Source organism: Rosa chinensis, chromosome 4 (genome assembly GCF_002994745.2).
Source record: "Rosa chinensis cultivar Old Blush chromosome 4, RchiOBHm-V2, whole genome shotgun sequence".
NCBI lineage: Eukaryota > Viridiplantae > Streptophyta > Magnoliopsida > Rosales > Rosaceae > Rosa > Rosa chinensis.
In genome coordinates, this window is record NC_037091.1 from 4,991,837 (window position 1) to 5,118,301 (window position 126,465).

Sequence of the window (126,465 nt, forward strand, 5' to 3'; positions counted from 1 at the left end):
AGCCACAAGGGTTTGCTTGGTTGATCTCTAAGATATCGCCGTGTTCCCAATGGTGAGTACATAACCATTTTGGGAACGACCTTTATGTGGGTCATAGAGGTACCCAGTATCAGCAAAACCAACCAAAACTTCATTTGGTGTTTCAGTGGGGTGAGTGGCGCTTTCGCCATCAACATTTCCTTTAGGGATTGCAGTTCCATATGCGGTCCCTCTTGTCTCTCTGTAGGGAAAGAACAGTCCCAAGTTAATGGTTTCTTTTAGGTATCGAAGATGTTCTTGATACCATTCCAGTGACGCTGCGTTGGCGCTTAGCTAAATCTAGCTAACAAGTTCACTGAGAATGCAATGTCTGGTCGAGTAAATTGGGCTAAGTACAATAATGCGCCTATTGCACTTAGATAGGGAATTTTAGCTCCCAACACTTGTTCGTCATCATCCTTTGGACGAGATGGATCTTTCCTTGCATCCAAACTTCAACCGATCATGGGAGTGCTAGCAGGATGTGCTTTGTCCATGTTATATCGCCTGACTTTTGGACATATGCAGACTGGTGGATTAATATTCCACAAACTCGGTGTTCTAGTTCAAGGCCTAGATAGAATCGAGTTTTCCCAAGATCCTTCATCTCAAATTCGGATTTCAAGTAGCTCGCGGTTTCTCTTATTTCATCAGGAGTACCTGTTATGTTCATATCATCGACATATACGGCTACAATTGCCAATCCGGAACTTGTTTTCTTTATGAATACGCAGGGGCATAATTCATCGTTCTTATATCCCTTCCCAATCAAGTAGTCACTTAGACGGGTATACCACATCCGCCTGGATTGTTTTAATCCTTAAAGTGAGCGTTTCAACCTAGTTGCAAACGCACTCCGTGGTTTAGAGTCACTTGGCTTGGGTAATGTAAGGCCGTCAGGCACTTTCTTATATATCTCTGAATCTAGATCCCCATGGAGATATGCAGTAACCACATCTATGAGCTGCATTTCCAGTCCTTTGGAAACTACTAAGCTAACTAAGTAGCGGAACATTATAACGTCCATTTTGGGAGAGAATGTCTCCTCGTAGTCAATTCCAGGGCGTTGTGAGAAACCTTGCGCCACAAGGCGAGCCCTGTACCTTAGGACTTCATTCTTCTCATTACGCTTTCTGACAAAGACTCATTTATGTCCTACAGGCTTTACACTTGGTGGGGTTAGCACTACCAGACCAAATACCTGTCTCTTTGTCAGAGAATCTAATTCTACCTGGATTGATCCATTCCATTTAGGCCAATCTGCTATTTGTTGACATTTTTCAACAGAGCGTGGTTCGATATCATCGTGCTCTATGATTCCTTGAGCAACAGTATATATCATCAATGTGTATTGAAGATCTTTCTATCAACTCATACGTACTCTCGTAATCCTTTGAGATTTCTTTGTTCTCTGGAATCATTTCAAACATCGGAGCGTCCTCCAGTATTGATTCATGGACATAACTATAATCAGAGACAATCTCATGAGAGGGATTCTATACATTGATGATTGGTTTGTGCCTTACTCACCCTCTTCTTCCTTGGGTGAGTGTCAATCGAACCAAGTGACCTCCCCCTCTTCCTTGGGGAGCCACGGCCTCAACCACACCTCCACTAAGTGCGGTTGTAGTGCCTCTATCTGCGGCATCGTGCCCCTTGTTGGGGACTTCTAACCTTGCAGGCACATTTGCAGCTGGTATATGTGATCTCGTCACTTTTACGATATCAGTAAACGCATCAGGCATCGAATCTGCTACGTTCTGAAGATCGATTATTCTTTTCACTTCACTTTCACTTTATGAAGTGCGGGGATCAAGATGAGACAGAGTGGGGACAAAGCACGACAATTCCTGTCGTTCCCTTGGAAAAATCCCTTTTTCCTATCTCCCCCTAACGACGGGAAGACTGTCTCATCAAAGTGACAATCCGCAAATTTAGCGGTAGAGAGATCGCCTGTCAAGGTTTCCAAATAGCGTATAATTGTTGGGGATTCGTATCCAACATAAATACTTAATCGTCTCTGAGGACCCATTTTGGTGCGCAGTGGGGGCGCAATAGGCACATATACTGCTCAACCAAATATGCGTAAGTGTGAAATGTCAGGCTCATATCCAGTTACCAACTGGTACGCAGATAATGGTTGGCTAGCTATGGGTCTGAAACGAATAAGTAAAGCTGCGTGCAATATTGCATAACCCCATGCAGATATGGGCATGTTGGTGCGCATAACCAATGCCCTAGCCACCATCTGTAGCCTTTTAATGGTGGCTTCTGCGAGACCATTTTGTGTATGCATATGGGGTACAGGATGCTCTACATCAATCCCGATAGACATGCAATAATCATCAAATGCTTTTGATGTAAACTCTAGCGTTATCAAGCCTTATAGACTTGATAGGGTGATCAGGGTGGTGAGCCCTTAAACGTATAATCTGTGCTAGGAGTGTTGCAGCATTTCTTGTGGATAATAAAACGACATGTGACCAGATTGTCGAAGCATCCACCAGAACCATAAAATACTTGAATGGTCCGCATTCTGGATGGATAGGTCCACATACATTTCTTTGTATCCTTTGTAAGAATGGAATGTTTTGTTTTGTATCTTTAGCATAGGAAGATCTCGATCCTGTTTTTACTAAAGAGCAGGCTTTGCAAAACGAGTGATGTGCCTTTGAAATAGTCAATGAGGCATAATGGGAGGGAGGTAGTGCTTCTAGTACTTCAGAAGTCAATGACTGCATTTGAGCAATCCTAGAACCGACACCTTGCAGTGTGGCGGATTTTTCTCCCATTTTTCACTCGAAAGAAGGGATGTCCGTGTGAGTTCTTGAAAAATACGGATCATCATGTCACGACCTCGGTGCCATAGGCGGTCATGCAAAAAGCCTGTATGAGTCAGTGTCCCACATTTCATTGTTGGTGACAGTATGGGATTCAATGATCCGAATCGTAGTGAGGTACAGTCCACTAAATTGACTCATAAGTTTCTCTAAGATGTGTTTACTTCCACAGTCATTAGATGTAATATCAAGGTATTCAGTTCCATTCTCACGGTGTGTTTTTACATGATAACCGTTGGCACAAATTGCTTTGAAACATTAACAAGGTTCGATTAGCTCTTGGTGCATATAGAGCGTCTGTGACTTGAAATGTTGCGCCATTAGGCAGCAAAAATTTGGCAGTTCCTCGCCATTTTATTAGTTGTGATAATCCAATCATCGTAGTCACAGAGGAATTATAGGTTATTAGTTCAATGAATAATTACCTATTTCTTAATATTGTGTGGGTAGTCCCACTATCATCTAAGCACTCAAGTTCTCCTCCATTCATTCCTATAAATAAATGGGAGGTTTTTAGAAAATATAACTCATATTCTTTAGAGTATTTCTATTTGCATAGAATGGTATTCTTTTCATTCTAATAATTTTTTCTCAAGATGTATTGCTTTACATCTTCATAGTGCTATGTTGAACCATGTAAATATGTGTATAGTAAATAAATTTGAATAAATTCAGTGCTTCAGAATAAAATTCAAAATTTATTAATAAGCCAACGATAATCAAATCAAGGTCTTGTTCAGAAATCTTATTCATCAATCCATGAGTGAAAATAAACTTTAAGACTAAACAATAGTCTAATTAAAAATGAGGCATTATGCCTTCACAACGGTCTTTGGAAAATAAAATGAATAAAACAGATCAGTCAAGATTGAGAGCATCCATTGACTTAGCAAGTTCCTCTTTGCCATTGGAGTCTGCAACTGTAAGGTTGACGTCTAGGTCATGACCTCCTTCTTCCATATAGTGAGCCACTTGTTCTTTAGACTCTCTATACCTCTTGTAATTGGCTGCTACTCTGTTGTTTGCTTGGTAGTTCTTGTACCAATGCCCAATGAATCCACACCTATAGCATGGTTCATTGTCAACTCTTTCCGTTGGCATTTTGTTTCCATGATCCCCATGTCCCTTTCCACGTGGTGCATTGTTGCCACGTGGGTAGGGATCAGCACGTCTATACCCCCTTGCATTGGAGTTATTTCCACCTTTCATTTTGCCATAATTAGCCTCGGGAATTTTCTTTGTCCCAGTGGGCCTGGCATTGTTATTCAAGAGAATCTTATTTTGTCTCTCAGCCACTTGCAGTAGGCTTATTAACTTATTGAAGGTTGTGATTCTTTTGTTGTCATAATCCAACTGATACTGGTTCGCTAGTATAAAAGCTGAATTAGGAAAGGTGGTAAGAGTCTTGTAGATCATATCATCTTCTGTGATTTCCCTTCCACAGAAATTGAGACGTGCCTTTAAGCGCAACATGTCCTTGTTGAAGTCATTGACATTTTTATAGTCAAGCAAGCGGATTCCATTTCACTGAACAGCCAGTCCTGGGAGCAAAGTATCGTGAATGTTCCCAAAACGTCCTTTAAGGGCATCCCACAGTGCTTTGGGTGTCTTCAACTGAAGGTACTCCCAGTGTAGGCTAGGATCAATATGTCGCCTCAGAAAAATTAAGGCATCTGCTTTCACCTTATTAGATAGTTCATCATCTTTGGGATCAGTAATGGTGGCAGTGTAGTCTTTTGTCACAAAGGCAGTTTCCATATCGGAAACCCAACGATGGTACTCAAGTCCTTCTGAGTCCAAGATGTCAAACTCAGGTCGAGTTGGATCAGCCATCTACATCAACAAAAGAGAAGATATAAATTACGCAGTCACAAAAGACATCCACGTGTATTATTTTCCAAACAATATGAATTAGATTTCAAGACCAAGATTCGTAATGGTCACACATTTTTTTTCTCGATGCTATGTGAAAATACTTTATCACATTAATATTGTGTGTATAAATGCGCATGAATTTTCATTATCATGGCAAGCATAATTTTATATGTTGTATTACAAAAATAACTATAACACATTTAATAATAAAACATAGTATATATAAAAATAAATGACATGGCTTGTTCAAAATTTTACAAATATACAACAAATTATATACTACATATAACAATAGCAAAAATATATCATGCCTAACATAAAATACAAATGAGAGCATAATATAAAGGCATACTTAGGAATAATTTATATAAGGATAAATCATGCTTAAAAGGTAATTATATAAAACATAAAAACAAGGCATGCTGAAAATGATCAAAATTATCTAATTAAACATGCGTAATAACAAAATATAAAGGTATAAAAAATAAGGTATAAAGCATGTTTAAACATAGAAAATATAAATAAAATTCACATATTTTAGATTCCACGAATATATATATCACATATATAACAAGCAATAAAATAGCATGCTCAAAAAAAAAAAATTCTAATGATAAATAATTAAATATACCATAATATGAAAATAAAAGAGAACATACTTGGTTTCGAGAAAAACAATCCTCACGCACGCACGCGCGTGTTGATGCAGGCGTGCGATGTTTGTATGCTTGAGAAAAATTGGGCCGCTTCCTCTCTCTTTTGAGCCTCGTTTTTTTTTTTTTTTTTTTTTTTTTTTCTGGGCCGGTGGGCCTCTTTTGTTTTTTTTTTTTGGTCTGGGCCGGGTCTGCTCTCTGGGCTGGCCCTTTACTTTGGGTCAAGTTTTTTTTTTTTTTTTTTGTCTGTTTCTGTTTTTGTTTATTCTCTGGGCCTTCTGTTCTTTGGGCCCCCCTTTTTTTTTTTCGTTTCTGGGCCGGGTCCTTACTTCGGCCCGAGTTGGCCCCCTTTTTTTTTTTTTTTTTTTTTTCTTCTTCCTCCTCCGGCTTTCCTTCCTTCTGGTTTGGTCTTGAAGTGCAGGGGGTCTGGCCGACTGGGGGATGCGCGCTGGAGGCCGGTGGGCTGTAGGTGGAGGCGGAGGTGAGCAGCAACGCGGTGGCAGGGGCTGCGCTGGGCAGATCGAAGTCTCTGCCGGCTGGATGCGTCCGTGCTGGGATCGGTGGGCTGCTCGGAGGAGAGGGCGGTGCTGCAGGTGAGCGACTGGGATGAGTTGGGTGCCCTTAGCAGTTCGATGGAGATGGAGGCTGGACGGGGCGGGGCCGGGCCGATCCTGTGGTCGGGGAAGAAGTGCAGGTGGGTAGGTGGGTAGGTCTCGATCTGCAGGTGGGTAGGTCTCGATCTGCAGTTGGGTAGGCTTCTGTGTGAGCTCTGTGCAGGCCGAGCAGGTGGGGAAGGGAGGAGAAATCGGGATTTTGGAGGATGGAGGAGAAATCGGGTTTTCGATCTGCTTCTGCAGAGTTTTTTTTTTTTTTTTTTTTTTGGTGAAAAACGGCAGAAAAGAAAAATAACTTTTTCTTCTTTAGGGTTTGGATTTTTTTCTTTCTTGGTTATTTGCTCTGAGCGTGCTGATAACGTGTTGAAGTAAAATGACAATTGGAATGGTCTACTCATTTCATTTCATAGTCCCTTTATATAGGGATAGAGTTACAACGGAAATATTAATTACATTAAATACATTGAATGCTGATTGATCTATAATTGTGCTGATTGATGGTAATCACTGATTCCTTGATTCCCTCTCTGTCAGTTGCTTTGACGAAGGCACACAATATGTTTTTCCTTTAACATGTTCTAAATTATTTTGGCTTTCTTCTTAAAAAAATATATATTCTTTTAGATTCTTCCACTATTTTCTCTCTGCAATAATTATTTTATTTCATTTATTTTCTTAAAAAAAATCTATTACACATGCAGTAAGTTAGTGGGGATCTGAATGTGTAATAAATATTTTTTTTAACCTTAAAAGTATCATTTATATAATTTTATACGTATTAATTAATTCATGTGTTTATATGATTGTCCGGCGATAGACTTTTTGACTCGCAGTGACGCAACCCAAAAATTCTAGTGCTGTTATCATAACCTTTCATTGAAAAACCTAATTATACAACGCTCCTTTAAACCCACCCGCACCAAAAACGTGTTGTGTTTAGGGTAAAACCAATAATTCAGAGAGGACAAACTTGATTAATGTTTGTTGGCAACTTTGGTGAACCAAAGCTCATCTTTTGGTCCCCAATTTCTTGATTTTTACACGGAGTGGTCCATAACCAGACATTGTGCAACACGAGGGAACAAACATCTTTTGAACATTTGAACGTGTGTGGACCAAATCGACCTAGCAATCACATCATTTCTTTGCCCTTTTTTAGTGTACGTTCTAGATCACTCTCTGATTTTTTTTTTCCGGTTTAAGAAACAGAAATAGTGGGAGGAGAAATAAAGGAGTTCTTTCTTCTTTGTCCCACACGAATGAATTTGTATGTCATATGCATATGAAAGGTTAAATGCCCAAATTAAGTTTTCTGCGTTGTGGAAAAATAAAAAATATGACCTATCTTAGTTGTAAAATGTTTCGTACAACATATACATGATTAAAGGGCAAAAAGACAGAAAGGTTATAACCAGACTACAGTAAAATGTCAAATTTTGATAGAAGTCCATATTGGTCCTTCCAAAGTTTTATATGAATTCAATTATCTGTGCTACAGCTCACCTTGAATAATGTTTTCGTTATGAATAGTGTGCTTTCGGTTTCGCTCCTGCCATCATTCTGTCAATGTCTCATCCGTTTTTCCCCCAATTGATTTTTTGTCTCTTCTCACCGTTTAGTTAGGGAATTATCTAATTATGTTGGTCTGTACTAAACCTAGATTATGACTTTAAAAAAAGAAAAAAACTGCTTCTGCTATTTTGTGAGAATAATTTATTTTAAATTAAAACTGTTTTATGTTTGATAAATAATAGTACAATACTGTTTGATAAAACAATTTTCCTTATGAATAGTGTGCTTCTGTTTTTGCCCTTCCCATCGATCTGTCATGTCTTGTACTGTTTTGCCCCCAACTAATTTTTGTCTCTCTCACCTGCGCGTGCGCATACACACACACAGAAAGTGTGGGATTAAGTTGGTTTTTACTAAAACACTAAGGGCTAGTTTGATATTGCTAGACTTCAAAAAAAAAAAAAAAAAAAACTGTTTTTGCTGTGTTGTGAGAATAATCAATTGTGAATTAAAACAGTTTTATGTTTGGTAAACAATACTTTTAAATACTTTATGTTGTTTAGTAAATTTTAGACCACAGATGACATGATTTTGAACCTTTTCTTTTTTTTCCTTTCACTCTTTAACAGATCAATTATGTCTATTTTTCTTTTCTTTCACTACCATCAAATTTGACATGGACCCTATATTGGCAAAATAAAATCCATGAGTATTTCTCTATGATGATAATAGAGGTATATATTAGGATTGAGGCTGTTATTTTTAAAAATGAGTGTGCATGTTATTGAGATTTAAAAAAAATTCATTAAACCTACATGTGTTTTTTTTTTTTTTTTTGAAAAGACCTACGTGTGTCTTTATCCACAATAGCTTTTGAAAGTAACATTTGAGTTAATTTTATAATCTTTTGCTAATGATCTATAATTTTTAAGTAAAGCTATTTTTTTTTAATTCACCAAAGATCTTAAAACCTAACTTTAAAAAAAAAAAATTTGATTTATGTAAAAGTAAAGCAATTTCAAACTAGCCATAAATGTGAAAATGTTGAAAACTGTTGAGAATATATGTCATCCCACATGGGAAAAATAGGATCTAGCCTATGGATTTATAAGGATTTGGGCCACTCCATCCATTGCCAATTGGTTTTGGATATGAACCCCAGATTACTTTATCATGGTATCAAAGCCAAATTACCCACGTGTGTATGCATAACGGCCACATGGACTCCACGTCACCCAAAGTTGTCCACGTGTATGGTTTGAAAATTCGCCACACGTGCAGGGGCGTGTTGATAATATATGTCATCCCACATGAGAAAAATGGGACATTGCCTATGGGTTTATAAGGATTTAGGCCACTCCATTCATTGCTAATTGGTTTTGGATGTGAACCTCAGATTATTTTATCAAAAACTACGTACCTAGCTAGCTTCTGAACACATATGCTTGAATCAAATTTTTATCTGGCCCTTTCTAGTTCTTTATTGTTAAATATGATTTTTTTTTTGAATAAGTTAAATATGATTTTCTAATTGCAATGAGTATGAATATATAGAGTATTATTCACATTAATGAGTTTCTTTGTGTTTATTAGCAGGAAGTCGAAATAGACACAAACCTCTCATGAAAAGCTCCCTTATTCCTTCATGAGTTTGTCTACGATTTTACGCATCTCAATTCGAAATAAGTAATTATCTTCATAGAGTTTTCTAGCTTCTGCTGTTGTGTTTGGCTACTTAAGTTAAACAATGCTATTTTCAAATAAACACCGAATACTTTTTGTTTTAATTTTCTATAACACAGAGGTTTTTTTTTTTTATTTTATTTTTTTTTATAATTAAAATAAGGGATGAGACGATATTAGCTCATCGGAAGTAGACGATTTAGGGAGCAAGTCGTACCCTCAAATCCGAAGGTAAAAGGTCTACCACACTTTGAGAGCTCACCTCCCGTCCCCTTTTTTTTTTATTAATAATAAAAAATACAATGACAAAACCCCAACCGCCAAAAATACAGACCAGAGAAAGCAATAAAAGATAGAAAAGAAATAAATTTTCCATCTTTAGAACAGAGAAAAAGAAAAAAATAAACTCCAAAAGGCCCAAATCAGCACAGAGCACTCTTTGACTACTCTTGAAGCGTAACACAACTTCAACAAATTGGCCGAAGGCGGGCAAAATTTGCTAGATGCAAAATGTCACGCCCCCAAATCCAAGGCCAATATTGTACTGAAATATGGCTCGTGAATTTGTGACGTGAGTCAAACAAATAAAATTTTCTTCTTGAATAAATCAACAGGAAGTAAAAGAAATTATATACATGTTTGAATAGTACTTTTATTAGAAAACAAATATCGGTAATATATTTACAAAACCAAAGTTAAGCAAAATTCGAATCAGTACAGGTATTCACTAGAAATAGTAGTAGAAAAATATTATTTTATCTAGTACGTTCATCCCGTTTCCCCAAGTATCTACTCAATACCTGAAAACAAGAAGGTGTAGCATCATGAGCAACACAAGCCCAGTAAGTACACAACTTACATTCTTATATTAATGTGTCTTATAGGAAATCAAAACTGAACAACCAATTAAAATGTACCAAGAACCATTTATATGTTCATACGAATTCTTAAATATGTATATATATACACACAATACACACACACATATATACAAATATATTCATTCATGTGAATGGTTTGGTAATAAATCACAAAGTCACATCTTCTTATCAAACCAACAAATATTGTAGTATTAATATGTGAAATAACCTTAAAGCAATACATGCTTGATTCTCTTTTTACTAACACCTTCACATATTCAAAATATTGATCACAACCAACAAATATTGCATCATTAATATGTGAAATAACATTAAAGCAACACATGCTTAATCACAACCAACAAATATTGCAACATTAATATGTGAAATAACATTAAAGCAACACATGCTTGATTTTCTTTTCACAAACACCTTCACATAATCAAAATATATCATAGATAGATATTTGATCAAAATAACGTAAGTACATTTCTCTTTTTAGTGAATTTTCAGATTAACTGGTAACAAATCACAAATCCACGTGTTAGGGACCGACGTACTATTCTCAAAACACGGGACAACCAGGTTGACTGGTAACAAATCACAAATCCACATGCTAGGGACCGACGTACTATTCCCAAAGCATGGGACAACCAGGTTGACTGGTATCAAATCACAAATCCACGTACTAGGGACCGACGTACTATTCCCAAAGTACGGATAAGCCGCAGCATACCAAAGACACAACTAAGGTACGTATACTCAAAGTAGGCACACTTCCTAAGAGTATAATAGTGCACTATCTGAAGGGACTAGAGCCCACAGCTTAAACTCCACATAACACCAAAACAGTTTTACCAGTAATTCACTTAAGCACGGGGTTGTTGTAATCACCCGGCTTCACAATTGTACTTTTCAGACATAATCAATTTCACAACATACAATCTTTATAAATTATAGATCGTAATATATGTATATGTACACACACATATAGATACATATACTTAGGAATAATCTCATATGAAAACATGTATAACATAATTGTATAACACAAATAAGTAAATTCACTAGCAAACAACATAATTAAAAAGAAGCTTATACATAATTGAAATCAAGTAAAATAGGTAATAATAAAGCACAAGCATTAAATAAGTAACTATAAACAATTTAACAAAATTAAATTATAGTTAGTATAAACATTAAAAAGAACCTTATACATAATTGAAATCAAGTAAAATAGGTAATAATAAAGCACAAGCATTAAATAAGTAACTATAAACAATTTAACAAAATTAAATTATAGTTAGTATAAACATTAAAAAGAACCTTATACATAATTGAAATCAAGTAAAATAGGTAATAATAAAGCAAAAGCATTAAATAAGTAACTATAAACAATTTAACAAAATTATATTATAGTTAGTATTTCAGTCCTTATGTCCAAATCCATTGAAGTTCATCAACCATGTTCATACTTCATGTTTCTCCGATTAGAGTCATCAAACTTCAAAATATGTTATGTTGTCCATCACAAGTCCGAATTAGTCAAATGAGTACACCATTTCAAAGGGTTTTTCACAAGGAATGCAATGGTATAAGTCATGTAATCCAGTTCGAAGTCACATAGTCCAGAAATGGTGAAGAACCATAACAGTGCAGAAACCGATATTTTTAATACTGTCCTTTGATGTCTAAGTAATTACGTAATGTGTATTTTACCATTACTTCTCAAACTCTCCAGATCAGAAGTAGAGGTCCTAAGCTTCAAATTGATATAAAGTTTGTAGAAAATGGATAAGAAATGAGGGAGATATGAATTTTTGAAGTTGTGATGGCTGTATGAGATTTCCAGCAAGTTTAAAAGTTGAAAACTTTGATTAGCCATAACTTCTTCATTTCTTAACCTTTTTTAGTGATTCAAAAGCCTAAATTGAAGAACTTTTGATGAGGAATTTAATACTGTAATTATTTTTGACAAAACAGATTTTGTTATATACAAAAATACTGGTTTGCAGCAAAGCAGATCCTTTTCCATCTTATCATTGATTATGTAGTTTGATAAATCTTAAAGACAAAAGAATATAGAAATGTATTCATGTACTTACTTAAGAAACTCAGGGGTGAGGTGAAGATTTTGGTCTTGAATTCAAGCTTGGACTTCTTTAAGAAAAACAAAGGGAGCTTCTAAAGAGAAAAAGGATGAAGGATTTGTGTGGGAACTTGAGTTTTCTCTACAACTAAGGAGGCTTCAAATCAGTTTTGCACTTGATTTTTAAGCTTGTAGGAAATATGATAGAGATCATGTGTTTATATAGGCTAGAATTAAGCATAAAATAAGTAAGTGACTAATTATTATAAGGTGAGTGACTAATTACTATTTAGGTTAAATGATTAAAATGATAAGATAAAATAAAAAAAAAATAAAAAGAAAGAAAGCATAAATCCACTTGCTATATATATATATATGCATATATATATATATATATATATGTATGTTCACATACACATCCATATGCACATTTACCCAATTAATAAGTAAAGAACTTTAGTAAAAAAAAATTACAATAATTAGTACTAAAATGACATGCATCACAAAAATAACATAGATGAAAGTCTTGAGCTCAATAACAAAGATTTTTCAAATATAGTTAATAATATAGTGTTCTATAGTTGGCACTAATTTTCGGGTTATTACACAAAAAGCTACAAACAAGAGTCCCAAAACTTTATACAACCGATAGAAATAAAACAACCACCACTTAGAGCATCTCCAACCATTTAGCTATAAGTCATTTTGACTTTGGCTTTTTGGTAGAGAGATCTCCAACCATGCTCTTACTTTAGCTATTTTGACTCTTGAGCCATAACTGGAGTCATTTTTACTCAAGTTTGTAGAACGAAAGCCAAATTTCTTTGGCTGAAAAAATGGTGGGCCCCTCTGCATGTGCTGCAATTGTAGTTAATTAATTCTCGAAAATGATTAATTTATTAAATGACTTTGGCTTTTGACTAAAGATGGTTGGAGATACGAAAATTGAATGAATAGTAATGACATTAGGGGAGTCATATTTTGCATATGGCTTTAACTTTTGACTAAATGATTGGAGATGCTCTTATGAACACTGAATTTTCTGAAATTTTCAGTTTTAGAAAATCGTGACCTAAACTGCTAAAGGCCGTATTTTGTATAAAAAAGTCAAATTTTTTTATGTGTTGTTTTTATTATCGAGTTCTATCATCTCTGATCTCTGGCCTATCACGTTCAACAAATTATTGTCCTTTCTTATCTTCAAGATCATTTATTTGTGGAATCCGATTTGCTGGGAGATGCATTTGATTATTATGATTTAACGTTTTCGCTGGTGCGGGTATTCCCATTTGCCTTTAATTTGCATCGTGACTTTGTAACTGCAGACATCAAATCATGAACAATGTGAATCACTAAATAGGACAAGCCTCATCATCTATAGTCTATACTAGTCTCCTTTTATGTCAATAATTTTGGGCTTTTGGCCAAGCCGGAGAATTCTGGTAAAAGTGGTATAAATCTATAAATCTTCATAAATTTGTTTATCGAATTATTCACACTGCAAGTCTTTTACAGAGTTGAGCTAGAGTACCTAGTCATAACTTAATACTTCAGCTAAAACTAGATCTTTCCAACTTTCCAGAATTTCAATACAAGTCCTCAAATGTATATAATTTACACAATAAAGGTCTTAAGTAGTTGTACTATTCACGTGCATAAAATAAAAACCGCAACTCCCTTATCCAGAAATCTCTCAATCCAAATTCACCACATGGCAATGTGTTATTATTGAGCTGGACCCCACTTATCTGCTAGACCCCACTCATCTGCAAGCTCAACGTTGCTATAAATAGAGGCCCTCAGCTAGCACCAGACCGCAAGAACCACCGGTTCCCTTCAGCAAAGCCATATAAGCCACAATCTCAGCTCCTTAGTTTCCTTAATTTCCTTGAGTGTTAACTAAGCCATTTCCTTCACCATGCTAGGCATAGCACAGAATGCGGTGAGCAAGGTGACCTCGGCAGTCACCAACACTGTTCAGCACATTGAGGGTGAGCTCAGCTTGTTCACCATGTCTGACCACAAAATCTTGGAGCTCATCTACACCAGCCATGTCCATGAGGACGACTCCTTCGATGTCGACTCTCTTTTCTTGATCACCGAAAACATCATCAAGCGTTCTAACCAGATCGTTGATAACATCGTGCAGGTATGGTTTTGCTACTTGCTAGCAGATCGTGCGGACTATTTCACCAGAAAAAAATATACTAGTAATTAGTTCTACTTACTATTTTAAAAAATGTGTGAATTTGTATGGACTTCTTGTGGTTCGATCTATTCAGGAGTGTTTCTGTAGAAAGCGTTTTGGAATGGTAGTGCTGATCTGCTGGTAGCTGGTAGCTGGTAGCGTTTTTTCGATAACTAAGTCCATAACCTTATTTCACCACAGATATAAGTGCTTCAAAACCTAAAGAAGCATTAAACTAAAAAAAAAGCTTGTAACGTACAATTTTTGCCAAAACATGATACTGCCATTTTGTTTGTAAGGAAGATCAAAAAGCGAAAAAATGGAAGGAACTAAAATCTAGTATTCATCCTAAAGATAGATATATATATATTTTTTTTGTGAAAACTCGACCAAGCGAAATTTATTTAATGAAAAATGGAAGGAACTAAAATTTGGTATTCATCCTAAAGATGGTTGTAATGAAGTTTCTTTAAACACGTGACCACCCCAAAAGCAGCGCTATTAGTCACTGTTGCCGACCCCATTTTAGCGTTTGTTGTTGGGGTTCATGTTAATATTTGTGATGTACCTTAATTTTTTTTTTATTTTCATTATTTCTGGAAAGTCGATGCGGGACAGTTCATATGGCTTTTTTCCTGGTAAAATGGAAACAAGATGAGGTGTGGAGAATCGGACCTTTACTTTTGCTACAGATCGATTAAAACAGATTGGATGGGACGATTAAGTCGTTTTCAGTACGTTCGAAGCAGGTATCTTTAGGGACCCCAACACCACGACAGACGACATCAACTTCATGGAGTTGTCACATACCAAACAAACAAAAAAGAAAAATCCATTGAAGATAAAGGGCTTTACCATGAGTCTTGGACACTTGGACCAAGAAATGATTCTCTATACAATATTTTTTTCATTAAAATACTTTTCCATTTTGAACTTTAAATAGTTGATTTATAGTAATTTTAAGTTTCTTAATTAAGGTTTTATTGTGTAAAAGTTTATAACCAGAAAGTTCTTCATAGGATTTTTAGAATTTTAGCATGGTTATATTAAAACTTTATAACACTTGGTGATGACCTTAGCTTCATAGCACTTTCAAAATGTTTGGGAAAATATATCTTACTTGTTACAGTTAAACTGGTACATATCAGTGTTTTGATTTTGAGTGGTAGAACACTAAATTCAATTGATGAATATGGTTATATTAAAAATTTATAACACTTGGGGATGACTTTAGCTTCATAGCACTTTCAAAAATGTTTGGGAAAATATATCTTACTTGTTACTGTTAAACTAGTACATATTAGTGTTTTGATTTTGAGTAGTAGAACACTAAATTCAATTGATGAATACTTCTGACTTGTTGCAGGGCACCCAAGTTCATGTCGAAACCATAGATGAGAAGCCCCCAAAAGCCAGCTTCAGCTCCCCATTGTGTACCCTCAAGTCCATTGGTTGTGAGGTGACTAATTAGTACTTTACTCAATAATTTCCTAATTGTTTTCTGAGTTACCAAAATTAACCCCTTGTATGAAATTTCAGCTATGTTGCAAGGCTTCAGGTGAAGAGATTGCCCACAAATCAACACTTTCAATACTCAACAAGCTATCAACCTATTCGTGGGAAGCCAAGGCAGTCTTGGCCTTGGCTGCATTTGCTTTGGAATATGGTGAGTTCTGGCTCCTTGCCCAAATTCACCAATCTGACCTACTTGCCAAGTCTGTCGCAATCCTTAGGCGAGTGCCCATCCTTCTCAAGCCCGCTGACCTCCAGAAACGGCGCCAGGCAGTTGTGGAGCTTAACACTCTGATCAAGACCACATTGCAAGTGATTGAGTGCATCTTTGAGCTGGAGAAGCTTTCTGCTTATGATCCAAAGGATGTGCCTGCATTGGCTATTGCAATGGACCATATCCCAGTTGATGTCTATTGGTCTATCATAACCATTGTTGCTTGTGCTACTAAAGTCCACCTTCTCACCAGCGATGAGTTAGCTTTTTTGCCCACACCATTGATGATTTCTATAGTTGATGTGATTAACGCATGGTGAAAGAGCATTTATTTATCTAATGCTGATTTGATGTAGGGACAAGCCACATGATTTATCCCAATATTCTCAAAAGATCCACTACATCCTAAACAAGCTTAAGATCCAGCTGATAATCTGCAAAAAACAAATAGGTAGTTACTTTTTTAATTATTACTTTCTAGTAGTTCTGTATCTTGTACTAAAAAAATGCTGAAGAATTAGTATTGAAAACAGAGGAGGCAGAGACCTATAGGAAGCTGAGAAAACTTTTTCAGACCCCTGCCGAAGTTATGGAGGTGTTCAAGGCCCTGATTTTCAGCAAGGATAATGTGCAGCCAATAATTGATGGTTCCAGTAACAAAACGGTTTGCTCGATCCCCTAGCTAGTACCTTACTCTAGACTAAATTTACCACCATAATTTGTAGTTTTACACTTATATTTTACTAATCTATGAAATTGGTTATCCAAACAGGTTACCATTGATGTTCTGAGGAGGAAATATGTGTTATTGTTCATTTCAAACCTGGACATTTCTGATGATGACATTGCAATTCTCAGACCAGTTTATGAGGGAATAAAGAAAGAGGATAAGTACAAAATTGTGTGGATTCCCATTGTGGAGCAATGGACCGATGAGCTACGAAAGAAGTTCGAGATCTTGAGGAGTAAGATGCCATGGTACACAGTGCAGTACTTTTCACCAGTTGCTGGCATCAGGTTCATTAAGGAAGAGTGGCACTTCAAGGGTAAGCCTGCAGTTGTGGTGATGAACCCACAAGGGAAAGTGGAAAACACCAATGCTCTCCACTTGATTCGGGTTTATGGAATGAAGGCATTTCCTTTCCATAAGGACATAGAAGACACTATTCGAAATGACAAAGAGTGGATCACCCCCATTGTGAATGATATTCACCCATCCATTCAGACATGGGTAAGTAAACTCATGTTCACAATCGCTTACTTACATTTATCACAATGCATACCTTTTGACATGTTACGTTTGCAAGAATGTGAATGTGGGCCTCTATGTGAAATATTGTTTTAATACATGGTCCAAATGATAATCTAACAACATATCATGTTACACTACTAGAAACAAATTTCATTGTTTAATTTGTAACATGTTGACTCATCAACAGATCAAGGAGGAGAAGTATATTTTCTTCTACGGAGGCAAGGACAATGAATGGATTCAGCAATTCACAAAGAAAACGACTGCCATTGCAAATGATCCTTTTATTAAGGAACTTAAGATCAACATTGAGCTGTATTGTGTGGGAAAGAGTGCAAAAGGAGGAGAAGACCTTGGCATTCTCGGGCGTTTCTGGAACGGCATTGAGAGCCTGTTCTTCACCAATGTCAACAAGCAAACGGACACCGTCACCAAAGAAGTCCAGAAGCTGCTATCCTACAAAAATGAGAGTGGATGGGCTGTGCTTAGCAAAGGGTCTACTGTGGTGGTCACTGGCCACGGCTTCACAATCTTGAAGGTGCTTGAGGACTTTGAGAGATGGAAGGAGTTTATCAAGGAAAAGGGCTTTGAGTTCTCATTCAAAGCGTACCACGAGAAGGTGATTCAGACTATGAAGCACTGTTGCCGCCTTGACATTCCAAGTGTTGCAGGAAAGGTTCCGGAGACAATGAAGTGTCCCGAGTGTCCTCGCACCATGGAGACCTATGTGAGCTACAAGTGTTGCCACACTGATGGTCCCATTAACGCACATCATTAGATATATGGTGGTTGCTATTGAGAGACTAAGAGGGTGTCTAATGCCTCTGACGAGTGCCCGAGGGATAAGTGTTACGTTTTCTTATGTTTGTTCAGTGTCATCGTTTGTACAATAATAATGGGCAATATCATTACGTTGGCCGGTAATGTAATGCCCGCCTATGCGAGTCTGATGTGTATGTGTGTTCAGTACCAGAGTACTAAAATCTTATGATCATCTTCAAATGTAATCTTATGTAATGTTATGCTTCGGCAGAAGTTTTCTGTACCTCGGTTTCTTTTTGTGCCCTGTGGCTTGATACATATCTCGTACTGATGTAGCTTCCTTCAACTTTTTCTTCTTTTGGTTGAAAAAAATAGTTAAAAGGAACAAGGCCAAGCTACAGGCGGAAGGAAACATAGCCCAAGAGAATCACATGCGCCTTCACACCCCCAAGTCCCCAACAACCAGTTACAGTTGGACCGTTACACACATCTCGCTCATAAACCTACAGACACAGGAGGACATATCAACTAACAAAAGATGCGGCCAAGTTCTCAAGAAGAGGGGAGCGATCAAATGCCTTATTTTCTGCTCTTGGATCATATGTATGAGGGTAGTCTGTGCTCTAATTTCCAAGCTTCTTGGAATTGCTTGACATAATTACAGCTAGCTAAAAAAACAGTTTGGATTGCGAAGTTGAGAAAAATTGACCCTTAGACAAATTAGGACACAGGTACGTAGAACCTATCATGTGATGTAGTTGCTGGAATTCTAGGAATCAGTCTAAGGCAGACAAAAATGAAGAAAGGAGAAGAAGAAGAAGCAGAGACTGAAGAAAGGAAGACTACTGTATTTGTCTGTAATGGTTTTTCGTACAAGGCTTGCTTACATATCAAAGAGGAAAACATGAGGGTATCAAAGAGGAAAACATGGTTTTATACTAATACTACAGCTAAACCCTCTTAACCAACTCTTAAGAGCAAAGATTCACCGTGCTAAGAGCCTAAGATGCAGGATAGGACCACTACACCAAACTATAGGACCAGAATAGAGGATAGTAGCATTACATCAATCCTAACATCCCCACCTCAAGCTGATGGGAGTGATACGAACATCAGATTGCAGGTGAGAATGCATATTCCAACTAGGAAATGAGGGAAAGTGATCCCCATAGCTCCATAGGCCGAGGCCTGCCTACAATTCATCATATTTTTGTCCGGAGTAGAAGGAAATAGGCATGTGCCTGGTGTCGGCAACGCTTCAATTTTCTTGAGAAGAGCTTGCTGCAAATGAGGGTGAGTAGGAACTGATAATGGAGATGCATGTACAAATGGCAGAGGCTTGACTTGCGATTGAAAAGCATTGTTATTTGGTTGAGTAGCAATGGAGGGTGGCTTTGGTTGAGTGGGGATGGTAGCTGACAAAGCTTTAGGTGCTGCACAAGTTGGTGGTTGAATACCATAGTGATGCCTACGCAAACATTTGATTGCACTGTGACCCATTTCAAAGAAAATCTGACATTGCATAGACGATCCAGAAGCACAAACCTGCCTAGGAGAAGATTGCCGAGAGCAAATTTGAGCAGTGTGACCCGAATTGTAGACTTGTAGTAGAATTGACAAGCTTCAAGGTAACTGTTGAAAAGATTTGAAGGTCCAAAACCATTACGACCTCCAAAATTAGCATGATGATTGGGATTAGAACTGCCAAAATCATTTGAAGTGCCAACATTAGTCCCTGCTGCAGTTCTTAGAGAGTTAACTTGACTACTTGAGGTTGTCTGTAGACTCTGTAGTAACAACTTTTAGCAGAATGTCCTTTCCTCTTGTAAATTTGGCATTCAGTGTATGAATTAATATACCAACCTGTAAAGAAAATTTCCCCTTCCGAGATAGGCCATTATTTTGCTGTTGATTCTGCTGAGAGCTGTTGTTGAATGTACCAGGTTGCACATTTTGTTGAGAGAAGTATCCATATTGTTGTGCTCCGTTGTGATTAAGATTGGACTGTTGAACATATGAGGTGCTAGAATCATTTTGAGCAACATAACCAGTAAGGATAATGATACTGTGATAGCACTGAGCTAAAAATCCCTTCACTACCTATTGTGTTACTTATCACAGATGCATTGTTGGGTACAGAAGAAGTACCAACACTTGAATTAGGCATGAAACCTCCATTTGAAGGAGCAACAAAACCAGTACTTGGTATCATAGTATTCTGTGGAGCCACATAACCAAACTGTGGTGCGGTTGTCGGAGATGCAATATACCGCAACACAGTGATGCATGGTAGATATTCCAGATGATTCATGGTTAGATACACCATTTGACATAGCACAATTATTCACATTAGGGTGATGTGAATGCACCATGTGGCTGACCAAAACCAGGAGGTGACACCAAACCAGAGGACATTCCATACTGAGAGTTATGCATCATTCCATTTTGTGCCATCATTGCAGCTAATGGAGCTAATGGTGCAGATTTATTCTCTAGTTCGATCTCAGTTTCAGCTGCCAATAACAATGCTCTCACTTCTTCCAAATCTAAATGGCTCTTGCCTCTAATAATTTGCCTAGTGTGGCCATACTCACTAGGAAGCCCAGCTAGAATCAAACTCTTAACATCTTGATATGATATTCAAACACCAACCACAACTAAATGATCTCTAACAGTTTTGAAGTGCAATAAATACTCGTCTATAGAATCTGATCCTTTTCAGATATTTTGCAGAGTAGAGAGTAGACTTCAATCGCAAAATGTGAAATTTCGAATTTTCTGCATAATGTTGTTTGAGAGTGGTCCATACCTCCATTGAAGTTTGGCATCCAATCACTAGAGTAAGTGCTAAGTGCTTCAGCTGAGATTGAATTTGAGTAAACCATGCCCTCTAATATGATGTTGCATCAAATATAACCAAGTTGGGTAATTGGTTTCATCGAGACGAACAGGAACTGAGTGGCAAACTTGAGTCAGAGTAAACCAGAGTTGAATCTTGGATCTTGAATTTGATAGAGAAACTGCTACAGAATATGAAGAAACCCACGATTGCTTGGTAATTGTACCGGTATTTTGGAGAGGAATCTTTGAACAGCTTCGTGTACGAACAAGAGAAGAAGAACAACTACAGTAAACGAACAATGATCATATTCAATCTTGGACTTTTGACTGGTAATTGTACAAAACGTTGATTTCTTGGTGTTTTTGTGACGTAGGACGAGAATGAGCCTGGTTTAGCCAGAAAACTAGAATAATAAAGAAGCGGTGTGAAATTAAGAAGAGTGATTAGAAAATAGGTAATTCACGCATAATGAGGTTACTAGCCGCTGCAATATTCAAGAAAATTTGGTTTTGGACTTTTCGGGTTACTCGTGCAAAAAGTCAGGTCTTAATTGCGAAGCAGATTGTGATCAACTTTTGGCCAGAATGTCCGTTTGAGACGCATGATACATTTTTAGAATGGGAACGACGAGATCTTCAAGACTCACTTTAGTGAGCCCTACGGATTTTGGCCTAAATATGTCGTTTTAATCATCCGATTCGGGATTTAATATCTTTAGGCTAGTCCTACATTTGTTTTAGAATTATTTTATTTTAGGTTTTTAGTTTCTTTTTAAATTTGGATTCTTTAGGATTTCTTGTTAGATTATGATTTTAGGTCTTAGATTCCTATATAAGCACCATCATGTTTTGTATAGTTTATCATATCAAATTTAATAAAAATTACAGATTTTTCTCTCTTTCTCTGGTGGATTCCAGATTTATCTTTTTAGGGTTTATCGCTTGTAAACCCCGTTACTTCCGACTACGTCATTTTGATTTGGTAATTATACAAGTATTTAGTTTTGAAAGAAAATTGCAGCGGAAGAAGAATCATGTATGAGCAATGGTTAGTGTTAGCATGAGTCATGGCATAATATTAGGAATGGAATATATCGTAATTATATTGATTGTATTGTAGTTAGTACTTACCTGTTCTGTGTGTGGTAGAGAATAGAGACGTAAGTCGATTGTATTCCTGTAATCCTCTTTATATACCTCCATTGTGAGATGAATGTTATATCAAAAAATTCATTCTCTATATCTCATCTTATTTGACTTGGCATCAGAGCAAAGATCCGAGAGGACTTTGTCTCTTATTTTCTACTCTTATTTTTCTGAATTATTTCAAAAACCCCATTGTTAGGGTTATTGTTTCCTAAACGGCGTTACCCTCCTGTGGTCATCCTTTCCTGCGTTGACATTAGTCCAAGAATGACTAGATCATCTTCTTCTTGGACTTCGACGACATCAGACCAGCCGCCTTCATCACCTGTCCAGGTCGGCTTCGTCTTCCTCGTTCAGACCCAACGTTTTGATTGGACATCAGCACGAGAAAATCGAAACTTCCATCTGCTCCAGATTGGTTTTCTCCATCTATTCCGTCCGTACCTTCGTCAGACCCGCGTCGAGTTAGTAGTCCACCACCTCGGCCCAATCGTGCGCAGCCTGTTGTCGACCAGTCGTCGAGCTTCTCAGCCCGTCACGCGCATCCCATCAGCGACTCAATCTTCAGCCCGAACCTCCGGCTCCTTCGCCCAGCCTCGGTGGTCATTCTTTCCATTCAGCACCGTCAATCACTTCGTCCGGTCCTTCTCTCCAGTTCGGTTCTACTCTCCAGTTCAGAACCGTGACCCGTCCTTCTCTCCAGGTCACCAACCCGTGCAAAAAAAAAAAAAATTGTTGCACGGCCTGTTTTGGTTTATTATTTTTGGATTCTCTTATTCTTTTTATTTCGCTGCATATTGTGATTTTGCTACGATGGGTGGTGATGAAGGTGAAAATTCCAAGATCAATGAGGTCCAAAAAGTTGAGGTTTATGTTCGAAACTCAGACGGTGGTTCTTTTAGGGGTACGAAACTCAATGGTACCAATTTCTGAACATGGAAGAAGATTATGTCTGTCCATCTTTGTGGCAAAAACAAGATGGGGCATGTGACTGGAACAATTAAAGCTTCGAGTGAGGAGGATGTGGATGCCTATACTAAGTGGGAGGATGATGATGGATCTGTGATGGCAATCTTATTCAAAGTCATGATTGAGGATGTGCTACAGTTGGTGGAAGAGTGTGAGATTGCTGAAGCAATATGGAAGACATTGGGGGATCTGTATACAAATGAGTCTGATTTTATACAGGTTCATGAATTGATGTGTAAAGCTGCCAGTATGCAGCAGAATGGGCAACCAGCAGCTGTGTATTTCACCTAGCTGAAGAATGTATGGGCTGAAATTAACCAGAAGCGTCCTTGCAAGATCAAGAATCAGGAAGATCTTGTGTGGTACCAGAAGGAAAAGGAACTTGAAAGTGTTCATGCATTTTTGAGAGGACTTGATGAGAAGCATAGTAATGCCAAGGGAGAATTGCTCAGAATGACAGACCCTCCTAGTTTGAACACAGCATTTACATACATCCGTAAGGATGAGTCTCAGCAGGAAAGTGTCAAACATACATAGGTTGAAGTATCCAGCCTAGCCATTCAGGCCAAGTCACCAGCACCTCTCCTTCAGCAGCAGATTTCAGCCCCACTTCATCAGCAAGGTTTCCCACCAGGCTTCACCAATCGCCCTCGTCCTCAATGCTCTTATTGCAATGACCTTGGACATGTTCGAGAGACTTGTTGGAAGCTGAATGGGTACCCTAAAAAGAAGGGTTATCGTCCTAAGGCGAAGGCAGCTGCGGGTTAGTTGGTCCAAGAACCAGACTTCTCTGGTGTGGCCGGTCAGGATCATCGTATGGTAGGTGGGGCTACTCCTACAGCCTCTATAGCTAGTCATGGTAAGATTGGTTTGGCTTTAAAGGTTTCTAACTTTGTTGGTTTTGATACATGGATTATTGATTCTAGTGCCTCCGATCATATGACTTATGATAAATCGTATTTTACTGAATTGTCTTCCCCACCAGTGTCCTATGTAACAAATGCTAATGGTGAGGCCTTTCCTGTGTTAGGGTCAGGGTCAGTTTGTATTACTCCCACCTTAGAACTTCATAATGAATTATATGTGTCTGACTTGTCTCATCATTTGATATCTGTTCCACAGTTGAATACTGAGTCTAAATGCTCCGTAACCTTTTATCCTATGTATGTGATTTTTCAGGATCTTCTCACCAGGGAGATAATCGGTCGGGGGTATCTGAGGGGCAGGTTGTTCCATCTAGATCAGACATACGCAGGGGAGAAACTAGGAGCACAATCCCGCGCCGGTTTGACTTCGAGTTTTGATAAACTAAGTGAAATTTGGTTGTGGCATCGCCGTTTAGGGCATCCTTCTTTTAGTCTTATGAGAAAAATCATGCCTACTCTGTTTATTGGTGTGGATGAGTCTGTTTTACATTGTGAAACATGTGTTTTGGCCAAGAGTCATCGTGCTACTTATTCTCCTAGTATTTCTAATAAAAGTGTTATTCCTTTTGAGTTAATTCATTCTGATGTTTGGGGACCTTCTAGAGAGCCCACTGTATCGGGTATGAGATATTTTGTGTTGTTTATTGATGATTGTACGAGATTGTCATGGGTTGCTCTTCTTAAAACCAAATATGAAGTCTTTCCAGCTTTTCAAACTTTTCGTACTCTTGTTCAAACACAATACCATAGCACTATTAAAGTCCTTCGTTCTGACAATGGGGGAGAATATGTTAATCATGTTTTCCAAGAGTTCTTCAAAACCCATGGGATTGTCCACCAAACTACATGTCCACAAACACCAGAACAAAATGGAGTGTCTGAAAGGAAAAACCGTCATTTACTTAATATGGTTCGTGCGCTTCTCTTTAGTGCTCATATGCCTAAGTATCTTTGGGGTGATGTTGTACATGCTTCCTCCCATCTAGTGTCCTTCAGGGAAAAATTTCATTTGAGGTTCTTGCAACTCATGTCTCCTTACCTTCATTTCATAATCTTCCAGCTCGTGTCTTTGGTTGTGTTGCGTTTGTCCATGTCCCTAAAAATCAGAGGTCTAAGTTAGATGCCAGAGCACTTAAGTGTGTGTTTGTTGGCTACGGAGGTTATCAGAAAGAATACAAGTGCTATCATCCACCTACCTGAAAGTACTATGTCACTATGGATGTTACTTTCTTTGAGGACATGAGCTATTTTTCCTCTTCAGATACAGCTCTTCAGGGGGAGAATTCATATTTTGAAGAGCTGTATCATGGAGTGGGGGAGGAATCAGAAGGAGGAGGAGAAGTCACACAGGCAAGAGGTATTTTGACGGATCCAGTTGAGATCATCAACCCGTCACCTCTAGAAGCAGAAGCCCCAAACATCCAGGCACTAGTCTCAATCACAGAAAATGAAGTTGAAGACACAACTACCCCTTCGGTTGTAGCTCCTACCCCTGACCCACAGCTTCCTGGTACTGAAGATCACTCATCTAAGGTATGTCCACCCACTGGTACTAGTAGTAGTGAGTCTAATGTTGGGCAATATGTGTTACCAAATAGGACTACTAGGGGTCAACCAGCCAAAAGGTTTGAACCTACTCTTACTGCCAAATCAAAATACCCAGTAGCCAATTATTGATTACACGCATTTTTATGCACGTAATTACGTTCTAAACACTAGAATTAAGCTAATCTCTAAAGTAATTATTATGTAATTAATATTTTTTTTATTGTAGTAAATAAGCGGAGCTGTGGATTTCGGAAGAAGTTGTGCGAAATTGGAGCAAAATGGAGTTTCCGACAAAAGGACAAAATAGTCAATGTGGGTCAACCGTGGTCAACACCATTAAGGGAGCAGAATCCAATTGCCTCTGATATTATACGCGGAAGTGCATGGAGAAGAGAGAAGAAAGAAAAGAAAGAAAGAAAAGAAAAAAAATTGAATTGTGCTGACGTCAACAATGATGACATCATCAGCCTTCATCCTTTTGCCCCCCCCCCCCCCCCCACGTGCTGCCTCTCTTTTCCTTTTTTTTTCATTTGTTTTCTTTTTCTTTTTCCTCTCTTCCTCCTAATTTTGGATACGTCCTTATCTCTCTTCTTTTCTCTCACCACCACATACTCATATATCCCATCCCTTCCAATTATCCCATTCTCTCATATATCAGACCCCGTTGCCTATATCCTCTCTCGCTTCTTTTCAACTGTGCCGCAGCACACACCACCACCACCCCATTTTATTTATCCCTTCTCATTTCTCTCACCCATCACCAGTCACTCTCTTCTTTTCTCTAATTTTCATGTTTTTGGGACTCACTCAAGGCCTCAAGGGAATCATCATCAAGAGTACCACACTTTAATTTGGGTAGTTGGGTGAAGAAATTGCTTGATTCACACTAGCTCATAGCTAGAAGTGACCAAGCTAAATCTCCCCTCTTTTCCTTATTATCTATTTCATAATTTTTATATACTTTTGTTGATGGATTCTTGTATGAGTTGTGAGTAGTTCAATTTTGGGAGTTAGGGTTGTGAAACCCTAACTCATCTTGTATAAATATTGATGCTTTACTTTTAATAAATGCAATTTCTATTGCGTATGCTTTAGATCCGAATTTATTGGTCCTTAGAAGCATGTTTCTAGCCTTTGTCGCTCTTTGAAATTATGTTGTGGGCAATTATGATGAGTAGATTGATAAATTGACAACTTATTGGTCTTGTTGCATTTAGGATTTAAGTGTGGTTACCATTAGCTAGCTTAATTGTAGCTAAGCTTACCTGGGTTTCTATTATCTTACTCTCTAGGCCTCTAATTTTGAATATTGCGGCCTTAACCGGCGTAATGCCCAAATTAGAGAGTTGATTGTGGCCTTAACAGGCATAGTCAATACACCGAAAGGATAATTGTTTTAGTAGCCTTAACCAGTACTAGATACGAAACTCGACACATATAGGAAATCCATGCATTTGTGAAATTGGCATCGATGTTTACAAGATAGTTAGTGTGAATCACCCGACACTCCCATGCTCCCATTAATTTGAAATCCGAATCTAATTTCTTGCTTGATAATTAGTTGTTTGCTTTTATTTTAGTTTGCATTTAATTTAGTTAATTCCCAATTCAAAACTCTCAAACAAAATTCTACCTTCCATTGTGCATAACTCATTTGGGCTACAAGTTAGTGTCTTTGATTAGGTTTAGTGTGAGCTAAGCCGAGCATTGCCAAGGCTTTGTGCCTTGTGAATATTATTTTACTTTATTTTATTTTTATTTTTCATTGTATGCTTTTGAGTGATTCTAGCGCCAATTACCTCGGTTAGGTCCAACACATAATCCCCGAGGTACGATAATCAAGGTTTTAATACTTTCCTTACTTGACAACGATTCGTACGCTTGCGAAAGTTTAATGAACCAAGTCAATGGCGCCGTTGCCGGGGATTAGGGTCTTCGGATCTTAATTCCTTGGTAATTGGCATTTTGGGTCACTTTTAGCATACTTTTATTTTTATTTTTACTCATATATCTAGTTTCTTTATTTATTTTTCATTTTGATTTGGTTAGTTTAGTCAAATTTAGTACTACTTGTGTTTAATTCTCTCTTCACCCCTCTAATTACTTGTCAATTTTTTGTGAGTTGAATTGGTGCTTATCTTGCTTATATTTTGGTTATTGAGATACTCAATTTCTTATTGAACCTTCGTAGGTATATGAGCGACACTCAACTACCTATCAATTTGAGAAGTGGTTGTGTTTTGCAAAGACTACCTAGAGGAAGACCAACAAGGAGAGTTAGGAGACCAAGACATCGCTCACAAGCACCTTCTAGGTCTCCTATTCGAGTAGTAGATATGGGTGACGAACGTCAAGGACCACAAGATGAGGAGGAGATTCCATTGAGCCATTATTCATGTCCTAGCATTGTAAATGCTCCATCTTGCATTGTGCTTCCTCCGACAAATGCCAACTTTGAGATCAAGCCTAACATGTTGTCTATTCTCCCTACTTTCCATGGCATGGCTAGTGAGAGGCCCTATGATCATATAATTGAGTTTGATGCCATATGTTCCACTATGCACTTTGGAGGATTAACCTTGGAGGGTTTGAAGCTTCGATTGTTCCCATTTTCTTTGAAAGATCAAGCACGCACTTGGTTTCATAAGCTTAAGCCAAGATCCATTCTCTCTTGGGCCGATATGCAAAGAGTCTTCTTGAATGCTTATTATCCACATCATCGGACTACTTATATGCGGGATAGCTTGACCAAGTTCTTTCAAGAGGATAATGAGACTTTTTATGATGCATGGGAGCGCTTCAAGGATATTGAGTTAGGTTGCCCTCATCATGGACTCACCAAGTGGCTTCTTTGTGAATCTTTCTACAATGAGTTGATTATTGATGATAGAAGAAGATTGGATAATGCATCAGGTGGAAATTTTCTTAAGAAAGGTCCTAATGCCGCTTGGGATATTTGTGAGGAAGTGGCTACCCAATCCGGTCAATGGGATAATCATCAAAGGAGAAGAGGAGGTAGAGACGATCACACATCTAGAGGCCGAGATTCACAAGCATATGGTACTAGAAGCTGAGTTGATATGGAGCCTCGTGGTAGAGGTGTGTACGATGTTTCTCATGTTGATAAAGATGATGGAGTTATGAATTCCAAGCTTGAGAGGCTTGAAGCAAAGATTGACAAGAAATTTGAGATGCTTCTTCAAGTGCAAAAGGGTAGTGGTTCGCCTTCTTCACATGTCAAGAGTGTTACTTCTTCACATCTTTGCTTGATTTGTGAGTCCCCTAATCATTCTACTCATGATTGTCACTTGGCTTCACAATTTCCGGAATTTGTTTAGGAGCAAGTCAGAGCTATTAATTCTTATCAAAGGCCACCAAGAAATGATCCTTATTCTACTACATATAATCCGGGTTGGCGCAACCACCCAAATTTCTCATGGGGAGATGGTGGAGGGTCCTCTAATGCACACGAAGGTGGTTCTCATTCATATGGAGGGAATCAAGGCCTTAATTCTTTATCTTTTGGTCCTCACGGTCATGGAAACACACAATTTGGTGGACAAAATCATTATAGGCAGCAAGCATCTAGTTACAATTCTCAAGGCCAAGGGCCATCTTTTGGTGCTACACATGCTTATGGAGGAGCCCCACATGATACTCAAGGGTTTGGTCAAAGTTCTCAATCATTTGGAGGTGTCAATCCTACACAAAATCCTAGTTTAAATTGGCCACTCCGATAGTTTGATGTCAAGAACGCGTTCCTTCATGGAGAGTTAGCTGAGGAGGTGTACATGAGCCTTCCACCTGGGTATGTAGTTGCTTCTCCTGGTGATTTTGTATGCAAATTGAGAAAGTCTCTGTACAGTCTTAAACAGTCACCTTGTGCTTGGTTTGGAAGATTTTCACAGTTCATGTGGAAGGTTGGTTACAGACAGAGCAACTCAGACCATACCTTGTTTCTCAAGCATCAACAAGGGAAGGTAACCGCTCTAATTATTTATGTGGATGACATGGTAATCACTGGCAATGATACTATTGAGATGGATAGACTACAGAGACAACTAGCCTCTGAGTTTGAGATGAAGGACTTGGGTGAACTTAAGTACTTCTTAGGAATTGAGGTAGCCAGGGGGAGAGAAGGAATCTACCTGTGCTAGAGGAAGTATGTTCTTGACTTGCTGACAGAGACAGGTTTGTTGGATTGTAGACCTACTGATACTCCTATTGAGCAGAACCATTGTTTAGCTGAGTATCCAGATCAGGTGCCCACTGATCGAGCTTGCTATCAGAGGTTAGTTGGGCGTTTGATTTATTTGGCTCATACTAGACTAGATGTTGCATATGCAGTGAGTGTGGTAAGTCAGTTCATGCGTAACCCGAGTGAGAGTCACATGGATGCTGTTATGTGAATTTTGAAGTACTTGAAGTCAACTCCAAGAAGAGGAGTGTTGTTTTCTAAACACAACAACATTCTTGAGGTTTGTGGCTACACAAATGCAGATTGGGCTAGAAATATTACAGACAGGAGGTTAACATCGGGTTACTTTACCTTTGTGGGAGGTAATTTGGTTACATGGAAGAGCAAGAAACAGAAAGTTGTGGCACGATCTAGTGCTGAGGCCGATTATAGAGGTATGGCTCATGCAGTGTGTGAATTTCTGTGGCTGAGAAATTTGTTACGTGATCTGGGTTTCAAACTCAAAAGTACTATCCAGTTGTATTGTGACAACAAGGTAGCTATTGACATATCACAGAATCCAATACAACATGATCGTACTAAGCATATGGAGGTTGATCGTCACTTTATAAAGGAGAATGTAGATGCCAAAATTATTAGCTTTCATTTTGTCCCAACTAAAGAGCAACTTGCAGATATACTTACCAAAGGAGTTTCCAGGAAGGCGTTTTATGACTCATCACTAGTACAAATCTGTATATAGACATCACTTCATAGATATCGGATATGTTAAAAACCGAAGTTGTTAATTTTTTAACATCAGATTAAAAATTTTCTGATTTAAAAGAAGAATAAAGACAACAGTTCTTATAAGGACTAATATCTTTTATCTTGGAATTTTTTGTTTCTTTTGTTTCTTAAAATAGTGGGAATTTAAAACACAAAGGCGCTATCACTAAAACTTTTAAGTTATCTAAAATTTCTTTTTTGCCTCCAAGGCTAACACGTCTCTAAATATCATAAGGTAACTGATTAATGGCAGAAATTCTTGCCTCTTCCGTATCTCATCCTTCGTCGTGCCTTTGTGCTCTTCTTAGAGCTCTCTAACTCCTTTTTGAAATCTATCATCTGAACCAATTCGTCGACCACAAAAACAAAAACTGCAAGGCCATTAGGTGTAAGTGTTCTATGTCCTTATCTCTCTAAGATTTCTACTTTATGTTTGAATTATATTTAATTTTGTTGTTTTCTATGATCTGAAGTTTTGGGTAAATTTTCTATTAGGTCATATTGCACCTCTAGGCTGAGAGATACATCAATATCTTCTTTGTTAGTTTTGCGATGTAGTTTTTAATTATTACTTTTGTTTATGGTGGTTATATGGAATCTCAGAAGTGCTCCTATAATGGGTATAAATTTCCCCTCCTCAATCTCATGTTTACTATGGTTTCTGTCAAAGAACGAGCAATACAAAACCAGGTACGTATTGGGTATTGAGAAAATCTATGTTTAGATAAGACATTGCCCATCTTGAACAATGGTCTTAGATTTGCTTGTATCTGACCAAAAAAATATTTGCAGAGAAGACAACTAACTTCATGCTATGGTTGCGATGTCCATACTTTGTCTATATTCATCTTTCATAGGTTTGTTACTTTATATATTTCCTCTACTATAGCAATGTCTCTATTACCGTACTGGACCATGCCATGTGATGTAATCTTTACTTTAGTGCTAATGGATTTATTAGCATTATCTCATCTTATTTTTACGTTTATAACAAAAATATTTTGTTATATAGGCAGGTCTCTACATATTTTAGTTGTCTTGTTTAATTAACTTTGCCTCTTGTATGTCCTATAGGCAAGTAAATCCGAACACAATGGAAAAATCTGTCATGCCTTATGAACAAAAATTGCTTGAATGGGAAATAAAAGTTCTATAGAGAACAAGATGGATTTGACTTTTTGAGCAGAACCAAAGTGAAAGAGCAGTAAGTTGGTGAGTTTTATAGTATCCCTTCTAACTTGTTAAAGAATAGTATTTTGTGACTTCTTTACTCTTAATAAAACTACAGAAAAGATGGTGTAACTGTAACATTCAGTGTCAACCATTGAACGTTCACCCTAGCTACCTTTATTCTTGTGAAAGAGTAGCAGCGTCCTTTTTGGTCTAAAAGAGGGGATCATCTTCAAGGCATTAACAATGCAAGGATGAGTTTGCTATTCTTGTTTAAAGAATAGTTGGTTGGTAATAATCTCTGACTTGTGACAATTATAGTATGTTTTCTTGATAATATAAGATACTTTCCGCAGATCGATGGGACGCACTTCTCTCACAAAATTGGCTTGATTAATATCTATGAACTTATCGCTCAGGTACTAATTATCATTGTTATGCTCATTCATCCTTTTTTATTCTGTCAGAAACTCAGAATTCAATGTACGTTACCTATTTTTATTATATTTTTTTACCTCTTTGCTGACCATTCTTGCCTATTTTTATATGCTGCACATATTGATGAACAACATTTGGATAGCTGCATAATTAGAAAGATGACATCTTTGGGGCAATACTCCTAGAAGATTGGAAGATTTGATGGAGAGAGCTAAAGTTTCATGGTAGATTCTTTGATGTTCAGCGTTAGGCAGATCAAATATTATATAATTAGTTAATTCATATTCAATGTTTTCTATCATGCTCTTCTTGTAGTTGTTGTTTATGTTTTTGCACTAGGAGGTCAGGCCTTATGTCCCCCTCTGTTGTATTTTGTATATTGGTGCTATCAAAGTATATTGTTGATCAATTTTGAGATACATTTGATCCCTTGTTAGTCTCTTATGTTATTTGAGTAGTGAGAAGAACAAGTCATTTTGTGATGTGTAAAAATGAATTCACAAACACAAATTGACAAAGAACTGACGTTGAATTCATCTAAGAGATTATATAAATCTAGAAAACCGATGTTGTTTCTACCTTTTACATTAGGTCTACATAATGCACTGATGTTAAAGTTGCGTTAGACATCCGAAGTTGGGGTTTAGACATTGAATTTTCAATGTAGTAATGGTTTATAATATATGTGCAACATCGGTTTCTCTAGGAATTTTGATGTCTAAGTATGCTAGCGACATCGGGTTTTCACTGATGTCTAATATTGTCACATTAGACATCACTTAACGAGACATCGGTTGTTTATTGAAATAGACATCAGTGTCTGACTGATGTTTATCAAATGTTGTGTAGCAAGTTGGGCATGGTTGATCTGTATGCGCTAACTTGAGGGGGAGTGTTAGCATGAGTCATGGCATAATATTTGGAATGAAATATATTGTAATTATATTGATTGTATTGTTGTTAGTACTTACCTGTTTTGTGTGTGGTAGAGAATAGAGACGTAAGTCGATTGTATTCCTGTAATCCTCTTTATATACCTCCATTGTGAGATGAATGTTATATCAGAAAATTCATTTTCTATATCTCGTCTTATTTGACTGTTAGGCCGCCAGGGGCTCTGATACAATGCCGCAATTCTAGGAATCAATCTAAGGGAGACGAAAATGAAGAAAGGAGAAGAAGAAGAAACAGATCGAGGAAGAAGACTACTGTATTTCTCTGTAATGGTTTTACAAATTAGAAGGTGATAGCAGTGACCTTATTGTAGGAGCCTCTCAAAGTAACAATGTACACCAAAATGAATGCTTAATCTACAAAGTAAACGAGTTACAAATTAACATTATCGAGGGGAATAATAATATTGCTTCATGGCATATATGGTTTGAAGTATAGTGACTCCCAAAAGGACAGAAGCTGCAATCAAAGAAGTAACTTTCCAGAGGCTTGTTGAAGTAACATTCCACGTTAGATAATCACGCTTCAACTGTGCAGTAGTTCTTAGCTCGCGCCTCATTCTTTGAAGCTTTTTGTCCTGTGCAACTTGGTAATGTTCATTTACTTGGTAGCACAGTCCATCATACAAGAACTCCTTAAGCGAGGTGTCCTTATAAAGCTTGTTGAAGAATTGATACGTGTCTAATTCAGCACTCCGCCAATTAGTAGTTATTATGTTTTTCTCACAAAGCAAATTCATATCCTTTTGTGAAGCGATGAGGTTATCCATTAGAACCACATATGAAGTTATTTTATGCGAACATCCATGATAGCATTGCTCAAATGCAATCAAGTTCCTGAAGAGTGATTCTGTCAACTCTCCAATGACTAGTGGTGGAATAGTAAACACTCCATCTTCGAATTCTATGTCCATTATGCTCTTCCTATCGCCGGAATCCATTCTGAATACGACTCCTGCCTCTGATAGGGTAGTGGCCGGATGCATAAACTGTGTCTTAAGGCCGTAGGATGGCGGGTGAAAATTGTTATAAACTCTGTCTTCCAATTCTATATTCACTATGCTGTCACTGATGTCACTTGCGACATCTGAGAGAGTAGTAGTCGGATGTATTTTCAATTGCGTGTTAGGACCGTAGAAAGATTGCTGAAACCGATCATCTTTGAATTTGAAAACACTTGAAGTTCTTATGAGGTCAAGTATGTGCAAAATTTTGTCATCATGATCAGGATCATCATCAAAGTCAGTGTCTAGGAAAATGGTATTATGATCTATGAAGCGATTGGAGTTAAGTCCCAGTTGTGGTTCTGAGTAAAAGATGACAAGCAGAAGTTTTTTCAGGGAGCAATCAACAGTCTCCTTCGTAAGGATATATAAAGAGTTGAGAACAAACCAAGGAAGCTGATTCTCAAGTAGCAAAATGTCATGGCATAAATACTGAAACATGCAATCCATGTTGAATATCGGGTCATTGATGCTGATATCTTCACTAAGCCAAAGCTTCCGAAATAGTTCGATTATGAACAAACCATCAAGTATCATCATTTCAATGAAGTCATTCTTGTTTAGATGAGCAAGTGGTTCTGCATAAAACTCACGGGCATGTTTCTCAAACTCGATAATATTAATGCCTTGAATTAACGTTTTCAAAGTTATATTCTTGCGCAAGAGATGGTTACGCAAATACCAGAGCTTCACATTTTCCATGGGTTGGAAGTGTTTACTGCCTCGATCATGAAAGGGTCCAATTGTGACAACATCAGGTTGATATGCCTTTGGATTTTGTCTCCTAATAACCTGAGGAACTCTGAAAATGCAGCACTTGGCAGACACGGGTGAATCACAGTGAAGCTTTGCACTAATGTTGTTTTCCAATGCTTCAACATTGATTTCTTTATCGTCTTCCATGACAATGATTCAAGTCTTCAATCTAATTAGATGTACCTAAATCAAAAGACTGAAACAGTATAGGTTGGCACGGGATCAATTTCGATGACTAGTAAAATCAAGAAAATTTTTAAGTGGAATATGGTAGTGTACGTACTCCGGTACTCGTACTAGTTCTTTCAAAAAAGTTGCGAAAATAATCGTATAGCTCGTAGGATAGAAAAAGTGTAGAGAAAACATTGGAATATGAGGAATTGCAAATGTGTTTAAAAGAATTTGGGCCTCTCTTGTTATTGTGACTTGACTTTGGTTGTGAAGCTTAGATTATTTTATCAAAGTAGGTTAATTCACACACGGTGCCTTGGGATTATATGACCTCCACGTCATCTAATATAAATTGTTCACGTGTATGACTTGAAAATTTACCATATATAATAGATTTATAGTTATAGGTGCTTATCTTGTATACTTTTGTTTCTTAGTTGTGAGTAAAAGCTATTGTTTTCTAACTTATATTTATACGTGCTTATCCTGCCAAACAACAAATGTGGATTTTTATTTCAAAAGGCCTCAATACTATCACGAAAAATATAACCGCTTGTATTCCTTATGTACTTGTGTTTCCTTTCTAATGTGGGGAGTTTTTGTTTTTGTTTTGTTTTTAATTAAATAAGAAATCGAGCGATATTAGCTCTTAAAAGTAGACGATTTAAGGAGCAGAACAGTCAAAACCTGCGTTGGCCAAGCTAGAGATTACTATTATGTAGGGTTAATGCTCATACACCCCAAATTTGGGAAAATACTTCTCATACACCCCAGTGTATTATTTTTGTTCCCTTTTACACAACTTTTTCTCACTTTCTTTCCTACCTACCCGTCTTTTCAAAATCCCTACCATTAGTACCCCTTTGTTGTTTTGGTTTGTTAGAGTCTGCATCTGCATATGTCTCTTTCATAAATTTATATATGTTGTTTTAGAAACGTGGTGGGCCCATCAGAGTTTGTTTCATTTGAATATATGTATGAAGCTGACAGTCATCCTCTAATTCGAAAGGTAAACAGTACAATTTACTATTCATAATTTCAATTGTAGACAGACTTGAGCTTGTTGCTATATGCAAACATACTACTAAAGAACTGCAGAAAGAGAGAGAAAAACTGAGAAAATTAAAAACCTATCGGGACAGCCTTGATAGAAAATCTCCCAATTACTGGGATATTATTTATAGACTTCAGACTAGAATCTATAAGATAGAAGAAGAGATAGAAAATCTCCTATATGTTCTGGAAGAGGAACAAAAACCTCTGAATTATTTGAGCATTGGTTAGATCCGCACCTCACTGGTATCAGAGCTTGTAAAAGGCTCAAAGGAGAACCCCTCCTTAATGGGGACAATGTCAGAATTGTTATTAGAGAAAATAAATTCTCTACTAAAAGCTTCTGATGAGAAATATCAGAAGATGTTACTAGAAATATCTAGATGTCAGTCGACACTAGAAACAATACCTGCTATAATCCACCAATTAGAAAGATTGGAAAACAAACTGGATTATATCAAAGATCTTCCAAAAACGGAAGAAGAAAGACTGACAAGTGTCAGTAGAAAAATCAAAGAACAGCAAAAAACGCTGGAAACTATACTGAAGGACAAGAAATTGCCTACAGTAAAAAAGAAGACTAATGGGTTCAAACCATTAGAGAAACCAGACTCAAATCGTGTTCCTAACATGATTTTTCTGGAACCATCTACTAGTCATACTAGTATCCGGTATGAAAATCCGGAGAATACAGAAAAAAGAGAAATAAAGATGTTAAGCATCTTTGGAAAAAAGAAAGGAGTTCAACTTCTAAATGCCGAAGAATTTGAGTTCAATGAGATTGAACAAGAAGTAAAAAATTCCTCAATCCCAAAGTTAGATTTCAAACAGATCTACAAAAGAGGAAAGTTTGATCTAATGGACAGCCATTATTTTAAACTACTGGAGATTACAACCCCAGCAACCGCCGGTGGAGAGACTGATCTTCTACTGATCACTCTAGCAGAAGTTGCCAGAGCACAAGCGAAAAAATATCAATTTATGCATATTGGAGCAGTCCAAGTAGGCATAAATCTGCTTGCTCGAGAAGGTATAAACTGTTCAGTCCTCTGTGTGCTACAGGACAACAGGTTAACAGACTTCCAAGCTAGTCTGTTGGGAACACTCGAAGCATCTTTATGTGATCAAGTGGCATATTTCAACTGCTTCCCCAACTTCACCACCAGCTTGAAAGATGCAGCTCATTGTCTCAGACTGAGAGTCAAGACAGATGGCATATCCATGAAAGAAGATATGCAAGAACTAGCAATAGTATACAGGATATACTATAAATTGATGAGTACTACAGTAGCCCCTAAGACACGGATAACAAATATCCCAGGTCTTACTACTGGATTCCTCACCAATCAGAAGAACCATTCACAGCAGATCCACAAAGTTACTTGGAATGAAGTAACATTTCCTCTTGAATGGAAATTATCCGGTCCAAAAAAGCAACCGGAAAGAGCAAAAGCAAAAATCTACGAGAGTAGAAGAACTGGAGAAATCAGCCTCAACTTCGACAATCACAGAAAAAGTGATGTCTGTCCTGAGAACCTCAGGATAAACAGCAATCTTCTGAGAAGGAGCTACAGCACCAGAGAAGCAAGTATCAGTGGTACAAAACCCACTGTAGAAGAGCCGATATCAGAAGAAGATCTGGAAGCTGATCTAAACAGACCAGTCCACATGCTCAGAGCTGAGAAGCTCTATGATCTTTACAAAGAAGCTGAGAATTGTGAAAGTCCTGAACGATTAGAAAAACTAATCGGAGAAATGAAAGAATTCAAATGCAGAAAGACAAGAAAAGTCTTTCCTTACCAAGATGTTGAAATGGAAGAAGGAGGAAGCTCCAGAACTTTCATAAAAAAAGAAACAAGGGAAATAAAACTCCTAGTTCAGAAAGCCCCCACGGGTAAAAAAGGAGAAAGAAATTCTCAAAGATTCGTCCCCGAGGACAATCTGCCAAGAGTTCCGATCACGAACTATGGCATCTGGTTGAATCTAGACAAGAGTCTAGACAAAAGAAAAACCATTGACCAATGGGTAGACAGCCTGATGATGGCTTCTGCACTTACCCTTGGCAAATTTGAAGCACCAGATTTGCAGGTGTACTATGAGACTACTCTCACCGGAGTGGCAAAAAAGTACTACCTATCTTTCAAGGAAACTACCAGAGGAAGAGACTGGCTTGAAGAGATAAAAAATTCAAAGTCTCCGTATGATTTTGCAGTACCCCTGTACGATCAATTCTGTGGAGATCTCTCAAATCTGAGTGAGAAAGCCAAAGAAACGGCAAAGTCGAATATCTATGCTCTCAAGATCTGTGACATGAGATATTTCGAAGAATACCTGAATGAATTTCAGGAATATTACTGTACAATTGGTGAACTAGAGAATACTGATCTAGTTAATCTGTTGCACAGAAAGCTCCCTGAACCATGGAGAACAGCTGTGAGAGAAAGCATAGCTGAAAAACCAATTGAAAGATTTTCAGTTGGAGGAATTGCCGACAGAATCCGGCAATTACTGAAGGAGCAATGCAAAGCCAATCTTAGAGCTAAGATGGCCAAGAAGCAACTCAAAGGAGTTGAAAATTTCTGTTACGGAATACTGGATATGCCCACTAACTGGGGATGTCATGAATCCAAATTCCACAGAAAGAAGAAAAAAGAAAAATATTACTCGAAAAAATTCAAAAAGAGTAATCAGAGAAAGAATTGGAGATTCAAGAAAAGCTCCAATTACAAGAAGCAACAGGATGAAGATCCAAAAAAGAAATTCTTCAAGAAAAAGAAGAATACTCAGCAGCATAAACAACCTAGCAAGAAAGCTTGCAGATGTTGGTTGTGTAAAGCTGAAGGGCACTATGCCAATGAATGCCCAGAAAAGGGTAACAGATCTACTAAAGCTCTCTTTGAAGAATATGAGCAAATAGTAGAGGTAGCAAATATGAAAGGCTACGAACTAGCCTATTCTGATGATGAAGATGACGACAGGTCAGTCTATTCTGCCTGGTCCGAAGAAGAAGAAAGTTCATCAGAAGAGTCTGAGATAGATTCTGAAGTAGAGTACTTCGAATCCAGACAAATGAACGTTTTGAAAGTCAAAAACTGGGAAGAAAGCAAGACAGAATCCTTCATGTCTTCTTATCAGGTCAACCCTGGTTCATTCGTCTGTGACTACTGCTTATGTCACGAGAAGAATGGTCTCCCTATGTTCTGTGAAGAGTCTAAGAAGACTTATCACAAAGAATGCTTCATAGCTGAAGCAAGAAGAAAAACCAAGAATGGTCTTGTCAGCCAATGGGTTGAGCAAGAATATGAAGAGTATTTCGCTGAGAAAAAAGCGAAAGAAGTTGAAACTCTGTTCCAGGAAACCATGGAACAAACAAAGAATGTTGCAGCAACTGTAGTCCAGGAAACGACTATTGAACAACCTTCTTCCTCAGAAATAAAGGAAGAAATCATCGGTGAAGAAACAATCGATGAAGATATTGAACTGGTTGAAATACCAGAAAATGTCCATCTCTTAGAAAGACAAGAGATAGCTGCGGTTACTGATACATGGGATCTACTTGGCCAACCTTCCGGCAAGTTTGACTACAAAGTCAGATATGATCCTCCCCCCTGGTTCAGTAATCCAGACAGCAAAGAGATAACTCCTACAGATTGGGATGATGATGACAAATCACCCACTCAGGAAAATGTTCCAGAAGAATGTAAACCATTCATTCCCACGGAACAAGCTCAAGAAAATGAGCCTCACCAATCGAAAGTCGTCTCTACAAGTAGATACAGCAACTACATAGAGATCGGACTCAAGTTCCCTGATCACAGGAAATATCATCTACATGCTTTTGTAGATAATGGATCAGGCTTTACTGTTGCAAAAAGATTTGCAATTCCAGAAGAACTCTGGAACGAAGACAAGAAAAAGTCAGCTACTGGTGTTACATTTGATGGAAGCCATCTCACCATGAAGAAAGTAGCAAAAAATGTTCATATCACCATTGGTGGAGGAACATTTATCATCCAGAATGTTTGGCAATCTGAAGGCCAAGGATCTGATTTCTTGTTGGGTAATGATTTTATTCTCCAACAACGATTCATTCAGGATGAAGAAGCGATAGGCTTCAGAAAAGGAGAACGGGTGTTCTGGGCTGACCGCCTCCCACATGCATTCAGTGTGACCGGTCCCGGTTTTACTACTCAGTATCAGAGATCGCAACAGAATAGTGGAGATCTTACCCCCTACAAACCCAAATTTCAACCCATACTCCAAATCAAACAACAAGAAGAACTGCTTGTTGAAGAATCTTCAGAAGAAGAAGAAGCTAGTGAAGATGAAGAAGCTAGTTTCATCCACGAGCACAACCTCAAGCACTTTCAGAACAAGCTTGAGTCTCAACAAACTCCCACTCTTGACAAAATCAAGAAACTACTCGAGCAGAATGTGGATACAAATCCTCAGAAGTTTTGGGAAAAAGACCCAGTGGTCTGTGAATTGAGATTGCATGACATGAATGCTATCTGCCATGTCAAAGCCATTCCTCAGTACAAAGAGGAAGATCAAAAAGAATTCAGAAGTGATATTGAAGATCTCCTGAAGAAGAGATTAATTCAACCTTCCACTAGCCCTCATCATGCTCCAGCATTCTACGTGAGAAATCATGCAGAGAATCTAAGAGGAAAAGCTAGAATGGTTATTGACTATAGAGATGTCAATAAGAAGACTGTCAAAGACGGATATCAGATCGCTCAAGTCAGAGTCCTGATCAACCAGCTCAGAGGAGCTAAAGTCTTTTCGAAATTCGATGCAAAGTCGGGTTTCTGGCAGGTCAAGATGCATCCTGAGAGTGTACCTCTCACTGCATTTGGAACACCACAAGGTCATTACGAGTGGCTAGTAATGCCTTTTGGTCTCAAGCAAGCTCCCTCAATCTTTCAAAGAAAGATGGACAACATCTTCAAGCATGTAGCGGAGTTCTGCGTCGTCTACATAGATGACATCCTGGTCTTCTCCAAAAACAGAGAAGAACACATGAAGCACCTCCACGAGGTAGCAAAGCTGATAGTCCAGCATGGAATTATCCTAGGTGAGAAGAAAATCTTCTTTATCCTCGATGAAGTTGATTTCCTAGGAATAAACATCAAGAATGGAGTCATAGAGCTCCAACCTCACATCCTTGAAAAGATCTGGAAGTTCCCAGACAAAATTCCTGATGCTAAGAGTCTAGAGAGATTCCTTGGTGTCATAAATTATGGGAGAGATTTCATCCCTAGAATCTCAGGGTTAACAGCAATGTTATCTCCCAAGACAAGTTCCAAAAGGAAATGGAACTTCACAGAAGACGATGAAAAGATCGTGAAGCAGATAAAAAACCTCTGCAAGAACCTCCCTCCTCTTCAACAACCAGAAGAAAATGATGAAATTATCCTCCAGACAGATGCGAGTGATAATTACTGGTCCGGTGTTGTTCTGGCGAGAGCGCCTGGAACTAACATTGAAAAGATCTGCAAATTTTGTAGTGGCAAGTTCAGCCCTGCAGAACTGAATTATCCCACAGGGGAAAAAGAGATTTTAGCTGTCAAGAAAACAATTTTAAATTCTCCAGCTTATCTGGGAAAAACCTTTACTGTTCGCACCGATTGTGCTAGAGTAAAGAATTTTAAAAATTTTAAACTTGACAAAGCTGCTGATAGAGGAAGATTAGCCAACTGGCAATTGTTTCTTAACCAATATGATTATACTGTTGAATTAATTGCAGGAAACAAGAACTATCTTCCAGACGCATTGACCAGAGAACTGGCAATGTTCAGCCAAAGAGAAGACGACGAAGGTCGTAATCCCAGAAGCAGAAGGACTGGGAAAGAACAGGAATCTGAAGAAGATCCAAAAGAAACCAAGGAGAAAATCCTTAAAAGGTTTCTGCTAAGCTCAAAAGGCTTGGCCTCAACTGATCAATCCCAGGGTAAAGGATTGGCTAGCCCGTCTCAAACGGCAGACGGTAAAGGCACATCAAGACCGTTGACGGCTGCTGCTTTGCCAAAAAGCAGACCAACTCCTAGTGGAGTTATAAATGTTTTTAATTACGAATTAAGAACTTTTGATACTCCTGTGTTCAGAACTGGCAGGAGACTAGCGTATCACCAGAAGGCAATCCTGGACAATCTCTTATTTGCCTTTCAAGAAAGAAGCAGTGGATTAATGTTCCCAGCTCTGTTTGCATTAGCTGAAGAACTCTACGAGAATGGTAGACCACAAGGTGAAGAGCTTCATACACAGCAGAGTGCTGTAAGGAAAGAAAAACTATCCTTCCTTGAAAGTCCAGAAAGTGCTAGGGTCCCTATCATAGCACTCAATGAATCAGATTGGTATGAATTCCATAATCTGATAGGAAGGCACAATCCTGAAAACCTAGTTCCTCCAACCCTCTTTATTGTCTCAGGACCATATGTTGGAAGATACCTGGTAAATGTTCAGAGTGAACATCCTCAAGAACACAAGCTATGGCTTGTTGAAAATGGTTTTGTCCATAATTTATGGACTAAAACTAATGATGATCTGAGAGGCTTGCCGCCTATTATTGTCAACACAGTCAAGAACATCAGAAAAGACAACTGTATGCTTCGTCTGAAGTTCAGATCCACACCTCCTGAATGGATCCAGAAGACAGATGGTGAAGTTGAATATATTCCTCCATATCATTATGTGAGAATTATTCAAAGAAGATATCTTCAACCAGCCTGTGTAGCATACAACGGCCAACCGAATTCTAGCATTCCCTGGATGAAGGCCATGGCTCTTGACTACATCAAAAAGATCATCTCTGAAGACATCAACAACACATTCCTGGCAGCAGGAGAAAAGACAATTATCACTGCTTACGATCATCCTGACGTAGTCAGCAGCGATATATTCCTATCTCTAACCAGAAAAGAGATAGACTCGACAATGGCATGCATGAGTTGGGTGGAAAAGCTTGAAAATGACAACCACTACAAGATGTATGTTGATACAGACGTCGAGGATAATGCAACAACAACTCGCATGGCCCAGGCAGACAACAACTCCTTTGTCTTTGGCCACCATTCTGAAACGGACGAGAACATGTGAAGCTACAGGTGAAGAAGCATCACCAAAATAGCAACTGTAGAACTTTAGACTTTTCTAAAGCTACTTTTGCTTTTTCCTTTTCAAAAAAGAAAAGGTTAAGTGAAAAACATTTCACTTTTTCCTTTTGCTTTTCCCTGACCGACCTCCACTAGCAGGAGCACTACGAAAAGCAGAAGTCACGGAGTTGTCCTGTAGATTTTTGTATTTTGAATTCTAGTTTGAGTTCCGCTCCCTATATAAGGAGCTTCAGCTTCTCTTAGAAGGCATTCGAAAATTAGATCAGAAAAACCTCTCAAAAAAAAAGAATAGCAGTGTGCTTCCTTTCCTGTTTAGGTGTGAAGTAGTGTGCTTCCAATACAAGTAAGTAACTGTTCTCATTCTTATGAATAGCTAAACAGCTTTTGCTGTTTACCTGAGAATGAGGCTCTGATTGTTTAAAGTTTTATATGTATATTTGAATAAATAAATTCAGATGGATGTTCACCCACTTCTTTAATTTATAAAATATTTATGTCTTTATCTTTACAATTTGTACTCATATTTATCATGCACAGTTTACTATGTCAAAGTTTGAACATTCGAATGCATGCATCCCATGGAAAGCTAAAGTTCTAAAGCTTTACTGTTCAGCCAAAAGAATCAGTTTTAAAACAGAAAAATTAGGACAAGCAGCAGTGATTCCGCCCTGTGAGTAGCCGTTTAGACAGGAAGTCGTTAGGCGAAATGTGGCATGTTGAAGGCTAGTCTTGTTTTTGTTTTAATGTTTTTTATTGTTTCCTTTTGACTGAATAGAACGGTAGAAGAATCTAAGGTCAACATAGGATACAGAGGGCATTTGTTTGTTAAAACTATCCATGTTAGTCTTTGTCTGTTGTCAATAGTGAAATACCAAAGTGTTGGGCAGTTGAGAAAAATACCAAGGATTTTTGGGTATGCGGGAATTACCCCTATTATGTATATATAGCGTCACGTGTATGGATGAGGGAGCTCCACGGTAAGTGACATACTTGTGATAACTGATAAGTACCTGCTACCAAAGCCACTTGTAAAAGAGGTCACCACTAAAAGGAGAACAAACTAACATCACCTCTCCACACTAGGTCTGACACTCCCATTACTATGCTAGAGCGCCTATGCTTCTCAGTTTTAATCTCTATACTTACGGTGCTTTAATGAAGTGGACGTAGCTAGCCTCACACGTTCAATTAGGTGACCACTGTACACCATATCTCTATATTCGTTATGTTTGATTATAATATACCGAAAGTTCCTCACAAGTCATAACCATAAAAGATTTGTCATTCTAACTTTAGCTAGCATAAATAACAAATAACTCCATCCCCACATATCATTAAAAAGAAAATACCTATCTAGAAGCATTAACATGTTCTTAAAATATTTCATCTTTAAATAGAGTATTCTCAATAAATAACTAGAAATGTAAATGCAGATATTAAGTTACGCATACTAAGTCCAAACTTTCTAAAAAAAAGTTACAAATACGTACTATTGAATCAAGTGTCTTTAAAACATAATTTCAAAATTGAACAAACAAAAAAATGTTATAAAACTATGTTATGATTTCCGAGATGAGGAGCAGAATTTAACAGAGGTTTGTTTAAGTATATTGGTATTGAGAGAGATTGATGAGAGAAGTGTATTTCATTATAGAGAATAGGAGCCCTATATATAGGGATTACAAAGTGCATAATCTAATGTTACAAGGAATACCAATCCGTGTAGGATTGGGAAATCTAGAACCTTCTCTCCTATTCCTATTCCTAGTTTGATAAGGCACACTAAACTTGATTTTCCTTCAACACTCCCCCTTGTGCCGCTCAAACTTGGTAGTGACGCTTCATCCGTTGCCTCGTTAAAAACCTTGCCAGGTAACAAAAACCCTGTGGGACAAAAAATAATCCTGGTCGAAGGACAAAAAGAGCACAACACGTCCTTCACTCTTCGAGATCGAACATGTAGACATCATAACTCCCCCTGATGTCGATATCTCCCCCTGATTGCTACAATCGTGGGAGTTCGGATAACTTTCTCAATCCGATGCTCTTCACATGTTTCTCGAAGGTGGATTTAGGTAACGACTTAGTGAATAAGTCCGCTACATTATCCTCTGATCGGATTTGATTCACTTCAATCTTTAGAAGTGATTGTTGTTGCTGATTATAAAAGAACTTAGGCGATATATGCTTGGTGTTGTCGCCCTTGATGAAACCTAACTTCATTTGTTCAATACAAGCTGCATTATCCTCATAAATGCATGTAGGGTCATCTGTGGTAGACTTCAAACCACAACTTCCTTGAATGTGTCGAATTACAGACCTTAACCATACACATTCACGTACAGCTTCATGTAGAGCAATAATCTCTGCATGATTTGAGGAAGTAGCAACAAGGGTCTGTTTCGTAGACCTCCAAGATATCGCAGTGCTTCCCATGGTAAAGACATAACCTGTTTGGGAGCGACCTTTGTGAGGGTCAGAGAGGTACCCTGCATCAGCAAAGCCCATCAAGACATCATTGTCGTTTTGATGGAGGGAGATAGGAGGACGCCGGCCACCATGAGCGGCGGCGGCGGCGGCGCCGGCAACATGGCCGGCGGCCATTCCATGGACGGGGGCGTTTTGCCTTTTTGGGTCCGATCCCAATTTTCCGTCATTCTTTTTCTCTCTGTAGGGATAGAATAGGCCCATATCAATCGTACCTCTTAGGTATCGAAAGATGGTCTTTACACCAATCCAATGGCGGCGTGTTGGCGCAGAGCTGTGTCGAGCTAACAAGTTCACTGCGAATGAGATATCCGGTCTTGTGCATTGAGCTAAGTACAATAATGCGCCTATTGCACTTAAATAGGGCACTTCGGCCTCTAGGGGTTCTTCGTCCTCATCCCTTGGACGAAACGGATCTTTTCCGGGCTCAAGACTACGGCCGATCATGGGAGTACTTGCAGGCTTTGCTTTATCTTCATTAAAGCGCCTTAGGATTTTCTGAGTATATGCAGACTGATGGATCAAGATTCCATCACTACGGTGCTCGAGTTCTAAACCGAGACAAAACCGTGTTTTCCCAAGATCTTTCATCTCAAATTCGGATTTCAAGTATTTAGCAGTTTCCTTCAACTCATCTAGAGTTCCAATTAGGTTCATGTCATCGACATAAACTGCTACGATTGCAAATCCGGAACTTGTCCTTTTAATGAACACGCATGGGCATATTTCATTGTTAATATATCCCTTCCCAATCAAGTAGTCACTTAGACGATTATACCACATCCGTCCGGATTGTTTTAATCCATATAGTGAGCGTTTTAATCTTATTGAAAACGCGCTCCGTGGTTTAGAGCCACTTGATTTGGGTAATTGAAGTCCATCTGGAACCTTCATATATATCTCTGAATCTAGATCCCCATAGAGATATGCTGTAACCACATCCATAAGCTGCATGTCAAGTTTTTCGGAAACTACCAAACTGACAAGGTAGCGGAACGTTATAACGTCCATTACGGGAGAATATGTCTCCTCGTAGTCGATTCCAGGGCGTTGTGAGAAACCTTGGGCCACAAGGCGGGCTTTATATCTTACCACCTCATTTTTCTCATTACGCTTTCTAACAAAGACCCATTTATGGCCAACAGGCTTTACACTTGGGGGTGTCTGCGTTACAGGCCCAAATACCTGTCTCTTTGTTAGTGAATCCAATTCAACCTGGATCGCATCTTTCCATTTAGGCCAATCTGCTCTTCGTTGACATTCTTCAACAGAGCGAGGTTCGATATCATCATATTCTATAATTCCTTTTGCAATATGATATGCAAATGCATCATCAATCGCCATAGAATTTCTATCCATCATCTCATGTACACTAGTGTAATTTATGGAGATCTCTCTATTCTCTGGAGTTGGTTCTGACATTGGAGCGTCCCCCAATGATGTCTCTTGGACATAACCATAATCCGGAATATTCTCATGAGATGGATTATTTATATCGATGATTAATGGATTATTCTGTGCCAAACTCGCTTTCTTTCTTGGGCGAGAATCCATCGAACCTATAGGCCTCCCGCGCTTCCTGGCAGGAGCCATGGGCCTAGCCACAACGTCACCATCACTGTGAGAGGGGACGTTGGCGCCATGCTCAAATCCTCTTGAGTTAGCGTCATGTCCTCTAGTTTTAGGGACATCAATCCTTGCAGGCACGTTTGCAGCAGGTATGTGTGATCTCGTCACTTTAGCAATATCAGAAAACGCATCAGGCATCGATTCTGCTACGTTCTGAAGATCGAGAATTCTCCGCACTTCAATTTCAGACTGTGCGGTTCGGGGATCAAGATGAGACAGAGTGGGGACAGACCACGACAATTCCGGTCGTTCCTGTTGAACATTGATGTTCTTATCTCCCCCTAACGATGGGAAGACTGTCTCATCGAAGTGACAATCCGCAAATCTAGCGGTAAAGAGATCGCCTGTCAAGGGTTCTATGTAGCGGATAATCGTTGGAGAATCATATCCAACATAAAGGCCTAATCGTCTTTGAGGACCCATTTTGGTGCGCTGTGGCGGCGCAATAGGCACATAGACTGCACACCCAAATATGCGTAAGTGTGAGACATCAGGCTCATACCCAGTAACCATCTGGGACGCAGAGAAGGGTTGGGTGGCAGTGGGCCTCAGACGAATAAGCACAGCTGCATGCAATATTGCATAGCCCCAAGCAGAAATAGGGAGATTGGTGCGCATCACCAATGCTCGAGCAACCATTTGTAGTCGTTTAATGGTGGCTTCTGCGAGACCATTTTGGGTATGAACATGAGGAACAGGATGTTCAACATCAATCCCAATGGACATGCAATAATCATCAAAAGTCTTTGATGTAAACTCCCCAGCATTGTCTAATCTTATAGACTTAATGGGATGATCAGGGTGGTGAGCCCGTAACTTAATTATTTGTGCTAGGAGTTTAGCAAATGCAGCGTTCCTTGTGGACAATAGCATGACATGTGACCAGCGTGTCGATGCATCAACCAACACCATAAAATATCTAAATGGTCCGCATGGTGGTTGAATAGGTCCACAAATATCACCTTGGATTCTTTGCAAGAATGGTATATTTTCTTTGGTGTCCTTTGCATAGGATGGTCTCGATCCTAACTTTGCTAAAGAGCAGGCTTTGCAGAACGAATAATGGGCTTTAGAAATAACCAATGAGGATTTTGGTTGAGCCATGAAGTCACTTTTGACTTTAGAAGCAGAAATTGGAGTCAGGGGAGCAGGGGTGGCGTCAAAGCCACCCTGGAGCCGCAGGGGGATGGCGGCGCCGGCTAGTGGTGGCCGGACTTGAAGGGGGAAGGCGCCGTGAGGCGTAGGTGCTCCTCCTTGATCCAAATTTCGAGTTTTACTTCCTTTCGTTCTGAAAAAGGGATGTCCGTGTGAAGTCTTTAATATACGGATCATCATGTCACGACCTGGGTGTCCCAAACGGTCGTGCCAAAGCCTATATGTGTCGGAATCCCATAAATCATCTCTCATGACATGGTTGGATTCAATGACTCGAATAGTGGTTGCATACAACCCACTAGAGCGACACATAAGTTTCTCTAAGACTCGTTTATGTCCGTAGTCATTAGAGGTGATGCAAAGGAACTCTTGTCCATTCTCACAATGTGTTTCCACATGAAAACCATTGGCTCTTATATCTTTGAAGCTCAATAGGGTTCTTCCTGCCCTAGGAGCATAAAGAGCTTCGGTGACATTCAAAGTAGTGCCATTAGGCAACATAAATTGAGCTGGTCCTCGACCATGAATCAATTGAGATGGTCCAGCCATCGTAGTCACAGAAGATCGAGTAGGCGCCATCCATAGGAATAGCTGCCTGTTTCGAAGGATGGTATGTGTAGTGGCACTATCCACGAGGCATTCGAGCTCTCCGGGAAACATACTGAAAAATAATAAAGTTCGAATTTAGAATATGTCCAAGACATTTGAATAAAATAAGTCGATACTTTATTAATGATAGCCAATGATTACATCAAAGTTTCTTGACTAAAATCTAATCCAATATAAAATCAAATAGTAGACAAATCGTAGTCACTTAATCCGTTCGGTAATTTCAATTTTGTTGTGACCAGGTAAGGTAAGGTGAGATTTTGGTGGAGCGTTGCTCACTTTTAAAACCGTTCTCTCAGATCAAACCTTGCCTAGACATCACAAGTACTCTTGAGTACGCCTAGAGGGAAAAAGTTAATACAATAAGTCATGTTATTGATTTAAGGCATAATTGCCATTACATGATTCTTGGAAAAAATAAAGGACTATACTAATCAAAATCTGCAGCATCCTTGTGCAATTCTTTGTCAGATTTAAAGTCCGCTATGGTGAGATTGGCGTGTGCATCATCACCTTCTTCTTCTACATCTTCGGCAAGATAGGTCTCATGTTCTCGAAATTCCCTATATGCCTTGTAATGTGCAGCTAATTGTTTGCTTGCATTGCATTGCTTGAACCAATGTTCAATAGATCCACATCTATGGCATGCATCATTACGATTTCCTCCCTTGAATTGAGATGCATCTTGTGCATGAGGACGAGATTGGCGTCCGTGTTGGACATTGGCGCCACCCCTATGGCCGGCGGCCTTGTGTCCCCCTCTCCCACGTTGGCTTTTGTTGCCACGTGTTCCCGCTCCATTGTGGCGGTTTCCTTCCTTTGTAGGGCGGTTATATGGACCAAAACGTCCGTTATGTCCCTTATTGTTAGGGTTCCGCTCCTTGCGCCCTCCTTTGGGTGCATGATTATAATTCGCCTCCTGAACGCTCTTAGTTCCGATAGGCCTTGAATTATAATTCTTCACGAGGATATTATCATGCTTTTCAGCTACAGACATAATAGTAATGAGCTGATGAAATCTCGTGATCCGTCTAGTATCGAATTCCGTTCGATATTGCTTTGAGAGCAAAATTGCTGAGACGGGGAAGGTGGAGAGAGTTTTCTCAATTAGTTCTTGCTCTGTGACAGGTTGTCCACAGAACCCCAACATGGTTTTGAGGCGTAGAACTTCTGAATTATATTCAGCTACAGACTTGAAGTCGGCGAATCGTAGATTGCCCCATTGAACTTTCAAGTCAGGGAGGAGGGTATCCTTGATATTACCAAATCGCTCTTCTAGCGCGACCCATAATTCTCTAGCATCCTTGATTGCCATGTACTCCAGTCGGAGTGATTTATCCATGTGGCGCCTCATCAAGATGAGGGCGGTGGCATTGTTCGTAGCCGTACGCTCAAATATGAGAGTAGGATTAGGAGCTTGAATTAAGGGTAGGATCCCTTTTGAAGTGAGATGGTGCTCAACATCCGTGGCCCAACTATGATATTCCGAGCCAGTTGAGGTAAGTGCAGGGAAGTCAAGTTTCGACATCCTGAAATAAGAAGAAGAAATATATTAGTTTCGGAGTTAAAACTTCCACGACAACTAAATATTTAAGATTTCCGAGCTATGCTACCAAGAAATCGATTTCCAAGAAAATTGGATTAGACCGAAACAATGATGTTTATAAGGTCATAAATCGATGCTTGCGGACGCTCTTAGTCCGAAGTCTTACGAACGCTCTTAGTTCGTTAATTGCGTGAATCCCCACGATTCCGCATTGAATCGAACCCACGTTCTATGAAAGGTGGGATGAAGAAGAAGGGAGGTTTTTAAGTCCCCGAGAAAAAGAAGAAATATTTAACTTCGAATTATAGGAACTTTAAAACTTACTCTTTTGAATACCTACTTGTATTTGGATCACGCGCGTGTCGATGCAGGCGTGATGGAGCGAAGCAAGTTGTGTAGAAGTTTGCAGCGACGTGGGGTAGCAGGGGCTGCAGAGATGCTGCAGTGGCAGCGAGTTGCAGCAGAAGAAAAGAGGAGCTGCAGAGGCAGTAGCGCTGCAGGGGCAGCAGCGTGCGCAGGTGTGCGCGGTAGGAGCAGATGCGCTGCAGGGGCTGCGGGGCAGCAGGGGCTGCGGAGGTGCGCTGCAGGGGCAGGTGCGCAGCGAGGCTATCGAGGGCTAGGAGCTTGCGCAGATTTTTGAGGAGAAGAAATTCTTTTCGGGTTTTTGGGTTTTAGCTTTTGTGGTTTAGGGCTCGTGCTGATAACGTGTTTAAGTATATTGGTATTGAGAGAGATTGATGAGAGAAGTGTATTTCATTATAGAGAATAGGAGCCCTATATATAGGGATTACAAAGTGCATAATCTAATGTTACAAGGAATACCAATCCGTGTAGGATTGGGAAATCTAGAACCTTCTCTCCTATTCCTATTCCTAGTTTGATAAGGCACACTAAACTTGATTTTCCTTCAACAAGGTTGACAATCAGATGCCCCCTCAACAAAGAAACAAACAAAAGCGCTCCAAGAAGATAATAGAGGATGGTTAAGACATTGATATCAAGTACAAAAACAGAGGAAAAAAATGTTGAGAAGAAATAATAACATACAGAAAGCATTTACCTTAATGAAGTTCCTGATACCCAACTACCAAGCTGTTCACCGCATATTCATCAACTTATTGAAGGGGGAAGGATTGACATAGAAACTTAGAAGAGAAAGCGTTACAGAAAGTTCAAACCCTCAGTTCATCTTTTATAGAGTTAACAGTTCCAAGTCGACCTCTTCAGCATAAGGAAAGTTCAAGTCAACCTGATCAACCTGCAAAGGTCAAGCACTGACCCAGTACGTCCAATACTGTCGGTGGTCAATATAACTTCTCTTGCACGAAAATTAATATAAAATTAATATTTTTGGATCAAGACTAATATATGCATTTGATTCTCTGCTTCTAGAATGCATTGTCTGCATTCAACGGTATTGATCTTATTAGAGTACCATTTGGTTTGGTTTATCAGTGATCTTAATCATTTCATACCAGCAGTATTTGATCGATCGAACTGACCATTTAACCCTGTGTTTTACCCACAAATTCCATCAATCCCAGCAAAGGTCAGAAAAGGGAGATTCATTGAAGAGGGGCACTATGTAATTAGACGGTTAGACCAATTCCAAACACATCTATATCTTACTAGCCCCTTAACAATTGGCTTTTGGAATGGTAAATGACAGAAGTACAAACATTTGACCTTTAGAATGGTAAATAGAAGAAATACAAGAACCATTGATGGTGGTGATTAATAGTATTCCAGAATGGTATATATGATCTCCACCAGAGTGAGAACCGAAAAAATTAAGGCTACAGTCAATGAGATAAATTTCCATGGATCAGAACAGTAGGTGCGTTTGAACTTTTCTTGCCACATATTCCACTTGTGATCATAATGTTTATTGAGTTTAGTGCAGAGTCCAGCATAGTAGAACTGATTGAGCTCGGTGTCATAGTAAAGCTTGACGAAGAACTTTGAAGCATCCTCATCGCTGAGCCAGTTATCAATTATTTTTTTCTCACAAAGAAACTCCATGTCCTTGCTGGAACTGATGAGGTTGTCCATTAAAACGGCATAGGATGTTATCTTGTGCGATTGACCAGGACAGCATTGCTCAAAGGCAATGAGATTTCTGAACAATGAATCCGTCAACTCTCCAATTGCTAGTTGAGGAATTTCCAAAGTCCCATTCTTGAATTCAATGTTCATTATGCTTTTAGCATCAGCGGAGGATGCCCTTCGGAATTTAATACCGGACTCTGAGAGAGCAAGCGCAGGATGCATCAATTCCTTCTCCGAGTCATGATAGAATGATAGATCAAACTGATCTTTTTTTTGTTGAGACTGATCTTTAAAAGGGAAGACTATCGAAGTTCTTATCAAATCAAGTATGTGCAAGATTTTGCTATCATCGTCATCTACATCATGGACATTATTATTTAGATGGTGCAGATATGAACGACAATTATGTGCCAGTTGATGATGTGAGCTGAAGACAGTGAGCATTAATTTTCTGAGGGAGGGGTCATCCCTGGGGTCTAAGGTAAGGGTATATAAACAGTTTAGGACAAACCAAGGAATCTGATTTTCTAGTAGCAAAAGGTCATGGCATATATATTGAAACATGCAATCCATGTTGAATATGGGGTCGCTAAATTTAATTTGCCCATGTTCCTTATCCCTAAACTTCCTAAATAGTTCTAGCAGGAAGCAACCATCTATTATCATCATTTCTACGAAGCTGCTCTGGTTAAGATGATCAAGTGGTTCAGAATAAAAATCACGGGCACGATTCTCATCCCTAAAAATGGCTTCAATCAAATGTTTCAAACTTATATTCTTGCGTGAGAGAAGGTTATGTAAATACCATTGCTTCACGATTTCCATGCGTTGAAATGATTCACCGCCACGATGAAAGGGTCCTATTGAGACAACATCAGGTGTGTATGCCTTCGGGTTATGTCTCCGGAGAACTTCGGGAACTCTGAAGATGCAACATATGTCAGAGAATGGTAAATCGCTGCAAAGGTTTTCCATCATCCTGTCTTGCAGTGCTTCAACATCTTTATCTTCTATAACAATTGAAATATGACTTGAGCTACTTCTTATACCATTCATTGCCATGGCTGTTCTTTGAATCTAATTAACTCTCTCAAAAGGCTGGAAAAAATTCGAATGAAAAGAAAAAATATTAACATCGTATGTAAACAATTAAAAGAAAAGCCTTTTCGTAAAAGCTTGAATTACCTTACTACAAGATATATTATGACAGAAATAGAATCCGGCTAGCAGGAATTGGAGCAATGAGATTATTTAAAACCAAATTGAATTAAGGGAACTAGCTGCTCGATCGATGATAATACCAGAATCCTGCTCATCTTCATCTTTAATAGATTCAAAACTCAAAAGTCAACCTTCTTTCGTGCAAGTTAAGTTGTTTGAATAGCTAATGTTTTTCTAATTCCTTATACTAGTCATCTATCAACAGTTACTGGGAAATTACTCCTCTATTGTTACTCCTCATACTTTTTCCTTAAAAACAGTTTAGTCCAAAATTTTAAAATTAAACAATAAGGACTAATCTCTCTCTAATTCTCACACAATAGGTCTGAAATGATTATTTTACCCCTCACTTTTTATTTTTCTCTCTTTTTCTCTTTTTTTTTTTTTAATTTTAATTTTTCTCTCATTTTTTTTATTTATTTTTCTGCTTCTGTCTCTCCCCCCTCCCTCTCTCTCAGGTTTACATACCCGTTTCTTCATCAATTTTTTGCTCTGAACTTTCCAATTCAAAAGCTCTACCTTAGGAATCAATGGCTGCTTGAATTGAAGCAAACAACCCAAAAGCGACAATAGACAGCCGAAAGCCGCGAATCGGAGTTCCAATTCAGAAGCTCTCCCATATTCTCTCTCCTCCATGACTAGTCTCTCACACCACCATGCAGCTCACCTCTACTACTAGTGTACTCACCGGCCTCCGAGTCATCCTGTGACGTCGGAAAATGGCCCACGCGCCGATACACAGGTACCCAGAATTTTCTCTGGGCACCCAAACCTTCTTCTCCGTGGAGACCTATCACCTGCAGCAACACAATCGCCGCAACCCAGCCCACCACTGAACCCATAACCATCATACCCTTCCCTCATCTTCTTCCCACTACCACCACCACCCCCGATCTGAATCAGATCCTGCGAATAGAGCTTAACCCAGCCCACCACTCATCTGAAGCAGATCCTGCAAATCGAGCTTGACCGGAAGGTTTCCGGGGAGGTGGAGAACCCCCTCCACGAGGCAGCCATTCTTCCTGATGACCTCCAGTGCGAAGCAACGGCGAGTGAGGTCGTAGAAGATGTGCAAAAAGTGGTGGACGGTCGTACCAACGCAGAAAGCCTCCAAGCCATTCGTGGCTCCTAGTCTCCTATCATCACCGCGCCCAATCGGAGGTCCATTTCCGATTCCCTGATGACCTGGATCTGTTCCAGAATCTCTTCGACCGCCATCCAACAGCTCCAAGGAGCTCAGCTCTGAAGATGACGTCTTCTGCACCTACATGGACATCGAGAAGCTCAGATCCAAGTTCGAAGATGGATCCTCAGCCCCTAAATCCGATTAATGCCACCGGGTTGTTGCAAATGGATACTGGCCGGTGTGGAGAGCAACGCCGAGGAGTACCCGGGGGGGGGATGAGAGAGCAAAGCAGAAAAAATAAATAAATAAAAAGAGAGAAATTTTTTTTTTTTTTTTTTTTAAAGTGAGGGGTAAAATTGTCATTTCGGATCTATTGTGTGAGAATTAGAGAGAATAAGGACTAATTTAGTCTTATAATATATTAACGTGCAAACGCAAGCTTTGCAAACATGTATTAACAATGAAGCTTTAATCACATTGTCTGCTAAATACTCTGATATCTTATTTTTTGAATCAAGCCCACGGGCGAAATAATATATTCATCACAAGCCAGAACAGGCCGTTACATACCTTTCCGCTGTCATTTAAGGACATAGACAGACAAGAAGGTAGTGGTAGTACCCACAATGGTACTAGAAATAGACCCACTCATTATACATTTCAGATCGTAGATATAGCGGATATCCTCCTTCGGTACTACTCCAGAGACACTACAGAGATATAGAGTGCACATAAGTGCCTAGTTTCCTAATACAAGGAATTATTGTAATGTAGATAAAACTAAAAAAAAAACATAGGGTTGGGCCTAGGCCCTAAAACCTAGCCCAAATAAACATTGGACTAGGGCAGAAACCCAGCCCAACAATTTGCAGCCCAACATGGTAATCCGCAAGGAAGTTTGCCCCAGGCCCATCAGACCAGCTCGGGCCAGTCAGCTTGCTCCTTCCTTCCCCGTCGTATAGCAGCGTTCGGCAAGATCCGTCCGACCCACGTCGCTACGCTTTGCACTGCCACACCATCCTCTTGGCGTTCCAAACCGCAACGACTTGCATCACCTCCTCGCCGAAGCAACGCCGCCACAACCTGCTTCACTACGGACTAAAACCATCCCCGATCCAGGGTGTCCAACACCCCACCGCCATCGATCGAGATCTCTGACGCCTGCGATCTAGGAAACCCATCAGTGGGGATCGTACTACCGGCCGGTGCAGCCCGACCACCACCATCTGAACCATCCCAGCCAAACCAACTGAAAAGCCAGAGTGCATTCCTCCGACGAAATCACCATGTCTAACACCCCAATATTCTGATATCTTATTGTGCATATAATGAACTTAATTAAGAAAGAGAAAGAACAAAAAAAGAACAAGAAGCAAGTTTTATTGCTATAAAAAAATATATATAAGGGTGCAGCTATTGTCACCCTATCATTTACTTTGTTCACCCTACTTGCTCATTACACCCTACATTTTAATTTCAATTATTAAATTTACTTATTTAACTCATTTATCTTTCTAGAAATATCCTTATATGATATATCTAATTAAAAAAAATTAACAAAAATCTCTCATTTAATTTATACCAATAACAAAACTAAAATATATTAAAGTTTCTTAATAAAATCATAATCTGATATTGCTTCCTTTTTTCTTTTCTTTTTTAGTTTCAATGTTCGTCTATTTTAATCTATATCAAAATATTAGTAAGTTAACAACCTATAAGCAATGAAGAAAAGATTGATTTTTTTTTTTCATGTTTTAATTTTTTTACTTTCAATGTTCATAAAGAATATTGCAAAGATTTTGATGAAGTTAACACTAATGGTTTTGTGAATTGAATAAAGAATTAACCCGAGAACAAAAAGACAAAAAAAAGAAGAAGTAATAAACTCAAATTTGGGTGGAGAAGAAGAAGATTAATGTTATCTAATGAGAAATTAAGTAGGCTTTGTATTAATTAATTAGTTATGTATTTAGTTTCTTTACAAATTTAGATTTTAGAAAATTAGTGTACATATTAGTCATTTTGCACTTGGGTAATATAGTTTTTCAATAATTCAAATGTTTGTAGGGTGAACAAAAAAAAAAAAAAGGGTGGCAATAGCCGCACCCAAAATATAATTAATGAACTTAATTTCGTGGCCATTGGGACTATGTCAAAGGATTAAATAATAGGATTTTTGTCCATTTACCCCATTTTTAGAGATTTTTTTCCCACTTATCCCATTAAGTTTTTTTTAATTCCCTCTTACCCAAAACACTCTAAGAAGGTCTTCCCTAATACCCCATTAACATTTTTTTTTTGTTTTTTAATTTTTTTAATATCATTTTACCCTCACCCCTTTGTTACTTAGAGAGAGAGAGGGAGAGAGAGAGAGAGAGAGAGAGAGAGAGAGAGAAACCATAGGAGACTTCACCGAAATCCGGTCACTGGCCGCCGCCCACTCTAATTTGCTGAAAATCTCACCGGAAAGGTTTTTTTTGCCCCCAATTGACATCTATTACTCCCTAATAGAGGGGCAATACCTCAATAGACGTCTATTGCCCCAATAGTTTATTGCTCCCTAATAGACGTCTATTGCTCCCTAATAGACGTCTATTGCCCCCCAATAGACGACTATTAGCCATGTATTGCCCCTCAATAGATATCTATTGCCCCCAATAGGACTTTCAGTCGCTAGAATGAGAACTAATCCCTAAATTTAGACAAATAAAACTTTGATTACAGAAAAATAACAAGGAGATTACATCAATTCAAAACATCTATTGGCCCCCAATAGATGTCTATTGGGAGACAATAAAACATTTTTTTTAATTTTTTTTCTACCCCAAAAAATGGTAAATCACAGGCCCGTTCGAGAATGGTAAATCGCTGCAAAGGTTTTCTATCACCCTATCGATATAACCCAGAAATGAGAATATCACAAATTGAGGGATTGCGACACTTGGAAGTTGGGGCCTTTGGTAGATTGGAGCCTTCCATGTTGAAAATGATGTCAAACAAGCAAAGCCATAAAATGTAAATGGAAAAGTAAGTGTATATATATATATATATATATACATACATACATATATATATATATATACATACATACATACATATATATATATATATAATCAGATGCCAAAACAAAATCAAAATGATGAAAAATAGTACCTCTGCAACTCTTTCTTCACCATTGCTGCTAAATCCACCAAATTTATCGAGGAATTGTAGTAGAGAAAAGAGAACGAAGGAAAGACAGCCTGGTAGAAGAGAGAGAGGAGAAGAAGAGATAAGAAAGCGGTTTTGTAAAGTATGAGGCTGCGGAGAGAGGGGGAGATTCATTTCTTTGATCAATAAGAGAGAAGAGAGATTTGAGAACGAAAAAACGTCTTCTTGGTATTAATTTTTCTTTGGTCAATCTAGATAAAGGATTTGATGGGATGGCAGCGGCTGGATGAAGGATTTTTCTTGGGATTCTTTTTGCAAAACTCTCACTGATATCCGTGTGAGATTGATTTAAAACTCTCACTAATTGCCGTGTGTGGGTACCTCAAGGATTATTGTGAAATCAATTTCAAGTGTTTACACGGAATTTAGTATGTATGTTCTTTGTTCACACGGATGTCCGTTTCTATATTTCACACAGATATATGTGTAAATTGGGCTTCACACAGATATCTATATGAGATAGTTTCAGCTACAGAAGACTGTCTCTCTATAATTCATTTAACATTAAAAAATAATGATTTCTAGGTAAACTAATAATTGATGTATACTGAAATCAGTGTAAATTGTTACTCACATAGATAACAGTGTGAGTGAATGATAAAGTCTTTTAGCGTTCACACAAAAATCTGTGAATAATGTTAGTTCACACGGATTTATGTAGCTATTGTTATTTCATAAACTCGGGTGATCCCATTCATAAACATTTGACACGGTTATCTGTATGACTGTATGTAATACCAATTCACACAGAAACCCATGACTTTAAAAAAATCGGTGTGAATAAAATCTGTGTAAGTTGCCCCTTTTGCTAGTAGTGAGAGAGAAGAAAGAAGAGAGAATAAAGAAGAAGACTGATAGTGATAGGTAGAGAAGAAGAAAGAAGAAAGGTTAATCGAAAAAAAAAAAAGGAAGAAGAAGAAGAAGAAGCTAGAAGAAGAAGACACATAAGAGCATAAAGAAAGAGAGAATAAAGAAAAGACTAATAGTGATAGGGGAAGACCAGAGAGAAGAAAGAGGAGAGAATAAAGTAGGCTAGATTCTTTGTAAAAAGAGAGAGAGGATAAGTACAAAAGACAAAAAATATATTACTAATTAATAATATTCGGGCCCATCGGGCCTTTTGTTCTTTTAAAATTCAAAACCGGACCCAAACTCGATCTAACTTGGTTTGGGACCGGACCAGACTTTTTCTTTAAAAATTTCTCCAAAACCAGGACCGAACTGGCCGGTTCGTATCGGTCCAAGGCAAATTTTCAGTTTGCGTCGGTTTTTTTGCCCACCCCTAGTAATGCTAACTCTTTTTTAGTCAAAATTTAGACAAAGTAACTAAAAAATCACTTAAAGATATTTCTGCATCATTGCTCTTTATTTTAGCTATTTTGAATTTATATTATTTTTTAAATGAAGATTAAATAGTTTAAATGCATTTATATATTACATAAAATAACTCAAAAATAATGTTTTAAATTATAGAGAGCCTCATTTCGCTATCTATATTTAGGAGCGGGATAGTTAAAAGTCATAATGAATAGCCACTAAAAGCATCTTTAGCAGACTCTCTATTTTGGCTCTTTAGCTATTTTAGAGAGCATGTTTAGCTTTTTATATATTTTAGCAACTGCACCAAACTCCTAAGTGGCTCTCTATTAAAACTTTTAGTTATCTCGCTCCTAAATATAGAGAGTCTTATATAATTTAAAACATTCATTTTGAGTTATTTTATGTAATTTATAAATACACTTAAATAATTGAATCTTCATTTTAAAAATAATATAAATTCAAAACTAGCTAAAATAGAGAGCACTGATGCAGACGTATTTCTAAAGTGGCTAGCTAAAATAACTTCTTAGCTCCTTAAGCGAAAATTTGACTTAAAAATATATTGCTAAAAATGCTCTAAGTCTAGTGTAGGCTGTGTAGTCACTAAAATATATAAAAAGTTAAACATGCTCTCTAAAATAGCTAAAGAATTAATATAAAGAGTCTGCTAAAGATGCTTTAATTACCGAGAGACAAAAGTATCCCTCCTCTATATGCACCATGACACCATCTATATATCGAAATCATCTGAATCAATGTTCTGGCATGGGTTGCAAGAATCCATGACTCTTGATTAGCACGGTTATTTGTCCAGATGCCAAACAGATGAAGAAAAATCAATGTAAAAGAAAATAATAATTCCCACACGGTACACTCTTAAATTCTTAATTGCAAAATAAAAATAAAAGATAATGTAGAGTGAAGAGAGACAACCACCCTAGTGAGCGAAAGAAAACCAGAGAAAGCGTGCACCCTCCGGTGGCTCACCCTAGTGGCGGCGTCGTCGGAAGGGGTCGATTGGACCTAGTGTCCGGCGGTATTGTTCAATGGAATAAACCCAATCACAATGCAGGCTGTGTGGCTGCTTCGATGGCCAGAATGAGTGGTGGTCTAGCTGGATTTTCAGCGCCGGTTTGGCGGCTTGTGGTGGGGAGGGGTCAATCTCACAAGGACAGGGAGGTGGACAGTCGGAGATGTCGTCGCTTGGTGATGCGAGGACGGAATCTGAGTGGCACGGATCGGATCGAAGTTCCCTGATTTGGCTGGTGTTGTCTGGAGACACCTTGTGGAGAGGGGTAGCTAGGGATGGCAGCGATGCAGTATGGCGTTTTGCGGAGGACAGAGAGATGATGGGAGGACCTGAGTTTCCTCAAGCCAGCGGTTTGGATACCGGTGGTTGGATGGTTTGGCTTCGGCTTGTGGGACGGCGGCTAGGTGACCATAACAATCTACACTATCGTATTAGGTTGAGTAGGGGTTGGGCCTAGGCTCTGGGCCCAAACTCCTTTTGTCTTATGTTTTATTGTTTTTTATTATTATTAATTCAATGTGGCTATTTTGGGACAGGGCAATATGGGGTTTGTCTCGGATTGCACACTCTGTGTGCCTTGTCTGGGCTAACGAGGCAGCAAGCTGTTTGCTTGATTAAATGGACACAACCTCTGTTTGGACCCAAAATGAAAAAACTGGAGCCAAACAACCTCCTAGTGGCAGGATGAAACGTAGTGTCGCCGGATTTATTTCCGTGCGGCAACATAGTGGGAAACCTGTGTTATTTGTAATGATGCTTCTTCGGGATAGAGTTATTTTTCTGGTATGTCACCACTATGTTAAACCAAATAGAATAATCATTCGTGCACTCTTTGCTAATTGGTGCTTGTTAGAATACATAGACTTTATGTAGATTCCTGATATTATTTTGGGATGTTCTCTTAATGTTTATTGTAATATGAGTTTTAGACTTTACGTCCCCCCATGTATTTTGTAATTTCATTAATCAAAGTATGAGGGCAGCCACACCAGCCACTCTAAAAAAAATAAAAATAAAAATAAAAAAAGTCCAGGAAGGAACAAAATATTCTAGATGACTCATTCCGATCGAGATTGGTGGATTTAAAGATTTGTCTTTTGTCATTTAAAAAAAAAAAAAAAAAAAAGGATTTGTCTTTGGACACGTACACGAGCTGCAATAATTGATGTTCAATTTGCGGTGTGAAACGGGAGACTCCTAGCTTGAGTCTTCGCTGTAGTCTTCACGTCACTGTACTGCATGGGACAGCTAGCTCTGTGCATGCACATTACAGTTCAAGCTTTAAGGTGAAGAGAGCTTATAAATAGGGCATGGTGGAAGGCATTGAACTCACACCGACTCTTAGCTTGTAAGCCATTACCAAAACACTATTCGATCTGCCCTTCACTGCCACCCAACTTCACTACTACGAGTTTGCCAGCCATCATCATATAATGGCAAGCAAGCTCACTGAAATGTCCGACGAAGAAATCCTGAACTTCATCAATGGAAAGTATTCTCCGGGGGACAGCACTGCCTTTGATGTTGGTGATCTTTTCACGATCACTAAGACCATCATTGATCATGCAACCCGTAATTCGATGGTCGATGATATTCTGAAGGTATGCTACTTAGTGCTTTTGTACTGGGATCTTATGTATTTGTAGTTTGAAGTTATAACTTCACCCAAGCTGATCGATCAAGCGCTTTTGACTTGTTTGCAGTCGGCCAATGCCCTGAATGAGAAGGTCCCCAACATCAACGACAGCTTCATCTCGCCATTGTGCACTCTTAAGTCCATTTGCTGCGAGGTCTGTCATTACATATCAATATAAAGTTGCATGTGTAACAATTTCTCTTCCTTTGAATTTCGTTTTCGTGAAAATGGCCTCACTGGTGTGCGCTTACTATTTGTAGGCTTAAATAGTTGTGTTCAGTGCTCTACTTTTAACGGACGTATTTAATTGATATGATGAAATTCATTTCAGATGTCATCATGTATGGATAAGGCTTGTTCTGGTGAAGAAATTTCCATCCAACCAAGGACGGAAGTGATATTTGACAAGCTAAAACCCTATCCATGGGACGCTAAGGCAGTGCTGGCCCTAGCGGCTTTCGCTTTGGAATACGGAGACTTCTGGCACCTCGCCCAGCTCTATGGCCAATGTAACCAACTCACCAATTCACTGGCTATCCTGAAGCGAGTACCCGTCCTAACCAAGCATGCGATCTTGGAGAAACGCAAGGAGGAAGTACTTGAGCTGAACCATCTCATCAAGGCTACTTTGCAAGTGACTGATTTCATCTTTAAGGTTGAGGATCTTTTTGTTCACAATCATAACGAGAATGTAAAAGAGTTGGACAAGGCAGTAAAGAGTATCCCAACCTATGTCTTCTGGACCATCACAACAATTGTAGCTTGCGCGGTTAAGGTCACCCATCTCACTAGTGATGAGTAAGTTCTTTTATGCTGTATATCGTAGATATAGTACTTAATCTGAGGCCAAATTTTTGTTATTATATTAAATATCCTCCTTAATCTTGCAGGGAGGAGCCATACCCTCTATCCTATCTTGTTACTAAAATCGAGGGCATACTGAAGATCCTTGAGGAACAGCATGCAAGTTGCGAAAAAGAACTAGGTGGCCTACTTAATTAGTTGGAAACTTGGAATCCTGTATAAACTTTCGGTCTTTTATAAGACAAATAGTATGCTGGATTAGATTTATTTATTTTCCTTTTTTTTCTTTATTTAATACCAGATAAATTAAAGAAGCACAGGAAGTTGGTCAGGATAATGTCGGAAGCCCGAAGCACTCATCAGATCATGAACGTTATTAACACCCTGATTCAGTTCAGGGATGATGGGAAGCTACCCACCATTAGTGTCGGTAGCAGTGTCAAGGAGGTAATTTCAACTTGCATACTCTCTTAATACCTTTAATTTGGTCGGTGTGTAGTAATTACCAGGTGAATAGAGAATAAACAGTTCTTGTTATCAAAATAATTATGCGCATAAATAGAAGGGTCCTTTAATTTCAACTTTAAGATAGTCCTCATTAGAACATCCCTTTATATGCATCTTCTATGGACCACTAATTGAACACATGCTTAACAAGGATAACAAATTAATTAGGCAATTTTACATTTGGCATCTTGCTAATTAAAATATTTTGCTCAACTGATAAACAGGTTAAGTCTGAAATATTTGTCGAAGAAATAAAGGATAATTATGTGCTGTTTTACATTTCAAGTTTGGAGAACAATAAGAAGGATGACATTTCACATCTGAAAGAAGTTCATGATCAATTTCCTAAAAAGTATAAAAATTGGACGATTGTGTGGATCCCTATTGTGGAAGATTGGACGGAAGACCATAGAAAAAAGTTTGAGGAGTTGGCATCGGAGATGCCATGGTACAAGGTCCAGTTTTTTTCTTCAATAGTGATCAAGTTCCTCAGCGCGGACGACAGGTTGTCCTTCAAGGGTAATCCGAAGTGCGTGGTGATGAGCCCACAAGCGCAACTGCAAAGCCACAATACACTCGACTTGATCCGGAAATATGGAATCAATTTCTTTGATCATTTGTTTCCAGTGGTGGTCCCTCCAGGTCCTCTACCGGTGGTCCCTCCAGAGGACCCCCGCTTAGAACTAAAGCCATTTTTTGAGAGTTTGAAGAACGAAGAACTCAAAAAGTTGGTAAGTCATTCACAAACATCTCCGTGTGGTATGTAACAGACAATATACATGTGTATTTAATTTCTAACGGAGGTTTTCCTTGTACTGTCTTGGTGAAACAGAGCAAAGATAAAAAGACGTGCATTTTCTTCTTTGGAGGCACAGTTGAGTCGTGGATCAAGTTGGAAAAGAATGTGAAGGAAGTAAACGATACCGTCAAGGTATTCGGGGTGGCGATTGAGTTAAGTAGAGTGGTGTTACACGAAGCAGAGGCAGGAGAATCAAAATACTCGGAAACTCATGAGGCCTTTTGGTCGGGGATAGAGAACTTGTTATTGTCCTTGCTTGATCACTACAACGAAGTGGAGTACAAGATCGTGAAAGCCGAACTTCACAAGCTACTGTCCTACAAACATGGGGAATGGATTATGGTTAGCCAAAAGTATGAGCTTATAGCCAGTTGTCGTCCTGCCACAATATTTGACGTCCTGGAAAACATGTCACAGTCGAAGCCATCTATTTCATTATTGGGAAGCTATATCCAAAATTTTATAGCCAATAAGCCGTGGTCACCTCCTTCCGAATGCTGCCAATTTGTCAATCCCGGAAATCCTCCCAAGATCATGGACTGCCCATTCTGCCGCCATCCCATGGAAACCATCTCTGTCGCCTACAAGTGCTGCCACCCTGGATATCCCCACAACTAGTCATTGCCATTGTCACCGTGGAATCAGATTGCTGTGTGCCTGCGTGTTTTTTTTTTCTCTCTTTTCGTTTGCGTTGTGTCTTTAATAGAATAATGTACGTACGCGACCTGTTAGAATTAAGTACGTAGTACTGGTGTGTTTGTACGGGCAGGAGTCCTTGATTTGAACAATAATGGGCAATATCATCACGTTGGTGATGCAAATTGATGCCCACCAGTGTGCTTGTTTCCAGTATTACTACTGCAATAATTAATATTGTGCTACTCGTTTGAATAACCTTATGCTTTGTCAGAACTTTTCATTGTCACTAAAATAGTCTTTGAATTTATAAGCACTCGAATATCATGTATGCTGTTGGAATAATTCATGGGGTGCAAAATGAAGCAATGACATAATCCAAACAAAAGAAATGGAAGAACTACATGCCTTGTAGATTGTAATTAATAAATTCATAAACTCACTAGCGCGCTTTCGTGGTTACATCTAATGATAAGGCATATGACACATGATCCGTCAGTATTACCTGAGGGATAGGTATGGTCCAGTCCTTAATAAAGGGAGGCTGCAGTTGTACGTAGTCGCCTACTTCTCAACAACACTGCCTGTACTTGACTTCCTAGCAACACTGCATGTACTTGACTTCCCCAGGAGTGCTTCTACTCTTATGCACTTTTAATGTTATTAAGTTCCCATAAGGCTGCAACCAAACATATTCATTATTTTATACTAGTTCGAAACTTTAAACTCAGAAAAATAGCTTAACACTTAGACCTCGTTTGGTTCGCGGAAATGAAAGTAGTTCCTTTGTCTTTCCCATGGGAAGGGAAATGAAATTTCGGAAGAACTTTCCATTCCGATGTTTGGTAATGCAAGGAAAGTTATCCGGAAAGTTGTTAAAAAGTATGTAATTAATGGAATAAAATAATGTGTTGTGAGTAATAAATGTAAGGAAAGAATGGGGGAAAATGATTCATTTGGAGTATGGAAGGAACTATTTTCGCTAGGGCTGCACACGGATTAGGTTGGTTCGGTTTTGACTCTAAACCGTCTCTATACTAAAGTGAGCGGTTTAAGTATTTTGGACAACTGATCATTAAAAAAAAAAAGCTTAACCCGATCCAATCCAATCCAATTGAAGATGGTTTGGTTCGGTCGGTTAGGCGGTTTTAACATATACTATATTAACATACTATTTATGAAAAAAAAATTCTAGTAAAATTCAATCTAAATAATAAAAATTATATTAAATAAGCATAATCTAAATTTAAAATACAATAATCGAATTCAAAACTAATATTCAAAAATCAAAATCTAGAATAGATTCAAAGTGATTGAATTATTTGATGGCTTAGCTATAAATACTAGCTTAATAGGGTAGTATTAAAGGTTAGAGAATGAGAGATTGAGATATGTGATATGAGAGGATCAAATTAATTGTAGCGATTATTTATTAGACTTCTAGGCCTTTGAGCATTAGATTTAATATGGTAGTATATCATTTGAGAATAAAGTTATAATTAGATATTTAGAACTTACTTACAATGACTGGACAAATGAATATATATATATATATGTATATTTATATTTAACACTTTTTCTTATTATATTTCAAACATACTAGTCGGTTCGGGTTCGACGGTTTAAGCAAAAGAGAAACCAAACCAACCCAATTCATAAATGGTTTGGTTAGGTATTGAACCGGCTTTCAATTTTTAAAGTTAAAAAACCTTAACCAAACCATATTTACCGGTCGGTTTTGACCTGTTTGGCAGGTTTGTACCGTGTTTTGCACATCCCTAATTTCCCCCCTTATTTTCCTTTGCTTCAGAAAAGTATTTCCTTTCCTTTTGCATCCCAAACACAGGAAATGAATAATTTTCCTTTCCTGATGCTTAATTTCTGCAAACCAAACGAGGCCTAAAGGAATCAAATTCAGATGATATATTTATTTTAGCAAAGGACTAGATTACATCATACATAATGTAAACAGTAATCTCAAAAACTCAATGATAGTAAGTAACAGAGTTTGTACATAAAAGCTTTGTGACTAAATCGACTGTAATAATATATGAATTTATGTTGTAAAGTGATTAAACACACAATGGAAGTGAGGTGACGTATTTTTCAGTTTTCAGAACAAAAAAAAAAAAAACTAATAGAAATGGAGCTTCATAGTTCTTACTAACTTGAATAAGTAACAGTTCTTATAAACCTGCAAGCAAACTTTCTTTCTGTATTGCAAATTGTAAAACCCGGGTGCAACAGTGAATAAGATCCTCACAACAGACACCAAAGTTTTCACATCATCCCCAAGAAAGGCATGTTCCAAGAAACCACATCCCACAACGACAGGTTCCCCTTCCATTACATAGCAAAAAGTTATTACAATTCTCATCACTCCTTTGCTTCCTTAAAGGGCTTGGGTGCTTCTTTAATCTCATCAGCACCATCCTCCTACAACAACGCATTTAAAATACACTATGTACGTACTTTAAAAATTGCAGAAGAAATTGAATAGAGTGAGAGAATGTGCTTCTATATCTGCATGTCAGAGGTCCAGTGAGTGAGATCATCACGGAGTGGTTGCATAATCAAAGTGCTGACTCCTCGCCCAGTGCATCCGACTCTACAATTGCTTCATCAAAAGCCTGAAAATCACCATAACGAAACAATTGATCACAATTCATACAAAATCAAGGATCCGGTGCAGTAATTTATGTCGAAATTGGATTCTAATTTCTTTCGTCTAATCCGTAGCTACTATTAATCAAATTGCAGTAATAAGAGCAAAAACTAAACTCCTCATTCATTACATGCAATTAAAATTAGGGAAAAATTCGCCAACGGTGTCCGGACACTTAGGGGACTTTCAGAATGATACCTGAACTTACAAAGTTATCAATGTGATACCTGGACTCATTTTTTCGTATCAACGTCGTACCTACGACCAATTTCTGTCACGGGACCGTTAAATTTTACACGTGCAATGCACGTGAGTCACTTAATGAAGACAAAGTGACTGATTTACCCTCAATTTTTTTTTTCTTTTCTTTTCTTTCTTTCTTTATTTCTTTATTTCTTCTTCTTCTTCTTCTTTTTTGGTTTCTTCTCCCCCAGATTCAAATCATCACGAAAGCTTCACTCAGCAAAAAAAAAAATCATCACGAAAGCAATGCAAAACGCCTTTGTAATTGAGTACCTTCCAAACAAACAAACAAATCCAAACCTAAATTCAATGCATTCGTCTCGAAACCAAATCCTCTAACCGGCATTTCATCGAACACATGCAGTGCATCTCTAGAAACCAAATCCTCAACCACAAGTTCATAAAATTCAAAACTTTTTTCCGATTAGAATTCGAAATTACCAGAATTTAAACTCAGGGAGGCGTCGAACGAAGGGGCGGAACTCGTCGGATCCGCGGGTCTGGAGGCTGGGGTCGTCGGAAAGGTCGTGGATCTCCGGGTCGACCTGAGGAGAGAGAAAGCTGATGAGCAAGTTGAGGAGGTAGATCCCCAAGGCGTATGACATGATGTAGAATCCCTGGACGAAGTAGATGCGGAGGACGTAGACCAAGGCCACGCCGAGGGTTGCGAGCCAGCGGTGGTGGAGGACGTGCGGCGTCGTTTTGTCGAGCAGGTGCTGGTATCGGTGCGACACGCCGAAGCTCCACGCCTGGACGGCTTCGAGCGGCGATCCTCCGAGACGACGAGTCCTCCGCTGACGACGACGACGACGCGGCGAGACCCACTCCCGCCGCTCCGGTGTCCATTGTGGGGCCCTCTTGGGGTTCGTTGCTCGAGGTGTGTCGGTCGGTTGGTTCCTCTTCTTCTCTGGATTGAGACGCAGCGGTGGTGATTTGAATCTTGATGATTTGAATCTGGGGAAGAAGAAACCAAAAAAGAAGAAGAAGAATAAGAAATAAAGAAATAAAGAAATAAAGAAAGAAAGAAAAGAAAAGAAAAAAAAATTGAGGGTAAATCGGTCATTTGGTCTTCATTAAGTGACTCACGTGCATTGCACGTGTAAAATTTAACGGTCCCGTGACAGAAATTGGTTGTAGGTACGACGTTGATACGAAAAAATGAGTCCAGGTATCACATTGATAACTTTGTAAGTTCAGGTATCATTCTGAAAGTCCCCTAAGTGTCCAGACACCGTTGGTGAATTTTTCCCTTAAAATTAAGTTTCTTCATTAATAGAATGGCTTCCATGTGTGTGTGTGTGTGTGTGTGTATATATATATATATATCACACACACACACACACATATGGGCCTTCTCTGCTAAGGATATCCTTAACTTAGCTTACGGTACGGATTTTCATATTTTGGCAACTTTTCGATTACATATTCATATTTTAACTGTTTAGTTTTTAGGTATATATGAGTAGATCACTTCTATAAATTTTCACCCAAATTGATGATCGTTAAAGCATCCAAAACTGTAATTTATACGAATGGTTCAAGTTGAACAGATTCGGTTCGTTCATGTAAATTGCAGTTTTGGATGTCTTAACGATCATCAATTTGGCTGAAAATTTGCAGAGATGATCTACACATTAGAACCTAAAATTTGAATGGTTAAGATGTAAATATGTGATCAAAAAGTGGTCAAAATAGAAATCCGTACCTTAAGCTAAGTTAAAGACCTCCTTAGCATAGAAGGACTCTGTGTGTGTGTGTGTACGGAGCTATTCAGAAGAGGACATCCGCACAGACGCAAAAGTGCAGACGTCCCTCCTCCAGCCTTGATAAGGCGATGATGGCGGTGCTGCGGTTACTGGACAACGTCACCATCAAGGCGAAAGCTCAGATGATTGGAATTGAAGGGGTGTGCGGCAAGCTCGCCTAAAACCATGGAAGCCCATCGAGTTCGACTTTGAACTCTTCATCGACTTCAACTTCGAACACTTCATCGACGACTCCAGCAGGAAGTAGAGACTCGACATCAAGGCCTGGTTCCGCACCTGCAATCGCAGCATTGCCATCGCCGCCTGATCGAGGCTGAAGGAGGGACGTCCGCACTTTTGCATCTGTGAGGATGTCCGCTTTTGATCCGGCACACACACACACACACTCACCAAAACACAAATAGGTTAATGGGTATTTACAGAACAATCTCATGTAAGATTTTAGACATAAACCATCTTTTATTTTTATATTTTTTTCTTTAATTTTTTTAATTTTTAATTTTTTTTTTTGAAAACCTAGAGATTATGCCTACATACGCTAGACTTTTTCCCCATAGTTTTCTTTTCTCTAGTGGCGCGCCTTGGGTGCTGTCCCTTATGGATTAGACTTGGGTCGCTAGTAAGGTTGTGGTGCACTCAATCGTAGTGGCTTGAGGATGGATCTGCTCTTGATGTCCTGGGTGCTAGATTGCCTTGTCACTACAGGTTTTGGGTGGGTGTTGGTTCTATCGGTGCAAGCTCGTGGGTCGTCTGGTGGTGGCAAGGCAAGGATTTTTTTGTTCCAAATCCAATTTGGGTGAACTTCTCTGAGTGAGATTCATTCGTATTCCAGGATCTGATCCGCAGAGAGTGGTGGTCGAGACATGGATCGTTGCCTACCGGAGGGAGGGATAGGGTTGAAGGAGCGATGGCGGCGATGATCCGATTAAAGAGGTAGGGCAGCAGAGGTGGGGGCCTTATGGGGTTTGGGCTGGGGTTGTCTCTTGGGCTGCGATCTCTTCTTTTCTGGTGGATGTTTGGGCTTTGGTTTTTGTTTGGCCTTACCTGGTTTTATTTTTTATTACTTTTATTTACTTTTATATGTTGGTTTTATTTTGAAATCGGTCGCAGCCTTCTAATGGCATGATGACACTTACTGTTATAGGATTATTAGCCGATAACAACATAGTTGGAAAGCCGTTATAGTTTTCTTTTACTTACTATATAGCCCCTTTCTGCCGGGAAACATTCACTCTCTATAGGCCAAAAATCAACCATTAGGGTGTTGAATGCTACCTGGCGACAATCTCGACATAAAGTCATAAACTGAATGGGAAAACTCATTCAGTAGTCATGATGACTACACATTTAAATTGGAGTATGGAGGTTCTTATTTTATTTTGCTCTATACTTTGTAATTTTTATGTGTTTATGAGCGAACATACGCATGTGAGTGTAACGTTATGTGTGGAAGGTTTATATTTAAAATTTTAAATGCCACTATATGGTAGTTCTCTTTGTAATGTGACGATTGATAAATAAAGTGTAACGCCCCAAACTGCACTTCATCACCTTGAGTACATTATAGTGCTGTGAGCTTCTAAAACATAAACCGAAAATTTGACTTACATTATAGAAACCCGCTAGGCAATCTGTTAAAATAATTTTTTTGTGAAATGCATAACGAAAACTTTAAATTCTTTTAAGCTGAAGACCTTTTTGAAAGGGAGCTTTTATTCATATCTCCAAAATTGGTATTTGGACCTCTCTCTTTTTCCAATTTATAGTTGACTTCATCAACTCATGTCAAATTACCAATAAGGACACAAAAGAGGAAAAAAAATCTCTCTTTTTTCTAAAAATATTTTTTTTAACCCTACCCAACCCCTCCCCTTCCATGATGTTCGTGATGTTTGAATCTGTGACTTCCACGATATCAGTTATCCTAGATAACCAACAGACCATAGCTCACTGACCAAAAAAAAAAAAAATTATCTTCTTACCTATACAAACAGTATGGCAATTCACAAAATTCTAAGCTGTGCATTGCCTATTATATTGCTGCTTGCGCTTTTTACCCAACTCGAAGCAATTAGTAAATATGTGTCTCTCTCTAAGCTAAGGAGCCTTATGTTGGACTGGCTTTGGAACACCATTACCACTTTCAGTTGGGTAGCTGCAGTACGTAATCTATAATTAAGTGATGAAAACTTTGTATCCAAAAACTCAGTTTAATTAAAAAATTTGAGATTGGGAGTAATATCTAAACATCTCATGCCAGATAGCAGTATACTAACATGCTTCTATATTCAATTGATTTAATGAAAAAAAAAAAAAACTGTATTGACTACCAACTTGAGAATTTTTTTTTTTTTTTTTTTTGGTAGCTTAATTGTATCAATGGTAAAATAGGATTGTGAAATCTTCAAAAATTGAATGAGGTTCAACTATCAATTTTGGAGGTATTAATAGAACCTTAAAAAAATAAAATTTTATTGATCTTATTGGACGATGGGCGTTGTGGGAAAACTAGGGAGGTTTAGATAGCAAATTGGTTATTTATAAAAGTACGTTGGAGGTCTATTAAGTTGGGAGGTCCAAATGCCAACTTTGAAGGTATGAATAGAAGCTCCCTTTTTGAAATTGTAAGTTCAAATGTTCGTCCAATACTTGGTATTTCAAAGAATTGAAAAATAACCAGCTTAGGATACAACAAACAACTTTCAACAAGTTCCAAAAAACAACTTTGAGAAATAAGAACAGGATTGGAACCTGGAACCTGATTTCTGGTAAGATATATTATTGAGATTCACAAACCCAGCTCCGTCCGCTCCAGTCCTGATACCAGTGCACCGTACCTGCATTTACTCTGTTGCAGGAGTGAGCTTTCGTCCTCACTGGCTAGTTTTGAAAACCGACACATAATTTAATAGTCTGGGATCCCAGTATGAAAAAGTACATAAATCAATTCGTTTAAAGAACGAAAAACTTAAAATATTTTTCCGACTCAAAAATGTATGCACGAAATTCAAATGAACACAAAATACCCAAACTGTGCCCAATCACCTTGAATACATTACAGTGCTGTGAGCTTCTAAAATATAAGCTGAAAATTCTACTTACATTATAGAAACCCGCTAGGCAATCTGTTAAAATAAAATTTTTGTGAAATGCACAACGAAAACTTTAAATTCTTTTAAGGTGAAAACCTTTTTGAAATTGTAAGTTCAAATGTTCGTCCAAGACTTGGCATTTCAAAGAATCGAAAAATAACCAGCTTAGGATACAACAAACAACTTTCAACAAGTTCCGAAAAACAACTTTGAGTAATAAGAATAGGATTGGAACCTGGAACCTGATTTCTGGTAAGATATATTATTGAAAATCACACACCCAGCTCTGTCTGCTTCAGTCCCGATACCAGTGCACCGTACTTGCATCCAAACTGTTGTAGGGGTGAGCTTTCGTCCTCGCTGACTAGTTTTGAAAATCGACACATAATTTAATAATTTGGGATCCTAGTATGAAAAAGTACTTAAATCAATTCGTTTAATGAATGATAAACTTAAAATATTTTTCCCACTCAAAAATGTATACACGAAACTCAAATGAACACATGATACCCAATGACCGGCCTCGCAGACCAACTACAAAGCCTTACCTCAAATAAAGTCATAACTAGGTAAGCGTAGCGAGAGTGTATACTTACGCCATATCACCTAGAAACAGTGTCACACCTCAAAAGATGTCAGAGACTATTCCGTCCGTACTGTCCCTTCGGAGTTTTAGGGGATCGAAGGCTAAGGAATTGCTATGTTCCTCTCACTCTCAAGCCATCAACAACCTCTCATGGAATGGTTAACATACATTACATATTAAATAAAGAAACCATGCGCGCAACTTAGACATGTATTCATTAAAAACGGAAAACAACTAACTGAGTGAGCCCCAAGTCTCCTACTTGAATTCCAATGTTTTAAACTTTTACGTTGTCCGAGAATTACAAACCTTCCACTCCTTGAGTAACTGAAGTCCTAATTTCTGTCATAATATCGTTAATAATCCGTCGAACAAATATTTAAAATTTTGACGGTTAACTAATCATTCGGCCAACTTTCCTCTGGTTTGACCATTCACAACAAATAACTTTTTGACAAAAATTTATTTCATATTGGTTGCACCCAAATTACTAAGGGCACCCAATACATAAATTTCCTTTCTTTATTTATCATCTCTTCATTTTCTCCAACACTAATCTGTTTGGTTCCATTCTATGCCGTAACCAAAATCACAGAGCTCGTCTTATGCTCAAAATCATCATTCAAAACTATTTCACATAAAGATTTGATATATTCCATTCTCTGAATAGTGTCATTCAACTTGGTGCAGTTATAATCAATTTCACGTCTTAACTGTAAATTAAATAACCATGCTTTGACTACCACACTCGATTCAATCCATGGCACTAACAACTCATTCTGGAAATCAAGCAACAACCCAAAATTCCTAGTTTGGTTCCACAATTTACCTTTGATTTCAACAAAACCTAACTGGGCCAACACTCTGTGGACGTTGAACAGAGAGACTCAACCTTCAAATTCTTCAAACTTCACTATTTTGGCATTCTGAGAACAGCTAAGCATAATTCATTCTCCTGGAACCAGAATCACAGCCGTTTTCTGACCCGAAAGCTCCTAAATAGCTGTCGGAGACAGTGGCTACATCGGTACCCGTAACACCCACAAACCAAATTGTTCAGGACATAACCAAAATCGAAAACTAAGTACACCATCGTGTAGAGCGTGAAGAGAACAGCACGTTTCATACCTCATGCAGCATTGGGCTCGGCCGGAGTTGCGGAAGCGTCAGGCCGTTGATTCTCTCTCCTCGCCCCACGAACAGATGAATGGAGATCATATACAAGTCGGTGACCAGGAGACGATCATAACGGTGCCGGTGCCCCGGCCGGAGATGGCCTGACGGCGAATATTCGATCGGGTCTCCAGCGTTGTTTCGCAGGCAGGAAACGGGTCGTGTACCCGGGTCGAGGTCGAGAACCTTCTGATGCGATATGATCGGTACAGGGGTATTTATACCCTGAATTCCAATTTAATTCTATGGCTCAGATGAAACGGTGGCTAACATTTTCTTCTTATTTAAAATGAATTTACATAATTTTCTAACCTCGGAAATTCATAATAAATATTTCGGATGTTCGAAAAATTCCACGAAAATTTCTATAGACTCATGTAATTATTGAACTCTTAAACTCAAGATTTCACCCTGAAAAAAATTCTGAAAAATAATTTTGAGCACCATACTAATTACCGAGATCGTCTCATAACTTCCGAACAATCCTTAACTCGATAATTGTTCCGAGGCATACATAAAGTTACTGTTTCTACTAAAAAAAAAAGAGCCTAAACCAATAACAATTACAACAAAGCATCAAACTTGCTCCAAAAACCAATTCAACAATCTTGAAAGATGAATAATTTTAACAATTAGATTGCAAACCTCAAATTCGTGATTCAATGTGTTGAATTCGGTAGAAATTACCTGACATGGAGTTCAATTTGTGAGCTAAAGAGAAACCCAAAGGTGCTGCCGATCTCGTAATGGCCTAACTGACTAGAGCTTTGCTAGCTCCCTCTCTTGGAACCCTAGCGGTGTCGACTAGGGGCGTTGGGCATGATGTCGGCACTTTTCACCCCCCTCATTCGGAGTGCCAGGCTCGTCCTGGTGTAGTCTCTCACCTCATATGTTCTTGCTTTGGTTGCTATGCCTAACATTGGTTCAGATTTCGATTGGATCTCTCTAATCCCATACTACAGTTCCACTCTTACAAGAGCTTCGTGTTTCTCCTAGTGAGTGCCTGCCCTCTTGGGGTATGATGGTGAGACAGTCTTGTTGGTATAGCCTCCTGGGGTTTTGGCTCGGATCGATTGGCTAGTGTTAGAGGAATTCATTCTAGCATTGGTGGAGAAGCGGTGTGGTTTGGTGGGCAATGCACTGATTGAGGCCATAATGGCAGGGCGGTTGGGGTAGAGGCTTGTGGTGCAGTGGTTGATGTTTTAATAGTGGGGGTCTATGGTGAAGGTCATTTCAAGACCTCCTATTACTCGGAGAAAGCGGTGGTGGCGAGGTGGCCGACAAGTGGGTCAGGGTTGGTTGGACGACTGTTGAGCAGGCCAGAATTGGCATCTCAGATGGAGGCGCGACTGTTTTGGTGGCTACTTGAGGTGCATATAGGATTTTCCCTAGATGGGCTTCTTGGACTGTTACTTGGGCTTGGAGTGTTGCTGTTAATTTTTGGGCTTGATATTATTGGGTCTAGAAAGTCCATTGGCTGCATGGGTTCTCTTTTTCTCCTTGTTTATTTGTTAATAGTTCCTTCCCTAACGGGAAAGAGACTCTAGTTGTTTAGCTTGGCTCTATTTAGAATAATGTCTATGCCAGTAAGTGTCTCTATGAGCCTTTGTAGAATTATTTAGCTTCAACGTACCACAATTGTGTGCTTGGCATTTGAAGTTAGGTAGAATATAGTGCCTACGAGGCGATGTGTTTTTGTTAGCATAGACTACCCTGCGCTACCATTGTCCAATCAAAGTAGTTCTTTCTTTGTATTATTCTAATCTATAAACTAGGGTCATACAATTGGTATGAACTCTTTACTTAAAAAAAAAAAAAAAAGGTAAGAATAGAGATATTTCTTTTTGTAATTTCAATTAAAATTTGGATAGGATATATGACAGGACCCGCTATAGCAGATTTCACCATAAAATCTGAAGTAGCCCTATGGGGTCCACTTTTAGGGTAAATTCTGCAATTTTTTTTTTCTTTCAAACAGTTTGCAATAACTACCCATCATTTAGATAGCCTCCATTTTTCTTTTTTTCTGAAATAGTTTCCACTTTTTTCCTCAATAATATAATTAAGAAAAGAATTTACATAAGCCTAGTATATTTTAATGGAACTCATTTATGATATTTCTACAACATTTTCAACTCCATTGGAATTAAAATATTTCTCTTTTTTAAATTTTAGGAAGGAGTGAATTGCATATATTAAGCAATTGAGTGTTTATATAAGTTAAAAGTACATCGGATGACTATTGTGATCCATCCTCGATCTAAACTTGGAATGATTGTAAAAGTGCATTTTCAAAGCTAATACATGTGTTGCCTGATAATATATTTAATGGACATATGAAAAAATAATTTTAGAAAAATAACAAAACATAGATTTGACCTCTTCTATGAAAGCAACTTCTACTGACTAGTCAAGTTCATCACCACGCAAAGCATTGACAACCACCCGGGAATCCATATATTTCTAGTATCATATGTGATTGTTAGAAATCAACATAATGCCATCAAACCCGTTGCTGCAATATAATCTCAGTTTCTTTGACACTAAAACCTTCGAGATAGCGAGTAGCTAGCATTTCTCCCATCTCATTATGAAAGACTGCACCTGACCCCCTCAGGTCAGTAGCTTTTGGGTTTAGGCATATAAATATTGGAGGTATGTACCAGTCACATCAAGAAGATATCCACAAATATGAGATTTTCTGGAGTTACTCCTCCTTTCACAAATTTGTGCTCCTGCGACGCTCTCTCAAAAATGATGATTGCAAATTAAGGTTGCATGAAAGAGGAAACTCTCCTGCAACACGTCAACTAATATAAAGGTATCCAAGAGATTTTAAAGCCAATGCATTTAACATCAACTAACGTACCAGCAGGAAGCTACATCAGTATTATGAATTACTAGCTACCATCACTAGAACATAATTAATATATGCAGTCAAAATATTGTTACTTCCTTCTTTTTCTTTTCTTTTTTCAGGTGTATTGAAGAAGTATTTCGGGATGAATGATTCTTAGGTTCACTCTTAGAGTGAACGAGAATATTTATCATCTCTTACGATTAACGCATTTTAATAATATAAGTTTATGATCCAACTGTTCATGTTTTGTAACAAAATATAAAAATTAACTTGATAAAAAATCATTCAAAATAGAGACCATTTAGTTATTCATTCATATGAAGTACATGGACGGTTCATCTTAATAGTAGTAAGTGTTGTTATAACCATCTATTTGTTTGATTCTATTAAATAATTACATGATATCTAATTCAATTAATATTTTATTATGATGATCGATTTTTAAAGAAATTAATCATTAGATTATAAACTTATTAAATAAAAATATGTTAATCATAATAGAATGAATATGCTGGTTCACCCAAGGGTGAACTCTTTCAAGATAATGATATGCATATCGAAGAAAAATCCTTCTCTCCCTCATTTTAACCCCTAATTAATCAAACGATGACCTAATTGGACTTAAGTCAACACCCTCGATCGAATGTACCAATTTGTTCCACATTTCTCACATATTTGCAAAGTACGTTAATCCATTGTCTCGTTTCCATGAAAATGATAAAACAACATAATACCATAAATCGATCACCATATACCACCACAAATTTATGGCAAAGCAGAGAAACATACAAATTATTCCAGATCATAAGCTGCTCAAGAGAAACAACCAAAACGTTGTATTAACTGGTCCTAGCTAGGTAACTAGATATCCTCATTCGGCAAATCAACCAGTACGCAGAATTCCCTTTCTGCTTCAACCCATCGAGTCCCAATGACAACGCAACGAATTGTGACATCTTTTTCAATGCTAGAGTACGGCTTCTCTTGGTTTAAGAACACAGAATCGTCCTCTCTAGGGATATATTGATAATCCGGTATCTTGTTAGCAGAGAGAAACACCTTTTCGACAGGACCGCATCTCAGACAAACTCCGTGCCTCAATACCTTGTAAACAACCGCATGTATGATCTCTCCGCGGAAAAGTTTGAAGGTGATGCAGCTGAAAACAACCGGAAACTTAACTTCACCAGTGTCCGGCCTCACCTTTCCTTCTCCTATGCTCTCCACAGTCGTCACCGCCAGGAAGTATCCCAGATCTTTTGTTGCCCTTTTTGTAGCAAAATCATCCAGCAAGCGGCGAGACAATTCCGTTTGGAATTTCACTCCATCTTTGTCCAGGCTTTTGGGAGGGACTACAACACTCCAGCGTAACTCTACTTTGAGATACATTGCACTTCTCTATTTCAATCATTAATGAAAATTTGATATATATGAGAACAAGCGGCAGAAAAAAATTAAGCGAGGAAACAACTACATGGAAAAGAAAAAATGTTCTTGTAATCAATAATAATCACCTTAAGTATGCAATATCTGTGAAACCAAATACCTCCGTGTGCAGAGGGAGATAGTGTCTGTGTGTGAAGTGTGAAAATAAGGTTCATAGATATTTTAGAAGTTTTTTAATGTAAGAAGCTAAATGAATAAGATTAAAAAAACGTCACCTAGATCATCCTGGAAATACAAACTGATTCCTCGAAGACAGGTAGGATGTATGAAATAGAGGTTTTCAACATGGAACAAACGATGACTCAGGAAGAGACAATTACAGGAGTTCTCTTACCTTCAATCTCAAACAGTCCTAGATATTTCCCTGAAGGAAGCTCTGTCTTTACTCAATTACATTCGCTCCAAAAACAAAGCGAGAGCATTCATTTCTATTTAAGAAAGAAGCACACAAAGGAGATTCTCAGAGGTAAAGGACGTGGCACAAGGAAAGCCACACCCTATCCTAGTATAGAGTATAGACCCGAGATCATTGCCCTAGCAAATAGTACTATATATACACACTATACAATCAATTAATAAGCGATTTTCATTGTTGTGCAACAGTAAAACAAGTTAATATTTTTCACAGGAACAGGTAGCCAAAGTGATTTTGCAGCAAAGGGAAGATCAAACTTCTTACATATATAAAATATATATATATATATATATATATATATAATTTGTTTGGTATACCAAACTTCGAACCCTAAAAGCTCTATTTATTAGATGCCATATTTTCATTTGTCTCTGTCTCTTGTAATTTATTCAAATGTTGACAGGCTTCCATTCTATTACACTTGCAAAGCACCACACTCATTCCATACAGTGTGCGATTAATTTAATCTATTTCTATGTTAATTTATATGCAGCACTGAAATTAATATTGTATTGCAAACTGCAAAGTTGAAACAAGATAATAAGAAGAGATCAAGCCTACTAGAGATGCTATCATATATATTGTATTTAAATTAATAATGTAAATTTATGTATTCTAACCAAGGTTCTAAAAACGCTATGGGCGGCCATTTAGGTGGCGCTTAGGTGCGGGGCGTGGAGTGACCGCCCCGATTTTGGGCTAGGCTATGAGAGAAATCGGAATGGGTTTCGACAGACGTTGGGCGTCCTGGGCTTTGGGCTAGACACTAGGCGGGTTACCCAGATGTATCAGTTCTTCTTCTTCAGTCCTCTCTATTCCTTTTGCTTTTGAAGATAAAAAGAAGAAACATGGCAACAAATCGAAGCCTATGGTGGCCAGAAGGCGAAGGACCCGCTGGGTGTAAGTTTTGGGCCGGGTCAAACCCGGATTTCACTCGCTCTCCCTCCATGTGTGTACTGTCTGAGAGAGGGGGGGGCGCCCTAATTCGGTAGAGTTACTTCCTATTTATAATAATAACAGAAAATGTCAATTTTGCCCTTGTAAAAGTCTTTGAAAAATTCAACGTAATAATTCGACTTTCGTAGGCCATAAAGCACTCAAATGAACTCCAATTTTAGTATCCACGTGTCCATAGAATCGGTTTAACGTCCTCTATAACTTTCTTTAAGGAGGTTTTCTCAATAGACAAATGGAAGAAAAAGTCAACTTTTTAGAGATCCCTTAAAAGCTCAAAACAAATGTAAAAAAAAAAAAAGATAATTATCGTTTACAGTCCAAATGATCAGTAAACAGGTAATTCTGGGTAGGGCTGTCAATGGGTCGTGTCGGGTTGGATTCGTGTCGGGTCAAGGTATTTGTCGTGTCGCAAAAGACAAACCCAAACCCAACCTATTTAATAATCGTGTCAAAAATTTAAACCTAAACCCAACATATTTATTAAACGGGTTACTAAATAGGTCGTGTCATGTTAGACAAAATGACCCATTTAAGAGTTAACAATGCAACCCATTTAACTAAAAAAATGCATACATTAATTAAATTCGCTAAAAACTCCCCAAGATGAAGAATATAAATAATTAAATCCAATAATTATAAAGAAAAATATTTCAAATTGTCTAATCATATGATCAAATACTCCCGACGTCTAAAATTTCAAGAAGAAGTATATCATATTCGGGTTATACGGGTTCACTTCGTGTTGGCGGGTTGACCTGTGGCCGACCCATTTATTAAATGGGTCATGGTGGGTTGACCCATGGTCGACCCGCTTTTTAATCGTGCGGGTTGAACCTGTTTTATTTCGTGCGGGTTTCGAGTCGTGTTATCGGGTCGTGTCGGAATTGACAACCCTAATTCTGGGTATGGGGTGTAACAACGATGGTGGTAATTCCTCAAGTGGTGCTAAACTTCTCTTCTTTCTTTTTCATTGCTTGATGATGGAGGATGAGCTGGAAAAATGAACAAGTTGTGAAGTGGTGAAGCTTTGTGTATGTGTGAGATGGAATGGGTGGATGGAAAACAAGAAGAATTTGGTGGTGGAGATAAAGATTTTAGGGTAGAGATTGTGGATTGTATAGAGAAGGCGATTAATGGAATTGAGTAGGAAGATGAATTAATGTGCATGTAAGGAGGGAGGTGAGAAAATGTATCATTTGATTGCTTGAAGTGAGGAGAAGATGACCACGCATGTTTGCAAACAAAAACTACAAAATTGACTTTTTGCAGGAAAAAAGAAAAGAAAAAAAAGAGGTTGTGCAAATCCATAATTGATTTTCGGTTTTCAGTTTTCTCTCAAAATTTTATTATAAACATTTATTCTATAAAGTATTCTTGGAATTTTTTTTATTTTGAGGTAAATGATGTCAAATTTTATTGATAGAATAGAGAACTAATTGATACAAAGTTCATGATACAAAAATATTCTCAAACCCATTTGGGCTTTGCTTATGTTTTTGTTATTTGTTTGTTTTAGTTTGTTTTTCCCTTTAGTATTTCATGGTTTTCTACTATTAATAAGCTGCTACCATTGTTTGGTAGATTGAGGTGGGCTTGGTCCCGGTCTGTGCACTCTGTGTGCCTTGTCTGTTCTAGGTTGTTGGCAAGTTCCTTGCATGGGCAAATGGTCCCAGCATCTTAGTGACAGTAATGTGTTTGCTCTAGGTAGGAGGCGAGTTCCTTGCTTTGTCAAATGGTCGCAGCCTCCTAGTGACATGATGAAACTAAATGTCGTCGGATTTATCCTCTGGCAGCAACATAGTGGGAAAACTGTGGAATTTGTAATTATGCTACGTTGTAATCGGGTTACATATCGAGTTATCTTTCCGTTATGTCACCACTATGTCAAAGCAAATGGAGTAGCCATTAGGGCACTCTTTGCTAGTTTGTGCTTGTTAGAATACATGTACTTTGTTGAAATTCCTGATATCATTTCAGGACATACTCTAGATGCTTATTATAATAAGCGGTTTAGGCTCTATGTCCACCCTTTGTATTCGACAATTTCATTAATCAAGACTTAAGGGCAGCCTCATCGACCCTTTGTTCAAAAAAAAAAAAAAAGAAGGTATTCTTGGATCTAATCTCACCTAAGATCTAATCCAACTATTAGAGTATTAATGACCTCTATTTTCTAGCCACCTAGCAACCAGGTGAACAGGACTTATAAACCTTATGTCTTTTAAATGTTACACTTAATCTTTTAACTACTCAAAAGTGTTCACCTAATCAGTCACTAACTATGAAAATTATGCTAAATTAATCACTTTTTAGTTTTCTTTTGGTCAATCACTAAGCTATGCGTTTGGATAAAACAATGGCAATACCAACTATACAATACACCCAATATAGTAAGACCTTATGTTTGGCAACTCACTATTCTCTCCCTCTTTGGCAAGTCGGCGAAGTTACTACAATTTTTACAACTTGTGACTTGTGAGGAGGGTAACTCTTGGGTCTATTTGTTATTGTGAAATGTGTTTTGACCACCCTCAAGCAGTTGAAATAGTAGAAGAAAAATATGCATTTACATGTGTTCAATCAGTACTAGACAATTAGCCCCGGGCAATGCTGCAGGTTTGTCTTTTTTTTTTTCCTGAATTAAACGTTGTGATACGTACATATTCAAAAGCTGGTGTTCTAACTAGTTTCGTATATTTACATATATCAAAAATTGAAAATCTAAGCAAATGCTGGTCTACTAACCTGTAGGGGTGCAAATGAGCCGAGCCGGAGCGAATACCAAGGTAATCATATGCGGCTTATTTGTTTTTTATCGAGCTCGAGTCGAGCTAAAGCTTGAATTTTTTTTTCCATGCTCAAACTCGGCTCGGCTTGAATATTTTTCTTAAGCCCGAGCTCGGCTCGATTTATTGGACAAGCTCGAGCTTAAATAAGCTCGGCTAGGTTCATTTGACTTTAAATTTAAAAATTAAAATAGGAAAAAAGAAAATTTAAAATAATAATCCAAAATTTGATGTCTAACCATCACACAAATCCCTTTTGACTTTATTGTAATATATTTTACTTAAATTCTCAGATTCTCTTCCAATTGAAAAGTAATGTAATAAAAAGAATTAAAGATTTGAAATTAGAAAAATTATATTTTTATTTATACTATAAATTTTCATGAGTCAAGTTTTAACAAACGTCGAGATTTAACAAATTCGAGTTACTCATGAGCTAGACGAGTCGAATATATCCTTGTTCAAGCTCGGCTCTTTTTTTTGTCGAGCCTAATATTGAGCTCAAACTTAGCTCATTTATCTTACGAACACAAGCCGAATAAGCTAAAATCCAGCCGAATATAAGTCGAACACGAGCTGTATCGAGCCTATTTACAACCCTACTAACCTGGCTTCTCTATTTACATTTTTTTTTCAAAAAATTACTCTTCCAACCAACACTATTTCTTAAATGTTTCAGGGTGTATTGTATACTTGGTATTGCCATTCTTTTATCCAACCAACCATAACCCATCAATGTTTCAATGTTTAGTTCCATAAAAGTCGGAGTAGAACTTTAGGTCTCTTTCTTGAGTTAGTTTATCTCGTCCGGCGGAGCCCCAACACTGACGAAGGCTCTCTGCCTAGTCAAAGTATGGTGATTGCAGCCAGGTGGGGATGTAGCTTCCTTGGCTGTGGGGCCGTACGAGATCTCCTTTGTTTCTGATTGGTGACGACGGCAGTTTGCAGAGCACGACGATGGACAAGGAGACAAGGGTTCAATGATTGGGCTTCTCTGATTTTGATGCGTGGTGGCTGTGGTTGGTGGAGTTGTGATGGATATCAGGGTTCATGGTTGAATCATCACAAATGGGGTTAGTGGTATGTTGGTAATGGTCAGGCCCTATGGCAAAGGGTTGATGGTTGGGTGAGTGCATGGGTGTGGTGGCGACCACTTTTAGATGTTGGAGACGATGAGCTTTGTTGGGAAATTCTTGGTTCTCCAGGATCTTCGATCGGTATCGAAGCTTTGGGGAAAGGTAGAGGAGGGCGGTGGCTGCTTCTATTTTTTATTTATTATTAAGGATTTATTCTTTGTTAGGTTTTTTATATTGTTAGAGTTAATAAGTCCACACTCCTTTGAGCTGGGGTTGGGTTATGTTGCAGTGCCATGGTTATGGCGTCAGTCCAAGGGATGATTAGACTTATGTTTGGTTTACTCTTGTGGTCAATCTGCTGATATGCGATCCTTACACGTGGTCTTAGTAGTTTTGGAACACGGTGTAGAAGAGGAAGTAGTCTTTTATGCTAGTGATTACAGGATTTTAGTGAGAATCTCAGGTATATGTGGTTTAAGTAGCCTTGGAAATGGGAGCATTGTAGTTATAGTTGAGCTCCTATCGGCTCATGGTACTTGTAGTTGCCTTTTCTTTGGGGTTTTGGTATATACCATACCCCACACCTGCCACCCCACCTGCGTGCGCGGGGCGGTCTGAATATATGATTTCCACGATTGAATGAAATTTCTCTCAAAAAAAAAAAATGTTGGTTATAAAAATAGCTAGTTTTAACAAAAATACATTACATTCATAATCCGAACCAACTTTACATTAGATCTTTGGAGCTGTCCTCGGTTGGCTCGTGTGCTGCTGAGATTGGTTGTCACTGGTGGTCACTATAACAGTATAAGATTAAGCAAGTTATCACAAAAGATAAATGAAAGGGATACGAGATTAAAGTTGTACTGGATGGATTATGGTTCAGTAAATTAGAGATAGTAGAAGGGTAACAAAGGAAGAAGAAGATCCATAATCAGAGATGATAAAGTGAGTGCCAATTCTTGCCTATCATATACAAACAACACCAAATTATTCTGAGCTGCTATAAACTAATTTTCTATTCTATTTAATTTACTGTTCTTTCTCCACTGGTGGTGCTGAAAATCCATAGAATTTAAATGCAAAATTTTTAAACAGAAGCTAAACTGAAATCTGAAATAACTAATAGCAAGTTGTTTCCTCTGAATGAGAAACTTCCGCTGTTGAATATCAAATTAAGTACGGGATCAACTCTTCCTTTTGCAAGAGTATGCAAGAAAAGTGCAAACTCTCACATTTTGCAATCCTCTTCTCCATAACTACAACTTTTCTTTCTCGGCTTTGAAGATTCAAACACTTATGTCTACCTTTCACTACTATGTGTTAGGTGAAATGCATAACAGAATCAAAACAGTACAGGAATAATATATAGCCAATTATCACTGAAGAATGTGATCTAGAAGTACCAAAATGATTTCAGAAGTCAATGATATTCCAAGATATGCTGTTAATGTCAAAACTAAATAGCATACTGTAGAAAGTACTGAGGCTGAAATATTAGGCAGAAAATTTTTGAATATGCAGTGTAAATGAGAGAGTTACCTTTTCAGATTTTTGTTTGGCATTGTGGGAAAAGGGAGGTAGTTCAAAATCTTAGTTTCAAACTTTGAATGAAGTGGTAGAATGCTTTGTACACATATATAGACCAGTACACAATACTCCTCATGTCAAAAAATGGCAAAAGTTCTTTCATTCTCTCTTTCTTTTTTATGCATTTCAGCCCAAATTCTCTAAAATTTTCCTAAAGCTTTCTGCCCTATACTTGTTAAGAAATGCTTAACAATCCACAAACCTGGCAAAAAAACTACCCATATAAAGCTATTAGCTCTCAGTTTTACTTTCCAAAGAGAAAGTCCTTGTGCATATAAATTGAACCTTCACATAAATCCTATTATATCCAAAATCATGTTCAATAAGATTTTGCTACCACTATATACCAGATTCTTTTATTTTTGGAAGGACCTACACTTGATTAAGCTAACCAATTATATAAGTAGTTTAAACTGAGAACATAAACTCCTAAACCCATAACTATACCTGCAAAAAGAAATTGAAGTGGTTGTAAATAGTTTTAGATTCAAACCCCCCACATCAAAGTGGTTTAAACAATAGAATAATAGATGAAATTTCTTTTGCAAAAAAAAAAAAAAAACAAAACAAAAGAACACAGAAAAGGAGAAAACTGTTGTAAATGATAATGACTATTCATGCAATAGGTATTGCTTAATGTATGCGATTGACAGACTTGTAATGTATGCGATTGACATACTTGTAATGTGCGATTGATTAGTATAGCTATTATGTATTGCCTTTTGTATATATGATGTAACCCTATATAAACCTCATGGTGAGATGAATACAATATAATTATTCAATTCTCTACAACAAAAACTATATTTTGACGAACAAACTCGATCGGGATCAATTGACAAACCAAACTAAACTGACAAAAGAATATGAAATCAGTTAACATATGCAAATAGCAATTACTAAGGTGTGTTCAACAGCTCTATAGACCTATACAGATCCAGACTTGTCTATTTTTTTATAAATGAGAAAGCAGAGAAGAGAAGGAAAGAAGGTTTCTTCATTATGTATACTGACTCTAAACCCCAAGTCCGAAATTCTTTCCTGAATTCAAGTTTCTCAGTAGTATGCATTGTGCAAAACATGCACAATATTGAGAGAACTCGAATTCTGAAAACAATCCCTGATTGTTAGGGTTTAAAGTTTAGTATAAGTAAATTCTTTTTCTTTCTAATTTTTTCATTTAACTCCCTCATTTTCGGTGCAACCAAAGTAGCTCAATCAACTTAAATTGCATAATATGAAACCTCTATCAATAGACTTAAACATCCTTGATTTTGTTCCCTATTTCCTCATATGCAAACAACAAAAGAGCCCAAAAGGCAATAACTTCCATTCATTAAACAACAAAACAGATCCAGATAAAGAAGCCTACCTGTTGAAAGCTCTTGATAGTCTTCCTGAAACTCCCACTTCAAGTAAGTACTAAGAATACGTGAGATTTAGCAATAAGCAATAGAGTATTACAGATATAAACCAAGCCCATGAATGACCTAGATATATTAGGAATTTAGGATATAGCTTGCTTGTAAGACCTCAGAAATTTGTTATTAATTCCAAAATGTTTCCTGGGATTAATAAAGTGTTCGTTTGTACGATTTTGTGGTTCGAGGGTGGAGTGAAATTATTTTCGGGCGAATAATTATTCGAAGTGCACTTTTTAGGGGGTTACGAAGTTTGACTTTTTATACGTTTAGATTCTATGATTCACGAAACTTGTAGAGCGCGTCAATACGAGTTCGTACATATGGAACGCGGAAATCGGAGTTCGTATGAAGAAGTTATGGCCGTCGGAAAAAGTTTCCATTTTGGTATATATAGGATTTTTCCGAAAATTAATCAGAAAAATTTGAAGTTTCCAAAAAGGGAAACTTTTCTCTCTCTTCGGTCCCGAGCTCAGTTTCGCCTTCTCACCTTCGCCGGCCGATTTCTTCCTCGTCCGGCCACCTTTTGCTTCAATTCCAAAGGGAATCCTGCTCTCCTCAGTCCCCTCTACACGTCTGTGGTGGTGATTCGTCATGGGAAGCACCGTAGACGACGCTACAAGGCCGAGAAGTTGCACGGTGGAGCTGCAAATCGGCTCAAATCGTCGGCCTTGGTTCTCCCACCTCTGGCCACTATAGCTCGAGTTCTTTGGGGGATTTTCTAGCCCAGAGGAAGTAGAAGCTACACCCAAGAAGGTTTGCAGCGATTTGATCTGTGGTGATCGAATTTTGAAGATTGGGAATCTAGGGTTCATCGGTTTTCAAAACTTGCGAGGTAAATTCCTGCCAAATGACTTTGATTCAGACTTTGTGCTAGTTATGTATATTTCAATAGGAGTTGAGATGAAGAACTTTCATGTTGTGAGTTTTGCCAAATTCAGACTTTGGTGGTGTTTTCCGGCTGTTTCCGGCCACCTCAGGGATGGTTTCTGTTCCTGATTTCGATCTACTCGTCGATACGAGCATTTTGATATGTATTTTGTAATTTTTGGAGATCGTATGATTAAGTTATGAATTTTACAATTTCGATCGATTTCGATCGTTCGATTTTTGATCTGTGAAGATCGGATTGTCTGATAGACTTGTAGTTTTGATTTATTGATCGTAGGACTGTCCCGATGACTTTGTGTGGTCACCGGTGAAGATGCGACCGCTGGATCTTCGTATAAGTGTGTTTTATGAATGGTGTGCTAAGCTGAGACCCTATGTGATTAGGTGATTGACGTTTGAGTTGGCGAACGATTGTGAATTGTATTTTGAGCTGTTAAGAAGACGCAGCGGGATTGGAGGAGAGTAAATCTCACATGGTTCATTTACGAACGGAAATTCATTAATTACATTTAATTGTTATGTTTGAAAAATGATTTTAAGAAAATGAGTTTTTAAGTATATAAAAAGGAATTTCTCGGTTTTTACTACGTGTGAACTATAGTTGGTATTAGTAGTCATTCCTGTGTGGGTGACTACGTATATATATATATTTACGTGGAATATATATATTGAATGATATGGCATTGGGTGAAGTATTGATTTGATTGATTGATTTATCATTCCGATCATTTCTCGATCTTGAAAATATAAATTATCATATATTGTTGAGTTGATGTTGATAAAGAGTAATTGAGTAAAGTGTGATCCTTTCATTTATTGTCCATGAGAGACTTGGATCATTATTGACTGTGGTGTCGATTTGTATGACTTGATTGATTCATGATTTGGGGAATTTATTAAGCATGTGGGATTCAATTTTGATGATAGCTTGGAGACGAGAACATATTATTTGGAATTGGTTTTGCCATTTGTTGGGGTTGTGGGAGATAAGGAAACAATTTTATGTGACGATCTGTGTGAATACATGTGTGGTGACTAGTGTGAGGATATGGGATCGGATGCCATAATCTTAGGTGGATGACGGGCTACGATTGAGTAAGTAAGTCGGACGCCATAACCTAGGCGGGTGACGGGCTACGATTGAGGAGAGTATTGGACGCCATAACCCTAGGCGGTGACGGGTTACGATTGAGTAAGTAAGTCGGACGCTATAACCCTAGGCGGGTGACGAGCTACGATTGAGGAGAGTATTGAATGCCATAACCCTAGGCGGTGACGGACTACAATTGAGTAAGTAAGTCAGACGCCATAACCCTAGGCGGGTGACGGGCTACGATTGAGGAGAGTATTGGACGCCATAACCCTAGGCGGTGATGGGCTACAATTGAAACGAGTTATTTTGTGAGATTGAGTATTCAGAATCGAAGGGTGAATTCTTGGTTTTAGCGTGAGTGTTTGATTTATTTATTTATATATTTCTTTTTCATTTCTATCATGTGATTTCTTTATCTACTTTTTTTTTCTTTTCATTTGTTTGATTTTAATGTAATCTCCTAAACTAAACTATATGCAGGGATTACTATGATTTCGTTTGTTTGTTTAATGTGATCTCCTGAACTAAGTTTCTATGCAGGGATTACTGATTTTGTTTAATTCTTATTGTGTGTAAGGTTGTGGGTTGTGATCCGTAGCGATCGTGAAATGAGTTGAGATGTCATGATTTTGGCAAACGCTTTATATTGAGGGGAGTGAGTGTGATTTTGTGGTTATGCTGTTGAGGCAAATAATTGGTGATCTGATAAATTGTGGCCTTGTGGGGACGTAGAGTGTTTAAGATATTTGGAGTTAATTGTGTAATTGGAGTTTGTGGCAAAAGAGATAAAATGAATTGAGAGACAGAGCGTGTGGGTGTTAGTTGGGTTGAAATGATTGAGCATGATATTGATTATTATGAACTTGACGTTTGTGTTGTGATGATTGCTTATTGATTTTGTTAAACTGAGATAGTGAAAGCATATTTTTGTGGAATTAAATGTTAATGCTTTAATTGTCTCACGAATTGAGGAATTATAAGCATGAGTGACGTGAGTCATTTTAATTGAGTTTACTCATACGAGCTTAAAAAGCTTACCGGGATTGTTTTGTTCAACCCGGTGCACTATTCTATGGTGTAGGGTTTTTTGTGCAGGTTAGAATACCGATTAATCGTCGTCGAAGCTGAGGGGTACGTTCGGTAGCGTGGACGTTGAAGGGTAATCTTAGTTTTAAGTCTTCCGCTGTGTAGTGAGTTGTGGTGGGTGTGTTTACTTATTGAATTGTCATTCAGTTTAATTTGTAAACTATTTATAATGTAATATGTGACTCTAAAGAATGAGTTGGTATTGACATTGTGAGCTCAGTTGTTTTGTTGCTTAATTTAAATGAAAAATTTTCTTTGTGTGTTTTCTTGTGTTTGTTCTCGCGTTTCGGATTTGAATTTCTTTATTCAAAATTCGGGGCGTGACATTGCTGACTTACAACTTAAAGGTAGTTAATCACTTAATCCAAAATGGATCCAAATCCTTAATTAAATGCATTTGCAATTCATTAATTAGTGATAAAAAAAAACAAGATATGGCCAGAGAAAAGATATTTCTGGCTTCGAATGTAGTATCCTACGTTATAGATTAGTCTCAAGACAGTGAGATTATTGAGCAGGTGAAAATTCATAATTTGCATAATAGTCGAAAAAAGATAATAAAAATATAATAATAATAATAATATATAGAAGAAGCAAGTGGAATTTCTCATATCTTTACTCTTGTCCTTTTACGATAGTTCTATATGATTTGAGGTAACGAAGCAACCTATATTCAGATAAACATTCTCCGGTCAAAACACAACCATCTGAAACTTCGAAGGGAAAGACACGTCAGTTCAAATTAAACTTGGGTACACAGTATCTGAAGAAAAGTAAAAAAAGAAATGAAAAGCTGAGCGAAAATCAATATCCACACTTGCTTGTGGCCATTTGGATTAAGGTTTCTGAGTAGAATATGATTTCATCCATTCAGAATTTAGGAATAAAACCGAAGGATCTCAAATAACTTCTCCAACCAATTTATTTCAAACCTTAACTTGAAACATCTATTATAAAAGCAACCTACCATCTGAGCATTCAATTATAGCAAAATCTCTCTGTCTCTATCAACCCTCTGTAATATCCTATGTTGAGCATTTCTTCTAAACAATTGCGCCAGGAATCGAGAATTTCAAATACATAGATCTGAAAACATAAAACCAAAGGTGAAATCAAAATCCTTCCATACAAAGGGGTTCTCGGTACTCGGGTACTGCAAACAGACCCAATATATTTTTATTTTTTAACCACTCAAATTCACACTACCATTGATTTATGGTTTCCCACATAGAGACAATGGTCATCACCCTTCAATAAACTTTATTGTGTTCGTAAACACAATGATCATTATATTTGATTCACAGTATTCAAACAACAGTACTAAAACCTCAAAAATAGCAAACCAATCAAACCCAACTCATTCAGTGTAATCTGAGTGTTCTCAGAATCAATTCCAATATAGTTTGGTAACTTAAGCAACTTTGCTCTATCTTGTCACAAAAAAAAAAAAAAAAAAGGATCAATCACCAGCTGTAATAATTCTTGCTTGCCAAAATCCGTACACCAACCTAGACTAACAAATTGACCGACCACGCACATGTCCATACTCTAGGGTATTGTTGTTTCAAAATATCAAAAGCCACAGCCCATTGCAAGTGTAATTCAAAAAAAAGCTTGAATCTTTTGGATAATGAAAAACTAAAAATTGTTATGTTGAAGAGGACATTGTCTTCTTTGCGGTTGACTACGAGGTTTTACTGGTGCTTTCGGGTTCATATGGTCAAAGACTCAAAGTAGCCTTGGAAAGGGGCGTATGGTGGTTAGAGTTTGAGCCCATTGGCCTGATGGTCTGTAACCGAGGTTTCTTGGGGGTTTGGTTTATGTCCCTCCCGATGTATGATTTCTAGATGATTGAATGGTTATTTGTCTTTTTCTCAAAAAAAAAAAAAAAAAAACGCAAACCTCGAACGATCTTCTAAGAGATAAATCACTTCAAAGAGGAACAATAGTAGTAAGCGAAACCTACAAGCAAAATCAATGATAACCCAATATCGAACACAGCATAATCAATCTATTTACTAATTGTGTAAGCACAATATGATTCAAATTCTCACTCTTTATGATCAAATATTCAATTTTAAAGCATCCAGTTCTTGACCGATCACATACAAGACTTGAATTAACTACTCATAAGAAAACCCAGAAAGAATTACAATCACAAAAATTGAGACAAAAAAAAAATCAGATTTCCACAAAATCACAAATTAGGGATCAAATAACGATCAAAACTGAAACAAAGTCAAAAAACACAAAACCACATTGATTGATCTTTTGGCTGAGAAGCTTCCAACGGAGAGTAAAAAAAAAAAAAAAACACAGAAAAAATCTGACACTTGCACATATATACCTAACGCGAATGGCAAAGATGTAAATTATTACAAAAGAAGGACAAGACTTTAATTTGAATAATTGGCTCGGCTCGAGCTGATTTAAGCCGTGGAAGGCCTCCAGACCCTTTTTGTTTTTTATTTTTCTCTGTTAGTACATAGTGAACTTGGTGATCGTTGTTCGTGTTGTCATCGCAATATCGAAATTGACAGATGGCGAATAGCCAAAGGAGTAGGGATGACGTTCAGGCAGACGACTGGTTGGACTGGTTGGTCTTAAAGAGTGAGAATAATTTAAATTATTTGAATTAGCTGTCCCCAAATCCTTTATCCCAACTCTGTCCCACCAATAACATTTTGACACATAACCATTACTATAACACCCCACTAACTCTATTAAGTCTGTATTAAAAAAAAAAATAAAGACTCTACTATTTTTCTTTTTCTTGGTTTTAGATCGATCGAGCCCAGAAGAAAAATTCCAAACCTAAATCATCTAATTCAATGCCATTCCCACATTATAATGATTTGTATAGATAAAAACGGATATGAAATGGGCTTATTCCCTTCCAAGTTCCTCTTCTTCTTTTATCAAAGGACTTTCCAGTTAGATTGAACTAAGGGGACTCATATCCCTCGCCAAGTTTGGAGATCTACAAATCCCCAATCCAAATGAGACGCATTCCCAATTTTTCGATCTGCTACAAGGTCAGTTTTTTTTGTTGGTCAAGATTTGTTAGATTAGTTGGGTTCCTTCAAATGGAAAGATAACATTGAATTCATTTTCTGGGTTTTTCCAATTGCTCAATCTGGGTTTAACATCATTTGTGGTTCACCAAAACCAGATAGTAATTGAAATCTTTATCTAGCCAATCTGCAATTTGGTTGTCAGATTTCTTAGTCGAATAAAAGAAGATTTTTACAACTGGAGGAATGCTAGCAACCTCCCCCCTCCAACCTTTCCCTTTCTACCTTCTCCATTCATTTTTCGTCATGTATATTCCACTATCCCTAAAAATCAGATAATTAATAGACAAAAAAGACACATTTTCAATTTCCCTCTCTACCCCTATTTATCTTCACCTGCATTAATTTTCACATTTATCTACTTCTTCTTTTTCTTATCTTCATCTGCATTAATTTTCACATTTATCAATTTCTCTTCGATCAAATAGTGCTGAACTGGTTTTGATCATATGTTAATTAATAGTATTATATATGCTTCATAGTTATTAACCAGTTGTTATAGCCATGACATAAATTCTACTTTGTCCTTGATTCCTCTGTCATTGATTAGTATTTGCACCATTTTTCATTTCAAAGTCTTTTGTTCATCCTCTTTGCAGGTTGCTCTTTTAGTATTTTCACGTTTTCTATACCAGTACATATCCTAAGTATGCTATTACTGCTTTATTATCAAGCTTATCAGGTCCTGCTCTATTTCAATTCTTTATTTTGGATGAAAAGGCTTAAAAGCTTGCATATCCTACCAAACAAAAATAGAATAAGATTATAGCATGTCATAATTCAAAGTGCTTAATGCCTTGATGGTTCCTTTACGGCATTGACAATTTTTCTAGATATGTTCCATTGCTTCAAAGTTATGTTGTTGAGCAATGGTAGTCAGAAACATGGATGGCAGTGATAATGTCAAAGAAGAAGTCTTTAAGGATATATGTGATGGTAAAATTGAAAGCAGAAGAAGAAATTGAACACAATATTGTTGATCGCTAATACACGAGAATATATGCTTATGTCAATAGAAAGAAAAAAATTATGAAAAAAAAGAAGAAAAAAAAGAAATTGATAAATGTGAAAATTAATGCAGATGAAGATAAGAAAAAGAAGAAGTAGATTAAATGTGAAAATTAATGCAAGTGAAGATAAATAGGGGTAAAGAGGGAAGTTGAAAATGTGTATTTTTTGCCTATTAATTATCTGATTTTTAGAGATAGCGGAATACACGTGGCGAGAAATGAATGGGGAAGATAAAAAGAAGAATGTTGGAGGGAAAGGTTGCTAGCATTCTTCTTACAACTGATAGGGAAGGATTGGAGCATTGAAAATCTATCATTGGCTTGATGAGAGCGAAAACAAGGGACCAAACTCTGTTTGGATTCCTTGGAAAGCAATGACTGAAGACTCAAAATTTTACTTTTCTATGAAGAACTCGATGAGAAGTTGGCAACGAAGAAATGCAGGAGTTTGCAAAACATGGTATTTCAAATATTGCTTTTAATTATATGTTATTTTTAATATAAAAATAATATACACAGTGTTTAATTTCTGTTAGTGAAGAACCACGTGTCAAAATGTTAGTGGAGGACAGAGTTGGGATATAGGATTTGGGTACAGCTGATTTCCTTCCGTTGGTCTCTTCCCTCACTTTATTAAAGTTTTTCGTTTTTCAAAGACTGGTTGTCTTTCCCCTCACTTTATTAAAGTTTTTCGTTTTTCAAAGACTGGTTGTTCTAGTTTTTCGTTTTTCAAAGACTGGTTGGTCTTCCCCCTCACTTTATTAAAGTTTTCCGTTTTTCAAAGACAGAAAAGGCAATAGAATTGCTTTTTAGTGCAAGCAGAAAATTATAATTTCTTATTAAGATGCAAGCAGAGGTTCAATGACATACAAAACAAAATTACCGTCAACGTAATTAAAATGACATATATTAAGAGTTACATTCAAATATCTCAAAAACAACAACAACCACACACAAAGAAAGTGAGGCGCGTGCAATTGTGAATAACTAGTTAGCTGGTAAACTTCACTTATTCCAGTTAACCCGAATGTTGTTTGCCGAGCTCCACGCGGTGAGAGTCAAAGCGATAATAGCTACCCCAAAAGCCAAAGCTCTCCAGGGGTTAGAAAACTTTTCCATCTTGAGTAAAGCCAACCATGTATACCGTTTCAATCTGTAACGATCATTCAATTTTTTGCACAGCTCAACATAGTAGAACTTGTTATGCGGGATGTCCTTGTAAAGGTTGTTGAAAAACTTACAACCATCTTCATCACTCATCCAATTACCTATTATTTTTTCCTTGCCAAGCAATTCCATATCTTCCTTTGAAGAGATGAGGTTATCCATAAAGATGGCATAAGATGTTATCTCGTTTGAATAACCATGGTAGCATTGTTCAATTGCAATGAGGTTCCTGAATAATGTTTCCGATGACATTCCAACGTTTAGTTGTGGAATCTCAAGAATCCCATTGCAGAACCACCCACCCTCCTCGAATCGGATATCCATTATGCTCTCCTTTTTTACCATTCTGAATTTGATGTCTGCCTTTGAGAGCTTGGTTGCTGTACGAATTTGATGTAGATCTGGGTCAAAGATAGCTTCATGAACAACTTTAATATTGTCTCTCTTGTCTTTGTTCCCAGAGTGCACTCCATGCTCTTCAGGGTTTTCAGCTGCTTTATGCGCTCTCTCTTCTATGGTCCTTAATGGAACAACTATGGAAGCTCTTACCAGATCAAGTATGTGCAGATAATCAATATCAGAATGATGCTTGTGTCTGCGGAGATGCTTATTATAAGATGAGCAACTTTGCTTCAGTGATGGTAGTATGCTGAGCGCTTTCATGATGACAGTAGAGAGGGAAGCTTCATCAGGGTATATATCATGGGTAAGGTCATACAAAATGTGGATAACAAACCAAGGTAGTTGATTCTCTAGGAGCAAAATGTCATGGCATAGGAAATGAAACATGCAATCCATGTTGAATATTGGGTCATCAAAGGCCCTGAGTTTCGGATCGTTACACTTCCGAAACAGTTGAATTAGGAAGCAACCGTCAACTATCATCATCACGATGAAGTCTTCAGAGGAAATATGATCAAGTGGTTCTGCATAAAAATCGCGCGCGCGTTGCTCAAACGCGCCTTCATTCTTTTGATCTGAGAGCTTGATGACTTCTGCGGTCAACTCTTTCAAAGTTATATTCTTCATATCTGAGAGAATTTCTTTCACATAGCTCTCTTTCACTCGTTCCACGAGTTGGAAATCTCCCTCGCCTTTGCCTTCTTTGCCACCTTTACCTTCCTCCTTACCTCGCTTTTCTCGATAATGAAAAGGTCCGATTGAAACAACGTCAGGTGTATATGCTTCTGAGTTTTGTCTCCGGAGCACGTTAGGAACTCTGAAGATGCATTTCTTGCATTTCTTGCCGATATTAATAACTGTATAGTCTTTACTCTTACGATTTGCAGACATGAGTGCTATATATGATCAATCCCCAACTGATCAGTTCGATCTCCTGAAAAGGCTGAAACAAGTTGCAGTTAATGGAGCATATAATCAAATTAATTACCTAGAAATAAGAACGAAATGAATAAAATACAAACTGCATGTAATGAGTATATAGACACCCTACCAAGATAGCAATGAAAAAGGAAATTAACATTACTATATATTGTACCTAGCTGAGGGAGGGTTGAGAGTGAACTTTGCAGTAGTAGATCAATGGTGAGAAGGGGAATCTATAGAAATTGATTTGAGTTTGGTTTGGGTTAGTGTCGTTTTTGCAGCAAACCTGTTCCTTTTAAAGCAGATGGATGGCTCTAGAAATTCTTAACTGACAGAGGGAAAGTTGTCGTAAGCATTTGTTGTTTAGGTGGGCACTGAATAATTAAATTAAAGTTGATCAATACTTGCATTAATTGCGAAGACTTCGAAAATGGTGACTCAAAGTCCGCGACTTAGGTAACCCTTAATAGTCAAGTTAATTACTCTTCTATGACTGGCAGCTCCATCAAATAGGTAAAGACTCGTGAAAGCACAAGGAGGTAAATTATTAAAATTTTGAACTTTGAGAACTATCGTTCAACTCCGGATCTTATTGCAGAAAGGTAACGAGGTCTCTGTTTCCTTTTTTGGAGAAGCTCAGTTTTTGTTATATGTACGTTCATGGTTACTCTTCCATAATTATAGCTTTTTTCGGTTAACTTGTTATGGCCTTCAAGGTGAGTGCTAGCTTTTTTCGGTTAACTTGTTATGGCCTTCATGGTTACTCTTCTAGTTTTCTATGCTCTATTAATAACTAAATTATTTTTTGCACTCTATGCGTATCTATCTCCGAACTCAATCCATAACGGTGCCTCTAACATGTGCAACTCTGGCCGCTCTCCTCCACATTCCCATCAACTGACTCCTTGTTTCTGTGCTTGGTCTTAGAATGAAAGGCGTAGCGTTAAGTGGGGTTTAGCTAAAGAAACTGAATGGCTGAATCGTTTTGATTACTTTCCTCAATGAATTGTACAGAATTATATACAAGGGAGTCAAAAGACATGATCCTACATTAGAGCCTATAATTGACTTGATTGCCTAATCTACGTATTACAAACAAGGAAAGAAATATCTAGAGTTGTCAATCACAATCCTACAATTGATTATAGGTAATTGCTACAATCAATATTCACAGAGATTGCTAAGGTCAAGTTACCTGATTTTAGCATTCTTTAACACTCCTCCTCAAGTTGGAGCGCATGTTAATGACACCCAACTTGCCAAGTAAAGCTTGAAACTGAGATGAACTCAAAGCTTTAGTAGACAAGTCTGCTGGTTGATCAGTTGTTCGAATATGAGTAGTTCGTATCATGCCTTCTTGAAGCTTTTCACGTACCAAGTGACAATCAATTTCTATGTGCTTAGTCCATTCATGAAAAACTGGATTTGAAGCAATATGGAGTACCGCATGATTATCACAATATAAGATGACATGTTGTGAAAGCCTAATCCTCAAATCATTTAGGACATATTTGAACCAAGTTATTTCACAGCATGACGTTGCCATGGAACGATATTCTGCCTCCGTGGTCAATCGAGCAACTGTTGTTTGCTTCTTAGTTTTCCAAGAGATAGGTAATTGACCAAGAAATATCAATAACCAGTAATTGACCTTCTAGTGTCCTTGCAACGTGCCCAATCGACATCACAAAAAGCTCTTAGCTGAATTGAACTTGTGGCTGATAATAAAATTCCATGGCTCGGTGTTTGTTTAAGATACCTCAAGACTCTATGAGCTGCATTGTGGTGTGGCATCCGAGGTTTGTCCATGAATTGACTCACTACTAGAATTATGTTAATAAACATATCACATCATTTAAATCGGTTGGATCTGCACGCGATGTAAAAAGGTACGTTAACATCAATTTTAAAATTTACTAATTTACATGTATATTACTAACATTGGTCCTTAAATTAACTGGTGTTACAACTTTTGTTCTAAAATTTGCGGGAATCTATTTTCGTCACGCGGCTAAGTTTTTAAGATTTGGGTTTTTGTCCATTTACCCCATTTCTTGAGATTTTTTTTCCCACTTACCACATTAAGTTTTTTTAATTCTCCCTTACCAAAAACACTCTAAGGAAGTCTTCTCCAATACCCTATTAAGTTTTTTGTTTTTGTTTTTTATTTTTTTAAGACTATTTTACCCTCACCCCTTTATTACTTAGAGAGAGAGAGAGAGAGAGAGAGAGAGAGAGAGAGAGAGAGAGAGAGAGAGAGAGAGACCATAGGAGACTTCGCCGGAGCCTCGTCACAGGCCGTCAGATTTTAGTCACCAGATTCTGGTTCTGGGTAATTTTCACCGGAATCTGGTCACTGGTAGCCGAATTTCGATCATCGACCGCCGCCTACCGGACATTTCTGAAAACCTCGCCGGAGGTCCCTAAAGAGGTCGTAGGAGATTTCATAGGTCGCCGGAAATGCTTATTAACCCTAATAGACGTCTATTGCCCCTCATTGCCCCCTAATAGACTTCTATTGCCCCCCAATTGATAGGCAATAAACCTCTATTGCCCCCAATAGACGTCTATTGGGGGCAATAAAAGGTTTATTCGGAGGGGCAATAAACCTCTCCATCCCTATATCTATTGGGGGGCAATAGAGGTTTATTCGGAGGGGCAATAAACCTCTCCAGCCCCATATGAAATCTCCGACAACCTTTTTGGAGATTTCCGGCGAGGTTCCATAATCCTTTATTGCCCTCCAATAGAATTTTTGGTAGCCGGAATGGAAATTAATCTACGTAAAATTAAACAAATAAAACTTTGATTAATGAAAAAAAGGAAGAGATTACATCAATTCAAAACATTTATCGCCCCCCAATAGACGTCTATTGCTCCTTAATAGAACTTTTTTCTTTCTTTCCTGGCTTTCTGCCTCCTTATTACAAGATAATAAAACGTTTTTTTTTCCTTCTAGGATTTCTTCTGCCCATAGTTTACAAAAAAAAAGGAATTGATTTGGGCACCCAGAAAATGTTATGGACACCCACGTCAATAAATCGAAATTCTCTCTCTCTGCCTTGCATATCCGGTTAGTCCAGGATTTAATCGGCGCGTCGTCGTCCAATATCCAGCCTCTGCAGTGCTCTCAACCTCAAATCTCCGGCTTCCGCAGCGTTCTCGGCCTTTGAGTCACCATCGACGGAGGAGATCAGTTGAAGAAATCTGAAATCACTGCTACAAACGACGTCGTCTTCGTGGTCTAAGTCGCCGAAGGGCCTGGGTCGGCGATTCCCTTCCAATCGACGAGGATGAGGGTGGTGGGGCTGTCGAGGTTGCAAATCTCGGGGGCGATTAAGCCGAACTGGCCGGACTTGGAGAGAATGGGGTCGACTCGCCACGGAGGTTAATGTCGACGACACGGCGAGCTGAAGGCTGATAGCTAACGCATTACCAGTTGAGGCAGCAGTCGGTGTTGGACCACCCTCATGGTTCATACTCTGACTTGGTTTCTTGATCTGGTGAGAGGGATGTGAGAGAGAGAGAGAGAGAGAGAGAGAGAGAGAGAGAGAGAGAGAGAGAGAGAGAGAGAGAGTTTCAAATCGGAGGAGAGAGATCAATGGCATAGGGGTAGTTTATTAATTTAGCTGGGAGTAAAATTGTCATTTAACATTAAATTGGGTATCTGGGAATGAAAATCTGTTGCTGGGGTAAATGAGATAATTTTGGCTCATTTTGGTGCTTTGGCTCAAGGACCCTTAAGATTTTAACAAGGCAGGGAACAAAAATTTTCAAGTTTCACACAAGCCCTTCTAGACCCTCAAACACGTTATCACAGTGGCAAGAACACACAACACACAAGCAAACAGTGAAACACGGGGGCCAAAGCACCAACCTGAAGTATGTAAGGTATATGCGCTTGAAGATGCTCTTTTCTGCCTCTGGGATAGTCTCTCTCCTCCAAAGCCAACACCCTGTGTCTTCACTTGCAGAAATCAACCTGACAGAGCCCGCCCCAAATTTCACCTTGAAATCCAAAGTGGCCCTGCGGGACCCACCTTAAAAGAAGATTTTACCTAAACATTTTGGCAGAACCTCCCCTGAAAGTAGGCAACCCAAACCTATAAGAAACCACAAACACTTCTAATGACCCAGCCGTATCCTCCTGGAGCCATCCTGCTCCCATATTCCAAACCACTTCACAATCAAAGAGAAAAAACAGTATTTCAAATACTTAAAAGCCCAACGAAGCTCCATAATTAAGATATAACAATTCACCAAAGTTAGGTCATAGACCTCAAATATAATTCATTACAAGTCTAGGTCACAATTCCCATAGTAATCAGAGCAAACTAAAAACAGAAATTGATATAAGGTTCAGTAGGTTAAACAGGTAACCTACTATATGAGATAACGGAAGTAGGTGCGGTCATTATGGCTCACTCCTATTGCGCCGGGCAGCAACGCTGTGAACTGGGCAGGGCTGCCGCCTGAGGCAGCCGCCTCAGGCCACCGGCTCTCGGGGGCCTCCGGAATTTGGATTTTCTGTATATAAGCTAAAAATAATATATATATTACTATTTGCTGTAATAAGCACAAAGCCGCGCGTTGCTCCAGCGGAAGGGAAGCCAAACTGTTCCCTTGTCCACCAAGGTTCGAATCACGGTCTGGCCTTCTCTCTTTAAATTTTTTTCAATCAATTAATGGGCCATTCAATTCCCACTTGGCCACTTCCCAGCCACTTCACTTTCAGTTTTTTTTTTTTTTTTTCCTTTTTGTCTTTTTTCTTTTTCAATCAATTATGGGAAAGTAATTTTTCTTGGACCCGTGGCCCAGTACTCTTTTTTTTTTTTTGCCTTTTCCTTTTCCATATAAACTTTTCCTTTCCTTCTTCCATATGAATAACTATTCCTTTTCCTTCTCCTTATGGAAAACTAACCTAAATTAAACCCTATATATTGATTGTGTATGCATAGAAAATTTCTCACATCAAACAAGATCGATTCTTTATTGTTAAGATGCCTCCCATTAGAAAACACAAGTCTGGAGCTCAGAAGAGAAAAGAAAAGGAATGACAAGAAGCATTAACTCAATCTCTAGCTGGATCACTTGATAAGTATTTTGGGGGAAACAAAAAGGCAGAAACGTCAGTTCAAAATGTGGTGAATGATCAGGAAGATGAGTATAATAATGAACAACATGATGAACCCATGAATGCTCATGATAATCATGGTGAAGAAGAAAGAGAGCATATGATTGACACTGAGAATGAAGATCAACTCATGGATGAGGAAGATAATGATAGTATGGATCAAGATGTCCAAAATGAAGATTTCAATGAGCAAATTAACTTTCCTTTGAATGTTGATGACCCAGGTAATTGGGATAAGATTGACTATAATATCAGAGACTTTTTGGTTGAAAGAGGTCCTCAAAGAGACCATGATTACAATTTTCCCAAAGATAGTAGAGGCAGACATTTTTCTTCAGAACATTTCTTTCGATATTTACCAAATGGCGAGAAGCAAGATCGGAATTGGCTAGTGTATTCAGAGTCTCTAGATAGAATATTTTGCTTTTGCTGCAAGTTGTTTAAGAAGGACGAGCAGAAAATTAATTTGGCCAACATAGCTGGTGTAGGATACAAAGATTGGAAGAACCTTGGTCGGAGGCTTAAGGGTCATGAAACAAGTAATGTGCATGCTTATTGTATGAGTAGATGGATTGAATGGAAAAAGAGACTACAAAAGAATCAGACAATTGATAAAAGCTGGCAAGAACAGATTGTGAAAGAGAAAGAGCATTGTGGACAAGTATTACTCAGGATAATTGTTGTTGTCAAAAGACTTGCAAAAAATAATTTGGCATTTCGTGGAGATAGTGAGAAGCTTTATGTGGAGAATAATGGAATTTTTTTGCAAATGATTGAGATGCTTGCTGAATTTGATCTAACAATGCAAGAGCATGTTCGACGCATTCAAAGTCATGAGACACACTACCATTATCTCAGTCACAAAATTCAAAATGAAATGATACAAATGTTAGCAAGTGAGATAAAACAATCAATTGTTACAAGTATCAAAGAAGTCAAATACTTTTCCATTATTGTGGATTGCACTCCCGATGTAAGTCATGAAGAGCAAATGTCTCTTGTAGTACGGTGTGTGGAGGTTTCTTCAAAGCCTATAATGGTAGAAGAGTTCTGGCTAGAATTCTTGAAAGTAGATGATACGTCAGGTCTTGGGCTTTTTACTGAGATTACAAATGCATTGAGCACTCTTCAACTTGATATTGATGATATAAGAGGACAAGGATATGACAATGGAGCTAATATGAAAGGAAAACACAAAGGTGTTCAAAAGAGGCTTCTTGAAGTAAATCCTAAGGCATTCTACACTCCATGTGGTTGTCATAATCTCAATCTTGCACTTTGTGATATGGCAAATTGTTGTCCCAAAGCTATGTCTTTTTTTGGAGTGATTCAAAGGATATATTCATTGTTTTCATCATCTAAAAAGCGAGGGCAAGTTTTCAAAGATTTTGTGGATGGTCTTACAGTTAAGCCGTTGTCACAGACACGTTGGGAGAGTCATGTTGAAAGTGTTAAACCCATAAGATTTCAAGCTCGTAAAATAAGAGATGCTTTAATTCACATGGCAGAAGTTAGTGAAGATCCGAAGACAAAGAGTGAAGCTGAGTCGTTAGCAATATCTGAAATGGAGAACTTTGAATTCTTGCTTGGCATGGTTATTTGGTACAAGTTATTATTTGCCATCAATACTGTTAGCAAAATTCTTCAAACTGAAGACATGCATATTGATTTTGCCATCACAGAACTAAAGAAACTTATTTCTTCTCTTGAGAATTTTAGAGAAATTGGGTTTGAGGAGGCCATGATTGACTCTAAGAAGATCGCGAATGAAATGGAGATTGAAGCTGTATTTCGTGAAAAGCGAGTCATTCGGAGAAAGAGACAATTTGATGAGAGTGCTAGTGAAGAAGTGACACAATCACCTGAAGAATCATTCCGAGTTAATTACTTCACATATATAGTTGATCAAGCTCTTTCTTCACTTAGAACTCGGTTTGAACAGTTTCAAAAATATGAAGAACTTTTTGGGTTCTTATTCGATGTAGAGAAGTTGAAGTGTTCAGATAATGATAGCTTGAAGAAGTATTGTGCTAATCTTGAAACTTCTTTGACACATGGCGGGATCTCTGACATTAATGGGGAAGAACTATATTCAGAATTGAACTATCTAAAAGACACTTTACCAGAGGAGGCAAAAAGGGCAATTGAAGTGTTGAATTATTTAAAGGAGATGGAGAGTTGTTACCCAAATGCTTGGATTGCTTATAGAATTTTGTTGACTATACCGGTCATAGTTGCTTCTGCAGAAAGAAGTTTCTCAAAGTTGAAATTGATCAAATCTTATCTTCGGTCAACCATGTCACAAGAAAGATTGAATGGTTTATCTATGCTATCTATTGAAAAAAATATGGGAGATAAACTTGATTATGACAACATTATTTGTACTTTCGCAGCTAAAAATGCGAGAAGAGCAAGGTTTAAGTGATGCTTTGTAAATTTAAAGGTGTGATGGCCTAGCCTCCCACTGGGTTCCAGCCATAAAAAAAAAAATTATGTTTACCTAGTTTTGTAATTCAGAATTTTATGCAAGGAATAAATATTCATATACTTTTGTATTGTTGTTGATTTCATATTTACTTTTATTCAAAATACATGATTTTATACTGTTATTTGGCGCAAAAAAAATACACACACACACACACACATATATATATAGGAGGCCACATTTTAATTCTTCACCTCAGGCCGTTAGAATCTTAGGACCGGCCTTGGAACTGGGCATTTGAAACTGAAGGGCCTAGGGGGAAAGCATTTAGAAAAAATGTTAGCGTGAGTGGACAAAAGTTAATAATTATAACAAAAGGAAGAAGGAAAGAGTTTTATATTTTCCCACAATTTATCTTTGGAAAAATAAATTTCCGATGCATGCAAGATTTAGAAAATTTAATTCCTTAACTTCAAAAGAGCATAAGAAAATAAATAATCCAGCCCCGCTGGCTAAAGTAAATAAATAAATAATATGGGAAAGAGATTTTACCATACGGCTGTGTTTGTTTCACAGATTTTGGGCATTGGGAAAGGAATGTCATTCCTTTCCTGTGTTTGGGAGTGACAATGGAAGGGAAAATGCTTCCCAATGGAAAGGAAAAAGAGGTGGAAAATGATTCCCCCCAACCTACCCAGGATCCATTTTCCCAATGGAAAGGAAAATGATTCCTTTCCTTTCCACCAAAAGGAGCCCTTAGACTCTACCCTCGACTGCCACTCACACATAGATTGTGTGAGGAGAAGAACTAATAACCTCGACTACCACTCACGTGAGGAGGAGAATAAATCACCTCAACTGCCACTCACAAACACAAAGTAAGTGAGGAGGAGACACTAACAGAAAGACCTGTGTGTTGTGAGGAAAACATTCAAAATCAGTAAATCCATAAGGCTTCCACACATTTCTCATGAGAGAATAAATATATTCCGATGACGTGGCCGCGCACGCCAAAATCTTCTCAAACTCATAATAAATAGCCGAGCGATAATAGATAACTATAAGGGGCCATGACCACTTACCCAATTTTAACATAAAAATTGCCCACTTGCTCCACTAAGAGTTTTTTAACCCCCTTTACCCAATTTAAACACAAGTGACATTTTTACCCCAATCTAATTAATATACTACAAACTTCTCTCTCCCTCCCCTATCAGAGTCTGATCTCTCTCTCCCCTCTCCTCCTCGTTGGAGCGTCGGAGCTCTCTCCCTCCCTCCCTCCCTCCCTCCCTCCACAGCGGTGAAAACTTCTCTCTCTCTCTCTCTCTCTCTCTCTCTCTCTCTCTCTCTCTCTCTCTCTCTCTCTCTCTCTCTCTCTCTCTCTCCCTCTCTCCCTCTCCCTCTCTCTCTCTCCCTCTCCCCCTCCCCCTCCCTCCCTCCCTCCCTCCCGCCCTTTCTCCCTCCACAGCGGTGAAAACTTCGCTGCAGAAGTCGTCGCCCGGCAAGTCGATGACGGTGACGGAACCTTTCCGGCGGATTCTGGGCCATCTCGGCTCTGTTTCTCGATGCCGATCTTGGCCGGGTCTTGCTTAGGGAACTCGACGGTGACGAAGACGTAAGGTGGTTGAGGTTGAGGTCGGTGGTCCGGTCCCATCAACCTTGTTTCGCCAACTCTTCCCATCTCAACAAAGACGATGACGATCCAACTCCGCTCCCCTTACGCAACCACTCCTGCACCGGCCTCACACTCTGGTGGGTGCCCAGAGAATTTTTTTTTTTCTTGGTATACTGAGATTTTTAAAAATTTTTTTTTTTGTATCTGTAATGTATTCATTTTGGTTCATTTGAGGGCAATAATATGATTATTGGAGGGTACTAATATGATTATTGGGGCAATAATATGATTATTAGGAGGCAATAATATGATTATTGGGTGACAATAATATAATTATTGGGGGACAATAATATGATAATAAATTGATCAATTGTGCCTGTAGTGTGTTCATTTTGGTTTTGGGAGTTCATACAATTCACTGGGCGGCAATAATATGATTATTGGAGGCAATAAAATGATTTTTGGGAGGCAATAATATGATTATTGGGGGGCAATAATATGATTACTGGGGGGCAATAATATGATTACTGAGTATTATTGGGGGGTAATAAAATCAGACGCAGGAATCCGGTCACCGGTCCGGTAGCCGGATTCTGGATTCCGGTCACCAATCGTCGGATTTCGATCACCGGTCGCCGGAGTCTGCTGCCGGCCACTAGTCACCAGAGCACAGCATGGTGGAGGATGACTTTTCTCTCTAAGTGAGAAAGAAGGAGAGGGCAAAAAAGTCCTAAAAATAAATAAATGAATAAAAAAAAGAATTAATTGGGTAGTAGGGAAATAATCCCTTAGAGTGTTTTGGGTAAATGGAGTTAAAAAACTGTTAGTGGAGCAAGTGGGCAATTTTGTTGTTAAAATTGGGTAAATGATCATTTTCCCTAACTATAAATTGGCGAAAAATCATATAAATCAATACTTAATCTCCCAAAACCAAATCATGTTACCGAAAACAATTCAAAAATCCAAATCCGAGCATAATAATTTCATATTCGAAATCCATACGAAAATAATGCCAAAATTATGATCCAAAGTAAAATATTATGCTCGATAAGAAACATGATAAATAATTAAAGTAATCACTCATCACTTCGGAAAATAATTGCATGCATCACAATTTAAAACAGAAGTCCACTCACAGTTTTTAGGCTAGTCCTGTCGTCGATCGGTATTCTCCTCGTATGAAGACTCCTCTCGCCCTGTACGAATAGTACTCGTAAAAATAAAATTACAGGACGGGAATTTAAATTTACGATAAATAGATATTGAAATTCTAAACATCTCCTTAAACCCAACTCCTTCAATCCACCTCAGATTCCAACCAAACTACACCAATTATGTTGGTTCGTCAATTTATAAATTCTAGGAAAAAATCAAGAGAAATCCAACAGTCGGATTCTCGAAATTCGATAACTGAAACTCTTAACTTTTCGAAAATTCAAAATCTAATCACAACTTCTACAATCTTCACTAAAATCACGTTTACAACTTCCACAACTCATGTACAATTTAATTAGCTAAAAACAGAAACCAAAACTCCAACCTACGCGCCGCCACCAGCCATCTACAGTGGCAGCACGTGGGCCCAAGGTTCTAAAATAAGGGCTAGGCGGCGTCTAGGAGCTAGGCGCAGGGTGACAGATCCGATTTCGGGCTAGTCGATTGAGTTGGGCGTTTGGTTTCTTGGCGGCCGCCTAGACAGTCTAGGCAGAGGTTAGGCGGTCTAGGCACCGGGGCTGGGAGCTGGATTCTGGAATTTTTTTTTCCTCGCTGGATTCTGGAATTTTCCTCCTCTGGTGTATGATGTAACTTTGTAAGCAACTCGCTTCGTTCTCCATCTTGAAACTCGAATCCGAAATCGATGACCATGATTCAAAAACAAACCTACCCGAACAGATTAATTCCACTGATTGACAAATCCATCATAACAAAGATATCAAATTCAAATCCTAACAAATTCAATCATGGACCAAATCAACCAAACTTGACAATTCGATTCGCGATCAGATTGCATCTGTGGCGGCACGAAGAGCTTCTTGACTGGGATTTCGAGTTGGGTATTGCTCTTCGAGAGGCGAGATGGGATGGGCTCTGAGATTGAGAGAGAGGATTTGGGGGAGGAGAAGAGCGTGAAGATGAATATGGGTTTAGCTTTGTTGGGGGTTTGGATTTTGAGAAGTGGGTGAAGAAGAGGTGAGATGTGGCTTCTGGGAAGATGAAGCAGAACCAAGAGATAAAGAGAGATGCTGGAGATGAGAAAGAAGACTAGAAGAGAGATGAAGAAGATGAGACGTGTGGGGTGGGGGTGGTTTGTTTTTTTTAAAGAAGTGATGTAATGGTTGACAGCTAGCTAGAGCTTCATATTAAATTATTAATTGCCCACTTTTTTTATGTTTCATTATTAATTAATATGAGAAAGCATGAGATAATTCATGCATATTACTATATTACTATATTAGGTGATTAAAAATTATTATTTATTAAGTATACGTCATAAAATAATAAAAAAAATAAAAACCGCATAGTTCCCACCTAGGCCCCTAGGCGCTAGTCTCTGGATCATCGCCCGACTAGTGCCTAGCGTTTTTAGAACATTGTGTGGGCCACACGCGCCGCCGGCAACCACCTCCGATGGCCACCAAAATTTGACAGCACCACCTACTCAACAAACCCAACATCTTTCTCAACTACAACAAGTTCCAATTTTACCTTGAAGAGCTCCAATTTGGCCGGTGAACACAAGCGCAGAAATTCCAAAAGCCTAATTTCGAAATTTCTTCGATTCACTCTCCTCACCACGAATTGAAGCTAGAAGCTTGAGGGGAAATGATCCTTGGCTCGAGGCGCTTCTACTATACCTAGTTTTGGGCCCGGAGATGGCCGGAATTGGAAGAAATCGACGACTGAAGCCGATTGCTACAGTAAAGTTTTGGAAGCTTGATTTACGAGATTCCGGCCAAATTGTCAAGAACAACCACCGTAGGCGTGTCAAGGAGGAGGAGGAGCGTCTTCCAATGCCCGGAATTCGTCGTTGGGTGGCCGGAAAGAGCCGATTTGGCTGGAAAACGAATGGAGGCCGGAGGGAAGAGAGAGCTCGGGGAAGAGGAGAGAGAAGATCGGGGTAGGTTTCTAAAAATGGAAACCTACCACAGTAACTTTCTATATATATATATATATATATATATATAGAAAGTTACTGTGAATAGTAACTTTCACATTATAAGCCATAACTTTCACATACGAACTCCGATTTAAGCATACCACATGTCCACAGACTCGGTTTAATGTCCCATACAACTTTCGTGAATGAAATTTTCTCAAATTGTTAGCCTATAAAAAGTCAACTTCTAGCACCCCCCCTCTAAATAATAAAAACTGAAACCAAGGACGGTAAAACGTATAGTAATTCACTTAAACACAGTAAAAGAGTAAATCGGATACGGGGCTTAACACGACCCCTCCAAAACTCTCACAAAATAGAGCTTGAAGACGACGACTCAGGTTTGAAGTTTAGAGAAAATGTCGAATCCCTCCAATTTCCCCCTCTTTTATGTCAACATCAAACAAATCTAGCCGTCCGCTGAAAAACGACATCATACAAGAACCGTATACGTGCCCCACGATTGCTCCACTATCCGGATTAACTGAGGCGTTGCCTCTATTACAAAAGCAGTATTAACTCGCATTAATGGCGAAGAGACAGGCATGCGGAGATGACGTGCACCTACCCGCCAACCCAGTACATAGCAGACACGTGTCGGACTCTGTCAGACGAAACGTCTATCCAAATTAACCGTTAGGAGTAGGCATAGCGATCGACAAAGGAGAAAGTTTCCGCTAAGCGCAACACCGCTAGCAGAACTTCTCTTTTCTCACCCTGCAAGTGAGAAAGTTTCCGCTAAGCGTAATACCGCTAGCGGAACTTCTCTCTTCTCATCATTTAAGTGAGAAGGTTTCCGCTAAGCGCAACACCGCTAGCGGAACTTCTCATCCTCATCTTGTAAGAGAGATATAGTCTCTACTAAGCGTAACACCGCTAGCGGCACGTCTCACCATCTTACAAATGAGAAGATCCCCGCTATGCCACACTGCGCTAGCGGCGCTTCTTACCGCTACCACTCAGCGGAGAGACTTCCACCAGCTGCGGCTCCCAAGGCAATGCCTCATAACGACAATGACCGTCACGCAGCGTTGCTGTCAAGCTCTGTCCCTCCTGGAAAAGTAAAGGGACATGTCAACACAGTCTTCGACGGCCCAGATCAGGCACGTTGACCCCTGTCACTCGGGTATGAAAGATTGGGCTAGCTACCCAACACCCGCTGCTCAACGCAGCTCCCCTCAACAAATAATATACCGGCCAAACAGAGGTTTATCTTAGCTGGGGAGTGGGGGACTCCTTGGGGGATCTAGCAAGGGCCTACCTGAAAGGGTATAAAGCGTTTTGTCAGAACAAGTCCATGGGTGACAACGCACTAACGCTAATTATGTTTTTGCAAGACTAGGAGAAGTAACGCTTCAAACCGCTAGGCAACTCCCCAACTAAGATTGCCCTCCTTGATTCGGGACTTGTACTTACATGAGCATTTACCAAGCATAATTAGCAACAATGAGCCACACTCATACTGCCACTAGCGGTACTGACAACAATCGAGGGTATAACCTACGGAAGCACACCCAAACAGGTTATCACCTGAGCCCCGACTTATCCCGAGATCACCGCTGACGCGCAGCCACTCGCCACGCCAATAACACCTCGCTGAAGCATCAGAAGTTAGGAATTGAAGCATATCAGTTCCACATATAAAAGGTCTACTCCTCTCTCCTCATTAATTACGCATTTACTACTTACCTAACGTTATTCTGTCAACACAAATACATTGACTGACTTCGGCATTGGAGAAAAGAAGACCGCCAACCGCGGTCTCCCTTTGACGCCCAGCGGAATCAACAAGAATATCACACGTAGCGGTTCGCTCCTCAAACCTGCGTTGATTAAGGTTTGGCTACCGCTGAATCGTAGACATTAACAGGATCGAGAGAGAGCTGAGTGTCGAGTGTCGAGATGGGGCTTTGATTTTTCCTTTTTTTGCTTTTGGACACGATATGGCAATTAAACCTAGCTAAAAATTCTCAAAGTCGCTTTTTTCGCTCGATAAAAATAGTTGAATTTCCTTGAAACAAAAATAGATGATTAACACATGGTTTGTAAAATCAATACTAATAGCTTGCAAATATACTTTAATAAAATTATAATCAAAGTGTAAGAGCAATGTAGTAGTTGACGACTAATCCATTAATTATACACAAATCTATTTCTTCTTTCAAAGTGTCCGAGGGACAATATAGAATTTTATTGTTATGGATAATACAAACTGAAATGCGCATGACGGCTAAGCCATGAGCATAGATAATAAGATGCATCCATTGTAGGATATGGCATTAATTGCATAGCCATTGGATATACAAAAATGCAGCAACTATGTGTGTTTAGTAGCGGTATGTATTACATATTATCATGCACTTACACAATGAAGTGAGGTCAATTAAGTTTTTAGAAGTAAAGTCATGCTGACAAGTTTGTGCATATATACTTTAAATATCCACGCAAGGTAAGGTGAATCACAATAATGGTATCATGTAAAGCAATTACAGATGTGCTGTATGTTTATCAAGTTATTGATAAGAGGCACAGAATAAACAAGTGCTGTCCATAGGTCCATATATATATATATATATATATATATATATATATATCTCAATAAGCAAATAAATTAAGAGGCAAGAGAGCTCAGTAGACAAGTGTGATGTTGCTTATATGTGGCAGTGAATTAGAGTATAGCATACCATGCATTCAATGAGAATATGACAAGTAGGTTTAGCAGGTATATCATTTGCAAGTGTGCAATATATATAATAGAGTGCTTGTGAGCTAATATCAGATACGTGTGGCAAGTGTTTAGACAAGTTTTAGTGTCAAAGTATGAATGAATATATTGTTGCCATGATGCTTAGCGCACAAGTCATATTTGGTCACAAGCTTTGTAAAAAAAAATTCACCTCCAAATTCTTATCGATTACCAATGACAATTGAGTCACACAATCATATGTTTGTAATGTGTGTGTGGCTTGATGCAATAACCACACATAGGCTCTCCAACAGGTATCACAAATAGTAGATTGGTTCAAGAACCATCAAGCATGCTCTAAAGATATATTGCACATGTAAGCTAGCCCTTGGTATACGCATATAAGTTAAGATGCCAGAGGTTCAAGCATTCAACGACACATGCCAGTGCACTCAAGACTTCAAACGAAGCAATTACTTGGTCAATATAGAGCAATAATTAAGAATAGCATAGCATATATATGTGTGAACAATTATGCTATCTCAGACTGTAGCTATGTTCGAAGAACAGTAACCATAGAGATATTCAAAGCATTGAACTCTTATTCACTGGAGCCAAATATCAATTGAAGACACTTATCTGGATTTGGAGATTGCTTGATAGAAGTCGTGTGGGTTCCTTGGTCTGAGTAAGCTGATCAGTGACCGGATGGATTTCATCAGGTGAAAGTGGAGAGGAAAGATCATTTGGTGTCCAGATCATCTCCATGGGTGTCCAGATCAAATGAGAGAGGGAGCTCCTCTAAGATATTTGATGCTGATTGAAGGCATTTGACCCCAATTAAAGGTGCTATTGAAGCTTGATGGAGTTGTGCTTGACGGAGATGGGATGATGCTAATCAAATCCTCAAATCAAGATTGACAGCAAATTTGATCGAAACTTAACGGGCTGCAAGGTTGGGTTGACGGGCCTCCAAGCTGGGTTGAGATGCCGCCAAGTTGGCTTGAAGCTAACGCTCGACATTCACTCCTTGGTTCTTGGAATTATACTGCCGCTTGAGTTTGGCATCAAGAAGATTGAAGCTTGGCTATGTTGTGCCTGGCGCCTAGCACTTGGCAGATGACGGAGGAAGCTTGGCGGACCGAATCCTTAGCGGTTGGCGCTTGGCGGTGTGAGTCATGCTTGGCTGTTGGCGAAGCCTTTTCTTAGCAGAGGTGGATGATGAGTAGCCGCTGATGGAGCTTAGCGGAAGAAGCTTGATGGTTCATCAAGATGGCTAGCGGTTGTTGCTGTCGGCACTTAGAGGAAAAAGCCTTGGCGATGCGTCAAGATCGCTAGAGGTTATCGCTGTTGGGGTTTAGCGGAAGAAGCTTGGCAGTTAACAGGAATTTATTAGCGGAAGAGGTCGTCAGGATTGGCCTTGACTCGACAACAACCTTGCTGGATTGACGCTATGGAAGAAGGAATTTGTGGCGGACTATGAAACTCTGGGTGTCCACAATAATTTTTGGGTGTCCGTTAGGAGGCATGGCTGATGTGGAAGAGGACTCTCCGTTAAAGGGTGAGATGACCTTGACGGAGAGATTACTCGGTGGCGTCTGCCCTTTTTTTTTTCTTTTTGGGCACCGCCAAGTACCTTTTTACCGCTAAGGATGATGGAATGGTGTTGACGCTAGAGCAGCTTGCAAAGTCAACGAAGCACAAGTTCCAATTTTTTTTTTTTTTTAAAATTTAATTTTTAATTTCTAATTTTTTTATGCTTGACGCACTCATACTGCCACCAGCTGTATTGACAACTATCGAGGGTATAACCTACGGAAGCACACCCAAACAGGTTATCACCTGAGCCCCGACTCATCCCGAGATCACAGCTGACGGGCAGCCACGCGCCGCGCCAAGATCACCTCGCTGAAGCATCAGAAGTTGGGAACTGAAGCATATCAGTCCTACATCAAAAACAAGGAAGAGATTAGTCTCTTCCCCACCTATAAAAGGTCCACTCCTCTCTCCTCATTAATTATGCATTTACTACTTACTTAACGTTATTCTATCAACACAAATACATTGACTAACTTAGGCTTTGGAGAAAGGAAGACCACCAACCGCAGTCTCTCTTTGACGCCCTTTGTATTTTATTTGACAGATAGTGGAATCAACAAGAATATCACAAGTAGCAGTTCACTCCTCGAACCCGCGTTGATTAAGGTTTGGCTACCGCTGAATCTTAGACATTAACAAGATCGAGAGAGAGCTGAGTGTCGAGTGTCGAGATGGGGCTTTGATTTTTTCTTTTTTCACTTTTGGACACAATATGGCAATTAAACCTAGCTAAAAATTCTCAAAGTTATTCACACAACCGAAACCTCACCAAATGTCGTCTAAGTGCAGCACTAAAAATCAAAATGTGAAATCATGGAGGGAAACATTGCGCCTATAGCATTTTGGCACAAAATGTTGCCGCCCAGATCCAAGTTCACACAACAGAAAATCTTAAATCTGTTGTACAATTTCTACAGCTTGCACTAGGCCTATCTAGGGGAAGACATTCGAGCAAGCTTCCTCAAACTTTGATGCTTGGTTTTTCAATCACACAACAGAAATAGTAAAACCCGTTGTCCTAGTAGCTTAAATTTCAATGTTTCAAGAGCCAACCAAGACTCCTAAGTGGAGGGAAATATGCCGCAAAATTTTTTAAGACTCAGACGACCGACAGTACTTAATTCCGTTGTGCAATGTAGTTTTGATAAAAAAGTTATCACTTGGTTGGCATTCACACAATATAACATAACTAAAACCGTTGTATAATAGAGCTTACTTAAACACACAACATATGATTTCTATTCCGTTGTGTGATTAGTGTTGTGTGATTAACTTTTTGTAGTAGTGTGTGTTACTCTATTATTCAGGCTACCTTAGAGGGTACTATTAAGCAATTAGAGAATGAAAAGGATTTAGTTATACAGAAAGAGGTACTCAAACTTTAAGTACTTGAATGAGACACGGTATTCATTATCTATTAATGGTCACCTCATTGAAATCCTCCTTGAAGGATTTACCTTGTCAAGATCCTCCTCAAAGGGTTTTTAACTTGTTGAGATCTTCCTCAATGAGTACCTGTGTAACGTCCCGAACCCAAATTCACCGGTTTACTAGTCATTTGGACAGTAAACGGTAATTTGTTTTACTTTTACTCTTTTTCAGCAACTTTAGTGGCCCTAAAAGTTGACTTTTTGTTCAGGTCAAAATTTGGGAAAATGTTCTTCATGGAAGTCGTAGAGGACGTTAAACCAAGCGCGTGCATATGTGGTGCGTAAAAATCGGAGTTCGTATGCGAAAGTTACAAGCGAAATAGTAAAGTTAATGTTCATTGGTAGAAAGTATAAATTTAAAAATTTACTGTTGCTGGGTAATTTTCCTCTCTCCCCTTTCCCTGCGTTTTCTCTCTCTCTCCCCGAGCTATCGCTCTCTCTCTCGCTCGCCTGCAACTCCGGCCTTCTCCCTCCTCCGGCCACCTGGTGGCATAAAGCCGACATCTTTGGACTCGCCTCCGCCCCCTCTTGGCACCGGTGGTGGTAGCTCAAGGCGGTTTGGCCGGAAAACGAGGCATCGGCCCGTGAAACTTTACTGTAGCAGTTTGGGATTTTCGTCGATTTCCTGCGATTCCGGCCATCTCCGGCCACCAAACCGGCGTCGAAGGAGCGGTTTTTCCCAAGGATCATGTTGCCCCTAGCCTTGAGCCACGATTTGCAGTGTGGAGGTCGAATCGAAGGTTTGAAATTCTGAGTTACTATTCACAATTCGGGTTCAAACTTCTCTTTAATTGTTGAGGTACTTCCGCTCATTTTCTAACTTGGTCACAGTTGAAAGAATTAATGGGTGTGTTGAGAAGGTGCTACTGCCAAATTTTGGTGGCCATCGGAGATGGTGGCGATGGCGGCAGCGCCGCCACTGTGGGCGGCGGTAGCGGCGGCTAGGGTAGCTTTTTAATTTAAATTTCTGGCTAGTTAAATTCTATAATTATCATAGAGCTTGTATGTGAAGTTTGGTGAATTTTGGAGAAGCTTGGAATTAATTATGAATTTTTAAAGGTTAGGGTTTCGATTATCGAATTACGAGAATCCGACCGTCGGATATCTCTCGGTTCTGCCTTGGAGCCTTTAAATTAACGAATTGGTATTAGTGGTATAATTTGGGCTGAATCCGAGGAGAATGGGAGATGTAATTTATGAGGAATTGAGTTTAGGAATCATATTAAATTGTTGAATAATTATTCACGGAAAATAATTGTGTACAGGATGTCGTACCGAGCTCTGGCTCGATGAAGGAACTCGTATGCGTGTCCGTCGGAATAGTACTGTGAGTGGACCTTTGATTTTAATTGATGCATGCAAATTAAATTCCGCAAGTTTTAAGTTATTGATTTATCAACTTATTTATCGAGCATTTTATTTTGGTTTGGATTATTGAATGTTTATTGGTTTGAACTTTTGAATTAAGATTCGTTATGCTCGATTTGAGGATTTTGTTTTATGCGGATTCGGAAATTTATACTATTGATTTTATATTTATATTAAGCTCTTGGAGCTTTTTAAAAGGTTTACGAAATAAGAATTCGAGGAAGCAAAACTTTATACTTCTTTATACCCTACTTATTTTAGAACTTGAGATGATCTTGGCGTGCGGGGTCACGTCTTTATATACTTGGATTCTTATTTCGTGAGATATGTGGGGAAACTATACAGATTTATTGGCTTTCTATGATCTTCTTCCTCACCATACGCGGGTCATGTGAATAGGTCTCTTCCTCACTTACTTTGTGTTTGTGAGTGGCAGTGAGGTAGCTTTCTCCTCCTCACGTGGGTGGTAGTCGAGGTGATATTCTCCTCCTCACACAATCTATGTGTGAATGGAAGTTGAGGTTATTAGTTCTCCTCCTCGCACAATCTATGTGTGAGTGGCAGTCGAGGGTAGGTTGAGCCTGAGGGGCTCCATTCCCGTATGGTGAACCCATTTTCCCCATGTTCTTTTGTTGTTGTTCTTGACTAGCGGGGCTAGTCAGTCTTTTCTTAATTATTGCATGCATCGGGAGTTTTTAAAGAAATAAATGGGGGAAAGTATAAAATCTTTTTTGTTTAAAGTTATTTATTTTTGTCCACTCACGCTAACGTTTTTATGTACTTTCCCCTGGGCCCTTCGGTTTCAAATGCCCAGTGTGCAGGAGAAATTAGTTGAGGTCGGGCGTACATGGAGTCGAGGCATAGTCAACAGTATGGCTTCCGCGATTGCCTTTGAATTAGGTTTTCCTCATTTACCTTTCTATTAGAATTGCTCTGATTACCTGCGGGATTAAGGTTATTAAGTTGAGATTTGTGTGTTGTGAATTTGGTTGATGTTGTTTGGGGGAGCAGGGTGGCTCCAGGAGAATAAGGATGGGTGATTTAGAAGTGTAAATTCTTTTTCTACAGGTTTAGGGTTGTCCACTTTAGGGGAAGTTCTGCCTAATTTTTGGCAAAATTTCTTCTAAGGTGGGCCCCGCAGGTCCACTTCGGATTTCAAGGTGAAATTCGGGGCGGGTCCTGTCAACCTGTCTGTCCTCGAAGGGATTTCCCTTATCAAGATCTTTCTCGATGGGTTCCATTATTCCTGGCCTCAAGGAGATATCTTCTCCTTTACGAGATGTTCCTTTCTTGATAAGATATACTCTTCATGACAAGGTATCCTCTCCTCAACGAGATACCTCCTTATTGCATTTTAAAACTATTCTCACAGTTTTCACCCCACACTTCTATTACTTGATTAGGTGTCTCCAATGCCTACAAATCAATTCTTCGCATGAAAACTATTGACAACCCCATGTTGGCACACTTCTCTGCGAACATTAAGAAAAAGTTACTTACAATATTTAAATTGAAAAGCTTGGGAAATCTCCATGCACGTGTTTTTGAGAGAGACAAAGAAACAAAAGCAACATGAAAAGAGACGACTACCAACTAAAGACTTTTTTATTGTTTTTGTTCAACTTAATTGTATTAAAGGTAAAATAGGATTATGAATTATTCAAAAATTAAAAGAGATCTAACTACTAATTTTAGAAATATGAATAAAATAAAATAAAATAATTAATTTTATTAAACGACGGGTATTATGGAAAAATTAAGGAGGTGTAATTAGTATATATATTGATTATTTGTAAAATTAGTTTAGAAGTCTAATGTGTAGTCATATCCAAATGTCACTTTTAAAGATATGAATAAAAACTCCTTTTTAGTTCTCTTTTGATAGATTAGTTAGTTATGACTTTGAGCAATTTTAAACACACCTCCTCAATTACTTAATACACACCCCTTATATGTTTTTGTCTAATTTTTTCATCAAACTTCCATCCATGCCCTTTCTCATGAAATAAATAAATGAGGAAAGTTTCAAAAAAAAAATCATCAGCTGTGTATCTTAAATTGTTATTAAATACATTCTTTTACTATAATATTTTAATTTATTGTGGAATTAATTGTTAATTAATTCGGCCACATATTAATAAGGTAATTACTAATTACCTTTCTTCTTTCTCACATATATGGCTTGAAGATTGAATAACTTAACTTTCTTACCTTTGTTGTTCTTCAAGTTGATCTCTCTAAGATTTTAAAAGATTCCATATATGCCAATATCTTCATGATCCGTATGGTCATGGTCAATATTAAAATCGGTAAAGAATGAGCCATCGTGGTTGTTTGGCAACGAAGTGATTGATGGAGATGTATTCATGTATGCAAGATATATTTGATGGTGGTATAACCTCTTTTAACATGTTTCAACGAATTTGGTTGCTTGCTAGTTCTTAATGTGGACCATAATTATTTCATTTGTCAATGACGTTCACGTATGATCTTGCAGAGAGATTGATTGTATCATGAAGATGAGGAGAAAATTTAATCTATAAAAAAATATTTTATGTAAAAGTAAAATTGAGATGGAATTGGTCTACTCATTTCATTTCATAGTCCCTTTATATAGGGATAGAATTACAACGGAAATATCGATTACATTAATGATACTAAATGCTGATTGATCCGTAATTGCGCTGATTGATGGTAATCACTGATTCCTTGATTCCCTCTCCGTCAGTTGCTTTGATGAAGGCACACAATATGTTTTTCCTTTAACACTCCCCCTTGTGCCAAGTCAAATACGAAATGGTGCATGAGTTGTTGCCTCACTAAAAACCTTGCCAAGTAACAATAAAAACCTTGTGGGACAAAAAATACACCTTGGTCGAAGGAAAAGAGCGCAACGCACCTTTTACATTTGAGAATGACATGTGTGTGTTAGACTCCCCCTGATCTCTACACCTCCCCCTGGTCTTTACATTAATCAAGGGAGCTTGGAAAGTCTTCGCATTCCTATGTTTTTCACATGTTTCTCAAATGTGGCCTTAGGCAGTGATTTGGTGAACAAATCTGCCACATTCTCCTCAGACCTTACTTGATTCACTTGAATCTTGAGGAGAGCTTGTTGTTGCTGATTGTAGAACAACTTTGGCGATATGTGTTTTGTGTTATCACCCTTAACATAACCTAGCTTCATCTGTTCGATGCAAGCTGCATTGTGTTCATAAATGCAAGTAGGCTCTTCAGTGGTAGAACTCAAACCACTAGTCCCTCGAATATGTGTAATGATAGCTCTTAACCATACACATTCACGAACCACCTCATGTAGAGCAATGATCTCTGAGTGGTTCGAGGAGGTAGCCATAAGGGTTTGCTTGGTTGATCTCCAAGATATTGCTGTGTTCCCATTGGTAAATACATAACCAGTTTGGGAACGATCTTTATGTGGGTCAGAGACGTATCCAGTATCAGCAAAACCGACCAAAACGTTATTTGGCATTTTAGTGTAGTGAGTGGCGTTTTCACCATCAACATTTCCTTTAGGGATTGCAGTTCCATCTACGGTCCCTCTTGTCTCTCTGTAGGGAAAGAACTGTCTCAAGTCAATGGTTCCTTTTAGGTATCGCAAATTGTTCTTGATACCATTCCAGTGACGCTGTGTTGGCGCTGAGCTAAATCTAGGTAACAAGTTCACTAAGAATGCAATGTCTGGTCGAGTACATTGGGCTAAGTACAATAATGCGCCTATTGCACTTAGATAGGGAATTTCAGTTCCCAACACCTCTTCGTCATCTTTCTTTGGACGAAATGGATATTTCTTCACATCCAAGCTTCGACCGATCATGGGAGTGCTAGCAGGATGCGCTTTGTCCAAGTTAAATTGCCTGAGTTTTGGACATACGTAGACTGGTGGATTAGTATTCCACAAACTCGTTGTTCTAGTTCAAGGCCTAGATAGAATCGAGTTTTCCCAAGATCGTTCATCTCAAATTCGGATTTCAAGTAGCTCGCGGTTTCTCTTATTTCAGCAAGAGTACCTATTATGTTCATATCATCGACATATACAGCTACTATTGCAAATCCGGAACTTGTTTTCTTTATGAATACGCAGGGGCATACTTCATCGTTCTTATATCCCTTCCCAATCAAGTAGTCACTTAGACGGGTATACCATATCCGCCCGGATTGTTTCATTCCGTAAAGTGAGCGTTTCAACTTAATTGTAAACGCACTCCGTGGTTTAGTCACTTGACTTGGGTAATGTAAGGCCATCAGGTACTTTCATATATATCTTTGAATCTAGATCCCTATAGAGATATGTAGTAACCACATCCATGAGCTGGATTTCCAGTCCTTCTGAAATTACTAAGCTAACTAAGTAGCGGAACGTTATAACGTCCATTACGGGAGAGTATGTCTCCTCATAGTCAATTCCAGGGCGTTGTGAGAAACCTTGCGCCACAAGGCGAGCCTTGTACCTCAGGACTTCATTCTTCTCATTACGCTTTTTGACAAAGACTCATTTATGTCCTACATGCTTTACACTTGGTGGGGTTAGCACTACTGGACCAAATACCTGTCTCTTTGTCAGAGAATCTAATTCTGCCTGGATTGCTTCTTTCCATTTAGGCCAATCTGCTCTATGTTGACATTTTACAACAGAGCATGGTTCGATATCATCGCGCTCTATGATTCCTTGAGCAACAGTATATATCATCAATGTGTATGGAAGATCTTTCTATCAACTCATACGCACTCTCATAATCCTTTGAGATTTCTTTGTTCTCTGGAATCATTTCAAACATCGGAGCGTCCTCCAGTATTGATTCATGGACATAACTATAATCAGAGACAATCTCATGAGAGGGATTCTATACATTGATGATTGGTTTGTGCCTTACTCGCCCTCTTCTTCCTTGGGTGAGTGTCAATCGAACCAAGTGGCCTCCCCCTCTTCCTTTGGGGAGCCACGGCCTCAACCACACTTCCACTAAGTGTGGTTGCAGTGCCTCTATCTGTAGCACCGTGCCCCTTGTTGGGGACTTCTAACCTTGCAGGCATATTTGCAGCTAGTATATGTGATCTCGTCACTTTTGCGATATCAGTAAAAGCATCAGGCATCGAATCTGCTACATTCTGAAGATCGATTATTCTTTTCACTTCATTTACACTTTGTGAAGTGTGGGGATCAAAATGAGACAGAGTGGCGACAAACCACGACAATTCCTGTCGTTCCCTTGGAAAATCCTTTTTCCTATCTCCCCCTAACGACGGGAAGACTGTCTCATCAAAGTGACAATCCGCAAATCTAGTAGTAAAGAGATCGCCTGTCAAGGGTTCCAAATAGCGGATAATTGTTGGGAATTCGTATACAACATAAATACTTAATCGTCTCTAGGGACTCATTTTGGTGCGCTGTGGGGGCGCAATAGGCACATATATTGCGCAACCAAATATGTGTAAGTGTGAAATGTCAGGCTCATATCCAGTTACCAACTGGTACGCAGAAAATGGTTGGCTAGCAGTGGGTCTGAAACGAATGAGTAAAGCTACGTGCAATATTGCATAACCCCATGCAGATATAGGCAGGTTGGTGCACATAACCAATGCCCTAACCACCATCTGTAGCCTTTTGATGGTGGCTTCTGCGAGACCATTTTGTGTATGTACATGGGGTACAGGATGCTCTACATCGATCCCGATTGACATGCAATAATCATCAAATGCTTTTGATGTAAACTCTCCAGCATTATCAAGCTTTATAGACTTGATAGGGTGATCAGGGTGGTGAGCCCTTAAACGTATAATCTGTGCTCGGAGTTTTGCAAATGCAGCATTTCTTGTGGACAATAAAACGACATGTGACCAGCGTGTCGAAGCATCCACCAGAACCATAAAGTACTTGAATGGTCCGCATTCTGGATGGATAGGTCCACAGATATCTTCTTATATCCTTTGTAAGAATGGAATGTTTTGTTTTGTATCTTTAGCATAGGAAGGTCTCAATCCTGTTTTTGCTAAAGAGCAGGCTTTGAGAAACGAGTGATGTGCCTTTGAAATAGTCAATGAGGCATAATCGGAGGGAGGTAGTGCTTCTGGTACTTCAGAAGGCAATGGCAACATTTGAGCAGTAGTAGGACCGACACTTTGCAGTGTGGCGGACTTTTCTCCCATTTTATTTTTCACTCGAAAGAAGGGATGTCCATATGAGTTCTTTAAAATACGGATCATCATGTCACGACTGGGGTGCCCTAGGCGGTCATGCCAAAGCCTGTATGAGTTAGTGTCCCACATTTCATTGTTGGTGACAGCATAGGATTCAATGATCCTAATCGTAGTGAGGTGCAGTCCACTAGATTGACTCATAAGTTTCTCTAAAATGCGTTTCCTTCCACATTCATTAGAGTTAATATCAAGGTATTCAGTTCCATTCTCACAGTGTGTTTCTATTGGATAACTGTTGGCACAACTAGCTTTGAAACTTAACAAGGTTCGATTAGCCCTTAGTGCATATAGAGCGTCTGTGACTTGAAATGTTGTGCCATTAGGCAGCAAAAAATTTGGCAGTTCCTCGCCCTTTTATTACTTGTGATGATCCAATCATCGTAGTCATAGAGGAATTATAGGCTATTGATTCAATGAATAATTGCCTATTTCTTAATATTGTGTGGGTAGTCCCACTATCAATTAAGCACTCAAGTTCTCCTCCATTCATTCCTACAAATAAATGTGAGGTATTTAGAAAATATAGCTCATATTCTTTAGAGTATTTCTATTTGCGTAGAATGATATTCTTTTCATTCTAATAATTTTTCCCTAGATGTATTGCTTTACATCTTTATAGTGCTATGTCGAACCATGTAAATATGTGTACGTAGTAAATAAATTTGAATAAATTCAGTGCTTCAGAATAAAATTTGAAATTTATTAATAAGCCAACAATAATCAAATCAAGGTCTTTGTTCAGAAATCTAATTCATCAAACCATTCTTTAAGACCAAATAATAGTCTAATTAAAAATGAGGCATTATGCCTTCACAACTGTCTGTGAAAAATAAAATGAATAAAGCAGATCAGTTAAGATTGAGAGCATCCATTGACTTAGCAAGTTCCTCTTTGCCATTGAAGTCTGCAATTGTAAAGTTGACGTCTAGGTCATGACCTCCTTCTTCCATATAGTGAGCCACTTGTTCTTTAGATTCTCTATACCTCTTGTAATTGGTGTACATACATGTGCATTTGCAAGCATAATTAGCTATAATGAGCCACGCTCATTGTACCGCCAGGGGTACCAACGCCCACCATATGAGTGACTGACGTAAAGACAGCTAGCCGGGTTACCGCCTGAGCCCCGGATCAACCCCAAAGCACAGCCAACGCGCCACCACGCGCCGTGTCAAGTTAGCATCAGAAGCTACTGAAACTGGGAACTGAAGCACATCAGTCCCACATCGAAAACAAGGAGAAGATCATCCTCTTCCTCACCTATAAAAGGTCCTCTCCTCTCTCCTCATTGATTACGCATTTACTACTCATTATTGTTATGCTGCCTATATGCATTGACTGACTTAGGCATCGGAGAGTTGAAGACCGCCCAACGCGGTCTCCCTCTAACGCCCTGTCTTGTGTTTGGCAGCTAGCAGTAATCCTCAGATCGGCAGAGTAGCGGTACGCCTGCCGGACCAGCGTTAGACCAAGGTTTGGCTACCGCCAGACTTTTGAGCATTAACATTGGCGCCGTCTGTGGGAAACCTTGAACAAAAAGTCATCCCATCACAATTACCATGACTAACGGTAGCGGGGGAAATGTCGAGGAGCAGGCAGACCAGTCCGCCGTTCCCCAACCCGCCCACCCAGCGGTAAGCATCAACCGCGCACTATTCAGCACCCCGGTCAACCCTGGCGGTGAAACAAATCCAAGCAGCAGCCGCCCCCCAGGTCAGGACCTCACCGCCTTGTATGAGCTGGCGCTGGCGGACCTCCACAAGGAAAACAGAGAGCGCGAGCAGGAACGCAAGGAAAAGGCTGAGGCCCAAGAGCAGGTGGCCATGCTGATGACACGTTTCGACGAGCTAAAGCGGGCGCTGGACGCAAACGCCAACCAAGCACGAAGTGAGCAGTCACACAGCACCAGACACAGCCGGCCTACCGTTGGTATAGGACCCATTGTGCAAATGCAGGTACCGCTAAACCCACCTGAGCTGGCAGGAATGGGATCACCCCCTGTCCCCCAACTGTTGGAGCAGGAGGCGGAGTCATCGCTGCGCACCCACCGCTCGAGGACTAGAGCAAGGACTGAGGGCAATCTACCCATTCCCGGGCGAGGGTCAGTTCCGCGGAGCGCCCGAGCAGGCCCCGCTGGCAACGCAACCGCCCAAATTTTGGAGAGGATGCAGCAGTTAGAACAGAGGCTAATCCTGGCGGAGGCAGGCACCCCGGCGCCAGCCCCAAACCCACTCTTCGCGTCCAGGCCAGGACCATTCACCGCTACAATTTTGCAAGCCGTCAGACCAGTGTTTGCAAAGACCCCAAAAATGTCACATTATAGCGGTAAGACCGATCCCTTCGTCCACATGGACACGTTCAAGAAGGTCACCAACAACAAGGGATTTGATGACGCCACCCTGTGCCACTTGTTCAGCGAAACGCTGGATAGTGAGGCAATGAGTTGGTTTTTCGAGTGTCCGCCAGGGTCCATCGGCTCATTCCAGGCGTTATCTCATGCTTTCCTCTCTCGATTCATCTTGTTGTCCGCCGGTCATCACAACACGAGCCAGTTGTTTGGCGTCCGGCAGGGAGAGGACGAATCATTGAAGGCATTCATCACAAGATGGCGGGCGGCAGCATCTCAGTGCCGCGATCTCGACAAAACAATGGCTTCGGCGGCTTTCAAGCAGGGACTCCTCAAGGGACCATTCCTCTATCACCTCAACTACAATCATCCAAATGCGGCGTATGATCACCTTGTGAGTGAGGCGGTCATTCATGCCCAGGCAGAGTTTATCACATATGGAAAAACCCCACCGCCACCAGCAACACCAACAAAATCATCTCAACCCTCCTCCAGCCATCAGGAGACCGCCAGCAAAGCCCCCACTGCACCGCCAGCTGACAAGAAGAGGGAGTGGCAATAGGGCAGTTATCAAAGCAAGAGGCAGAAAGACAACCACTACAAGGGCAACCGCCCATCCCATGGGGACAATCGCAACAAGCAGACGGAGTCCTCTCAGCGGTATGCAGTATTCACGGTCCTCACAGCCTCGTACGAGGAAATTTACAATCAGTGCAAGGATCAGATACCACCGCCACCCTCACCGAAATTCCCCAAAAAGGGCAAGCCAAGAAACACCGGCATGTGGTGCAAATACCACGAGGACAGCGGTCACAATACCAACAGTTGCAACGCTCTCAAAACGGCCATTGAGACCCTGTACCGTGACGGTAAGATGGATCAGTTCAGGGTGCGCCAACCGCCACCTGTGATTGCCAACATTGAGCCACTGGGCCGCATCAACACCATCGATGGCGGGGCTCTAATCACCAACATGTCTCACAGGGCAAGAAAGCGTTACGCAAGTGCCAATCACCCAAAGGAAGTCTGTAACATCCGCTACGAGAGATCCGCCAAACTCCCAAAGTCTGGTTGGGAGCCCATCACCTTCTCAGAGGAGGAGGAGCGCGGAGTACATCTACCCCATGACGACCCATTTCTGATCGATGCCATTCTCGACAGATGGTCAGTGGGAAGAATCCTGGTGGATAGCGGATCTGCTGTCAATGTCATATTCAGCGGTTGTTACAACAACCTTAAGCGGAACAAGAAACTACTACAAGACCATGAGCCATTGCTTAGCTTCTCCGGCGATATCACTCAACCGCTGGGTTCTGACTACATGCGGTTAACCATCGGCTCCAGTCTATGTATGGCGGAGGTACATACTGAATTTATAATTGTGGATTGTTTCAGTTCGTATAACGCCATCATAGGACGGCCGGCACTCAACAAGCTCAAATGCATCATCGCCGGATACATGCTTCTCATGAAGTTCCCCACACCCAACGGCACGGGCTGTGTCAAGGGAAGTCAGCAATTGGCACGAGAGTGCTACTCAACCGCCATTGCGCGGTCAACCCGCTGCCACGAAATCCTAACGGTAGGAAATCAGGCACCGCCACCAGATATCTTCGAGGATCCTAGGGATGAGGAGAAGAAATATGTGAAGAAGGAACCGGTCAATCCGGAAGCATCGTTGAAGGTCATCAGCATCTCCGACGAGCACCCAGAGCGGACAGTCCGCATAGGAGCTCAGCTAGACCTAGAGGTGGCGGCAGAACTCACTCAATTCCTACGGGACAACGCCGCCGTCTTCGCATGGTCATATGCAGACATGCCAGGTATCTCTCCTGAAATCATCACACACAAGCTAACCATCAAGCCATCC

The 126,465-nt window shown here is 38.9% G+C and overlaps 8 protein-coding genes, 1 long non-coding RNA gene and 1 pseudogene across 15 annotated transcripts; 3 read left to right on the top strand and 7 right to left on the bottom strand.

Moving 5' to 3' along the window:
• Nucleotides 1–13,951: 13,951 nt before the first annotated feature.
• LOC112197328 (protein SIEVE ELEMENT OCCLUSION B) lies at nt 13,952–18,386 on the top strand. The gene is made up of 7 exons (XM_024337946.2): nt 13,952–14,293; nt 15,699–15,791; nt 15,872–16,317; nt 16,415–16,509; nt 16,592–16,722; nt 16,831–17,289; nt 17,498–18,386. The coding sequence occupies exons 1-7, from the start codon at nt 14,063–14,065 to the stop codon at nt 18,086–18,088; spliced, it is 2,046 nt and encodes a 681-aa protein (XP_024193714.1). The 5' UTR covers nt 13,952–14,062; the 3' UTR covers nt 18,089–18,386.
• A 514-nt stretch (nt 18,387–18,900) lies between these two features.
• LOC121052634 lies at nt 18,901–21,253 on the bottom strand. Its single transcript, XR_005809682.1, has 2 exons — nt 19,936–21,253; nt 18,901–19,773 (listed from the first exon to the last, which is right to left on the bottom strand). It is a non-coding gene; the product is annotated as an uncharacterized LOC121052634 (long non-coding RNA).
• Nucleotides 21,254–28,225: 6,972 nt separating this feature from the next.
• Nucleotides 28,226–28,338, bottom strand: LOC112201186 (annotated as a pseudogene).
• A 4,924-nt stretch (nt 28,339–33,262) lies between these two features.
• LOC112196055 (UPF0481 protein At3g47200) lies at nt 33,263–51,738 on the bottom strand. Of its 3 annotated transcripts, XM_040518967.1 has the most exons (3): nt 51,615–51,738; nt 34,422–34,985; nt 33,263–34,335 (listed from the first exon to the last, which is right to left on the bottom strand). In XM_040518967.1, exons 2-3 carry the CDS (start codon nt 34,498–34,500, stop codon nt 33,416–33,418), a joined length of 999 nt encoding a protein of 332 aa, XP_040374901.1. In that variant the 5' UTR covers nt 34,501–34,985; nt 51,615–51,738; the 3' UTR covers nt 33,263–33,415. The 3 variants fall into 3 exon arrangements, with proteins under 3 accessions (XP_040374901.1, XP_024192105.1, XP_040374900.1); XM_024336337.2 differs by having other exon boundaries at nt 33,263–34,985; XM_040518966.1 differs by lacking the exon at nt 51,615–51,738 and adding an exon at nt 44,139–44,183 and having other exon boundaries at nt 33,263–34,985.
• Nucleotides 51,739–52,104: 366 nt separating this feature from the next.
• Nucleotides 52,105–54,683, bottom strand: LOC112196057 (UPF0481 protein At3g47200). Its single transcript, XM_024336339.2, has 2 exons — nt 53,789–54,683; nt 52,105–53,701 (listed from the first exon to the last, which is right to left on the bottom strand). The coding sequence occupies exon 2, from the start codon at nt 53,663–53,665 to the stop codon at nt 52,289–52,291; it is 1,377 nt and encodes a 458-aa protein (XP_024192107.1). The 5' UTR covers nt 53,666–53,701; nt 53,789–54,683; the 3' UTR covers nt 52,105–52,288.
• A 7,153-nt stretch (nt 54,684–61,836) lies between these two features.
• LOC112198376 (protein SIEVE ELEMENT OCCLUSION B) lies at nt 61,837–65,165 on the top strand. Its single transcript, XM_024339488.2, has 7 exons — nt 61,837–62,114; nt 62,217–62,303; nt 62,481–62,947; nt 63,040–63,134; nt 63,255–63,400; nt 63,685–64,191; nt 64,293–65,165. Exons 1-7 carry the CDS (start codon nt 61,947–61,949, stop codon nt 64,875–64,877), a joined length of 2,055 nt encoding a protein of 684 aa, XP_024195256.1. The 5' UTR covers nt 61,837–61,946; the 3' UTR covers nt 64,878–65,165.
• Nucleotides 65,166–67,255: 2,090 nt separating this feature from the next.
• Nucleotides 67,256–74,595, bottom strand: LOC112198667 (protein RER1A). Of its 2 annotated transcripts, XM_040519151.1 has the most exons (5): nt 74,376–74,595; nt 72,897–73,066; nt 72,321–72,417; nt 68,245–68,757; nt 67,256–67,525 (listed from the first exon to the last, which is right to left on the bottom strand). In XM_040519151.1, exons 3-5 carry the CDS (start codon nt 72,410–72,412, stop codon nt 67,504–67,506), a joined length of 627 nt encoding a protein of 208 aa, XP_040375085.1. In that variant the 5' UTR covers nt 72,413–72,417; nt 72,897–73,066; nt 74,376–74,595; the 3' UTR covers nt 67,256–67,503. The 2 variants fall into 2 exon arrangements, 1 of the variants encoding a protein (XP_040375085.1); XR_005810384.1 differs by lacking the exons at nt 67,256–67,525; nt 68,245–68,757; nt 72,321–72,417; nt 72,897–73,066 and adding an exon at nt 73,573–74,266.
• A 3,348-nt stretch (nt 74,596–77,943) lies between these two features.
• LOC112196615 (DNA-directed RNA polymerase V subunit 7) lies at nt 77,944–79,907 on the bottom strand. 3 transcript variants are annotated; one of them, XM_040519301.1, is made up of 2 exons: nt 79,762–79,907; nt 77,944–78,678 (listed from the first exon to the last, which is right to left on the bottom strand). In XM_040519301.1, exons 1-2 carry the CDS (start codon nt 79,789–79,791, stop codon nt 78,142–78,144), a joined length of 567 nt encoding a protein of 188 aa, XP_040375235.1. In that variant the 5' UTR covers nt 79,792–79,907; the 3' UTR covers nt 77,944–78,141. The 3 variants fall into 3 exon arrangements, with proteins under 3 accessions (XP_040375235.1, XP_040375236.1, XP_024192777.1); XM_040519302.1 differs by lacking the exon at nt 79,762–79,907 and adding an exon at nt 78,942–79,228 and having other exon boundaries at nt 77,946–78,678; XM_024337009.2 differs by lacking the exon at nt 79,762–79,907 and adding an exon at nt 79,061–79,228 and having other exon boundaries at nt 77,947–78,678.
• A 15,097-nt stretch (nt 79,908–95,004) lies between these two features.
• Nucleotides 95,005–96,927, bottom strand: LOC112197688 (UPF0481 protein At3g47200). Of its 2 annotated transcripts, none has more exons than XM_024338454.2 (2): nt 96,791–96,927; nt 95,005–96,637 (listed from the first exon to the last, which is right to left on the bottom strand). In XM_024338454.2, exon 2 carries the CDS (start codon nt 96,583–96,585, stop codon nt 95,131–95,133), a length of 1,455 nt encoding a protein of 484 aa, XP_024194222.1. In that variant the 5' UTR covers nt 96,586–96,637; nt 96,791–96,927; the 3' UTR covers nt 95,005–95,130. The 2 variants fall into 2 exon arrangements, with proteins under 2 accessions (XP_024194222.1, XP_024194223.1); XM_024338455.2 differs by having other exon boundaries at nt 95,005–96,628; nt 96,791–96,925.
• Nucleotides 96,928–101,810: 4,883 nt separating this feature from the next.
• Nucleotides 101,811–104,177, top strand: LOC112198668 (zinc finger MYM-type protein 1-like). The gene has a single exon (XM_024339800.1). The coding sequence runs from the start codon at nt 101,811–101,813 to the stop codon at nt 104,175–104,177; it is 2,367 nt and encodes a 788-aa protein (XP_024195568.1).
• The last annotated feature ends 22,288 nt before the right edge of the window (nt 104,178–126,465 follow it).

Excerpts from the sequence above, each read along its gene's own strand:
- LOC112197328 (XM_024337946.2), top strand. The coding sequence starts at position 14,063 with ATGCTAGGCATAGCACAGAATGCGGTGAGCAAGGTGACCTCGGCAGTC. Across the intron at positions 16,510-16,591 it reads AATCTGCAAAAAACAAATAG|AGGAGGCAGAGACCTATAGG; the intron begins GTAGTTACTTTT and ends TATTGAAAACAG. Across the intron at positions 16,723-16,830 it reads ATGGTTCCAGTAACAAAACG|GTTACCATTGATGTTCTGAG; the intron begins GTTTGCTCGATC and ends TTATCCAAACAG.
- LOC112196055 (XM_024336337.2), bottom strand. The coding sequence starts at position 34,936 with ATGGAAGACGATAAAGAAATCAATGTTGAAGCATTGGAAAACAACATT.
- LOC112196057 (XM_024336339.2), bottom strand. The coding sequence starts at position 53,665 with ATGGCAATGAATGGTATAAGAAGTAGCTCAAGTCATATTTCAATTGTT.
- LOC112198376 (XM_024339488.2), top strand. The coding sequence starts at position 61,947 with ATGGCAAGCAAGCTCACTGAAATGTCCGACGAAGAAATCCTGAACTTC. Across the intron at positions 62,115-62,216 it reads TGGTCGATGATATTCTGAAG|TCGGCCAATGCCCTGAATGA; the intron begins GTATGCTACTTA and ends ACTTGTTTGCAG. Across the intron at positions 63,135-63,254 it reads AAGTTGCGAAAAAGAACTAG|ATAAATTAAAGAAGCACAGG; the intron begins GTGGCCTACTTA and ends ATTTAATACCAG.
- LOC112198667 (XM_040519151.1), bottom strand. The coding sequence starts at position 72,412 with ATGCAGGTACGGTGCACTGGTATCAGGACTGGAGCGGACGGAGCTGGG. Across the intron at positions 68,758-72,320 it reads TACCAGAAATCAGGTTCCAG|ATTCAAATCATCAAGATTCA; the intron begins GTTCCAATCCTG and ends CTTCTTCCCCAG. Across the intron at positions 67,526-68,244 it reads CTCCCTGAGTTTAAATTCTG|GCTTTTGATGAAGCAATTGT; the intron begins GTAATTTCGAAT and ends GGTGATTTTCAG.
- LOC112196615 (XM_040519301.1), bottom strand. The coding sequence starts at position 79,791 with ATGGCCGCCCATAGCGTTTTTAGAACCTTG. Across the intron at positions 78,679-79,761 it reads ATAGCGTTTTTAGAACCTTG|AGAAGTGCAATGTATCTCAA; the intron begins GTTAGAATACAT and ends TGATTGAAATAG.
- LOC112197688 (XM_024338454.2), bottom strand. The coding sequence starts at position 96,585 with ATGTCTGCAAATCGTAAGAGTAAAGACTATACAGTTATTAATATCGGC.
- LOC112198668 (XM_024339800.1), top strand. The coding sequence starts at position 101,811 with ATGAATGCTCATGATAATCATGGTGAAGAAGAAAGAGAGCATATGATT.